The sequence below is a fragment of the Giraffa tippelskirchi genome, chromosome 1 (genome assembly GCF_054371585.1).
Source record: "Giraffa tippelskirchi isolate mGirTip1 chromosome 1, T2T-mGirTip1v1.2.pri, whole genome shotgun sequence".
Taxonomy (NCBI): domain Eukaryota; kingdom Metazoa; phylum Chordata; class Mammalia; order Artiodactyla; family Giraffidae; genus Giraffa; species Giraffa tippelskirchi.
Genome location: NC_137275.1, coordinates 190,805,557 through 190,949,735, shown reverse-complemented (window position 1 = coordinate 190,949,735; position 144,179 = coordinate 190,805,557). Strand labels below are relative to the sequence as shown.

At 41.3% G+C, this 144,179-nt stretch overlaps 1 protein-coding gene across 2 annotated transcripts; it reads left to right on the top strand.

Moving 5' to 3' along the window:
• Nucleotides 1–38,401: 38,401 nt before the first annotated feature.
• Nucleotides 38,402–142,397, top strand: ADRA1A (adrenoceptor alpha 1A). Of its 2 annotated transcripts, XM_081516851.1 has the most exons (3): nt 38,402–39,284; nt 137,819–138,204; nt 142,386–142,397. In XM_081516851.1, the coding sequence occupies exons 1-3, from the start codon at nt 38,402–38,404 to the stop codon at nt 142,395–142,397; spliced, it is 1,281 nt and encodes a 426-aa protein (XP_081372977.1). The 2 variants fall into 2 exon arrangements, with proteins under 2 accessions (XP_081372977.1, XP_081372966.1); XM_081516840.1 differs by lacking the exon at nt 142,386–142,397 and having other exon boundaries at nt 137,819–138,336.
• Nucleotides 142,398–144,179: the final 1,782 nt, after the last annotated feature.

Genomic DNA, 144,179 nt, shown 5'->3' with positions numbered 1-144,179 from the left:
CCACAATGAGGTATCATTTCACACCAGTCAGAATGGCTGCTATCCAAAAGTCTACAAGCAATAAATGCTGGAGAGGGTGTGGAGAAAAGGGAACCCTCTTACACTGTTGGTGGGAATGCAAACTAGTACAGCCACTATGGAGAACAGTGTGGAGATTCCTTAAAAAACTGGGAATAGAACTGCCATATGACCCAGCAATCCCACTGCTGGGCATACACACAGAGGAAACCAGAATTGAAAGAGACGCGTGTACCCCAATGTTCATCGCAGCACTGTTTACAATAGCCAGGACATGGAAGCAACCTAGATGTCCATCAGCAGATGAATGGATAAGGAAGCTGTGGTACATATACACAATGGAATATTACTCAGCCATTAAAAAAAAATACATTTGAATCAGTTCTACTGAGATGGATGAAACTGGAGCCCATTATACCGAGTGAAGTAAGCCAGAAAGAAAAACACCAATACAGTATACTAATGCATATATATGGAATTTGAAATATGGTAACGATAACCCTATATGCGAGACAGAATAAGAGACACAGATGCATAGAACAATCTTATGGACTCTGAGGGAGAAGGTGAGGGTGGGACGTTCTGGGAGAATAGCATTGAAACATGTATATTATCATATGTGAAACAGAACACCATTCCATGTTCGATGCATGAGACAAGGGCTCAGGGCCGGGGCAATGGGATGACCCAGAGGGATGGGATGGGGAGGGAGGTGGGTGGGGGGTCCAGGAGGGGGAACACATGTAAACCCATGGCTGATTCATGTCAATGTATGGCAAAAACTATTACAATATTGTAAAGTAATTAGCCCCCAACTAAAATAAATAAATTTATATAAAAAAAAGAGAAATGGTGCCCATATATAAACATGTGTTCATATTTCAAAGCAAATTTTACAGCAAATACAGAGAATTTTTATAAATATTTCTATGAAATTAAGCCATACAAGGTTATTTACAGAAGCCAGTTCAATTAGCTGACCATGAAAATAAAAACATAAGTTGAAATAATTTAAAGATGATAGTAAAAAGTACTATTACATTAAATCAATGTATTTTTATTTTTGGAGAAAGCCTCACAAAAACTTTAGAAGAAGAAATGGATATAAACTGCTCCTTAAAATTAGCTATACAGTTAAAAAAAACAGTAGGAAAATACATAGTGTTGTTTAAAAGAGGAAGTATTCAAACAAGGGACTACTGTGAATACATCTTTTTTTCAAGGATATTGAAAGAGATTTTGAGTTTGATTTTGAGGTAAGGATTATGATAAAGAGAATTTCTGGTAAGTATACTTGCTCACCTATCAAGATGAAAGCGTTTGTCTTCATTTCACATTATGTAATGCCTATGAGTCCCCTTTTATTCATAAAATACATAAAAAGCATATGTAAAATATAGGAAAAATAAAATTAAATCCTTCTACTCTATATTTTACCAAAAAAATGGCCAATTAGCTCCAAGAAAATGGCCAGTGAAGCTCCAAGCGTTTCTGTTTTGTTTTGATTTTGCTCTGAGAGATTGTTTGAAGGAATATTTACATCTCTAGATCAAAGTTTTTTAACCTTGGCACTCCTGACATTTGGAACAGATGCTTCCTTGGGTGAAGCTGTCCTGTGCTTTGCAAGATGTTTAGCATCATTTCTGGCCTCTACTCACAAGATGCCATTAGCAATGCTCCCCACACAGTCATGATCATCAAAAATGTCTCCAGGCATTAACAACAGTCCCAAATGGGGAACAGACACTTTCCATTGAGGACCACTGTTTCTGCTGTGTTTTACTTTAATCAGAGGCTTCTCTGGTGGCTCAGATGGTAAAGAATTTCCTGCAATGCAGGAGACCTGGGTTCGGTCCCTGGGTCAGCAAGATCCCCTGGAGAAGGGAATGACAACCCACTCCAGTATTCTTGCCTGGAAAATCCCATGGACAGAGGAGACTGGTGGGCTATAATCCATGGGTCCCAAAGAGTTGGGCGCAACTGAACAACTAACACTTTCACTTTCACTTTATTTTAATCAAAGGTTAGAGAGCTTGCCTGACGCTAAGCATGTTGGAAGCAGGGAAAGAATGAAAGAATAAGCCCTCTTTCTGCTAATTTTGTAAAACTCCTTCTCTTAGAGGAGTTAGATAGAAGAGACGAACTAGAGAAGCTCTCCAGCCATGTGCTCTTCTCATACAAGGGCCCTTGCTTCTCTGCTCAGGCTGTGACAATTTAGTGTTTCTAATGGCCAAGTTGTCCTGGGCATGGTTACTGCAAAGAAACCATCTCCCTGCTGGTAAGTGGTGTCTACCTACTGCCCTTTGTTTGCTTGCCTTTGTCCTTGAGTGCATTTTCTGGTGAGGAACAAAATAAGGTCTGAATATTATAGAGGAGAGGACTTCCCTGGTGACTCAGATGATAAAGAATCTGCCTGCAATGCAGGAGATCCAGGTTCAATCCCTGGGTCAAGAAGAGCCTCTGGAAAAGAGAATGGCTACCCACTCTCCAGTATTCTTGCCTGTAGAATTCCATGGACAGAGGTGCCTGGCAGGCTATAGTCCATGGGGTTGCAAAGACTCAGATATGACTGAGCGACTAACACTTTCTTCTTTCTAATTGTAGAGGAAGGACTTCCCTGATGGTCCAGTGACTAATACTCTGCACTCTCAATGCCGGGGGCCCAGGTTTGAGCCCTCATCAGGGAACTAGATCTCACATGCTATTGCAACTTAAAATCCCCGAGTGCTGCAACTAAGACCAAGTGGAGTGAAATGAATAAATAAAATATTTTTTTAAAAATAAATATTATGGAGAAGGAAAAAACTGTCCTCTATTCTTCTAGACTCTTCTGGCTGATCTAAGAATGAAATTGACATGAGAGATGAATAGGAAAAAATCAAATTTAATTACATGCATACATGAGAGAGAGATACAGATATGTGTTCAGTCACTAAGTCATGTCCAACTCTTTGCAGCCTCATGAACTATAGCCTGCCAGGCCCCTGTGTCCAGGGAATCTTCCAGGCAAGAATACTGCAGTGGGTTGCCATTTGTTACTCCAGGGATATATAGATATCCCTAAGTCTCTCCTATTTAAATAAATTAATAATTCTTAGTGAAAGTGAAAGTCTCTCAGTCGTGTCTAACTTTTTGTGACCCCATGTACTGTACAGTCCAAGGAATTCTTCAGGCCAGAATATTGGAGTGGGTAGCCTATCCCTTCTCCAGCAGATCTTCCCAACCCAGGAATTGGACCAAGGTCTCCTGCGTTGCAGGTGGATTCTTTGCCAACTGAGCTACCAGGGGAGCCCGCTCCTTATCCCACACCTCTTTCAGCTACCACACTTCTGTTCTCCTGTTCACAGACCAATTTCCTAGACATGTTCTACATTCATCTCAGTTTCCTTCCTCGCCATTCACTTACCCTTCCATCAACTCCAAAATGGCTTTTGTCCCTATTTTTCTATAAGAAAAGCATTTACTAAAGTCCTAAGTGTCTTGTAGGCTTCTAAATGCACTGGACATTTTTCAGCTCTTATCTTATTTGACCTTTAAGCAGAATTTAGCACTGCTTCTCTGGCCTTTTTGAAACGCCTCTTTTCTTTGCTTTCATGACAATTTGCTTTCTTTGGCTTTCCTACTGGCTCAGCCTTCTCATGGAGAAGGCAATAGCAACCCACTCCAGTACTCTTGCCTGGAAAATCCCATGGACAGAGGAGCCTGGTAGGCTGCAGTCCATGGGGTCACTAAGAGTCGGACACAACTGAACAACTTCACTTTCACTTTTCACTTTCATGCCTTGGAGCAGGAAATGGCAACCCACTCCAGTGTTCTTGCCTGGAGAATCCCAGGGACGGGGGAGCCTAGTGGGCTTCAGTCTACGGGGTTGCACAGAGTTGGACACGACTGAAGCGACTTAGCAACAGCAGCAGCAGCCTTCTCATGGTCTTTGTAGGTTCTCTACTTGGCCATGACATTCTCACAATACTCAAGGCTCAGCCCTAAGCACTCTTTTCTTCTCTCTCTGTTCTACCGCCCGCCTCTCACCCCCAGCCTGTTTTCATCCTTGACCATGGCTTCATTTGGCCCTGCTCATATACATATGCCAACGATTCTCAATGTCTATCTTTTGACCAATTCTACTTTTTATCCATTGGATCCTTACGTATAACTACCTACCTGAAATCTCCACATGGACTTCTGAAGGATATCTCAAACTTAACAAGCCCAAGATCAAATTCTTGATCTTCAGTTCAGTCCAAACGTGCTTATCTCCCAGGACCCTATACTGGTGAATGGCACCACCTCATTACCTCATCTTATACCACACTTCACCTTACTCTCTGGCTTTGGATTATAATTGGCCTTCTCTTCATTTTTCAGATTGACCATGCTTTCATCCCAAAAAGGCATGCTGCTCTTTCTTTCTTTCTTTTAAAACATTTGTTGTTGTTGTTGTTTGTTTTAAAGTATTAATTTTTTAGATGCCCCTAATTTTCTTTTTTGGAAAAGACCCTGATGCTGGGAAAGATTGAGGGAAGGATGAGAAGAGGGTGACAAAGGATGAGATGGTGGGATGGCATCACTGGCTCAATGGATGTGAGTCTGACCAAACTCCAGGAGATGGTGAAGGACAGGGAAGCTTGGTGTGTTGCAGTTCATGAGGTTGCTAACTAAAATAAATAAATAAAATATACCTTAAAAAAAAAAGAGTGACTTAACAAAAACAACAACAATTTCATCATGTTTTATTTTATTTTATTTTATTTTTGGCAGAGGTGTACAGCATGTCGTATGTGGAATTTTATTTTCCTGACCAGGGATTGAACCCTGTATGGGAATGCAGAGTCTTAACCACTGGAGCACCAGGAAGGCCCAAAAGGCATGTTGTTTTCTCTGTCTGGAATTCTTCCCTTGTTGTTCTCATCTCAACTTGGACTCATCTTTCAGATCCCCACTCAACATTACTCTTCAGAAAGTTTCTCCTGACATCTCAGTGTTCATGGGACTCATCTGATATCTGCTCTCAAAAAACCATGCTCCCTTTGCGTCATGTAATTACATACCCATCAGTCAATGTGAAGACTTCTTCTCTGGATTATAAACTTCATGAAGGAAGGGACCTCATCTGTTTTTTATCTCCATTTTACTTCAAGGTCAGTATTTTTGGAAAGAATAAATGAATGAATCAAAAATGAAAAAAAAAAAAAAGCAAATTGTTTTCCCATACTGAGTTGTTTGCCTTTCCTCATGATTGATAGTTTTAACATACAGACTTTTTATTTTTGTGAAATCTAATGTGTCCATCTTTTCTACTTTAAGGCCATTTTTAGAATGGCCTTTGCCACCCCAAGATCACATAAATATTCACCAAAATTTTCTTCCAGTACTTTTATGGTTTCATTTGCAAGATTTAATTCTTAAATCCATCTGGAGTTTATTTCTGAAAGAAATGAAATAGTGCCAGCTATTTTGTTTAGAGCCAATTTCTCCTAAGTTGAAAACTTCAGCTATAGCCAGTAGTGTGATACCATTAAAGATAATAGGATTTGGAATCAGAAGTCCTGGATTTAAGTTCAGCTCCCCTACTTGCTCACTGTGCAAATGTTAGCAAATCATTTAATCCCTTTGAGAGTTATCAGAAAGTTTTATGGGAGGAAAACTCACGGGAAGAGGCAGTTCTGCAAGATGACCATTAAAGAGGCAAGGAAGAGGAAGGATAACCTAGTGGTTAAGAATGTGGGCTTGAGTCAGACTGGATGTCAGTCTCTATGCTTCTCACTTTATCATCCGTAAAGTCGAATTAAAAAATTAAAAATAGAAACCTTCTTTATACGGTGTATTGTAAGGGCTACATAAGTCAATGAATGTAAAGCACGTAGACCAGTGTCAGATCTTGGTAGCAGTAAGTAATAAGCCAAGGTCCTCATAGAAAGAGATGCCATTATTTCAGTGAGGATAATGGAGATGTCCTTTTCATACTCCCTTGAAGAAATTAGGAGAGTATGTTGTCAAAGTGTACTCCACAATGAGCTGCTCATCGGATCAGTAAACAAACGAAACCTCAATTTATTGGCAATCCAAAGTCAACTCTCTCCCAAGTCTAATTTCATTTTCTTCTTGCAGAACTATTGTCTGTATATTGTTTTCATTTTTTGTTTGCTGGGTTGTTGTTTTATTTTTTGGTGGCACTGTGTGGCATGCAGGATCTTAGTTTCCCAACCAGGCATCCAACCCGTAACCCCTGTATTGGGAGCTTGGAGTCTTAATCACTGGACTGCCAGGAAAGTCCCCGTATATTTTTAATACAAGCAGAATAACTTGTAATGCTTTTCAGTTTTAAGGTAGTATGCTTATTAAATTCAGTAAATTGTTATGTCAGAGTTGATAAAAACCAATTCCTTTGATATGGACACATTTTAATAATGTCATTGGATATGAGTATGTTTGGAAAAGAACTGATAAATGTGTCACAGAGTGTCAGGGCCCAAGTGAATATACCCAATCACAATGAATCTTTTCATTACCATTCTGATCCCCTAAAATGCAGGAGTAACTGGGGAGGTGGCATGTTTTAACTGCACAGTATCACAGAATAATAAACATGAAACCACCATTTTCACTTTCCCTTTCCTTTCTGAATATTTCCTTCAGTTATAGACCATGATACAGCCTAACCTCACATCAGAACAGTAATGGGCAAGCCAAGGTATATGGTGTCCAGAAAGCGATTTCAATGATGAATGGAATCATGTCTCTTTCATTGAATTCAAAATAAGGGATTTATTACTTGCACAGAATTTAACACTCGAGCCAATTTGGAATAGCTCATCATTTTACAGTTTGTCATATAACTAGATAGCATCAGTCATTCAAATAAGGAAAAAATAAATCATTTTATTGGTTTTGTTTTGGAGGTTTTTGTTTTATTTTTGCAGGGAAAAATGTTTTTATTTTCTGACATGTTCACTTTTATAGTAGAAACATCTTCAACTGACAAGTTCACGCAGAGAATTCAGGTGCTCATTTGACATCAATGATTATAAATACAGTTTGGTAATTTTATAACATTATAAAATCTAATTTTATGTTACATTGTATGTAATACATTATACGTCTAATATAGTAAAGTTTATAAACAGAAATCTCATTAGAATTTTTTCTATAATGTATTGAATCAGAGAAGCAGCAGTTACTGGAAACTTCAAAATAAAATTATTTTTTTTCCACCTGAACCACCAGTTCAGGAAGTGGGGTTGGAGGTAGAGTGGGAGGCAGGGGTGGGTCATCAGTGTATTTTCTACTACATAGGTAAAAAAAGCAACCCAGGAGCTTCCCCAGTGGTCCAGTGGTTGAGAATCCACCTACCAGTGCAAGGGACACAGGTTGATCTCTGGTCCAGGAAGATCCCGTACGCCAAGGGACAACTAGGCCCATGTGCCACAACTACTGAACCTTCACTCTAAAGCCCGTGCTCTGCAAAAAGAGAAGCCAACCTGAATGAGAAGCCCACACACTGCAACTAGAGAGTAGACCCCACTCGTTGCAACTAGAGAAAGCCCACGTGCAGCAATGAATACCCAGGACAGCCAAAAATAAAATAAATGAATGATAACTTAAAAAAAAAAAAGCAGCCCAGGCTCCTCTTCTCTGACTCTCTCATGCCCAGCCACCTCCTGAGGTGTGCATACCCAACTCTCGCTGCCGCTTCTGTCCCAACCAGGTCTCTGATCCTTTTCTTCTGGCCACTGAGTACATATAATTCAAGTCAGCTCTTCAGTGAGGGCTAGTTTTCTTAAATTCAGAGGCAGGAGTCACATGTCCCATTTGCTCTTGGGTTCAAGCCAGAATCTCCAGTCTAGGGTTGTCAATAGCAAAACTGATGTTTTGAGGCCCCCTGAAATCCCACCCCCTTTTGCCATTTTGTGTTTCTTCTCTACATATCGGAAACCAAAGAGAGAAAGTCATGCTTCACTGGGACTTGTGCTCTCATGTTATAATATGATCACAGTTTGTGCAATCCAGAGCACCAGGCAGAATCCTCATGATTAATGTGACTAGCAAAGCAGTGAAATGTCTGTTCACTACATGAGCTGAAATTTCAATTTCACGTGGAAAGAAAACACCACCATGATCCAATCAATTTTCAGGTTTCTATATCTTGAATGGAATGATCTGCAGTAGCAGAAAGTCTGTTTTAATTTCTGTTTTATGCATGTATGCTAAGGCGCTTCAGTCGTGTCTGACTCTTTGCAACCCTATGGACCGCAGTCTGCCAGGCTTCTCTGTCCATGGGATTCTCCAGGCAAGAATACTGGAGTGGGTTGCCATTTCCTTCTCCACGGGATCTTCCCTACCCAGGGACTGAACCCGTGTCTCCTGCATTGGCAGGTGTGTTCTTTACCAGTAGCACCATCTTGGAAACTGAGATAGGAATCAGATCCTGTTCAGGGAATGTTTACCCAAAACAGGGGTAACAAGAGCAAAATCACTGATTTACTTTCACTCGTGGTGGGGCGGGGAGGGGGGTGGAGAGTAACAAAACGCTTAATTTTCTTTCATAATTGTTCTCTCTTGAGTTTTTCTCAGTTTGATGGGGGGAAAAGTTCTCAGATGGGATGTTAGTGCTTTTTAATTTTAGATAAGAAAATGAGTCACTTTTTTTTTTTGAAAACAACTCCAGGTCATACACTATAATTCCATTTCAGAATTTTGTATGGTTTTACTGATCACTTCAGGCAACTGTCAACCCATGGGTAAAGGATTGGTGTCTGGATCAATATCACATCTTATAAGATGCCTAGTGTCACAAATACGTTCCATAGACCTGGGTCAGCACTGGCAGGGTTTATTGTTTTTATTATTTTTACTATTTACTTGAGGATACTATTCGTTTCATTGGGAGCAGGAAATAATTGCATTTTGCCAGTTTTATTAGTCTCCTAGGGCCACCATAAGAAATTACCACAAACTTGGTGGCTTAAAACAACCAAAATTTATTGTCTCACAGTTCTGGAGACTAGAAGTTTAAAATTAAGGTGTCCACAGGGCCATGCTCACTCCAAAACTCTAGGGAAGAATCCTTCATTGTCTCTCCAAACTTCTAGTAGCTCCAGGCTTTCTCAGTTTATGTCCCCATAATTCTAGTCACCACCTGTCTTCACATGTTTTCTAGTCTGTGTGTAGGAAGGCTCAGTTCTATCTAATCTCTTTTCATTGGATTTAGGGCCCACCTGTACCCAGGAGGATCTCATCTTGAGATCCTAAATTACATCTGCAAAAACTTTTTTTCCAAATAAGGTCACACTTACAGGTTCTTTCAACATGCCACAATTCAACCCATTACACCAGCTGTGTAAGAAGAGGATGTAGAAGCCTGAGTTAGCTGGTTCTGTATTTCTAATGTCTTTTAAGGATTTCAAGCCCCTTAAAGATCACACTGCTGAGATGGATGAACCTAGAGCCTGTTATACAGTGAAGTAACTCAGAGGAGAAACGATTATCGTATATTAATGCACATATATGGAATCTAGAAAAAAAATGGCACTGATGAACCTATTTGCAGGGCAGAAGTAGAGACGCAGAGATAGAGAACAGACTTGTGGACACAGAGGGGAAGGGGGGGGCAAATTAAGAGAGTAGCACTGACATATATACACTACCATGTATAAAATAGATAGCCAGTGGAAGCTGCTATATAGCACAGGAAGCTCAGCTCGGTGCTCTGTGATGACCTAGAGGGGTGGGATGGATGGGTGGGAGGGAGGTTCAAGACGGGGGAATATACTGTATGTATACATATGGCTTTTGTGTCTATGAAGTCAGAAAAGAGCTGGACACAACTTAGTGACCAAACAAAAAATTGTCTCCAAGCTACATAGGGCTTCCCAGGTGGTCCAGCGATAGAATGCACCTGTCAATGCAGGAAACATAGGAGATGCAGGTTCAATCCCCGAGGTTGGGAAGATCCCCTGAAGGAGGAAATGGCAACCCACTCCAGTATTCTTGCCTGGGAAATCCCATGGCCAGAGGAGCTTGCCAGGTTACAGTCCTTGGGGTCGCAAAGAGTAGGACACAACTTAGCTACTGAGCACACACGCATGGCTGATTCCATTTGTTGTACAGCAGAAACTAATACAACATCGTAAAGCAAATACCTTCCAATTAAAAATAAATTTACACAAGTATTTTAATGATGGACTTACAATTGGAAAATATCCTCAACTATCCACTACTAAGAAAGAATAACAAATAAAATTTGGTTACATTTAAAAAAAGAAATCACAATGCCCTTCAAAGCTTCCCAGCAGGTTCTACCACAAATCTGGCTTTTGCCTATTGTGGAGAAGATACACTGATTTAAGAAAGAGACATTTGAAAGAAGTCTTATAAGTCATTCTGTACATTCCTCTACCAAAACTCCACTGGTGAGTGTTCAATAAACATTTCATGAAACTAAACCTACCAATATAACTAATACAGCTTCCTTCATTATCCCTTCCAGTTCAAATTACCATCCTGCTTAAACCTAACATCTACCTTCCCACTCTTATTCCCAAGTATTGACCAAAGTACTCACGTACCTCATATTAAATTCATGACCATCACCAACAAATTGACATTAAACACTGATCAGCCATCCTATTCTTTCCTCGCTCTCCATCTTCTAGAACTATTTTATATCTTCTCCTTTATCATCAAATAAAGATTATCAGCACTCATAATTTGTAATCTTGCTTCTCAGTGTATTGATGAAATTGAAACAATCTTCCCATCCTCAATTAGTAATTAGCTGACATCTATATCCAAAATCTCTGTCTATCTCTGCCTTCCCTCTTGTTGTAATGTTTTGCTATCAGACACCACCACTTTTGGGTAGCTTCTCATAACTCCTTCTGAAGGACCTCACTCTGGCAATGAGCTCTTCTTCCTATCATCAGCTCTCCTCCATGAATCATTCCCATTTTCATGTATCAGTCCTACTAGTACCTAGGTTTGTTGCTGTTTATTCACTAAGTCATGCCTGACTCTTTGGGACTCCATGGACTGCAGAATACCAGGCTTCCCTGTTCTTCACCATCTCCTGGAGTTTGCTCAAACTCATGTCCATTGAGTTGGTGGTGCCATCCAACTATCTCATCCTCTGCCACCCCTTCTTTTGCCTTCAGTCTTTCCTAACATCAAGGTCTCTTCCAGTGAGTTGGCTCTTTGCATCAGATGGCCAAACTTTTGGAGCTTCAGCTTCAGCATCAGACCTTCTAATGAATATTGAAGGTTGATTTCCTTTAGGATTGACTGGTTTGATCTCCTTGCAGTCCAAGAGACTCTCAAGAGTCTTCTCCAGCACCACAATTGGAAAGCATCAATTCTTTGGCGCTTGCTCAGCCTTCTTTATGGTCCAACTCTCATATTCATGCAAGACTACTGTAAAAACCATAGCTTTGATGATACAGGCCTTTGTTGGCCAAGTATCCAAGTATGTTATAGCAACTCCAATATGTTATGAGAAAACTTTTCCTTGGCCTGAAAACTCTCATCTATTTGGTGATTTCTTCTCCTTTCCCCTTTTCAGCAATTCTTTTTCATTTTTCAACACATTTTCTTTGGATTTCATTTCCCATTACTCTATGGACTCTACTCATGGTTAAGTTCAAAACTCCTTCATGTTGTCTTTTTCATTGGTTATCTCAGCATCTTTAATTTCCTTAAATTTACTTGAAAATTTTTCCTGTTCTTTGTTGATTTCTGCACTTTTTTTTTAACTATATAAGTAATTCTTTTTTTCTCTCTCTCTCTTTTTTTTATATCCAACGTATGCAGAAATAAAATCCTGTGGAGAATCTACCTACCTCAGTTTTCAACTTGGGGGACTGCTTTTTTAAAATACTGGAGAGCTGTTCAATTATGCATGTATCTACTTTAGCAACATCATTTAATATCCCTATTAATATAAATTCTATGTATCATACAAAATAGTCATTGGGTTCTAAAATCTACCAGAATAATGAGTAATTATCCTTAAAAATTGGCAGGACCTCTGTTTCCTTATTGGTGATTGAAGCCTGACATTTTGTGCAAATTAGATTGTTAAACTATTTCTCTGGAGCAAAAGGGTCTAAATATAAATCTAATCTTGCACATTGATATAACCCTTTACAGTTTTCAAGAAATTTTATATCCATTATTTTATTTGATCCTTACAAATGCCCTGTAAGATGCTGGTATTTATCTAATTTTCATAAACAGGAAGAAAGAGACTCTTAGAGTGTATAGGACTCACCTGTGAAAAAATAAGTGTAAGTGCTAGTCACTCAGACATGTCTGACTCTTTGCAACTCCATAGAGCCCACCAGGCTCCTCTGTCCATGGAATTCTCCAGGCAAGAATACTGGTGGGGGTTGCCATTCCCTTTCCCAGGGGATCTTCCTGACCCAGGGGCTGAACCCAGATCTCCTACTTTGTGGGCATATTCTTTACTATCTGAGCCACCAGGGAAGCACATATGATTCACCTAACACTCTCCAACTAGTATTCAACTTAAACCGATGGTCATTATGCCAGTGGCTCAAGCTGGAGTGCACATTAGAATCGCCTGGGGAGCTTTGATAAATCTTGAAACTCAGGCTGGACCCCATACCAACTAACTCAGAATCTCAAGGGGTGAAAACAAGGCATCAGTATTTTTGAAAACTCTCCAGGTAATTTTAGTGCGCAGCTAAGTCTGAGAACCAGTAGATTACCTGTCCTTTCTGGAGGAGTGCCGTCTCTCCAACTCCCTCTGCTCTCCCATTCAAAAAGGATTTTAAAAAGAAAAAAGGATTTTTACTTCAGCTTAAAGGCGAAGATGACCCTCTTGGGACCAAGTTTCTTACAGCATAGATATCAGCCATTTATAAGGGAAAAACAGAATAAAAAAACAATATCAGTCACGTTAGATATATAACTTTCTCTCAAGCCTCTGATGGATGTTTCTACATCTGTCTTTTTTTTTGACCGTACCACATAGTCATGCAGGATCTTAGTTCTCAACCAGGGACCAAACCCACTCCCCCTGCAGTGAAACCATAGAGTCTTAACCATCGGCCTTCCAGGGAAGTCTTCTACATCTGTATTGACTGGAAGATAAAAGGTATCAAAAAGTTATACAGTGTGACTTATGGTAAGCATTGAAACTTTTGGGCCTATCTCATAGGTTTTCACACATCACATGGACCTTCATACTCAAATTTACATTTAAATATCTTATGAATATCATCTTCTTACTCTTCCTAAAGGAATTACAAACGTGACTCTGACAATATAGCTTACCTATGTCTTTTTAATAGATGGGGATAACATTAGAATGGTTTGAGAAAGAGCTTAAGTATCTTAACAGGTCCTAGAAATGTATCCGATATATGTAAGGTCTGAGAACTGTTGGTTGTAAAATAATTTTTACATTTATCCCCTTGGCTCTGAGGCTGAACTGGAAAGTGGCAGTTATTCTTCTATGACAATGAGATAGCTCTGCTCCTAAGCGTGCGCTGGGGAAGGACAATGTTGGTAAATTGTGAACCAACATCTCACTGCAGTCCTTCAAATATTAAGAGAGTATTTTTCTTGCAAAGTTGGGCTGCAAATGAAAAGTAAATAGAAAACAAACATTCCCAGAGTACAAGTATATTCCAAGACTGATAGCAATATTACTGAAAGAAGAAGAGTATAAAAACTAAATTAAAAAATGATGATTCTTAAATAGTTGAAATGATAATCAGGTCTTAAGAATATAAGATTTATTGTTACATTTTATTCTGAAACCATTGGTTCAGTTTGCTATACGTAAAAATGGGAACGTAATTTTTAAATTTTTTAAAAGTTATTTATTTGTTTATTTTTGGCTCTGGGTCTTCGTTGCTGCACGCAGGCTTTCTCTAGTTGTGGTATGCAGGCTTCTCATTGTGTTGGCTTCTCTTTTTGCAGAGCACGGGCCCCAGGTGTGCATGCTAGTTGCTCTGCTATATGTGGGATCTTCCAAGATCAGGAATCAAACTGGCGTCCTCTGCACTGTAAGGCATTCTTAACCACTGGACAACCAGGGAAGCCCTGGGGATGTAATTTTTAAATTTACACACAGCCTGGAGAGTTTGCTTCTTAATTTTCTCAGCACATAAAGAATGGAATGAAATCATTTTTATGTTGTTACTGAACTAGTTTTCATTGCTATATTTTAAGTGAAATATATTTAATTATGATGGCTTAGGTGAATGATTATATGGAAGTTGTCAGAGACCAGTATTGTGACCATTTACTTATCTCTAGGTATTACACTAAAATGACCATCTCACCTCAGCTTTGGGGAGAAAACATGGCAAAGCAGTAAAGCATAAAGAATATAATGTCAGATTTTAAGCTAGGAGAATAGCAATTTCTGCAATTTAATCTCAAACTGATCTTCACCAGATCTGTAACTTGTATAAATAACAAGTTATCTTCGTAGCAGATTTATATGTGTATGTCTGTGTGTGTGTGTGTGTGGATGTGGGTGTGGGTGTGGATGTTGTGCTTAGTCAGTCAGTCCTGTCCTACTCTTTACGAGCCCGTGGACTATAGCCTGCCAGGCTCTTCTGTCCATGGAAATTCTCCAGGCAAGAATATTGGAGCTGGTTGCCATGCCTCCTCCAGGGGATCTTCCCAATCCAGGGATCAAACCCAGGTCTCCCACATTGCAGGTGGGTTCTTTACCAGCTGAAGTACCTGGGAAGCCCATATATATATATCTTATGAAGAGACAAATATATATTTACTACTTTAAAAAAACTAAAAAGAGGTAATATAGTAATGAATATACTTAAATTGACTGTTTATTGGATATAAAGAATAGCACTATGTTAGAAAATAGATTGCAAAAGTGACCAAGACAGTGGGTACCTGGAAAGCCCATATATATATATATATGGCTCTTTGTGACCAACTCTTTGTGACCCCGTGGATTGTGGCGTGACAGACTCCTCTGTCCATGGGATTCTCCAGGCCAGAGTACTAGAGTGGGTAACCATTCCCTTCTCCAAGGGATCTTCCCAATACAGGGATTGAACGCAGATTTCCTGAACTGCAAGACAGATTCTTCCCCATCTGAGCTACCAGGGAAGCCCCCTCATTGTCCCTTTAATCCATGCACACCCGCTAGAATTTAAGCTTCATCAAAGCAAGGAAAACTTTAGTATCTATAATGATACCTAGAGAACAGCAGCCAAAAAAAAATGTGTAGAGTAATTGAATGGATGGATAAATGTGAGATATTCTGAAGGACTGGAGGGATCTCATTTGACAGTCTGAAAACAAAAAGTCCGTCTGGACACAGTGATGTCTGTGGACAAAGGAACAATGACTAGTCAAGGGTAACATGCATTTGGAGTACACTGACCCACCTGGACAGGCTGGGACATGTCTGATGTTTGTGTGATCCGTAAAACCCTGGAGGGTCAAGTCCACAGAAATCTTGTGATTTTTCTGATGCAGTTCCCTCACAGGAGATAATTAAGATTTGAAATGTGAAATGACATGCTGAATTCACATAGCAACCAGGGGAGACAGCAGGCTTTCAGATTCCTGGTTCAAATATCTCCACATATACTCATATCCCCCAGCCTACTTGCTATGGACTAAATTGTGTTTCCCCCAAATTAATATGTTGAAGCCCTAACCCCTCAATGTGACTGTAATTGGAGACAGAGCCCCTAAGGAAGTAATTCAAATAAAATGAGGTCATAAGCTGTTCTGATAAAATTGGTACCCTGATGAGAAGAGACTCTTTGTGACCGACCCCATGGACTGTACCCCGCCAGGCTCCTCTGTCCGTGAGGAGTATTCCAGGCAAGAATACTGGAGTGGGTTGCCATTACCTTCTCCAGGGGATCTTTCTGACCCAGGGATTGAACCCAGATCTCCTGCATTGCAGACAGATTCTTAACCATCTGAACCACCAGAGAAGCCCCTATAAAAAGAGACAGCAAAGAGCTTGTTCTCTTGCTCGCTTCCCCATACATATTGAGCAAGGACCCTGTGAGGACACAGTGAGACGGTGGCTGTCTGTAAGCCAGAAAGAGAGCCTTCACCAAGAACTGAACCCTGAGCACCTTGATCATAAAATTTCCCAGCCTCCAGAACTCTGAGAAAATAGATTTCTGTCTTTTAAGCCACTCAGTTTAGAGTATTCTGTCATGGCACTAAGCTAACTAAGACACTGCCATCCTTCCTCAGTCAGTGCCTCTTGATAAAACCAGCATCAAACTGCTAATCTACATCTCCAGGTGGTTGTGTCAATCACTTAGAGGGGAATAAGGAATAAACCGGGAAGTGGGTTATAAATAATATCTTTAGCCAGCTCACATTCTTAGACATAGTCTTCATAGGTGATTCACTCAAATAATTCAGTGTCTTCAACTTGACGTTTATAACAGCCATCAGAACTCTATCTATGTGAACATTTCCGAAGAGATTCAAACCGTCTTCCCCTGTTGTCTTGTTCTTTGGGAACAAGCTGCATATGAAGGTGGGGGCAGGGAGAGTCAGGGAAAGACAAGCTGCTATTTTCTTTTTCAGTCTATCAGTTTCCCTGGGTAATTCATCCAGTGTGAAAGCAATGAAGCATGGATTTCACTTGTAATGATATAGACCCAAGCATATTAACCCAATTATTTTATTAAATTACTTACAGAAAATTTCTCTTATCTGGTACTCTAATATCACCTTTTTCTTCCTAGAACTCAAAAAGAAAACTGGAAACTCAAGTCTTATTTTAGAAGAATATCTGCCAGCAAAAATATTGATATTTAAAGCCTGAGTTTAGAGGCAAGAAAGTGGGAGAGATTGCATTAGAATTCAATTCATTTCACCCATGGTTTATAAAATGTAAATGATATGCAAAGCACTGGTTATGGTGTTGAAAATGCAAGAAAACCTAAGACTTGCTCTGTGGTCTGGTTAGAGATATGTATAATATTCTGCAGAAAGCATTCAGAAGCAATGTGGAGACCAGACAAGATGTGATATGTGTACAAATATCAAATTGCTTCTCCTCGATTCCTATCTAAATGACCTAAATGATGATAAAGATTATGAAAAGATATTCAGTGCTGTAGTTCCAGGAATGATTTTATATACCAGAAACCTTGAATAAATCATTCAGATGTAGCAAGATAGGGAGATAGGATTAGATTAAAATAAAGAATCATCAGGCTTCCTTGGCAGGTCAGTGGTGAAAAGTCCATCTGGCAGTGCTGGAGACATGGGTTCCATCCCTGGTCCAGGAAGATCCCAACTTGCCACAAAGCAGTGAAGCCCGTGAGCCATAACTACTGAAACCTGTGTGTCTAGAGCCCATGCTCTGCAACAAGAGAAGCCAACCTCAGTGAGAAGCCCACGCACTGCAACTAGAGAGTAGTCCCCTCTTGCCACAACTAGAGAAAAGCCCACACAGCAACCAAGACCCAGGACAGCCAAAAATAAATTAATTAATTAATTTTTTAAAAAGCAAGAATCATTGACTACAATGCTGTCTGCCCAGAAAGTTAAGAGGAAGAGAATCCAGCAAAACTGCTTTAATATCTTAGGATGCAAAGGAGCAAAGGAGTGAGGATTCATACCAACAGGCTGTAGGGTAATGTGGAGAGAGACGGTGGTCTTACCTCCACCATTCAGTATCCAATGTCATGTTGAAGAGCTGGGTGAATCATCTCCATTCTACCAGCACACGTGGAACATCCTTCTGAGCTGGAGCCAGGTAGAAGGTACATACTAGGGGCAAGCATCAGGGGATCTGGTTCTCTAGGGATTCAACACAGGGAAAGCTCCTGCTGAGATGCCTTCCAGGACTGGGTCAGGCTTCCATATGCTGTTTGGTGACTGACATTGAAGAGGGAATGGAGATGTGTCAGCAGGCAACTGCCGCCAAGTAAACCAGAGAAAAGCTGAGCTCCCCTGTCTCCCTTCCACTAGACTGAGAGATTGAAGAAGAAATAGAGTCACCCAATCTTAGACAAAGCACACACACAAAATCATGAATTCCTAACTCTACGAGCTACTGCGAGCTAATCTTGAGCAAATGTGGATCTCCCTCCTAAAGGAACAATAAACAGAAAAGCCATTTAAACTGTCATATTTCATAACAAGAGGAACAAATGTCATCTTCTGAAATCCACAGGTATTATCAGAGGGAGGGACATTTTAAAGCAATTGTGTAATTTTTATTCTCAGTTTCTTATGGTTTGTTTTGGCCCTGTGTCCAACTTTAGCATTTAATGCCCTCCACCCACATCAGAGCTGATTCTTCTTGCATTTTTTCCTTCTCTCAGTAATTCATGTGTTCATCTTCACTGATTTCCCAGGAAGCATTCCATAGTGGTTCAGCTCACAGTAGTAGTAACCTTTTTTATTCACATCAAAAGAATAGAAACCTTTAACCAAAGCATTTTATCAAAACAGAGCATTACAAATATGCACTTCTGGTGGTGGTGTCTTATTTCAAAGCAGTAGATGCCACAGGACTTCTTTTTAACAATGACTGAAAATAGAGTTGATTCCCACTTTCACAGCTTATTGTTTTCATTGTGAAAAGTAATTAAGTATTATGTTGGAGATGAACAATGAAGTGTATAATAATATGATACTCCAAACTAATCTTAGTTGAAGATCAACACTGCCCTTTTCAGTTAGTATAAGGTCTAAAACCCAGTGACAGAGCACTGAAATAACAAACCAAGCCAGATACTTAAATGCACTGGAATCACCAAACCATTGGATCACCTTCAAAGTGATCTTTAAGCCAAAGAATCTTTAAGCCAATTCTCCCTAGGTAGTCTGCAATCTGTGGCTGATAAACGTTAGTAATTGTACATCCATTCCCTGTGCAGAGCCAACTGAGGGCTATGCCGAGGTGGACAGCATTTAACAGATGAGAAAACTGAGGTTGAACAGCCTGTTGTTTCTCACACAGTTAATGAATGTTATGCCAGAATTGGGCTTTTTGTGTGTGTGTGTGATCATACTTTCCCCCAGATCAGCTCTTCATATACCCTGACTGCAGCAAAACATTTTTTCACTTCGGTCAAAACTCTTAAAATATATTTTGTAAGCTTTACAATATTCTACCGTACAAATAGTCCATAATCTGCTCATGCATTCCTGAATCATTGGATATTTGTTTTTCTAATGTTTTGCTATTAAGTAGATATTGGAAGCAACAGCCTATATAAAATATTTTGCCTGAATTCTCTTCTGGAAGGTAGGATCTGACTAAGGGTTGCGTTTTAGGAGCCAGAAAACAAAAATGAGGACAGTATAGGGCTAGTGTTCAGTCACTGACCACGGAGTCAGGAGACTGCTGCCAGAGGCAAGCAGGCTTCAAGAACTGAACGGGCTGCCAAACCAAGCATCAGTCCAAAAAAGACAGAGAAAATGTAAAACCACACCCATGGCAATGGGGTTATAAGTGGGAAAGTGTGTGTTCTCATTCAGCCATGTCTAACTCTTTGGGACTCCATGGACTGTTACCCACCAGGCTCCTCTGTCCATGGGATTCTCCAGGCAAGAATACTGGAGTGGGTTACCATTTCCTTCTCCAGGGGATCTTCCCAACTCAGGGATTGAACCTGGGTGAGACAAACCAAGCAGGTACAGAAGAGAGATACCAGGTGGATCCTTGAAACATTGTGCTGTCTGCAACACCACAGTGGCAGACAGAAGGAACTTGGCAAATCATGCAACTGATGTTAAGTTTCTGTCTGAAATGTCTCATGCCTTCTCCTAAATTCAAGAGGCAAAGAACTGAGATTATACCCCACGTGGGAAAGGAGGAAAACCAGAAACACAGATAAATACTACAAAAGACTATCACAGAAAATCTATTACAGTGCAGACACCTAGAGGTTTTCAATAGTAAATGTATGTATAAAACACTATACACTCTTATATGTAAGAATTTCAAACAAGTGAAAATGAGAACAAGTATGTTATCATTTTAAAAGTAATGACTTAAGATGATCAGATTACTGGTGGCCTTTTTCTGCTTGTTTATGTGTTATTAATTTTATATAACATGTCTAGGTTACTGTTAAAATGAAGATAAATGAGCAAGACTAATATTTATTACTGTTTATGCTTAGCTATTTTAATCAAGTTTTAAAATTCTGTTAACCACAGCTCTGGAAGGTCAGCTATTTGGATGATGAAATCATAACCAGGGTACAACTAGTAGGGGAACAAAAAGGATATACAAATTGTAGGCAGAAAAACAAGGAAAAAGGTAAGCAGACTATGTATAGCTAGCCTTAAAGATATGAATGTTCATTTTGAATTGATGGAAAGAATAAAGAGAAAGAAAAACTTTTCTCTTTATTCTACATATCCATATGACAAAATTACTATCTGCAGAGAGCTGAGTGGCAGGCAGGATTAACAGTGAGTACAGTGGGTCTTATCAGGAACTTTGAGAAATGGGAAGGCAGTTTCTGGTGTTTCATTTATCTTAAGTACAGATGTATTAACCTAAGTGTAAGTTTCCCCAATAAACTGATATATAAGTTTCCCCAATAAACTGATATATAAACAAAAAAAGACTTTAAATGTTCAATTGATAGCAAATGTCAAAATATAGGAGTAACAATCTGTATTGCAAATAACATTGTCATAAGATACTACTAATGAGACTCTTGTCTAATGAACAACCTATTTCCGAATTGTTTGATCAAAGTTTAAAGTCTTCCTCAAATCTCATCTTCTTCAGGTTCAATAAAATCAAAAACATTATAGTCTTTGGTTAAAATATACTTAAGAAGCATATAAAAAATTATAGCTTTTGTCGTGGAAAAAAGTAGCTGTTTTTAAAAATTCTCCTAAGACTGAAGAAAACTCGAAGCTTGTATCTAATAAAATATAAACTCTTTTTAATGATATTGCAGATCTAATGTCCTCTGTTAAATTTTCCCCATTCAGCAAAGAAAACATTTTATTTCTGTCTCTTTTTGCAATTATCAGTCACTGCCCTTGCACCCCAGTCTGACTCCCTGAATAACTGTGACCCCAAAGTCTGGGAATGGGAGCTGGTTGCTTTGAGTCACGCTGTCTGAGCCAAAGATGTCAGTTTTGTGCTGTTTTGTTTCTTACTGAGAATAGGGTTATCAGAGGGAGGACGTTGAGTTAAATGGTGCTTGTAAACCAACCCAAGGCAGCATAATATTGTACTTCTGTTGAGAAAATTCAGGCTAATAGCTTATTTGCCATCAAGATTTTTATTTTCTTCAACAAGTTAATGTCATTAAAAAAGATGAAGGAAGTTGCTTGGTATTAAAGGAGAATTTTAAAGCACAACCCAGTGAAATGTGTGGACTCCAACCAGTGCAATAGAAAATATCTTGGATACACAGGGAGATTTAAAGGCTAAGTATTGCGTGCATGCTGCATGCTCAGTCATTCATTCGTGTCCCACTCTTGGACACGTGACCCCACGGACTGTAGCCCAACAGGCTCCTCTGTCCATAGGATTCTCCAGGCAAGAATACTAGAGTGGGTTGCCATGCCCTCCTCCAGGGGATCTTTCCCACCCAGGGATCAAATCTGAGTCTCCTGCATTGCAGGCAGATTCTTTACCACTGAGTCACTAGGGAAGCCTGTGAGCATTTAGGCAGTTTATAAAATTACAAAATGTCTAAAATAGGAGCAATAACATAAAAGTCAAGACTCTGCGGAAGAAAGCCGTGTGTTCTTAGGCCTTTTGTTGTTTCAGAGGAGAGTAAAACGATTGATTAATATTAGACTTTACTATGTATACATGCTGAATTTCTAGGGTAACTACTAAAATACTAGTTTAAAAGTGCATACATTCCAAACTAAGGGAAGAAATAAATGGAACAATATAGTGAAGACAAAAGTCAAGAAAAACATACTACCAGTGGGGCAAATGGGAAGTACACACTAAGATCTTTTGACAGTTCACCAACTTGAGTGGCTTGTCTAAACTCTGGGATTCCAGTAAAAGAAACATTTTTATGACTCAGTTTTGGTAGTCAAATGGTCTGTGATTATGGGAGAGAAAGAACCCAAATCATCCAGTTACCTCAAGACTTGAACTTGAGGAGTCCTGATGCGTTAGACCAAGGTGGCTTCAACCAAGTTCTACTTAGCCAGAAGGACAGTGAGGTCCCTGAAATACAGTTTCATTGAGAAAAGTGGAGTACAGTCTCAGAAGGAAGATTCAGGATGAGAACCAAAGTTTCCATATAAAAGGATTCGTTTCTTCGGTGGGTCTGATTCTGGAAGATCCTTCAGATCAAACGCAGTGTCATAGTGCTTCTAACTTTGGAAAACGAGCTGAGAATGAGAGCTTTATAGGAGCATCCTGGAATGAACCTGGTACTCATCTGCCCTCAGAGGACTTTGACAGCATGTGTATTAATAGTTATTGTTGGTTATGAATTACTCCCCAAAATTTATGTCTGAAGGCAACAAGTACTTATTATCTGTTAGTATCTGTGATGAAATTAGGAGGTATGGCATTTGAGATTTAGAGGAGGTCATGCAGGCAGAGCCCTCATGGTGGGATTCATGTCCTTAAAAGAAGAGAGAGCAGAGCCTCTCCATCTCTTCACCACATAATGACACAGCAAGTAGGAGGCTGTGTACAACCCAGGGAGAGGGGTCTTCCAAGACACTGAATCAGCTGGCACTTTGATCTTGGACTTCCCACCCTCTAGAACTGTGAGAGATAAATGTCTGTTTAAACCACACATCCACGGTATTTTGTTACAGCAACCCAGACAGACTAAGACTTGTGGATTGACTCGTTTAATCCTCACAATGACTCAGTGAAGATGTGTTACTGCTGTACATTTCACCATTGAAGGAAAAAGAGGCACAGAGAGGTTAAATAACTTATCCAAGATCATAAAGCTAGTAAATGGTGGAGTTGGCATTCAAACCCAGGAAGTCTGACCACAGAGCCCATGCTTTCATCCACTCATTCCATTGAGTGGACATCAGTAGGAGCAGCTGAATGGACACCAGGGTCCTCCCTTAAGATTGTATAAGCTGTTGGGGTTTTGGAAAATTTGGAGTGGAGCAAGAAGACAGATTTATCTAATTTCCTTCCAATACAGCAGATGGGGGCTTGAGCAAGTGTTAACCTGAAAAACAAAAAGATACAATAACATCTGTTCCTATAAAGGCAAAGAGTTATGAAGTGATTTGCTCCGGTTTGCAAGCTGACTCTGGGGGTGTTCATCTTCTTTGGATTGAGCTGCAGATTTGGGTAGCTATGGTAGGTTTCAGGGACCAGGGAGATTGAAAAATCCCAGGAAAGGCATCTATGGTTCTTACCGAACTCCACAAATATTAGCTCAAAGAAAGTCCTCAGAAGACAGCTCACTTTCCTTAATGGTTTTTGGTGGCAGTTCATCCTTTTCCTATACTCACCTTGAAAGTATGTAATAGACAAGCCTTGCCTTACACCGACAGCCTACCATAAAAATGAGTTGGGTTCAATTGACTTGCGTTGACATAACCTAAAAGCAAAGGAGATTTTTCACTTAGCACCTCTGAATTTCTTCCTCTTTAAAGAATATTGTCTTCCAGATGCCCCCACTCCTGAAGTCGTGGTCCATCTGTCAGTGGCCATCGCTGTGTCTCCCCATAGTCCAAGCCATTTGCAGCACAACGTGGGATGAGCTTTCTCACAAACTGTGACTTTCTCACAAACTCAGATGGTAAAGAATCTGCCTACATTGCAGGAGATCCAGGTTCAATCCTGGGTCAGGAAGATCCCCTAGAGAAGGGGATGGCAACCCATTTCAGTATTCTTACCTGGAGAATTCCAAGGACAGAGGAGCCTGGTGGGCTACAGTCCATGGTGTCACAAAGAGTCAGACACGACTGAGTGACTAACACTTTCACTTTCTCAGTGAAGGGAGCCCTCCTCCAGATGCCTTCACATAAACCTAAGTTTTCATTGGCTTGAAAGGAGAATGACTATTTCCATTTGAACTTGGCCTGGCATCAACACTTTTTGCTTCTCTGGTTTTGAGACCACTGCTCCCTCTGCCAATTTCTCATAATTCATCTAGAAGCCTGGGACAACTCAAAATGCCCTGATAGCCAAAGAAACTCTAAAGCGTGAGAGAGTAATTCTGTAAGCATCAGTCAGCAACATCCAGTTTAGAGGGAAGCAAATGCTCCTTCTGGAATCTCTGAGTACAGAGGGAAAACAAATTGCAATGGGTTGGGTTGGGTTGGTATTGGTGATTCTTTTCCTCCAGGATAAAGTAGAAGACGTGCCATCTGAAAGGGAGTGAACAAAATGGGGAAGTGAAAAAGCGGAGGCAGTCTGTAATGGCAGAAGATAACACTTGTTTTTCTTGGGCTCCAAAATCACTGCAGATGGTGATTGCAGCCTTGAAATTAAAAGATGTTTCCTCCTTGAAAGAAAAGCTATGACCAAACTAGACAGCATATTAAAAAACAGAGACACTACTTTGCTGACAAAGGTCTATCTAGGTAAAGCTATGGTTTTTCCAGTAGTCATGTATGGATGTGAGAGTTGGACTATAAAGAAAGCTGAGCGCAGAAGAATTGATGCTTTTGAACTGTGGTGTTGGAGAAGACTCTTGAGAGTCCCTTGGACTGCAAGGAGATCCAACCAGTCCATCCTAAAGGAGATCAGTCCTGAATATTCATTGGAAGGACTGATGTTGAAGTTGAAACTCCAATACTTTGGTCACCCTATGTGAAGAACTGACTCATTGGAAAAGACCCTGATGCTGGAAAAGATTGAAGGCAGGAGGAGAAGGGGAAGACAGAGGATGAGATGGTTGGATGGCATCACTGACTCAATGGACATGAGTTTGAGCAAGGTCCTGGAGTTGGTGACGGACAGGGAAGCCTGGGGTGCTGCAGTCCATGGGATCGAAAAGAGTTGGACATGACTGAACTGAACTGAACTGAAAACTTATTTGCATGAGTCAGAACAACAAGGGGCAAAGAGGGGTGGAAGGAATTATGAGATTGCGATTGACACATATACACTATTGATACCACATATAAAACAGATAACTAATGAAAACCTACTGTATTGCACAGGGAAGTCTACCCAGTGCTCAATCGTGACCTAAATGGAAAGGATATCCAAAAGAGAGGAGATATATGTATACATAAAACTGATTCACTTTGCTGTACAGCAGAAAATAACACAACACTGTAAAGCAACAATACTCCAATGAAAAGTAACTTAAAAAAAAATAAAAAATTCTTAAAAGAGTGTATATATGTGTATGTATAACTGATTCACTTTGCTGAACACAATATTGTAAATCAGCTATACACCAATAAAAATGTTAAAAAATATATTTCAAATAGGAGGAAACCTTTTCAGCTTCCCAATTCCCCCTGTATTCCTTCACACAATTGCTCAGGATGAGAATATGAAAATGAGATAATGACCTGATTTTATGTCCATTATTGAAAAATGCTCCTTAAGCTACCACCATCATGTAGAGTTTTAAGCCAGATGTTTCAGAACATTATTGGATATTCAGAAATAAAGAATGACTCCAAAATTGCTCTTATCCTCACCCAAAGGCACACAGCCAACCAGCCCTTGAGGCAAAAGCCTATGGAAAAGCCAGCCCCTATTCTGCTAGGGTCTAGTTTCTTAGCCAAGGAAGTTACATGGGTCCATTTCTAGAGACTTTCTGGGAAGTACAGGCCAGAGGGCCCTGAAAACACTCAAGACTATCCTCCTCCCAAACTCTTCAACCTAGAGAAACGTTTGACAGAAAAGCAGGAGCCTCCGGGCATGCCTAATACCAACCATTCCATAAAATAGGGATCAGCCCAGTTTGTTGTAAAGGACCAAATAAGTATTTTAGGCTTTGCAGGTCACATAACAGTTGCAATTTTTTCTCTGCTTGCTTGTTTTTACAAACCTTAAAAATACAAAAACATTCTTAGCAGGAGGACACCTACAAAAAATCAGTGAAGGAATGAGATGTAGGTCATGGGTCATAGTTCACCAATCCTTGCAAAAGATCAAATGGATGCTCTTTTACTTTGATCATACCTCCAAACCAAGAGTAAGTTCATTTTTTGTGGACCTTTTCTTGTTAAAATGTGTCAAGGATTTAGGTTCTGAAAACCTAGGTTTCTATCTCTAAGACGCTGTGTGATTGGATCAGCTCATTTGACTTCTTAAATTGCAGTTACATCATCTTAAAAATATGAGCAATAAATGAGTATCTTATATTTGGCTGTTCAAATTCCCCAGTGACAAAACATATGTCAAAGTTCTTTGTAAACTATAAACTCTATTTAAATTTTAGCTATTGTTACTCGATGTTATTGAACTCTTAGGAAATAGAATCACTCTGATGACGTTATAGTTTAGTTTGTATATATACAGTTCCAATGATAGAGTGTGGGAAAAGTCCCAAAGAAGTATTTGGTTTGAATCATAAATCATTAGAAAGCTTCGAACTTTTCTTAGAAGCTATTATTTTGTTTATGTGGGAAGTTACTTGTATGGAAAAAAAGCTGTGGCTTTTTAAACCTTCCACATTCAAAGGAGAAAAACCACAAAAAAAAATAAAATATTTTTCTAAAAACTATTTGCAGAGATTTGTTTTCAAATGCCGAAGATTCTATCCTCCAGAAGTTAAAATGAGCGAAGTTCTGTTTCTTTAGAGAAAGAGAAATTCAAAATTTTCTGCAAATTAATATAGTATATTATATAATATATAAGGAGAAAAAAATATATATTATATACGAAGAAATATATAAGGATAAACTATATAAGGAGAAAAGGCAGATTTAAGTAAATGGTGTTGGCTGATTGCAACCACAATGCTACCTTGTCTAATACGTTGAGGAATTGAACAGCTATTAAATGTCACCAAATTTGGCAACAAACAAAACAAAAAGTGAATTTATGTTCTACCCATGTTCCTCTTAAGGTATTTCTCCCCCAACAATTTATGTAAGAACATCAACAAACTGTCATAAATGGTGATAGCAAATAGTGTGTCCATTTCCAAAATGTGTATAACAGATTATCCCTAACACTTCAGTCTTTCTTTTCAATTCTTGGTATTTGACATCCGATCACATTTAGAAGAAAAAAAAGCCTCAAACTTTTGATATTTTGTTCTCCCAGCTCTTTATTAGTTTCTAGCTCCTCTTCCATGTCCCACCTTGAAAACGTGAGCATTTGCCAACATTTTTCAATTGACCCAACTGTCTCCTCAGCTCAATCCTCCAGACAACAAAATCACTTATAAATAGTTGCCTAAAACACTTATTCTTGTTGGATTATAGGGTCCGTGAAGCAGGAACTTTCTTTCCTGCTAAATATCTCTGTAAGGAATTTGGAACCCAGCTCATGATAATAATGCTCAGTATTTTAATCACTGCTGTTACCTACCATACTCTGTAGAACTGTATTCTGCCACAAAGCTCACTAGCAACATCAACTTCGTCATATTCAAACCACACTTACAACATTTATCAGCCATCTCATAAATCTTCTCCTCCTGATTTCATAAATGTCACCAACTATTTTCTCAGTGACTTAGAGGTATTTCTTTTCATCAAGTGGCAATTTAATTGCTATGTTATGGTCAATTCTGTCTTTTGCAGGGGAAGCTTCTAATATGCATAGGGTACCAAATCAGTTCAGTTCGGTCGCTCAGTCGTGTCCGACTCTTTGCGACCCCATGAATTGCAGCACGCCAGGCCTCTCTGTCCATCACCAACTCCCGGAGTCTACCCAAACCCATGTCCATCGAGTCGGTGATGCCATCCAAACATCTCATCCTCTGTCGTCCCCTTCTCCTTCCGCCCCCAATCCTACCCAGCATTAGGGTCTTTTCCAATGAGTCAACTCTTCGCATGAGGTGGCCAAAGTACTGGAGTTTCAGCTTCAACATCAGACCTTCCAATGAACACCCAGGGTTGATCTCTTTTAGGATGGATTGATTGGATCTCCTTGGAGTCCAAGGGACTCTCAAGAGTCTTCTCCAGCACCACAGTTCAAAAGCATCAATTCTTCGGCGCTCAGCTTTCTTCACCGTCCAACTCTCACATCCATACATGACCACTGGAAAAACCATAGCCTTGACTAGACGGACTTTTGTTGGCAAAGTAATGTCTCTGCTTTTAAATATGCTATCTAGGTTGGCCATAACCTTCCTTCCAAGGAGTAAGCGTCTTTTAATTTCATGGCTGCAATCACCATCAGCAGTGATTCTGGAGCCCCCCAAAATAAAGTCTGACACTGTTTCCACTGTTTCCCCATCTATTTCCCATGAAGTGATGGGACCAGATGCCATGATCTTAGTTTTCTGAATGTTGAGCTTTAAGCCAACTTTTTCACTCTCCTCTTTCACCTTCATCAAGAGGCTCTTTAGTTCTTCTTCACTTTCTGCCATAAGGGTGGTGTCATCCGCATATCTGAGGTTATTGATATTTCTCCTGGCAATCTTGATTCTAGCTTGTGTTTCTTCCAGCCCAGCATTTCTCATGATGTACTCTGCATATAAGTTAAATAAGCAGGGTGACAATATACAGCCTTGACGTACTCCTTTTCCTATTTGGAACCAGTCTGTTGTTCCATGTCCAGTTCGAACTGTTGCTTCCTGACCTGCATACAGGTTTCTCAAGAGACAGGTCAGATGGTCTGGTAGTCCCATCTCTTTCAGAATTTTCCACAGTTTATTGTGATCCACACAGTCAAAGGCTTTGGCATAGTCAATAAAGCAGAAATAGATGTTTTTCTGGAACTCTCTTGCTTTTTTGATGATCCAGCGGATATTGGCAGTTTGATCTCTGGTTCCTCTGCCTTTTCTAAAATCAGCTTGAACATCTGGAAGTTCATGGTTCACGTATTGCTGAAGCCTGGCTTGGAGAATTTTGAGCATTACTTTACTAGCATGTGAGATGAGTGCAATTGTGCGGTAGTTTGAGCATTCTTTGGCATTGCCTTTCTTTGGGATTGGAACGAAAACTGACCTTTTCCAGTCCAAATAGTGCCACATATAAACTAGGCAATGTTTCTATTAAAGTATAGCTGATTTACACTGTTGTGTTAATTAATGCTGTACAGCAAAGTGAATCAATTATACACACATGCATTCTTATTTTTTAGTATTCTTTTCCATTATGGTAAAAATTATGGACATTTCTATTTTTACAGAGGTTTATTGGAAAGCACTAGTCTAGAAGCTTGAGAAGAAATAAACTAAGCTATATGCAATAATAAGGTGACTCTCATAACGTAAGATTGATACTAAATACAAATATATATATGCTAGGACTCCAATCATATAAATATAAAAAATAGGCAAAATTAACCTCTCGTCTTAAAAGTCAGTATAGTTGTTAATTTTGGGATGGAAAGATATGATAATAATTGGGAGTGAGCATGAAAGGTTTTCCTGGGATTCTGGTAAGAATGGATTTCTTAATCAGGATGTTTCCTTTGTGAGTATTCTAGCTACTGTACAGTAATGATTTTATTTTTTTTTATTTCACATTTTATCCCTCAATGAAAATTTTATTAAAAAAAAAACTAATAAAAAAACAATATCAGATAACTCAACAGGAATTTCAAAAAGAGACCTGAACACTGCACAAAAAAGATAGTCAACCAATAAATATATGAAAAGTTTCTCAAATTCATTAGTAATCAGGAAAATGCAAACTAAAGCCACAATAAGCTATTTCTACATATATACCAAGATGGTTAAAATTAAGAAGGCTGACGATAGACATGCTTGTACCTCTGATAGGAATGTAACTGGTACAACTACTTTGCAAAAGTATGCATCAGTATATACTAAAGTAGAACATCTAGAATTTATACTTTGCCCCAAGATCCAGTAATTCCATTTCTAGAAAATATATCCAACGGAAATTCTGGCCATGTGCACCAAAAATCTTCACACGAAGCTCATTGCAACATTACCAATAATAATTGAACACCACACAAAGAAAAAATAATAAAATATTAGCTTATTTACACACTTAAATATTATTAATATAAAGCAGCATCAATAAATGATCCATATGATATATATGAAAAACATGATTGAATCCCATAAATGTAATCCTGAACTAAAGAAGCTAGACATGATTGAATATATATTGTAAGATTTAAATAAAATTCAAAAATAGACATAAGTATAAAGTTATATATTGAGATAGTGATTACCTTTAGGGAAGAATGTAATTACCTGTGAAAGAGACTGTGAGGGAATTGGAAGTGTTCTTGTTCAAAATCTGGGTGATTGTGATAACTCATCAAGTTGCACATTTACAGTTGGTGCACTTTTCTGCATCTGTATTTTATTTCAATTTTTAAACTTTAAATGAAGAATAACAGATGGAAACTGTTCAGAAATAATCACTCTGAAAAGACACCATAGTACCCAACAGAATGGAAACAAATTCACTTTTTTATGAAAACGCAGAACATAAAAGGTAAAAATAAAAACTACTAGCGAGATAAAAGATTACACACAAATGCCAGTTAGACTGATAGCAAAATTATCAGCAGCAAAAAATGAGTAATAGCGTAAAAGAATTAATCTTCTAAATACTAAAGAGAAAATCAATGTTAACTTAGAATTTTATCACCAATAAAACTATCTTTCAATAGTAAATATGAAATAAAAATGTACTTGAATTAGTACAATCTTCAAATAACAGATTTTCTAATTTATTTATACTGTTCTGGAGAACAGAAAAAGAGGGAGAGCCAGATATCATTTTTTTGGTGAGTACAATTATAATTTCAAAGCAGAATAAATAAAATATTAGAAAAGAAAATCATAGTCCAATCTTACTGGTAAATAGCACTAGAAAAAATTATGAATAAATTACCAAAAAAATGAATTTAAAGTATATAAAAGAAAATATTATATTAGGACTAAGTAGTAGTCATAAATTAAGAGCAGAAAATATTCAATATAAAAATCAATCTATGTAATTCACCATATTAATAAATTAAAAGTGAAAAATCATAAAACCTTAAGAGTGAGAAGAATTTTAAAAAGCCACTTAGCAAATTAGAAATAGATGGGAACCAATTTAACAAATTATTAGCAAAAGATATACAAACATCATCCTAACTATTGGAAGTCTAGAAGCAGTCCCATTAAAGTAAGGATTAAGGCAAAAATGTTTATAATTATCCCTAAAATTCAACATTATACTGGGGCTATAATTAAATATAAAATCAGTAAGAAGAGGTACACGCATTTGAAAGAAAGACATAAAGTTGTTAACTAAATACAGATAATTGTCTCTGTAAGAAATCCAAGATGATCCAGAAATTTTAAAAATCAATATTAATTTTTGAAAGGAAAAAGAAATAAAAGAAATTTAGTACATAAGATCAGTGTACAAAAAGTAACGCTGTTTCCATATATCAGCAAATCAAATAAGGAAAAGACACTATTTATAATAGGAACAAGAAATATAAGTTATCTAAACACTACTAACCAAAGTCAGGCCAGATGCTTATGAAAAAAATTTTGTTTTAATTATTAAATAATATATTTTGAGTAAGAGGAGAAATAGAACTATTATAAATATGTTAATTCTCTACAATCTAACTCTTGCAATTACAACTAAAATTCTGGTAAGATTTTTGTTGAAAATCAATGAACTCATTAAAATTCAAAGGACATTTCTAGCTTCTGGAAATAGTGGAGTATTTTGTCATAGTAATCCTGCATATAAAAATTATAAATTCTGGATTATCTACATATACATGTGTATATGCACACGGTGTATGTGTGTGTGTACAGACATACCCAGACAGACATACAGAGTTTATTCACATTCATGGTAGTTATGTTCTATATAGTCACTGTAAACACTGAATTAGTGAGTACGGAACCATTCCTGGGAAATTCAGGGTTAGGTTCCTGCAAGCCTCTGGTCACATTTTCATCAGATGATCAATGTGAATCAGCTAGAAAACAAAAACTATATATTATCTACAGTGACAAAATAATATAAATTTGTCTGACTTTTCAGAAATGACAAAGGTTAGACAGTAGAACGTATACACTCTGGAAAATAATTTTAGTGTGCTATACATTTTACAATATTTGCTCCCAAGGCTATGGTTTTTCCAGTGGTCATGTATGGATATGGGAGTTGGACTATAAAGAAAGCTGAGTGCAGAAGAATTGATGCTTTTGAACTGTGGTGCTGGAGAAGACTCTTGAGAGTCCCTTGGACTGCAAGGAGATCCAGCCAGTCCCTCCTAAAGGAGATCAGTCCTGGGTGTTCATCGAAAGGGCTCATGTTGAAGCTGAAACTCCAATACTTTGGCCACCTCATGCAAAGAGTTGACTCATTGGAAAAGACCCTGATGCTGGGAAAGATTGAGGGAAAGAGGAGAAAGGGACGATAGAGGATGAGATGGCTGGATGGCATCACTGACTTGATGGACATGGGTTTGGGTAGACTCCAGGAGTTGGTGATGCACAGGGAGGCCTGGCGTGCTGCAGTTCATGGGGTTGCAAAGAGTTGGACACACCTGTGCAACTGTACTGAACTGAACTGAACTGAAAGTTATACTTTAATCTTGCCCTTTTGTATCTTTTATCAAACTGAAAAATGTTGAATATTGATGGAAATTTGTCAATTGTTTTCAAAAATTCTATTCTTTATGTTTTATTTAAGAATTCATATGTATATATAAATTCATGAGGTGTTTTCCTTTAAATATCTGTGACTGGAAGAAATGACAACATATATCACAAAGGGCTGACATCCTTAATATATATGTTAATTTTTTACCCCAGTAAACAGACACCAAGACATGATTAATCATGCAAAAGATATAAGGGGAAAATTCCTGTGAAGGAAAAAGGGAAAGTTGGAGAAAGAGAGCCTTCAACTATGATCTAAGTCAGAATCCTGTGAAGAAGGGAGGAAGGAAGAAGTACTGGGAAAGAAATATATCAGACTGTTGCACAGTTAGAAGAAAGTTTTGGCCAGCCAATGAGGAGCACATGAGACAAAGTCCCCCATTCAGGAAATCCCAGGTCTTATAGTAACAGGCCTGCATTAGAATCTCTTCCATGCTTAGCCATTGGTTGGTAGTAGCCCGTAGGAAGTATAGCATGAGCACAGGGATGGATCCAGAAGGACAAAATGTGGGACTGTCAGTCAGTTATGCATCAGGAGATCTTGATAGCACATTTTCATGGCTGACATAATATGCAAAGAATACTTACAAACCAATAAGAAAAAAAGGGGAAATACCACTATAAAAATGACCAGTGGACATTATGCCAAATTACCCATTAGCCACTTAGAATTATTTTCCCTTCTCTATGTTCCTCTCTGCATTCCAACGGATGGAAGAATCTCTGGCCAGCCAGATTTGGGGTTATAGTCTACCAATGAGAGGAATTCCTGTGGAGGTTCTGAAAGGAAAAGAAAAGCAGAAGTCATCGTGCACTGTGTACCACTGCTGCATAGGAATGAAGGCTTCAGCCCACAGCACATGTGAAGATTTGCCAGGAGATTTTTTTTTTCTGGATATGCTGCACGTTATTGATGCTTGAGGCAGCTGAATGCACTATTGTGATGTCCTGATATTCCTGTACTTACAGATTTCCTGTAAGCAAATAGCAGTTTTCCCTGATCTGTTTTCCAATCTTTCTTAACTGTCTCCAGAGTGAAAAAGTGAAAGTGAGTTTCATCCTGGTCTCACAGGAGGGCAGGAACAGACCTTTACCACTTCACAGCCTACTCTGACCTCACTCCACCTTCTCATAGATCTCACTGAACATCTTCTGGGACATCCATGTCAACCATTCTTTAAGGAGATGAATAGTTTCCTATTAGCCAGTCTGTGATTAGCTATGGAAAGATTGGTTCTGAGAGTTAGATTAGCAAATGTTGATGTTCACAGATTTAGAAGCAGATTTGAAAGACCTACCTGGAACCATCCGGGGGCCAAGCTGGAAATAAAGAGCTGAAATGGGTTACTTGGTTGAGGGGGCTGAGATTGTGAGTATGCTTGCTCGTTAGTTAGGGATGGGAGATTGAGAGTTCCAAAGTCTTTGTGCATTTTGACCCTGCAGAGTTGAGCAATTTTTACTTGCTCTTCTTGATAACACTATTTCCTTATCTACCATGGAACAGATCTTACCAGAAAGCTTGCATTCATGCTAAAAGATTAATGGATAAGAAAATAACAGAAATATAGTCCTCTGGTGGGTGGGATTTCTGAAGAACAGACATTGTATACATATTTGATGACAAAATGTAGGGGTCTCGGGAAACTGATACAGCCTTTCCAACCCAGGGGACTACATCTCAGAGAGCAAGTGACTTAAGGATGAGAGCAAACCCAGATTTCCTGTCTCCTCTCATGTCTGCTTCTCCTTCAACATAGAATTCAGTTTATGAATGAAAAAGACATTTGTGTATTTATTTTTAAAATAATATTAAAGTCAAGTCAAAAAATTAATCAAATAGTATTAACGTCAAATCAAACGTGCTAAGTGTCAGTTGCTGTTTGTTGTTGTTGTTGTTCAGTGTCTAAGTTGTGTCCAACTCTGCGACCTCATGGACTTTTAGCCTGCCAGGCTCCTCTGTCCATGGGATTCTCCAGGCAAGAATACTGGAGTGGGTTGCCATTTCCTTCTCCAGATAAGTGTCGGTACCACCCCTATAGATGTGGGGGTAGAATGGCATTGTTTTTAAGAAAGAGGTCATCTATGCATTAGGTCTTGGATGAAACAAAAAATCCCTCCTCCCTGCTTTCTCCTCCCCTGATCTTCCTGAGGGCCTTTCTATGAGATATTTTGAGGTATATTGCTATGATAATAGTCTTCCAAACATTTCCCTTGAAAAAGGTAATAATAGACTTCTGTTAAGGGGAGGGAATTCAAGTACTTACCTCTCTGTTACTAGATTTAACAGAGCCTACTGTATTTTACAAACAGAGTGTTTTGTCTGAATCAATAAAAATGAAAGGAGGGGACTTAGGAGATGGAAATCAAGAATGGGGAAAATTCTGGCATTTTCCCAATATCCCAAAACACAGATGACTTTATTCAACTGTAAGGTAAAAAGCACATGGGATTTATCAGGAAAAAAAAAGTAAATAAGACTGGCAATGTCAACTATTCGAACTCTAATTATTCATTCATTAAGAAAATTAAAGAGAACTAATACTCTTTTGTGTGGGGGGTGAGGGTGGGGTGGAAGTGGGGCGGGGGTGGGGGGGGCACACTTCCCAGGTGACACCAGTGGTAAAGAATCTGCCTGCCAATACAGGAGACACAAGAGACACAGATTTGATTCCTGAGTCAGGAAGAGCCCCTGGAAGAGGAAATAGCAACCCACTTCAGCACTCTCGCCTGGGAAGTCCTATGCACAGAGTAGCCTGGCAGGCTACAGGCCATGGAGTCACAAAATAGTCAGACACCACTTAGTGACTAAACAACAGCACTCTTTTAAAGGATATATTTTCTTATGGAAACTGGAAAATGGTAAATAGCACTTTAAAAACACTAAGCTGTGTAAAAAACTGCAGTGGAACCAACATGCTTTCTTAATCCATTTGTGTGCAGAAATGAGAAGTGATTCATATTTCAAAAGGTTTAGATATGCTCGCTTTATTCTTCTGGAATTATAATTTTATTACAATCAGATGTATTGAATTTTATCTGATTTTACATTCTTCTTAAAACATCTGCAAATAATATAATTCACCTGCATATTTGGCATAACAATATGCTTCTTTTCGATTTTAACAGAACCTAGTCCAAGCGTTAATTGAATCAAGCTGTTCAAAAGTAAATCTACTGGGCATTTCTTTGAACACATCATACACACTGTAATACTTGTCTGGTAAATGTCTATTTTTCTTTATTTTTAAAATCAGATCATGTAAAGAAGTTATTTACTACAAATAAAAAAATCCCTTCTCCTCGCTTCCTCCTCCCCCTCACACACTTTCTTAAAGTAAAGAGAGAACCTAATTCACTCAAGGCAAAAGCCAAAAATTAAAAAACAAAACAAAACTAAACAAAATCTAGTGGGCGCATAGGGCCTATTACCGCCGAGTAATACGGTAACAGCAGGAGATTACGGTACTAGCCGGGGTTACTGACTGTGTTACGTCAGCGAGAGCCGCAAAGTTCCTTGCCAGTCTTTGCTGATGTAGGGGAGCTGGATATTAAAAGGTCGAAGGCGGAGTTAATGGTTGACTGTATTTTTTTTCTTTTTCTGTTTTCTTTATTGTTAAAATCTCCAGGTAAAGCGTCTGTGAGCCAGGATCTTAAAGACGTCTCTGGTAGAGGGGTGAGTCAGCGGGTGCAAAACGACCGGGAACTGTTTGGTGGGAGAGACTGTCCCCTCTCCCCGCAGGGAGGAGGCGGCGGAGTTGCTCCGGGGACCGCGGGTCGCTGCGCTTCTCGGCGCGCTCGCAACAGTGGCTCTGCATCCGCGCTCCAGGTGAGTGCGCTGCAGGGCCGGGCGTGTGAGGGCAAACCTCCCGGGGCCTCCGGGCGAGACCCTACTCCCACTTTCCCCAAGCTCCTGCTCCGTCTTTCACCGCCGCTTCCCCACCCCACCGCGTTTCCTCCTTGTATTCTGGGAACTTATCTCCTAGTTAACAAGTGTGTTTTTAACAGCGTATTTATCGCTCCGCGGTAAAGGGAAACGGGTTTCTGCAGTTGCTTGCGTTCTGTTATCACCTGTGAGCTCTAGAACTTGTGATTTTCCTGGAAGCCTTTGCTGAGGGAATCCCGCCTCGGGGCCCAGCTGCAAGGTGGCTCTCCACTCCCCCGCATTCCCACTGGAGTACCTGTGGTCGGCTCGCAGCTATGGAAATCTAGCTTTCTTACGCAGACCGTGGCCCCCGGCTCGGAAAATAAAGACGAGGCGTCCCCTGGCCGCCGGCTCGCGGACTTGATTCTTACGCCTACAAAATCCGCAGTGACTGCCGCCAGCAAAGCCCCTTAGGCTGAGCGATGCTCCCTGCTCCCACTCCTCCCCAGAACCCCCAGGGCCCTTCTGGGCGTGGCTAGAGGCTCGAGTCCTCCGGGACTCCTGATCCTGTGGCTCGGAAAGGACTCTTCCGAGAGTCGGGTTCACCCTTGTTGGGTCCCGAGGGCTTTGCTCTGGACCTGGCTTTCAGGCCGGCTTGGCTGGTCGACAGAGCGGCGCGCTCCGCACACTCAAGTGTGAATTCCTCTGGCGAGAGCGTGCGCGTGGCACTGCCTCTGCGGCCCCCGTGTCTCGGCGGCTCCCTCTCCCAGGCCGCCCCCTCCAGGTGACTGCGAAGCAACCTGTGCATGTGGCCACCGGGTAGATCCTCCGGGTTTCCACCAGCTTGGCTCGGCGCGGCATACCCTTCAGCCTCAAATCGCGCCACTCGGGCTAGATTTTAATTTCAGTGCATGGCCTCTAGCCATCCGGCCGCCGGCCGTGCCGGAGCTTGGAGTGTGTTTGCCTCGATGCTTGAACACCGCCAGAGGCCGCGCGGAGGAGCGCGCCAGGGCAGGTGCCCAGCGGCGGGGCACGGCTCGCGGTCCCCTCCTGCGCGCTGGGCTGCAGCAGGACCGGTCGCTTCGGATCTCAGAGTCTGCGGGGCTCCCGGACGGGTCCGACCCCGCGTCTAGCACGGCCTCGCTCCCCGGGGCGGCTGGTTTACACTCTGCATTTCTTTGCGCTCTTTCAGGACAACGCTGGCAAACTACGCTCCGCAGCCATCTCGCTCTTGGTGAACATTTCACATCCGCGTTTCCCCCGGCCTGCGCGTCTCGAAGCTGGAACTGTCATGAATCCAGCCACACCAAGTGTAACTGCGGGTGGGGAGAAGCGCCCAGATGCCAACGATCCCCGCCTTTGAGAGTCGACGGCAGACCAGTACTTGCTTGTGGTTTGTTGGGGGAGACTGGAGTTTTGAATTCCAATTATGTGCAGAATGCTCAAGCCTCTCACCCGGACGGAGCGGACAGTGCAGAGAAGGGGACTCCCATAATTCTGGGATTGCATTTTGCATCGCGTCTCCCTGAGTTCCGTGCTAAGGCTCGGATAGGGAGGGAGCCGGGGCCCCGGGCCAGCGCTGGGAGTGGAAAGGGTCGGCTGGCAGCTCCCCGCGCCCCTGGCCATGTCTCCTTTAAAGCCCTACCCCTTTGCGTGGCCTACTGAGGGTTTCCCGGGCTGGCCGGAGTTGCTTCCTCCCTGCATGTTCTCTCTTACCCCCAGACAACCCCAGCAGACGCGGCTCCTGGGAGCCAAGAGCTTTTGACTCCCCGCTCCCTCGCTCCCCTCCTTCGCGCCCGCCGAGGGGTGGCCATCGAGAGCCGGACTTTGCCGTCCCCGGCCCCGGGGGGCTGGGACCATGGTGTTTCTCTCCGGAAATGCCTCCGACAGCTCCAACTGCACCCACCCGCCGCCACCGGTGAACATTTCCAAGGCCATTCTGCTCGGGGTGATCTTGGGGGGCCTCATCCTTTTCGGGGTGCTGGGGAACATCCTCGTGATCCTTTCCGTGGCCTGCCACCGGCACCTCCACTCGGTCACACACTACTACATCGTCAACCTGGCGGTGGCCGACCTTCTTCTCACTTCCACGGTGCTGCCCTTCTCCGCTATCTTCGAGATCTTGGGCTACTGGGCCTTCGGCAGGGTCTTCTGCAATGTCTGGGCGGCGGTGGACGTCCTGTGCTGCACGGCTTCCATCATGGGACTCTGCATCATCTCCATTGACCGCTACATCGGCGTGAGCTATCCTCTGCGCTACCCCACCATCGTCACCCAGAAGAGGGGCCTCATGGCCCTGCTCTGCGTCTGGGCGCTCTCTTTGGTCATCTCCATCGGGCCCCTCTTCGGCTGGAGGCAGCCGGCCCCGGAGGACGAGACCATCTGCCAGATTAACGAGGAGCCGGGCTACGTGCTCTTCTCCGCTCTGGGTTCCTTCTACGTGCCGCTGACCATCATCCTGGTCATGTACTGCCGGGTCTACGTGGTGGCCAAGAGGGAGAGCCGGGGCCTCAAGTCGGGCCTCAAGACCGACAAGTCAGACTCGGAGCAGGTGACGCTCCGCATCCATCGCAAAAACGCCCCGGTAGGAGGCAGCGGGGTGACCAACGCCAAGAACAAGACGCACTTCTCCGTGAGGCTGCTCAAATTTTCCCGCGAGAAGAAAGCGGCCAAAACGCTGGGCATCGTGGTCGGCTGCTTCGTCCTCTGCTGGCTGCCTTTTTTCTTAGTGATGCCCATTGGTAAGTCTTTACATTAGCTCTTCCCCTTCTGCTATCCTAGACTCACAGTCATGGGTGGAGGAGAAAGGATCTGCATTTCAAACGGCAAAGCTAGGACGGCAGTTAGGAAAGACTTCCCTGTAGAAAAGTAAATTCTCATTCCCTTTCTGCTCCAATTTCACTTATATTAAGTCCTAGGGCACTTTTTCGACTACTGCAAAGTGGTTTCCCACGGATGCAGATTAATTATTCTTCTTAATAAGAACATCAGCTTCTGTTAATGTTTTTAAGCCTGTGTTTGACTTAAAAACATCCATCCTTGGATTTCAAGTCTCTGAGTCTCCTCCACCAGGCACTTAGGCAGGGGCAATGGAATGTCACTTTCACCTCTGCTGCTGTGGACTGCAAATTCTCTTGGCCTAAAAATAAGCATGATGCTTATCCTGAACAAACTTGTGCAATTTGATTATTAGATTAGATTATTCCTAAGGGTTAGTGAAAATGGTCTGGTTATGTTCTATGTCTGTGTTCATTTTGTTTTCTGGATTCTGTGTGGAAGAAACTATAATGAGCTACTGGCAAGAAAAAATATATCTCCAAAACAGTTTAACCTTTAAAGTATTCAACATACTGTTTCCAATAAGTAAATACATTCCCCTTTATTTTAATACTAAGTATTAAAGCAAACAATAATGTTACAGATCCATTTTTGCAAATGCTGAATGAGCTGTTGTCAAAATTAATTAGTTCATTTCTAAGTGTCAGCAAGCTGATGCACTTGGATTCATCATTTACCTCTGGAAGGCCTTCCTGACAACCCAGAATGGTTTTTTACTATTTTTAGTTTGTGAGCTCAAATGTAGACCCACACATATTGGTTATCCACTAGCTCAAGCAAACAAAAAATTACAATAAAAAGTCATTTCTTTTTACAATAAAAAGTCTTTCTGTACTTTAGGGTCAATTTACATGGCATGTACTGAAAGTCCTTGTATTGGCAACACCGTGTGGTCATTGTAGCTATTATTTTTTGAGGGCTAACTATGTTTCAGACATTGACAATTTGATATCATTAGTCCTCTCAATAACTAAGTGAGGTATATGTTATTATCCCCAAATCACAAGTCAAGGGAAGGAATTCTTCAGGTCCTAAAGCTTTGCTGTCTACTATCATAACCACTAGCCCCATGTGTCTATGAATGTAAGTTAAAATTAAAGAAAATTAGTATTCAGTTGCTTAGTCCCACTGGACCATTTCAAGTGTTTGGTAGCCACATGTGGCCAGCAGCTACTGCTTTGAACAGCAGAGATATAGAGTATTTCCATCATTGCAGGAATTTCTACCCAACACGGCCACGGAGGTGGCCCTTCCAAGTCCATTCCCTGGCCTTTCATCATTATTGCATTCTCTGCTTCTAGAATGACATCACAGCTTTGATTGTATTTATACAACCTTCTTTACCCGAGCCACTGCCTCCTTACCTATCTTCTGCATCCCATCCCTTCCTCTTGAAGTTTGCACATTTAGTTATGCATCTGTTCATCTGTCAAGTACTGTATTTATTAAGCACTTGTTCTAGACACTTAAGGTGAACAAGGCAGAAAAGTCCTTGCACTGAGATGTTTGCAATCTTTGGGGGGAAATAGACAAAAATAAACAAATATACCTTTAAAAGTCAAGGATTAACAAGCACTATTTTAAAAGTAAACAGGATAATAAGATAGAGACTGGGATGATGATGTGCTGAGTGGCATGAAGAGTCCTCTCTGAAGAGGTGATATTTGAGCAGAGACCTGACTGAAGTGAGGAGCAAGTTTTACAAAGTCTGGGAGGAAGAGTTTTCTGGGCAGAGGGAATAGCCAGTGCAGAGCTGGCAAGGAACCTGACCTGTCTTTTAGGCCAAACTATAATTTGCATATTATTCTAATTGTGATGGGAAGCCATCCAGTCAGAGGGGCTTTAGCAAGTGATTGGCTGGTCTTATATTTTTAAAGGATGGTTCTGGCTGCTGGGAGGAGTGAGGGCTGTTTCCCAGATAAAAGTTGAAACAGGGAGACCATTTAGGAGACTGTTGGAGACATCAAGGGGGAAAAGGTGGGGAAGCCCTGTACTCAGGTAAGACAGATGGGCGTGGTTCAAAGTGATCCCAGTTCAGTTCAGTCGCTCAGTCATGTCTGACTCTTTTCAACCCCATGAACCGCAGCACGCCAGGCCTCCCTGTCCATCACCAACTCCCAAACTCATGTCCGTTGAGTCAGCGATGCCATTCAACCATCTCATACTCTGTCGTCCCCTTCTCCTCCTGCCCTCAATCTTTCCCAACAGCAGGGTCTTTTCAAATGAGTCAGCTCTTTGTATGAGGTGGCCAAAGTATTGGAGTTTCAGCTTCAACATCAGTCCTTCCAATGAACACCCAGGACTGATTTCCTTTAGGATGGACAGGTTGGATCTCCTTGCAGTCCAAGGGACTCTCAAGAGTCTTCTCCAACACCACAGTTCAAAAGCATCAATTCTTCACCACTCAGCTTTCTTTATAATCCAACTCTCACATCCATACATGACTACTGGAAAAACCACAGCCTTGACTAGACGGACCTTTGTTGACAAAGTAATGTCTCTGCTTTAAATATGCTCTCTAGGTTGGTCATAGCTTTCCTTCCGAGGAGTAAGCGTCTTTTAATTTCATGGCTACAGTCACCATCTGCAGTGATTTTGGAGCTCAAAAAAAAAAATAAAGTCAGCCACTGTTTCCCCATCTATTTCCCGTGAAGTGATGGGACCGGATGCCATGATCTTAGTTTTCTGAATGTTGAGCTTTAAGCCAACTTTTTCACTCTCCTCTTTCACTTTCATCAAGAGGCTCTTTAGTTCTTCTTTAATTTCTGCCATAAGGATAGTGTCATCTGCTTATCTGAGGTTATTGATATTTCTCCCAGCAATCTTGATTCCAGCTTGTGCTTCTTCCAGCCCAGCGTTTCTCATGATATACTCTGCACATAAGTTAAATAAGTAGGGTGACAATATACAGCCTCGACGTACTCCCATTAGGCATTTATTTCAGAGGTAGAGCTGACAAGTTTGGACATAGAATATGAGAAAAAGAGAGGAGTAGAGGTAACTTCCGGGTTTGGGACCCTAACAACTGGGTAAATAGTAGTATTTCCTGAGATTGGAGAAACTAAAGAATGATGGGGTGGTAAGGGGCTGGCAGGAATGTGAAGCACAAGTGTTTATTTTATACAGTCCATGCTGAGAAGTGTCTATTAGATGCCTAAGTAGATATGTCAAGTAGGCAGTCAATACATGTCAATACATGCATGTATTTGGAGCTAAGAGGGGAAGCTGTTTATGTTTATCCAAGTTTATGATACAAACGTGGGACACATCAACATATTTCCACAGAAATGGAAGGATATGCAAGTGAGAAAGTGTGGAGAGAAAAAAGAGATGAAGACTGAGCCTTGGAGCATCCTGGTATTTGAGGGTCAGGAAAAGGAAGAGAAATAATCAGCAAAAGAAACTGAGAAGGAGTAGCCAGGGAGGTAGAAGAAGGTGATGTTCTGGAAACTGAGTGGAGATGTTTCATGAAGGCAGGAGTCATCAGCTATCACATGCAGTTGCTAGACCAAGTCAGAGGAGGACTGGGAATCCACATTGGACTTGGCCTTGTAGAGGTCTTTGGTGATATGAGGAAGTCCTGAAGGAAATGGCAACCCACTCCAGTATTCTTGCCTGGAGAATCCCATGGACAGAGGAGCCTGGTGGGCTACAGTCCATTGAGTCGCAAAGAGTAGGACACAAACTGAGCAACTAACACTTTCTTTAAGGACAGTAGTTTCAGCGGAGTGATGGAGACCAAAGCCTGATTGTGTACTTTTTTGAGAGACTGAAAGGTGAAGTGGAAGGGTTTTGCTAGACTGTGGGACAGGGAAAGGCAGTGTAGCTATACGGATCTAGAGAAAATTTTCAAAGGAGGGAGATAGGATATCATGTTTATTTTCTGATGGAAATGATGGCATAGAGAGATCCTGATGGTACAGGCAAGGGAGGAGACAAGAGGGTTTGAAAGTGATGGGGAAGCCAGGGTGTATGAGCACAGATGCAGTAGGTAAGGAGGGGAAAGGTCAAGATCACTTCCAAATACATGTATGTTCTCCATGAAATAAGACTCATGGTCATCTTAAAATTCGATGAAATTTATGTATTTTTAAAACTAAGCTGATTTTAATTTCAGAATGACTAAGAGAATAGAAAACATTCGTATTTAAAAAGCAAATACTCCTACCAAGCCAAAAGCATCATTGTGAGAGTTAAATTTTAGATGTAGATAATGCTGATGGCTTCAGCCTGGCTTTATACATCAGGAGCAAATTGTAGCCAGATAAAAGCATACATCAGCTTAATTTCTCTTTCTTTGGGTTCCCTTCTGTATAATTCTGCTCATCATTAAAAAGAAATGAACCAAATATCTTAGTGTTTATGAAAATGTCCTGTGGCATCTCTATTCCCTATTTTCAATAAATTGAGTAGGAAAGAAAAAATAATTAAGATCATCAACTAAGAGTAAGGCAGGACTAGGAAGTGATGGTAGTTTGAGGAGTAAAAGAAAATGTGAAAGATCAGTCTTTGAGGTGAGAAAGTAAATAGATTATGGAAATTTTCTGGAGTCACCAGGAGGTCCTGAGAACATGTTTGAGACTTAAGGTCATATATTTAAAGGAAGACCAATCAAGAAGACTGAATGCTGGTCTCTCACAGCTAAGAGGCTGGGAATGATAGGGAATGTTGCTGATGACTGATTATATCTAGGGGCCGAAGTAAAGAAGGGGAGACTGAAGGAACATAGGCTAGATCAGATTGTGCTGTTTGTGTGCTCAGTCACTCAGTCGTGTCTGACTCTTTGTGACCCTGTAGACTGTAGCCCATTAGGCTCCTCTGTCCATGGGATTATCCAGGAAAGAATACTGGAGTGAGTTGACATTTCCTCTTTCAGGGGATCTTCTCGACCCAGGGATCAAACCACATCTCCTGAGGCTCCCAGGTCAGATTAGGGGTCATACAGAGCCCGATAGTGGGAACAGCTCAGATAAGGATGGGTGACTGGGAGCTTGGGACTTCCAGTGGTGGCTTAGCTATCCAAGAAGATGAGCATGATAGACTGGATCTTGAGTCCATCTAGGGGAAAGGAGACTCTGGTCTTATCAGAGCTTCTCTTGTGGATCTGCTGTCTTGGGAAGCTGGCAACATTGAAATGAAAATGGGCAGAAGATCACCAAACCTACCAAATCTATGGTTGACAGTTTCTTTTTGACACCAAACAAGTAAGACATTGTTTCTTCCCAGAGTGACTGACTGTATAATAATTGCAGGCACTGTATTAGAACAAAAAGTTGACCAAAGCACAGACTGCCCTCAAGGGTCTCACAGTCTAATTAAGGAGACAAATTGAAAACAATGATCACAAATCTATGAGACTGGTCCTCAAAGTGATATTACAAATGCTAAGGAATAGAACAGTGAATGATGTCTAGAAATCACTACAGAAGCATCTAGACGTATCGCAGTTGACTAAGCAGGGACTTGAAGACTGTACTTTGTCTCGTGAGCCATCAGTAAGACGTTGTTTGTTTTTAGTAACTATCTTAAGTACATTTTTCATGCAAAATGTGGAAAGAAGAATAAATATGCCATTATGTTATTATACCCAAGGGACATGAGCTCTTAAGTAGGACAAGTAGTCTCTTGGGAAGAGAGCTTATGGGTTTGCCCTCAGCTGCCAGAGGACAGAGGGCTTGGAAACTAAAACCAGAGCAGGGGTGGGTGTACTGTGAAAAGCTGAGGGATGAAGCACCCACCTGTGCAGGAATCAGACCAGGATAATCAGGTGAGGGGGGACCTCCCATCTCATTGCTGAAGGCCTCTCTGGATTTGTGAGAAGGCTCTGTCTCCCCATGGACTCCACACTTCACTCTCTTCCCAGTTCTTCCCCACCAGGGCTGGGTTGGTTGCTGGGCTGAATAGCCTGATTACAGGTAGAAATCTGACTTTTCTGCCTTCAAGTATAAGTCTTGCTAGCCTTATCTTCTTTCAATATCCTAAATATTTGCCTGAAACTGAGAACCCCTTCAGGGGAGGGTGATCACACTTGATGTAATGATCAGTCATTTATACCTTAGAGTGAATTTTTTTAATTTTATTTTTGCTTATTTATTTTTATTATTTTTGGTTGTGCTTGGTCTTTGCTGCTGTGCAGGGGCTTTCTCTAGTTACAATGAGTGGGCTCCCCTTTGCATTGGCTTCTCTTGCTGTGGAGCATGGGCTCTAGGGCACACAGTCTTCAATAGTTGCAGCTCGTGGGGTCTAGGGCAAGGGCTCAGTTGCTCCAAGACATGTGGGATCTTCTCACACAAGGGATTGAACCCATGTCCCCTGCATTGGCAGGCAGATTCTTAACCACTGGACCACCAGGGAAGTCCTAGAGTGAATGTTCTTAGAAAATAAGTTTTGATCATGAAGGTAAATAAAGAGAATTTAAAGCTGTTAGCCTTCAACATATGAAAGAAGGAAGGGTATAAACTGTGCCTCAAGGAACCTTAAGACCTGGAGTGTGTGTTTCATCTTTGCCTATTACATTCTTTTGTCTAGAGCCAACTGGTACCAAAGGCAGTATGCTGGATGGAGAAAGTATTGACCTGAGATTTCAACCTAGGCTTTCTTTTTTCATAAAATATGGGATGTTATATGGATCAGCTGCCTAGTATAGCACCTAGCACAGAGCAAATGGCAATAAATGTTAATCTTATCTGAATTCATACGTTTCACAGATTATTACTGATATATGTTGATGTGGGATGTTGCCATGAAGAGTGGATGCCTTTGGAGGTCTGGGTAAAAGAAAGCATCAGAAAGAAGGAGATGAGGGAAGAAGCATTTACTGAACACTCGGTTATATGCATCAGAACTCTGGACACATCTGATTTAAATTCAAAACAAGTATTATTATTGTACTGAGCCATTGCTATTATCTCTGAATGAAAGGAGAGAGCACTGGGCTGAGCTGTAGTTCAGATGGACATTACTATTTGAGAATTATTTTAAAATAAAAAAAGACAGCACAGCAACATCCCTGGCAGTCCACTGGTTAAGATGCCATGCTTCCACTATAGAGTTTGTGGGTTTGATCCCTGGTCGGGGAACTAAGATCTCACATGCCACATAGTATGGCCAATTAAAAAATAATAGTTTTTAAAAAGTTTAGATGTTTTTCAAAAAAGACAGCACATGGTAAGGAAGGAGAATATGTTTTAAGATGGAGTGTCCAGGAGAAGGCAATGCAGGCAAGGTGATTACCAGGTGGAAGCAGTGAGGCAGAGTCATTTATTCATTCAGCAAAATTTCATTGAGCATCTCCTATGTGCCAGGTAGCTAGAGAATCCCTGGAGATAAAGACAAATCCTTGCCCTAGTGGAGCTGAAAATCTGCACAATTCAATACATAGCAAGTTTCAGATGGTGATATGTGAAAAGTAGCAAGAAAAAGGGGTGAGTGCACCTAATGACATAGAATGATGCTTGTGGATGCCCAGGCCAGTTAGAAATTGCATTTCTTTGCTGCAGGTACAAAAGAACAGGCCCCTGATTCTTATGGAATGACTGACTTCTGAGAGATAATGGTGTGGAGAGAATCTAAACTTTAAGATAAGAGGCCAGTTTTTCAGTTGCTCTAGCTGCATCACGTAGGTAGGTGTGTGTGTGAAGTCATGTCCAATTCTTTGCGACCTCATGGACAGTGGTCCCCAAGCTCCTCTGTCCATGGGATTTCCCAGGCAAGAATATTGGAGTGAGTTGCTAGTTTCTTCTCCAAGGATTATCATTTCCTTCTCCAGGGGATCTTCTTGACCCAGGGATCGAACCCACATCCCTTGCATCTCCTGCATTGGCAGGCAGGTTCTTTACCAGCTGAGCCATGGGGAAAGCCCCTTGCTATACCACAAATCACCTCAAAACATAGTAACTTAAGGCAACAATCCTTCTATGGCCTGTGACTATAGGGCAGTTATGAGTCAAGGTCTAGTTTATTGGGCTGTTGGGATGTTAGAATTGGCGGCCGCTCTTCCTCCAGTAGTTGAGGCCCACTCTCCTGCAGTGTGGCGGTTCTCTCCAAGAGAATCGGGGCAGAAACTGCCAGGCTTCTGAAGCACAAGACCCAGACCTGGCCCAGGGTCACTGCTGCCTCATTCTGCAGGAAAACCAAGTCACTGAGGCCAGTATACCTTCAAGGAGAGGGAAACAGACTCACCTCCTGATGGGAGAGCAGATTCACAAAGGGAGGAGGGGATTATTGCAACCATCTTCCTCACAACTGTATCAGGCAGCATTTTTCATTCATCTTCCAGTTACTTATCGAGAATGTCCCATATATTGGGCTTTATGAAATGTAACCATGTAAAAACAACGTGGGTGTTTGCCTTCCTGCAGGCTTCTAATCTCCATGAGGAGATAGACATGAATCAGACAACCACACAAAAACACCAAAACTGTGTACAAGGAAGAGGTTGGAGTGGTACCTTGGAGATATGTACTGTGGAGAAGAGTGACCCTGGGCAAGAGGGTAGAATAGGTTTGCTGGGAAGGAGAGCTTGACCTTCTTGACCTTGACCTTTGGGGCTGAGATCTGTAGACCAAGGAGCCGTTTATTGGCTCAAAGGAGACTGGAGGGAATGGGATGGATAAAGACTCTGATAAGACTGGACTGAAGCTGGAGAAAAAGGGAGCTAACCACATAAGCCTGTAGGGTCATTTTTATGAGTTTGTGTTTTTATTTGAAGATGACCAGGAACAAGGATGACATGATCAAGTTTATGTTTTAAATTATCAGAGGCTTAGTGAAAAGAAGACTGGCTAGACCAGTTGGGAGACATTGACCCAGGACAGGTGAGAGATACACTGCCAGATAGGATCCTTCTCACTCGAGGTTGAAAATATTTATTTCCACGAGCTGCCACAGAGTTCTCAAATGCCTCTTCTGTCATTGCCTCCAGAGCAGATTTACGAGAAAAGCTTTCTCTGATCACAAATAGTCTAACCAGACTTGGCTTTAAATTAATTGTGGCTCTTTCCACAAGACGAATCTGTCTTTGGAGATTTACCATCATATTCAAAAGAATGTGCCTCAGGCTCAGAAGACGTCTATGATGAGTTCTAACAAAGCTTGGAACAATAGCTGACTCTTTCAAACCAGCTGCATACAGGCAAGTCAGTACTCTGAAAGAGACACCACTTAGTGACCTAGGTATTGCTGTGTTTTCTTATCTCATGGTTTCAGGTTCAGGCGGGAGGATTTTTCCTAAGGCATTTTCCTCATTGGATAGGTTCACCGTCTTTTAGTCCTTTAACTTGGTTTTCCATCTGGACATATGTATAGTGGCTTTTCATCTTGAAACTGCATTTTTCTTTACTATTTGAAATCCCCCCCCCATATTTTTATATTTGAAATCCACTCCCCCCATATCAGTCATTTCTATTTCAATTTTGTATTGTGAAATAGCTCATCTGAGCTCTTTGGCCACTTTTTTGTTAAGCCACTGAGTTTTACTTCTTTTCCATTTGTAAGTTTATTGTATACATTGACCATATTAATCACTTATTACTGTATATCCTGGGTTGCCAGTTTTCTCATGCTGTATTCAGACATGCTGAGAAAATATAACTTCTTTACTTTTCAAAAACTGATGTGATCTTTTTCATGAACTCCCAGGGGAGACATACACACACACACACACACACACACACACACACACACACACACACACACACACACACACACACACACACACAAACACACTTTTAGTTAAACCCAGTAACTTAGGTACTCATATCTCATGGTGATTTTTAGTTTCCAGCACTGGGGATGTTGTTTTAGTCTAGTGGCTGGCCCCAGGTGCCAGTCCCTAGCCATCGCTGTCCCCGATGAGTCTGAGGGTGCTCACCCGCAGACAGTTGCCCCACTTGATGACCCAGCCCACTTAAGTCTCTACAGGTTTATCTGTTTTGCCTCCATTTGGTTCCTGGCTGGGGTGATGCTTGTTCTATTGCCATTGGCCAAGGAGTCAGTTTGTCTGTAACAGCCCGCGTGGTCACTGTTCGCAGGCTCCTGAGCTAAACTCTCAATGATGTTTCATCATTGTCTGGAGGCATGGAGAGCCCTATGGGTTCCTCCAAGTCCACACCACTCACACCATACCTCACCATACCTCACCACACCACACCACACCACTCCGTACTACACCACACCACACCATTCCACACCACACCAAACATTTTGTGCCAACCCACACCTACTCTTCTGCACCCAGCCACACAGGCTGTGACTTTAGCAGATGTAATGGCCCTCTTGTGTCATCTCCCAGATGCCAGGATGGAGAGTGGGAAAAGGCACCTTCATTTCCACTTCTGTCTTCTTAAAAGCCTCTGCAGTGCTTGTCAAGAGGGAAGTTCGGGAACTCCAGGCTTTCTCTTTTCACTCCCTCCTTCCCCACTTCCCACCACTGTCCACCTGTGGAGGATAGATACAGAAAGCTTTCCCTTCCTTTTTCTGGCTAAAAGGGACCCTCCTTTGAACCACATACTCCTCCTTCTCCATGCAGGCAGAGAGAGGTATAGGTTTACTAAAAAGGGAATAAAGATGATGGATATTGAGCAATTTTATAATCTTTATACAAATTTAGCAACTATTCTTCTCATTGATTTTATCCTTTTTGTCCTTTTACAAAGACATAGACTTTTAAAATTTTTATGTAGTCTCATATTTTAATGTTTCTTCATGGATTGTGCCTTCTAAGGGACACTTGGAGAGATCTTCCCCCATGTAACTCAGATAACCTCTATTTTCTCCTAGTTCTTTTAGAGCATCATTTATCATCTACCTGGAATTTAGTTTTGTATTTTGGTAGGTGATGTCTAACTGTGTTTATGTTGAAATGGCTAGCCAGATATTCTTTTTTTTAAAGATTTTTACGTGGACCATTTTTAAAGTCTTTATTGAATTTGTTACAATATTGCTTCTGTCTATGTTTTGGTTTCTTAGCCCTGAGGTAAGTAGGATCATTGCTCCCTGACCAGATTGAACCCACATCCCCTTCGCATTCAAAGGCGAAGTCTTAACCAATGGACCACCAAGGAAGTCCCTAGCTAGATACTCATGAAAGACTTTTTGAATAATCTATCCTTTCCCATCTTCTTTGGGAAACTACCTTTGTTACATTAGGAAGAATCTTGAATCTGTTTTGGAACTCCCACTTCTGTTACATTTATCTGTCTCTCTGCTATTAGTGCTACATTATTTTAGCTTCTGTGGTTTCATAATACACTTTCATATTTTTGGGGTGGAGGCACCTGGATGAATATTATTTTTCAACATTATTTTGTCTGTCTTTGAAAGCCTGAGCTCATTTTGTCAAGTTACATCTCCTACTCCACCAACACCACTGTACACATACATGCTCTCACACATACGTACACAAATCCTGTCACATGTTATTCATAATTTTTGGATACACAAATCCTGTCACATGTTATTCACAATTTTTGGATATATAGATCAATTTGAAAGGCACCATCTTTATCACACTGAGACCTCCTGTTAAGAAATATGACATATGTAAGTCAAATATACTTTAATAAAAAATATAACATTTCTCCATTTACTTTCCAAATTATTTTTTGACTATTGTTTACACTTTCCTTTTAATCACACTTACTAACATGTTCTTGAAAAATGATTGTTACAAAGAAGTTAGGAAATACTGCTTTGGTATTTCATCATTAGATATGACACTGTTGGTTTTTAGATCAATATCCTTCATCATCTCAAGGAATTATCTTTCTAAAGTTTATAGAACAATTTTATCAAAAATGATTTTTTAATTTTATCAAATGTTGCCTTTTTAATATGCATCAATATAATATTTTTCATTGACATTGATTGAGTTGATAAATTTTATTTCTTAATAATAAGCAATCATGTATTCTTGGATTAAATTCTAGCTGATCAGTGGTATTATTCTTTTTTATGTTGCTACATTCTATGAAATATTTTATTTCTGGTTTGGATCTGTATTTCTATGTGAAATGAATTTATTTTTTTATTTTACAGTGGTGTTTTTGTTGTTTTTTTGGTTTCAAGATTATGTTAACTTTATAAAATGAATTGCGACACTTTTCTTTTTTTTCTACTATCTGTAACAATTTAAATAGCATAAGAATTATGTATTCCTTGAAGGTCTGAAAGAACTTGCCCATAAAACATCTGGGTATAGCACCTTTTATGGAAGCAGCTCTTGGAGACTGTTTTCTATTTCTTCCATGGATAGTGGTCTATTCTGATTGTCAGATTTGATAATCTTTGTTTTCTTCTTTTCTATTTTCCTTCTTATTGAGGTCCTACATTTTAGCACAGAATTCTACATGAAATTCTGTTATTTTTTCATTTCTTTTCAATCTCTCTTATTTTGTACACCATCTACTTATGTTTTCTCACTTTTTGCCTTCACAGAGGTGTCTTGAAAGATTGTTCATTTCATTAGTTTTTTTCAGAGAACCCACATCCTGGATTTATTAATCATTTTTCTCTGTTGTCCAGGGCACTAATTTAAGCTCTAGACATTTCTTTTGTTTTTCTGGTTGTATTTTGTTCTTTGATGTTAACGAGCAGAATGTTTGGTTCACGTATTTTAATTTTTCCTGTCTAAGATTAAAAATGACCAAAGTTGTTCATTTTCTTCCCTGCAACTTGAGTTTCTTGCCTTATGTTTTGCTAGGCAGTGCTCTCATCCAGCTCTTTTTCCTCTGTTTGTAGCTCCTTAGTCCTATATGAACTGAGGAGGATTTCTTGTATTGTTGTTGGTGTTGCTTGTTAATTTGAACAGTAATTGGTGTTTTTATCCCCTACTTTTTTGTTGTTGTTGTATTATTTTTATTGCAAAATTTCACTTATGTGATTGTGATTATCAAAACTATTATATTATTTATTGTCACTACTTTTCAAAAAATATTAAAAACAAACATTATCTAGAGTTCTATGTTTCAAAAAAGTAGAAACTATTTAGAAGATAAAAATATATAAACCTATAGGCTGTTTGAACACTAGACCTAAGGAGGATATTGTTTATTTTGCCTTTTTTTAAAGCTTGTTTATTTTTAATTGGAGAATAATTGCTTTACAATATTATGTTGGTTTCTGCCATACATCAACATGAATCAGCCATAAGTATACATATGTCCCCTCCCTCTTGTACCTCCTTCCCACCTCCCACCCCATCCCACCCCTTTAGGTCATCACAGAGCACCGGGTTTGAGCTCCTTGTTTCATACAGCAAATTCCCACTGGTTATCTGTTTTGCATATGGTAATGTATATATTTCAATGCTACTCTCTCAATTTGTCCCATCCTCTCCTGCCCCACTGTGTCCACAAGTCTGTTCTCTTATCTCTGCATCTCCATTGCTGCTCTGCAAATAGATTCATCAGTACCACCTTTCTAGATTCCATATATATGTGTTAGTATGCATTTGTTTTTCTCTTTCTGACATACCTACTGTGTATCATAGGCTTTAGTTTCATCCACCTCATTAGAACTGACTCAAATGTGTTCATTTTTATGGCTGAGTAATATTCCATTGTATATATGTACCACAACTTCTTTTTCCATTCATCTCTCAGTGGACATCCAGGTTGCTTCCATGTCCTAGCTATTGTAAATAGTTCTGCAGTGAACATTAGGGTACATGTATTGTTATCAGTCAATTATAACTGATAACGATACATGCACCCTAATGTAGTGGGATTGTTGGGCCGTATGGTGGTTTTTTATCCCCTACTTTTAAAAACCAATTTCAGATTTACTGCATTGTGGTCAAAGAATGTAAACCCAATAATTTCTAGCTTCTGAAATGTATTAGCTTTTTAAATTACTTGATATATGATCAATAATTAGCACATTTAATAGATTGAATGTTGATAAGATATATTTTAATGTTAACAGTGGTGTTTTTGAGATCTTTATCCATTATTTATTATCTTTATCTCTACTTTGTCAGTCAAGAGAGGTGTGGTAAACCTTCCTACTGCTACGGTAAATAATTCTTCCAATTCTTTCTTATATTTTTAACAAGTTTTGCTGTAAGTATGTTGATGTAGATGCCTAATGCTAGAAAGATTAAGTCAATAATACCTTCATTTAAAGAGAGGCTTTTGTCCTGTTTATTTTTCCTTGATATGTACATTTTTAAAAATTAATATTGCAGTCTCTAACATATTTTTATTTGCATTGTCAACATACCTTTGCCCGTATTTTTATATATCAGATTGTGTATCTTGCATCAGATGGATTTTTCAGAGTCTGTGTGTCTAATCTGGATGTTATTCTCTTAGTAAAAATTTAACTAATTTCTATTGATTATAACAGATACATTCGGATTGATTTTGTCTTCTGGTTTTATGCTTTCTGGCTTTATACTTTCTTACTTTTCTTTGTTTTCTGCCTCTTAAAAACTAGGGCCATTTTATTCTTTGCTTTTTAAATTCTGCAGTATTTTGGAATTTTAAATTCTATTACCAGATCATCTTTGAGCTTTTGAAAAACATTTTTTAAGCCTTCATTTCTCAAACAGCCATTTCCATCTCCCACATTTGCCCATATAAGGGAGGAAGCTTATCACACCTATTTTCCCTTCTTCCAGAAACCTGCATACAATTTTGTGTTTTAAATGTAGTTTATTGCTATTAAATGTTTACATTTCCTATCCTGTCTTTTGTATCTTTCTATAATTTAGTTTAGTAATACAAATAGTCCTCCTATTATACACTATGATTTACTCAGAGCTCTGGATTTTGCTTTATCTACCATGTGGAACAGGGACCAGCAAACTATGGCCTATTTTCGTAAATAAAGCTTTAGTGCAACACAGCCATGTACATTTGTTTACAAATCATCCATGGCTGCTTCCATGCTATAGTGGCAGAGTTGAGTAGCTGCTCAAGAGACTGCTTGGCCCACAAGGTTTAAAATACTTGCTGTTATATTAAAGAAGAGTATAATGCCAAATAAATTTTGATCAATAAAGATGTTGGAGAAGGAAATGGCAACACACTCCAGTATTCTTGCCTGGAAAATCCCAGGGACAAGGAAGCCTGGCGGGCTACAGTCCATGGGGTCGCAAAAGAGTCGGACATAACTTAGCGATTGAATAATAAGGTTGTAAGCCAAACACATTTTTTAAGCCCATATATGTCTGAGCCTAAACACATAAAAGACAACCTCTCTGAGTACAGAACTTGAATTATGTATTTTTTTAATTTCAAAATACTATTGTTTACTCCTCTGTCTCTTGGTATTTAGTGCTTTATAAGTAATTTGAGGCCGACTTGATTATTCGTTTTTCTTTTTCCTCAAGTGTTCTTTTTATTTATGTGTTTATTTTCAAACCAAGGTATTTATAGATTTTTTTTCCCCTAATCAGATTTATAAATGTCCCCTGGACATTTCTGGTACGGTGGTAACTCTCATTATTATTGCCTGAAACCCCATGCTCGTTTTTTTTTTTCGGTCCTGAAGATAAAGATAGAATCTTTGGGTGATTACTTCGTCTGCTTTATTCTTTCTCTTGGAATGCATATTAGCCCTGTTTTGGATCTCCTCTGTCTGCCCCCTTTTCTTTTGCTTTTTTGCTCATATTAGGCATCTTTTCGCTATTTTCCTCTGACTTCCAAGTTTCTCAAGTCTGTGTTCTACTATGTCTAGTTAGCCTTAGTAACAAGCTACCTCTACCTCCTTCCCTCCAATTCAATACATTTTATTGGCACACTGTTCCATCTTCATTATTGCCTACACTTAATTTGTAAACCCAATAGCTCAATGGCACCCCACTCCAGTACCCTTGCCTGGAAAATCCCATGGATGGAGGAGCCTGGTAGGCTACAGTCCATGGGGTCGCTAAGAGTTGGACACGATTGAGCAACTTCACTTTCACTTTTCCCTTTCATGCACTGGAGAAGGAAATGGCAACACACTCCAGTATTCTTGCCTAGAGAATCCCAGGGACGGGGGAGCCTGGTGGGCTGCCGTCTACGGGGTCGCACAGAGTCGGACACGACTGAAGTGACTTAGCAGCAGCAGCAGCAGCTCCTTAAATGTCATTTCAGTGTGACACAGAGATTTCCTTCCCTATCACTGTTTTTTTCCTTAATTTTTATTGGAATATAGTTGATTTACAATCTTGTACTACTTTCTGCTGTACAGCAAAGTGAAACAGTTTTACATATACATATATCCACTCTTCTAAAAATTGTTTTCTCATATAGGTCATTACAGAGTAATGAGTAGAGTTTCCTGTGCTATATAGTAGGTCCTTATTAGTTATCTATTTCAAATATAGTAGTGTGTATGTGTCAATCTCAATCTCCCAATTTATCCCTCCCTCACTTACTCCCTAGTAACCACGTGTTATTTTCTACACCTGTAACTCTGATTTTGTTTTGTAGATAAGTTCATCGGTACCCTTTTTTTAGATTCCACATATAAGTAATATCACATGATATTTGTCTTTCTCTGTCTGACTTGGTATAGCAATCTCTAGGTCTATCCACATTGCAGCAGATGGCATTATTTTGGTCTTTTAACGGCTGTGTAATATTCCATTGTATATATGTACCACATCTTCTTTATCCATTCCTTTGTTGATGGACATTTAGGTTGTTTCCATGCTGGCTGAGCAACTAACACTTTCTTTCTGGGCTTCCCTGGTGGTACAGAGGGTAAAGAATCTGCCTGCAGTGCAGGAGACCCAGATTCGATCCCTGGGTTGAGAAGATCCCCTGGAGAAGGGAATGGCAACCCACTTCACTATTCTTGCCTGGGAAATCCCAGGGCAGAGGAGACTGGTGAGCTCTGGTCCATAGAATCTCAAAGAGTCAAGCACGACTAAGCGACCACTAATTGGATATTGTAAACAGTGCTGCAATGAACTTTGAGGCATATGTATCTTTTTGAGTTATGGTTTTGTCAGGGTATATGCCCAGTAGTGGGATTGCTGGATCATATGGTAACTCTATTTTCAGGCTTTTAAGGAACCTCTATTCTGTTTTTCATAGTGACTATACTATTTTACATTCCCACCAACAATGTAGGAAGGTTCTCTTTTCTCCACACCCTCTTTAGCATTTATTATTTGTCGATTTTTTGATGATGGCCCTTCTGACCAGTGTGAAGTGATACCTTATTGTGGTTTTGATTTGCATTTCTCTAATAATTAGTGATGCTGAGCATCTTTTCCTGTGCTTTTTAACCATTTGTTTTCTTTGAAGAGATGTCTATTTTGGTTCTTCTGCCCATTTCTTGATTGGTTTGTTTGTTTTTGTGATATTGAGCTGCACAAGCTCTTTGTATATTTTGGCAATTAATTCCACATTGGTTGCTTCATTTGCAAATATTTTCTCCCATTCTGAGGATTGTCTTTTCATTTTGTTCCCTGTCACTCTTTTGAAAGTGGAGTTTTATACCTGAGGATCTCTGATTCCTCAGATCAATCTCATCTACTGAACAGCTGAATCTTTTCACGTGAACAGTAATTCTCTTTTTGTTCAACCTCACAAGGGTGACTTAATAATAACATTTGAAATGGGCTCCATTTGGAATTGGTTGGGTCCCAGTCCAAACCTTTCAGACCCAGATTAAGGGACTTTGCAGGTGGCGCTAGTGGTAAAGAACCCGCCTGCCAATACGGGAGACGTAGGAGATTCGAGTTCAATCCCTGCATCGGGAAGATCCCCTGAAGGAAATGGCAGCCCACCCCAATGTTCTTGCCTGGAGAATCCTATGGACTGAGGAGCCTGGTGGGCTACAGTCCATGGGGTCACAAAGAGTCGGACATGACTGAAGCCACTTCACACTCACATGAGGGGTGAAGGAAAAGAATTGTCATTTGCCAGATTCTTGATCTGTTTATCCATAGGGAGCAGAGGAGACAGAAGGACAAGTGTTCACTTTTGCCCAGCAGAGGACAAGAGTCCTTGTCCTCTTTGGTTGACACAGTGAGTGCAATGGCCTCTCCTCCACACGGCATGACTGTCTCCCTGGGATCAATGTCCCAAGAGCCTCCCTTTAGTTGTTGGCTGGTCTTGATGGGAAAACTGAGAGATTTCCCATCTTGTGTGGACCTTGGCATCAGTAGTCTAATTAGACACTCAAGTGCAGTTGACATTTGTCTTTGAAAAGCTGCCCTGACTCTGCCTAGATCTCCAGGATCTGCTATTCCAAGCCTCTGGGGGTGTCACCCAGCAGCAACTGGGAGCCATCTTCCCTTCATCCTGGTTTTTGAGGTAAACTGAGGACTCCATCCTTCATTCAGGCTGGTGGTGACCAAACTAGTTTCCAGAAATCTCTGAGGTTCTGCCTTATGTGTATGACTCTTTCTTAGGGTTTTCAGTAGTGATATAAAATTTCACCTATTTGTGTATCCTTTTAGATTTTTTAAAATATTTATTTATTTGACTGCAATGAATCTTAATTGTGCCACACAGGCTCTTGGATTTGTTAAGAATTTAGAAAGGGGATCAGGAGGTTCACTGTGAGCCACACATCCCTGCCTCAGCCTTGGCACCTTTTCAGGTTCAAGTGTGCAGCAGAAATGAAAATCAATGGACCTGTGATCATTTCCTTTGGTTTCATGTAAGTTTGTGGTTCAAGGAAGAGCAGTCAGAGGGAGATACCTATGGGATCAGGCAGGGCAGAGACTGTGTAGGTCAGTAGGCTGAGCTTTCACTTGATCACAAGAGGTGGAGATGAAATCATGTGAAGGGCTGTTGTCTGTGTGTGTGTGCTCAGTCAACTCAGTCGTTTCCGACTCTTTGCAATCCCATGGACTGTAGCCCACCAGGTTCCTCTGTCCATGGAATTCTCCAGGCAAGAATAGTAGAGTGGGTTGCCATGTCCTTCTCCAGGAGATCTTCCCAACCCAGGGATCAAACCTATGTTTCCTACATTGTCAGGAGGATTCTTTAACACTGGGAAGCAAGAAATGAAGGAGTTTATGTAAGGGATATGAAGAGCGGTTGCCCTAGGCAGCTCAAGCTGTTGAAACAGAACACCATAGACCAGGTGTCTTAAACAACAGATATTTACGTCTTACAGTTTTGAAGCCTGGGAAGTTTGAGGTCAGGGTACACTACAGTCAGGTTCTCCTGAGGGCGCTCATCCTTGTTCACTGACAGCCAGGTTCTTGCTCTGTCTCGCAGGACAGAGGGCGAGCTGGCTCTGGTCCCTTCATCTCCTTTTAAGAACACAGATCCCATCACAGGAGCTCCGCCCTCATGGCCTCATCCAAACCTAATTACTCCCAAAGCGGAGGCCCACCTCCAAATGCCATCACAGTGAGGGTTAAGGTTTCAACAAATGGGGAGAGGGAAGGGACACAAGGATTCAGTCCATCTCAGTGGTGCTTGTGGCCACTTCCTGCCTCTAGTTTAATTTCTAGAACAAGCCTGTAAGCTAGAAGCCACTGGGCTTACGTAGAGAAGTGGAAACCAAGGCATGACAGGGAGGAAGTGACCTCTTGCTGGAGTTGTCTGGCTGCCCTCCTGGAATAGAGGAAGGCGCTCTGGCCATGAGTTTAAAAGCCCTGGGTTCCATCTCCTCATCTATAGAAAATGGGGCTTGTGTGGGACCAGTAGCTTTCGGGCTTCTCGACTTCACAATTTCTGGTTCCAATGAAATCCTTTTCAGACACCCAAGATATAAAATGGTTAAAAGTGGCACTGAGCCCATGAAAGTGGTCAGGGGACTCGGAGTCCTGGATGCTGAACCCTCACCTTCCCACCAGGAGTGGTTGGTGGGGCGTCTGGAGCACTGATTGCTCTCTGTTCTAATGGATCTGATTCCAGGCTCAGTAAGTGGTATCAGAAGAAGTTCTGGAAGGAATTCAGTCTGCATTTTCAAACGAGCAGGAGGGAAAGTTGACAAAGGGCACATCAGCTGTCATTATTCTGGAATGCTGGCAGAGCCGTCGTCTTTGCCCAAAAAGGGTTTGAGAAGAGAACATTGCACGCTAACTTTGTTTCTTTTTTTTATGCTCTCCGCATTTAGCTTATCGTCGGGGCATTTAGTTGCCAGTGAGAAGCCTGCTGTTTACAAATTGGCTGTGTAGTTTGAGCCCATGTGATGAGAAATGTTTCAGAAGTTTACCTGCCATCTGCAGTCATTCACTTTGTAAAATGATTTCACTGTCATCATAACTAAAGGACAATCTCAGAAATGGATTTTTTTTCCCCAGAGGAAACTCTAGGAGAGGACAAAACCCCAGAGTAACAAATTACTCCTAAAGAAGTTATTGGAGAAGGAAATGGCAACCCACTCTAGTATTCTTGATTGGGAAATCCCATGGACAGAGGAAACTGGCAGGCTGTAGTCCATGGGGTCGCAAAATAGTCAGATGCAACATAGCAGCTAAACAACAGTAAAGTTACAGCAGTTGTTCTCAACCAGGGGTGATTTTGACTCCCAGGGAATGTTTGGCAATGTGTGGGGACATTTTTAATTGTCACAATGTCTCAGCTGGGGTGAGAGATGCTATTGGCATCTTTGAATAGAGGCCAGGGATGCCGCTAAACATGGTACAATGTGCAAGACAGCCCCACAACAAAAAGGTATCCAGCCCCAAATGACAACGTTGCCAAGACTGATTAGTAGTTTATATTAAAAGAATTCCTAAAATCAATCAAACTCTTTAGAAACACCACATTTAAAGCAAAAATTATTTTTATTATGATTCACACTTTTAATTGTATTTCCAATATCTTGGCTAGTGATTTTAAAAAAAGCAAGCAAAAAAGGTTTCATGTACCTACCACCAGTATATGAGGGTTCCAATTTCTCTACATCCTCACATTGGTAGGATTTCTCACATCCTCACATCCTTCTTCCCTTTTTACAATCTTTTAATTATAACCATCCTAGTGGACATAAAGTAGTATCTCATTGTGGTTTTGATTTGCATTTCTCTAATGAACTGAACTGAACTGGACTGAATGACAAAAGAAGTTGAACATCTTTTCATGTGCTTGTTGGCCATTTGTGTATCTTCTTTGACATAAAGTCTATTCAAGTCCCTTCAGTCAGTTCAGTTCAGTCGCTCAGTCGTGTCTGACTCTTTGCGGCCCCATGACTCACAGCACGACAGGCTTCCCTGTCCATCACCAACTTCCGGAGTCTACCCAAACCCATACCCATCGAGTTGGTGATGCCATCCAGCCATCTCATCCTCTGTTGTCCCCTTCTCCTCCTGCCCCCAATCCTTTCCAGCATCAGGGTCTTTTCCAATGAGTCAACTCTTCGCATGAGGTGGCCAAAGTATTGGAGTTTCAGCTTCAACATCAGTCCTTCCAACGAGCACCCAGGACTGATCTCCTTTAGGATGGACTGGCTGGATCTCCTTGCAGTCCAAGGGACTCTCGAGAGTCTTCTCCAACACCACAGTTCAAAAGCATCAATTCTTTGGTGCTCAGCTTTCTTCACAGTCCAACTCTCACATCCATACATGACTACTGGAAACACCACAGCCTTGACTAGATAGACCTTTGTTGGCAAAGTAATGTCTCTGTTTTTTAATATGCTATCTAGGTTGGCCGTAACTTTCCTTCCAAGGAATAAGCGTCTTTTAATTTCATGGCTGCAATCACCATCTGCAGTGATTTTGGAGCCCAAAAAAATAAAGTCTGACACTGTTTCCACTGGTTCCCCATCCATTTCCTATGAAGTGATGGGACCGGATGCCATGATCTTAGTTTTCTGAATGTTGAGCTTTAAGCCAACTTTTTCACTCTCCTCTTTCACTTTCATCAAGAGGCTTTTTAGTTCTTCTTCACTTTCTGCCATAAGGGTGATATCATCTGCATATCTGAGGTTATTGATATTTCTCCCGGCAATCTTGATTCCAGCTTGTGTTTCTTCCAGCCCAACGTTTCTCATGATGTACTCTGCATATAAGTTAAATTTGCCCATTTTTAAATTAGAATTTGCCTTTTTGTAGGTGAGTTGTAGGAATTCTTTATATATATAGGATACTAGAACCTTATGAGATATATGACTGGCAAGTGTTTGTCTCATTCTGTGGGTTGTCCTTTCACTTTCTTGATAGTACCCTTTGATGCACAAATGTCTAATTTTTATGAAGACCAATTTGCCTAATTTTCCTTTTGTTGCTTGTGCTTTTAGTGCCATATCTAAGAAAACATTGTCTGATCCAGGTCACAAAGAATTATTCCTAACCTTCTAAGAGTTTTTCATTTTAGCACTTATAAGTAAGCCTTTGATCCGTTTTAAGTTAATTTTTATGTATGGTGTGAGATAAGATTCCAACTTCATGTGGAAATTCAGTTGTCCATCACCACTTGCTGAAGAGACTATCCTTTTCCTAATGAAATGATCTTGATGTCCTTGTTGAAATTCAATTGACTATAGAATATGGGTCATTTCCGGACTCTCTCTTACATGTTTCATGTGTCTGTTAATCTTATGCCAATACCAAACTGTTTTGATTACTGTATCTTTGTAATAGTTTTGAGATTGCTCAGTTCAGTTCAGTTCAGTCACTCAGTCGTGTCCAATGCTTTGCGACCCCATGGGCTGCAGCATGCCAGGCCTCCCTGTCCATCACCAATTCCTGGAATTTGCTCAAACTCATGTCCATTGAGTAGGCGATGCCATCCAACCATCTCATCTTCTGTCATCCCTCTCTCCTGCTGCCTTCAATCTTTCCCAGAATCAGGGTGTTTTCCAGTGAGTAAGCTCTTCACATCAGGTGACCAAAGTATTGGAGTTTCATCTTCAGCATCAGTCCTTCCAATGAATATTCAGGACTGATTTCCTTTAGGATGGACTGGTTGGATCTCCTTGCTGTCCAAGCTGTCCAAGGGACTCTCAAGAGTCTTCTCCAACACCACAGCTCAAAAGTATCAATTCTTCAGTGCTCAGCTTTCTTTATAGTCCAACTCTCACATCCATACATGACTACTGGAAAAACCATAGCTTTGACTAGACAGACCTTTGTCAGCAAAGTAATGTCTCTGTTTTTTAACATGCCTTCTAGGTTGGTCATAGCTTTTCTTCCAAGGAGCAAGCATCTTTTAATTTCATGGCTGCAGTCACCATCTGCAGTGATTTTGGAGCCCCCAAAAATAAACTCTCTCACTGTTTCCATTGTTTCTCCCTCTATTTGCCATGAAGTGATGGGACCAAATGCCATGATCTTAGTTTTCTGAATGTTGAGCTTTAAGCCAACTTTTTCACTCTCCTCTTTCACTTTCATCAAGAGGCTCTTTAGTTCCTCTTCACTTTCTGCCATAAGAGTGGTGTCATCTGCATATCTGAGGTTATTGATATTTCTCCCAGCAATCTTGATTCCAGCTTGTGCTTCATCCAGCCCAGCATTTCTTATGATGTACTCTGCATATAAGTTAAATAAGCAGGGTGACAATATACAGCCTTGACGTACTCCTTTCCCTATTTGGAACCAGTCTGTTGTTCCATGTCCAGTTCTAACTGTTACTTCTTGACCTGCATACAGATATCTCAGGAGGCAGGTAAAGGGGTCTGGTATTCCCATCTCTTGAAGAATTTTCCACATTTTGTTGTGATCCATACAGTCAAAGGCTTTGGCATGGTCATAAAGCAGAAGTAGATGTTTTTCCAAATTTGCTGGCATATTGAGTGCAGCACTTTCACAGCATCATTGTTTAGGATTTGAAATAGGTCAACTGGAATTCCATCACCTCCACTAGCTTTGTTCGTAGAGATGCTTCCTAAGGCCCACTTGACTTTGCATTCTAGGATGTCTGGCTCTAGGTGAGTGATCACACCATCATGGTTATCTGGGTCATGAAGATCTTTTTTGGATAGTTCTTCTGCGTATGCTTGCCACCTCTTCTTAATAGCTTCTGCTTCTGTTAGGTCCATACCATTTCTGTCCTTTATTGTGCCCATCTTTGCATGAAAAGTTCCCTTGGTATCTCTAATTTTCTGGAAGAGATCTCTAGTCTTTCCCATTCTACTGTATTCCTCTATTTCTTTGCATTGATCACTGAGGAAGACTTTCTTTTCTCTCCTTGCTATTCTTTGGAACTCTGCATTCAAATGGGTATATCTTTCCTTTTCTGCTTTGCCTTTCACTTCTCTTCTTTTCACAGCTATTTGTAAGGCCTCCTCAGACAACCATTTTGCCTTTTTACATTCCTTTTTCTTGGGGATGGTCTTGATCACTGCCTCCTGTACAATGTAACAAACCTCCATCCATAGTTCAGTAGGCACTCTGTCTATCAGATCTAATCCTTTGAATCTACCCAAACTGAGATTGCTACCCAGTGTTTTTTACATTTCCTAAAGCTTAATTGAAGATTTAAAAGATACTATTTCTTTTTTTTTTAATGTTACATAGAATAGCACAGGTACATGATTCCTTTAGATTTCTTAAATTCAAAAACTCTGAAGATGGAAACTTCTAGATAACTAATTTGATGCTAAGACCTGACCTGATCAGAACTCACTTGGAAGTGAACACAACCTGAACTCATGTGGATCTATAGATTCTATGAGATCTATGAAAATATAGATTTCAGAATATAGAGTTTATAGAATATAAAAACCTGTATTTTAAATAAATTTCATATAATATTTATATTTTATCTAGATTTTATATTCACATATCAAGTTGCAAAAAGATTTATGTGTTTGATTATGGGGTGCTGTCCCGTGCCTCTCTAGTGGTATTATTTAATGCATAGCATATGATATGTGTTGCTTTTACAAAATCTGAAACATCCTAGGTTCCAAAACATATAACTCAAAGTTTTGGGAAAAGAATGGTGGACCCATGCCATTCTATTAGGGCAACACTGTTTATCTCATGATGCTCAGAACTCTGATGATTTTCTATCTTTGGGTAGAAAAACACAAGGAGGAATAATCACAATGTGTTTTCTGTAACTAACATTGATGGCACAAATGATCTGTGTTAGTCAATATTTATGTGTGCTATCTCATTTTAAATCTTTCAAAACACAGGTTCTGACAGTTCACTTTAGTTCAGTCACTCAGTCGTGTCCGACTCTTTGTGATCCCATGGACTGCAGCATGCCAGGCTTCCCTGTCCATCACCAACTCCCAGAGGTTACTCAAACTCATGTCCATCGAGTCGGTGATGCCATCCAACCATCTCATCCTCTGTATGTGGGGAAACATAATAAAGTGACTCTTGTTAGTCAAAAGTTGGAAATCGTTTTTCTGAGCCTTTTTTAAAGTATCAAGTGAAACTAAAAAGGAAAACGCTTTCACAAATTTGAGGTCCTGCTTAGCTCTCATGGGTGGGAAACCAGACACAAGTTTTCCTCCTGATGTCTGGTCTGGCTCCTGTGTGGGGACTGTTCCTCTCCTGTTTACAGTCTGTTCTGCCTCGTCACTCCTGAAAGGCAGCAGATCTGCCCAGATTCCCCTTCACCTCATCATGGGCTGTTGGTGGTTTCTAGATGATTCTCCTTCTTCAGATTAGTTTACACAGTCTGGAATTTTGCACCTTTATGAGTTCTTTTAGCTTAAACATTGCCCTTCTGGAACATTCTTTTTTTCATATAAGTAATTTATTTTTCTAAGATTTTTTGATGTGGACTATTTTTAAAAGTCTTTATTGAATTTGTTACAATGTTGCATGTTTTATGTTTTGATTTTTTGGCCATGAGACATGTGGGAATCCCCAACCAAGAATTGAACTCTCACTCTCTGTATTGGAAGGTGAAGTCCCAACCACTGGACTAGGAGGGAAGTCCCTCCTGGAACATTCTTTAAAATGAAAATACCCCAGCCAATCACAAGGCCTCTGGTACCTCCAATTCTATAGCTCATCATTCAAGTGTTATTTTACTTAACTCTGTAATTTCCCTATATAGTTGTGAGGAGGTATTTTTATCCTTGTTTTACCTGCCTAAGAAATGCAACTCATAGGTGTTAAATAGTGTAACCAGTACCACCAAGGTAGTAACAGAAGGGCCATCATGATTTTTTCCTCTACAGTGTGTTAACTTCCTCAATGGAACCATGTCGATCATATGGCAAACAAGGCATTGGCTTTGGCCACCATCTCCAGGAGAAAACAGAAGACCCAACACTATCTATCCTGACTCTGTCAAGATTAGCTCTTACAATTTCCTGGATGAAGGGAAGAAGTAGTTATATGAGAGGAACTGAAGTTGGAGAAACCCAGGATAAGCAGAAGGATCAGCAGAAATGAGAGAGTGCGGGGAGTAAATTATTAACATTGTGAGTCTAATGTTCGCTGAGTTCTCAGATGTTTTCACATCCAGTCCTTCTCCTAAACTTGCTTATTAGTCAGAAGTGTTTACGGAACATCCAGCATCTGCCGTGTGCCCAGTTCTAAGTCTAATGAAGGAGACTGGAGAAGGTGACCTACTGCCTCCAAGTCTGATTGGGGAGAAAAGAATAACATCCATAAAACAATAGTTACCAGGAAAAGCTCTAGGATTCAGAGGCAAGATAGGTCAGGCAGGACTTAGATGCTCATGGAAATTTCTGTGGCGGGAGAGAGTTTTCTATTGGATCTTGAAAGGTAAGATATGAAAAGTCAAGCTGCAAGGCAGAAGTGAACATAGCATGGTTATGGGCTAGTGAATCAAAATTGCCGGGAGAAATATCAATAACCTCAGATGTGCGGATGACACCACCCTTATGGCAGAAAGTGAAGAAGAACTAAAGAGCCTCTTGATGAAGGTGAAGGAGGAGACTGAAAAAGTTGGCTTAAAGCTCAACGTTCAGAAAACTAAGATCATGGCATCTGGTCTCATCACTCCATGGGAAATAGATGGGGAAACAGTGGAAACAGTGTCAGACTTTATTTTTGGGGGCTCCAGAATCACTGCTGATGGTGACTGCAGCCATGAAATTAAAAGACGCTTACTCCTTGGAAGGAAGGTTATGGCCAACCTAGATAGCATATTTAAAAGCAGAGACATTACTTTGCCAACAAAAGTCCATCTAGTCAAGGCTATGGTTTTTCCAGTGGTCATGTATGGATGTGAGAGTTGGATGGTGAAGAACGCTGAGCGCCACAGAATTGATGCTTTTGAGCTGTGGTGTTGGAGAAGACTCTTGAGAGTCCCTTGGACTGCAAGGAGATCCAATCAATCCATCCTAAAAGAGATCAATCCTGGGTGTTCATTGGAAGGACTGATGTTGAAGCTGAAACTCCAATACTTTGGGCACCTCATGCGAAGGGTTGACTCATTGGAAAAGACCCTAATTCTGGGTAGGATTGGGGGCGGGAGGAGAAGGGGATGACAGAGGATGAGATGGTTGGATGGCATCACCGACTCGATGGACATGGGTTTGGGTAGACTCCGGGAGTTGGTGATGGACAGAGAGGCCTGGCGTGCTGCAATTCATGGGGTCGCAAAGAGTCGGACACGACTGAGCGACTGAACTGAACTGAACTCATCCCCTAGAGAGGGTGACTGAGTGTGTGGGTATGAGCACATGTGTGTGCATGCAGGGGACAGCCATCAGAGACAACACTGACCAGGTTTGGCTACACCATTCTCCTGGGTATCTTTTTGAAAACCAGTCAAGAATTTTGATCTTAAAGTAAGAGAACGTGGGGAGCCAGTGTGGATATAAAGAAGGTAGGTGACATGGTGGGATAGGTGACGTTCTTCTCCTATGAAGAAATGGAGTGAGATAAACAAAAGATAGCATTTTGCTTTGAGTGTGAAGTGGAATGGTGATGCCAAGGACTGATGCTGGGAGGAGGAATACCTTCTGGAAGGCCATCAGTTTTGACCATATTCCACCTGAAATCATGGTGCATAAGTGAAACTGTGAAGAACTGTGCTATTCAATGTGAATATGGTAAACTCTAGCCATACGTGGTGCATTAAAGTTAAAATTCATTGACATTGTTGTTCAGTCACTCAGTCACATCTGACTCTTTGTGACCCCATGGATAGCAGCATGCCAGGCTCCCCTGTCCTTCACCATCTCCCCGAGTTTGCTCAAACTCATATCCATGGAGTCAATGGACCAACCATCTTTGGAGTCCATGAAGTCAACCATCTGACCATCTTGTCCTCTCTCATCCCCTATAACATTAAAAACTTAGTTCCTAACATATGTAACATTTTCCCCACGTGGTTCCACTGTAAATCCCATTTCATCCATCCCCTCTCCCCTAGGTTTCTCAATGCCCTGGAGATACCCCATACCAGTCAAAAATGCCATGTCAGCTACAAAAGAGCTTCCCTGATGGCTCACTGGTAAAGAATCTGCCTGCCAGTGCAGGAGACAAGAGTTCAGTCCTTGATCTGGAAAGATCTTCTGGAGAAGGAAATGGCAACCCACTCCAGTATTCTTGCAGCTGCAAAAACAATTCCATTAAAATAAAAATTAAAAAAATAAAATAAAAACTTAGCTTCTCATTCAAGCTCACCACATTTCAAGCACTCACTAGTGACATATGGCTAATGGTTACCATATTGGACAGTTGCTACTATATTGGCCAGCCATATGCCAGTATCAGTAGCCATATTCACATATGGCTAATGGCTACCATACAGAAAAATTTGCATCATCTTGGGATGTTCAGTTGCACTAGATCTAGAGATCAGTAGCAAATATCAGCCTTTTGGTGATAAAGGAGCTCCTGGGATGGAAATGGGAACTGGTGATGCTAAGTCAAGGGTCATCTCTCAAGGAGGAGACTGTAGGGGTGAATTTTAGGACATGCATGAAATTTAGGGAAAGAGACATAAGGAGAGCAAACAAAAATTTCCCCTGAAGTTTTGAAAAAGTGGGAGACACAGCATAGCATAAATCCTGCAACAGAACAGGAAGAAAATGTCAGTTAGGAGGGAGTGGGGCCAATATCAGTTGCTGATGTCAAAGAGAAAGAGAACCAGAAAAGAAATTGTGTTTAGTTATCTGAAGTCATTGGTGACCTATCAAACCTGATGCTGAACTCTGAGACTGAGATAGGAGTTTGGGACTAGGAACAGTTTCAGGAGAGTGGTGGGACCAGGGCTTGGTTCAGAGGATGGAGGTGGGGGAGGAAATGGAGGTGGGGAGCAGAGCCAGACAGCAGGAGAAGCAAAAGAAAGAAAGGGAATTGTCACCATCCAGGGCAACCCAGTCAAGTATTCTTTCTTTTTCCAAGAAAAGGAAGCATCGAACATGGAACGCCATTCCATGTTACAGAACGCCATTCCATGTTCGATGCATGTGACAAGGGCTCAGGGCCGGGGCAATGGGATGAGCCAGAAGGATGGGATGGGGAGGGAGGTGGGTGGGGGATCCAGGAAGGGGAACACATGTAAACCCATGGCTGATTCATGTCAATGTATGGCAAAAACTATTACAATATTGTAAAGTAATTAGCCCCCAACTAAAATAAATAAATTTATAAAAAAAAAAAAAAAAGAAAAGGAAGCAAAAAGATGAGAGACTCTTCAAGGATTGCTTGAGAGGATTAGAAGAAGATACCTGTGAAAACCAGGGGGACGCCTGTATGGTTGGGATGGAATGAGAAAGGGAGCACTGGGAGAGGGTTTAGATTTTCAGGGGGTCTGGGGGATGGGGGATCAGGAGAGCTATGGGTGGGCTTGTGGCCATTGTCCTCTGAGATCGGAAGACTTGTGTGAAGCCAGGGAATGCCTCTGCTCGGTGTGCTGGCTCTCCTGTCTTCCCCACTCCCCTTCCACTGGATTCTTCCTTTAGATCAATTTAATTCTGATTTTTTCTAATGCATTAGATCTTAATACTTCTGCATAGTATGACTCCCTAGCTCTCTAGATTTCTCTAAAACTGTTGCAACTCTACATGCACACTTACTATTTGTCTGTGTCAGTGTCATCTGTCTTATTTATTGATTTAATTTCTAGCCACCTCATGTGGCATAGGAGATCTTAGTTCCCTAACCAGGGATCGAAACTGCACCCCTTCACACTGGAAGGCAGAGTCTTAACCACTGGACCACGAGGGAAGTCCTAGCATCACCTGTTTTAGATTGTAAGGACAAGGACAGGGTCTGTTTAACTCTTGTTATACAGGGTTCATCACACTACTGTGAACACGGAGGCAAATAATTCAATACCATTTAATTATAAAGTCAGTAATTACATTTAAACTTGCAGAGCTGCTTTTTAAAAATAGATGTATACAGTTAAATAGGTATGCATGCATGCATACATATGTGTTGACAACTCTATTGACCAGATAAGATTATTTGTCCTCCTTGCCTTTAGGGTAAAGAGTTGTTAGAGACTGATTTAATTTTGGATTTTAGTTTATTGTGCACTGATGCTGAATGCTTTGTGGACATTATTTGATTGAGTCCTTGCAAACATGTGGAGCAATAGGTATTCTGAGTCTCATTTCAGAGATGAGGAAATTGTGGCAGAGGCTGGTTCTGTAACTTGTCCAGGGTCACATCATTAAGTACAAGTGGCAGAGTAGGAATTGGAAACTGGTTCTCCCTGGTGCCCAGTCTCGTGCCCTTAACATCCTCTGATTTCTCAGGCCAACACGCTAAAGTGATGGGTCTATTCCTGCTATCATGACCGAGTTTGCCACAGCTGTGATCATGCCCACATAAGGACGTGTTTGTTCTCTAGAGCCATAATTCTCCTCTCGTTACTGAGAGGCAGAAAAATGGTTATGGGGAAATAACAAAAATAACACCTCTTGGTGTCAACCCAGCCTCCACAGAGGACAGAATGCTTAGCAACTCTTTCAAAGTATCCAAGACAAAATTTGACCTTTCCGTATTTTCTCCATTTAGAATTAAATTTGTCTTAATGAATACGGTTTAAATAAATCAAGACATCCTGTTTTAGCTAAGTAACTGAGAAGGTAATATTTTCAATCTGATTTAAAATTTTTCTTTGGCCAAATTCCACAGGGCAAGGAGGGGGAATGTTAAAGTTAAGGATAAAAAGAAACTTCTCAGGAAGTGCACTGATACAAACCGTATCTGTGGTCATTGTAAATATCTTTCCAAACTGAAGTCCAGGGTTCCCATGGTAACCGCTTTTACCCCAACTGGCTTGCATCATGTTTTTTTGTCTAGAAGCCAGTGGAGCAGGACCCAGCTGTGTCACAAAGTTCAGGTGTCAATAGCAGATGGATCTCCTGGGACAAACACCAGACAGGAAAATATTGCGTGCACCCAGCCACTACCTTCCCACACCCTTGCACTTTGCTACTGTGCTGACCAAGTGCCCAGAGCTCCCCAGGGTCAGCCGTCCTCTCAAAGTCAAACCATCAACTGTATCCAACTGTGACTTTTCTCTTTCTCTGGTGAGCATTGGACAGAAATTAGAGCCACATGCTTTGATCTACCAATGTTGCATCCATCAGTGATCTTGGGCAATCGTGTTTCATAAGGGCCAGAACATGGATTCAATAATCCAGGCCAATTGCCAGCTGGAAAAATTGTGTCTTGCCTTCCTGTGACTCACTGCAGCCTCCAGATGGAAGTGATTTCTGAAGGTCACTGCAAAACCCAGTTCAAAGGTGTCTTGTGTGCAGAACATACAGCATGACAGTACAAGAGAAATTGTACTGAGGGTCAGGAATGTCTTTCCTGTTCTTGCTCTTGACCTTGGCAGATCTGAGAACTTCCGTCCAATCATGGGAGCATCACAGGAACAGCGAATGACATTCCTCTTCCCCACGCCCTTCTCACCACCCTGCCCTACGCCCTTTCTCCTATATTTTAGGCGGAATGAAGGGACCGAGGAAGAAATGTGCCTTCTTTCACCGAATCATTTCCATTTCTTAAAATAAATCCTAGTTTTCCTCCTTTGGGAAGCCACCTCAGGACTAGGATCTCAAAATATCTTTTATTTACTTTATGTGAGAAACATATTGAGAGCCTACTAGGTGGCAGATACAAGCAGACCCTGACTTCAAGGTGGAAACTAACATATAACTGAGCCTATTAAAGGGCTGTGATTATTATGTAGGCACTGTTAAAAGAGATTGCTTTTCCATTTTCGGATATGTGTGTGTGAGTGTGTGTGTGTGTGTTAGTTGCTCAGTCACGTCCAACTCTTTGCAATCCCACCAACTATAGCCCACCAGGCTCCTCTGTCCATGGAATTCTCCAGGTAAGAATACTTGAGTGGATAGCCATTCCCTTCTCCAGGGGATCTTCCTGACCCAGGATCTTCTGCATTACAGGTAGATTCTTTATCGTCTGAGCCACCAAGGAAGCCCGATTTGGGGGGCAGGGCAGGGTGTCAAAAGTCTTCATAAAAGAAGTGACTTGATTGGTGTGATCTTCATATAATTAGCATTCACATTTCATGATTAGTATTAGGTTTAACACACACATCAACATGCAAGTCTGTCTTGATGTCTCCTTGCTGTTGTTCAGTCACTCAGTTGTGTCTGACTCGTTGTGACCCCATAGACTGCAGCACGCCAGGCTTCCCTGTCCTCACCATCTCCCGGGGTTTGCCCAAGTTCATGTCCACTGCATTGGTGATTCCATCCAGCCATCTCATCCTCTGATGCCATCTTCTCCTTCGGCCCTCAGTGTCTCCTTAGATCACAAAAATCTTCAATATGAAAACCTGGTCTTTCTTATTATAGGTAAAATATCTGCCTTACCTAGAATAGAGCTGAGAAACCAACGAGGGTCATCGTGGCCCTGACTTTGCCTCCAAAACTGAGGGAACAGATTGGAGAATCTACAGGCTGTCTATGTGGATTGGGGGGCCTGTACAGCTGAGTATACAGTGTCCAGTGGGAAATGGATTGATAACTAAGCCCCAAAGCTATCGAGTGGTGCTAGTGGTAAAGAACCTGCCTGCCAATGCAGGAAACATAAGATCGAAACATAACATTCGATCCCTGGGTGGGGAGGACACCCCAGAGGAGGGCATGGCAACCCACTCCAGTTTTCTTGCCTGGAGAATCCCATGGACAGAGGAGCCTGGTGGGCTACAGTCCATGGGGTCGCACAGAGTGAGACACCACAGAAGCTACTTAACATGTGTGCACGCACCACACTACTCTTATTATTTTCAACCACTTCTTTTACTTTCTACCATTTCTTTTTTTTTAAATCCCCTCCCTCTTGAGCCTCCCTCACCCCACCCCACCCCCACATCCTGCCCCTTTATGTCTCACAGAGTGCCAGGCTGGGCTCCCTATATTAATAGCAGCTTCCCACTAGCTAACTGTTTTACACATGGTGGCGCATATATTCTACCATTTCTTTAAAAGTAATGGCACCTACATTTTAACCATAATTTCGTGCTGTGGATTACCTTGATTCAGAAGCACAACTTTTCTTTTAAATTAGAGTATGCTTGCTTTACAATGTTGTGTTAGTTTCTACTGTACAGGCAGCAAAGTGAATCAGCTGCATACATGTATACATCCCCTCTTTTTTGTATTTCCTTCCCATTTAGGTCACCACGGAGCACCGAGTAGAGTTCCTTGTGCTATAACACTAGGTTCTCATTAGTTATCTGGTTTTTTCCCTTTGGCCATTTTTATTTGTTTATTAAACTTTTATTGTACTGGGGTGTAGCCATTTAATAAACAATGTTGTGATAGTTTTAGGTGAACAACAAAGGAACTCAGTTGTCCATATACTGTATACATTCTCCCCCCAATCCCCCTTCCACCCAGACTGCCACATAACGTTGAACGGAGTTCCCTGTGCTATACAGTAGGTCCTTGTTTGTTATCCACTTTAAATATAGCTGTGTGTACATGTCCATCTCAAACTACCTAACTATCCCTTTCCCCAGCCCTTCCTCCCAGCTAGTATACGCTCATAGTAATGGATATATGTCAATCCTTTCTCCCAGTTCATCCCACCTCCCTATCCCCCTTTGGTGTCCATATGTTTTTTCTCTATGTCTGTAACTCTATTTCAGAAGCATGACTTTCAAAGATTCACACTTGCTACTGTGTGACTCTGGAAAGGTTCGTTCTCTCCAGGCCTCAATTCTTCTTTTAATTAATTAAGCTGTATTGAAGTATAGTTGATTTATAATGTTGTGTTAGTTTCAGTTGCATAGCAAAGTGATTCGGTTACACACATATATTTTTTTTCCCTTATAGATAATTACAAAATAATGAGCATATTCCCTTGTGCTATACAGTAGGTCCTTGTTGGTTATCCATTTTATATATAGTAGTGTGTATCTGTTAATCCCAAACTCCTAATTTATCCCTCCCCCTACTTTCTCCTTTGGTAACCATGTTTGTTTCTGTGTCGAGTATGCATGTTCAGTCATGTCTGACTCTTTGTGACCCCATTGACTGTGACCCATCCTCTGTCCATGGGATTATCCTAGCAAGAATACTGGAGTTGGTTGCCATTTCCTCCTCCAGGGGATCTTCCTGACCCAGGGATTGAACCCAAGTCTCCTGCACTGAAGGTAGATTCTTTACCACTCAGCCACCTGTGAAGCCCATTGTTGCTGTCTGTAGACCTCAATTTTTCTCCAGAATGATAGAGCTGGTTTCAGTGATGTTTCTTAAGCTACGCATTATATCCTACAGGTCTCACCTAAAGTAGTCTTAGTAGTAGTAGTAGTTGCTCAGTCGTGTCCGACTCTTTGCGACCCCATGGACTGTAGCCCGCCAGGCTCCTCTGTCCATGGGATTCTCCAGGCAAGAATACTGGAGTGGATTACCATTCCTTTCCCCAGAGGATCTTCCCAACCCAGGGATTGAACCCGGGTCTTCTGCACTACAGGCAGATTCTTTACCATCTGAGCTACAGGGAAGATCCAAACAGTCTTAATCAGCTTTGAATCCCCTGATACAATGTACAGTAGTAAAGTACTGAATAAATATTTGCTGAATTAAATTAAAAAGACTCAAGGTCCAGTTCTACTTGAGATGATAAAATGAATCTACCTGTGGAGTTCAGATATCCTGATCCGCTGTGCCATATTGTGTATAAATAGCAGAACTAAGAGTTTGGATTTTCTCCGTGTGGAGGTGACTTGGCTCTTTAAGTTAGTCCAACTTTAATCTTCAGATGTACATTCAGGCAAAGACTGGCCCAGGTTTCATGCTGTTAAACATTTAGATTTAAAAGGAAAAATGTCAATTTTCCAAAACACTTAAATGTGATCTTGTAAACTAAAAAAGTCTCCAAAATCCTTTTGGTGCCAGAAAAGTAAACTCTGTGAAACAGCTGTATGATTGAAAGCCTGTCCTGGTTTGTACTCAGTTACTTGGCTTAACTACACAGCCTTGAGAAACAGGAGTCTTGTGATCAGTGTAGACGGCCAACTGGAAAAACTCAAGCCAAAAAGAAAAAATCTGAATTGTCCTAATTATATGTTGCAATGCTTCCAGTAACTTAAAGATGATTCCATTTCCCTGTCCTGAATTGCCTTGTTAGAGAATAAAGTCTTAGGATAGGAATCAAAGCCAGAAAAGCGGGGAGCACTGAGCCATAGAAGGTGCATCTTCTCAGTTTGTGTTAGGCCACTGGGGTGGGTGTCAGAATGTGTACGTGTGTGCTTAGTTGTGTCTGACTCTTTTGCGACCCCATGGACTGTAGTCCACCAGGCTCCTCTGTCCATGGGATTCTCCGGACAAGAATACTGGAGTGGGTCCTTCTCCAGGGGATCTTCCCAACCCAGGGTTCGAACCCGCGTCTCCTGCATCTCCTGCATTGGCAGGTGGATTCTTTACCACTTGGAAAGCCCAAATGTCAAAATAGCCACTGCAAGCAAAGCACCCTTGTTGTGGACTTCAGTCAGCTCTCTGGCCATTTACTTGAGTACCAATGGCTACTGAAGACTTCAGTGCAACTCTTACTACTTCTCCTTTTAACTGTGTTATGTCCTGTAGATTCCACACTCCACCTGAAGCTATTTTAATACAATAGAATCTGTGTGGGTCCAGAATAAATAAAACATCTTTTCATAAGGGGCTTTTGGAAAAGATTCAGGCAGATGCCTGGTGGAGGAAGTGAACTCTGTCTGCTTTATTTTTCTGTTTACAAAGACAGGTATTTTCCAGCATGTATCTGCTAAGCCATTTACACAGACTTCTTTTGATAATTGCTATCCTATAGGTGGGCTTCTCACGTGGCTCAGCGGTAAAGAATCTGCCCGCCAATTCAGGAGACTTGGGAGGCATGGGTTTGAGCCCTGGGTCGGGAAGATTCCCTGGAGGAGGAAATGGCAACTCACTCAAGTATTTTTGCCTGGAGAATCCCATGGACAGAGGAGCTTGGCAGACTGTAGTCCATGGGGCTGTAAAAAGTAACACATAACTGAGTGTGGGCACACATGTGGGCACACAGACATACAGAGCATTTGAAATTTGTCTCCTAACACACCAGTGTAGTGTGAAAACAGTGTCATTGGCCCCAGGGCTCTGAACAATTTGATGGGCTTTCTGTTCAAGGATATGGGATCAAGGAAGGTGGAAAGGGACTTTTGCAGTCTGAGCACTTAACATGCTTTGTGGGCCAGGGCCATGAGATTAGACTCTGCACAGACCAGTATCCAGGTCATTGCCACATATGTGGCTCCTTTAAGGAGTGGGAAGAACTGAGAGTCATGAATCAGAACATTTCAGGTGAGTGAGTGCCGCTTCAGCACTCACTACTTTGGCCATGTTGCTATCTCTGCCAGGATCTGGGTTTGTTGCCTGATAGACGGGGTTTGTTTAAAAGCTGCCCCAATTACTTCAGAATAATATCACCAGGGAGTCACGTGAGGGATAAGGTGCGAGTGCCATAAAAAGTTGTGCTGTACAGATGTAAGATTGTCGTGTTACACTGACTGCAGGACATGAAGAATCCTTGTCTAAAGTGACAGTTTGTTGGTGACGAGATTTAGAACCTGCAGTCAGTGGACAGGTGCTTGGCTGATTTGTTACTGGTCTATGGATAGAGTAAGTGTTTAGATATGTTTATAGCAAGATGACCGAGAAATTCTGTTAAATATGATAATAAAAATCAGGGCTTATATTTGCTTGTCCTTTGTGGTTTCTTTCTCTTTTTTGTAATTTATTTTTCTTACATTTAACAAAAGGACTGGTATTGATATATGTTGTATTTGGAAAAAACTGGCCTCTCACAGAGATTGGAAAAACTGTATCATGGTGTTGCTTTAGTCGCTAAGTTGTGTCCCACTCTTTGCAACCCCATGGACTGTAGCCCTCCAGGCTCCTCTGTCCATGGGATTTTCCAGACAAGAATACTGGAGTGGGTTGCCATTTCCTTCTCCAGGAGATCTTTCTAACCCAGAGATTGAACCCAGGTCTCCTGCATTACGGGCAGATTCTTTACCGACTGAGCCACCAGGATGTGTGGGGCATCAAAAATCCAGAAAACAAGTGAAAAATTAAAATGAGAGTTGCATGTTTTACCTATCCCTTGAGAGAGGCTGACAGGAAGTGGAAAATATCAGAGACTGCTTCCTTTGAAGATGTCTGGTGTCTTGTCAACACAACCAGAGGACGTGCTCTGATGTCCCAACCTGGGAATCTGTCCCAGTATCATCAAAAGGAATAAAGGCCCCAAGGGTAGCACTACAGGCACTTTTCCTAAGGTGGTGCCACTGATGAAATCTGGCCATCCACAGAAGGCCGTGGTCAACTGAGCAAGGAGAGGGTGCTAATTTCCATGTCCAGACCATCAGGAGTGGCTGAATGATCTGAAGACAGCCTGCTTTCTGTTTTCGTGCTGATATTTATAAACTGGTGTACAGTTGATCCTTGAACAACATGAGTCTAAACTGCATAGGTCCACTGATAGGCAGATTTAAAAAAAAAAAATGAATACCTCCTACAGTACCACACAATCAGAGGCTGATTGAATCTGCAGATGCCAGCTGCATATGCAGAGGGCTGACTGTGAAGTTATTCTTGGATTTTTCCACTATGAAGGCATTGATACCCTTAACCTTCATGTTGTTTGACAGTCAACTGTAACTTTAAAATATATTTGAATATCAAATAAGATAATCCTCATCTCATTTTGGCTTTTCATACATATTTACTCTTCCAGATGAAATGTGAAATTGTTTAGTTCTCTCATTTGAAAGTCTGTTAACTTGTATATTAAAATGAATAAAAGTGATATCTTTACATGATAAAGAGGCCCCATCCAGGCATGTATCACTTCATTTAAGTCAGTTAAGCTTTGTAACTTTCCCTTTGCATCTTCTATACACTTCTTATTAAATGAATCCCTAGATATTTTAGATTTTTTATTGGAATATAATTGTTTTACAATGTTATGTTAGTTTCTGCTGTACAATAACATGAATCAGCCATATATATGCATATATCCCCTCCCTCTTAAGTCTCCCTGCCACCCACCTCCCATACCCCTCTTCTAGGTCCTCATAGAGCTGAACTGAGCTCCCTGTGCTATACAGCAGCTTCTAGCTAGCTAGCTGTTTTACACATGATAGTGTATATATGTCAATGCTAGTCTCTCAATTTTATTGTTACTGTGAATGAAGTCCTGACCCTCATTACATTCTAACTCTAATGATTGCTGGCAGATAAGAAAGCTTTAAGGTTTTAGGTTTAATCAACCACCATCCTGCTGTCTCATTATGGTTCCAGTAATTTTTTAGCTAGTTCTTTGGAGTTTTCCAGGTCTACAAAAATCATCTGCGTTTATCAACTCTGGTCCTCTTTCCAATATGTATAACTTACCCTTTTCTTTGGCTATTTGTGTTGGCTATTATTTCTATAACAGTGTTAAATAAGTAAAGATGTCCTGTTGAGATGACAGGCTTCCAGAACTTTCTTTCTTATCAGTAGAAACATGGAACTTTAAAGTTCTGTGTCAGCCTCCTCTTCTTCTCCATTGTTGCTCAAACACTTGCTGATAAAAGTAAAATATTCAGATGACTGTGAAAGGCAGTCTTGGGAGAAATACGCAATTGAGTGCTTTCTCCTGGCTTTGTATTAATAATATGGGGCTAGAAGGAGAAGGTGGGATTGAAGGACTGATTCCAGTCTAATTATGAGGTGCCTACATTTTGTATCATCTTAATTAGCCTCAGGAAGGCTGCTTACCTGAGTCACTGCTGGGCTCCCTGGTGAGGACCCAGTGAGAACAATTGTTCAATTTATATAGCTCTGCCTTTCAAGGAGGTAGTAGGGGTATTTCTGAGGTCTTTACTTTGCATTTTGTGCTTAATTTCAATTCAAACCCATATTCAAGGTACCCACCCCTGACAAGCAAAAGGAAGACAAAATTTATCCCTTGCTTCTATTTCCAACCCATTCAAAAATAGAAGGCGGGCAGAGTTCTCAGGAGTGGACATTGGTTCAGCTGGGAGACTGGACATCTGGTCTCCACTGTGACAAGGTCAGGGGAAATCACCAGAATTGCCCAGGCTGGGCATCTCTTCTGTTTCCCCTCGGTATAGAGTCTGGTTAGGCTTCAGAATTGTCAATGTTCAGAGTAAATGAAAAATCTGAGAATCACACAAGCTGCTCTTTACTTCTGCTTACTCCCTTACTTTATACATTAGCACAGACACTATATATGTGTGTGCATATTCAGTCACTCAGTCGTGTCCAACTCTTTGCGACCCCGTGGACTGTAGTACACCAGGCTCCTCCGTCCATGGGATTCTCCAGGCAAGAATACTGGAGTGGGTTGCCATTTCCTTCTCCAGGGGATCTTCCCAACCCAGGATCAAACCTGCATCTCCTGCTTTGGCAGGCGGGTTCTTTACCGCTGAGCCACCTGGGAAGCCATGAGTAGTAGTTTCTTAAATATACATAAATGTGATCATGTCCAGTGCAGTGGATGCTGTGCTGTGCTGTCGGGTCCCTTCCCTCCAGGACCAAAGCAGTGGATGACACCCAGTGCTGGGAGTGCTGATCTCACAGCTCACAGCTCAGTCTCACCTCTGCTGGTGGGAGCTGCCCCCTCTCTGGAAGCAGCCTGAGTACAATGACAGTCTTTGTCCTAATTCAGGGCAACTGTTCAGCGCTCTCCAGCTCCATTGGGATTGGCTTCACTCCCCAACAGATGTGATCCCAAGGGTACATCTCATAAACCTCCCACAGACAAACCTCCATCTTAGAGTCAACTTCCCAAGTAGAGTCTACTGCCCAGAGCCTGTCCCTGAGTCCGCTTCCCTGACCTATACAATCTGCTGGAATTTTTACTGTCATTCTTTTTTTGTGTGTGTGCCAACACCTCCCTTAAAGAGGTCCTGACGTACACAGGTGATTTTGCTTCTTGGAGACAGATCCCTAAGAGAAGGATGGCTAGTTCAAAGGGTATGTGTGCTTTCGATTTTAAAAGACATTGCCGGATAACCTTTTTAAGACTCAAGGACATCATTCCACCAACAATGGAGGAGACTTCTCGGCCATTAATGCTCTCACCTGAAGACCAAAGGGCTAGTTCAGACCTTAAGGCTTTGTTCAGACCTTCATCATTTCCCACTGCCGACCCAGTGGGAAATGAAGGAGAGTTTGGTGAGGGGAGGGCAATACTGATGGGCTTGAGGAAGTCCTGAGGTGTCCTGGTGACTCATTCCTCTAAATAGATGAAAGACAGAGTAGAGACCTTCAGGACCTCTTCTGCTTTGGCCCTCCAGCCTGGAGTGCTTGGGGCTGGGAAGCCCACTGGGGGCTGTAGAGCACAGCACAGGGGCTGCTGCTGCTGGCCCGGGGCCGAAAAAGGAGCACCTCGGAGCAAAGGTGGGCAGAATGGGCATAGGAGGAACTGCCAGCAGCATACCCCCCACCCCAGACCAAAAACAGTGCTTAGCTAGTCCCCTGTGAGAGGATTTATGCTCCTCTTGTCCCTAAAAACAAGCGGGAAGTGAACTGGCATGTGGCTGATACACCCAAGAGGATGGGGGAATATTAAGGTGTCATTGTTGTCGTTTAATCACTAAGTCGTGTACAACTCTTTGTGACTGGATGGACTGTAGTCCACTAGACTCCCCTGTCCATGGGATTCTCCAGGCAAGAATAATGAAGTGGGTTGCCATTTCCTTCTCCAGAGAATCTTCCTGACTCAGGGATCAAACCCTCATCTCCTCCATTGGCAGGTGGTTTCTTTACCACTGAGCCACCAGGGAAGCCCAAGATTGAGGTGACTGTCCTTAAATTGGGAAAAGTCTATTTAGAATATTTGAGCACAGATGTACCTCTTCTTATGTCTAAGATGTTGATGTGACCAGGTGCCTCCATGACCTCCATCCTTTGCAAACTGGGCATGGTCAGTGATGGGGTGGAGTGGGAGAGCTCGGCAGGTATGTCTCTACGTGGTCAGGCACCAGACGTGAAGTATCTTACCTGGTTGGTCATCACTGGTGCCTCCTCTCCTCTTTTCAGTGTGTGTTGAAATGAGCTGACCCTCTATGCTACTATTGTGACACAGACTCATTATCCCTAATAAGCATTTCATAACTCCATCTATTTTTGCCAATTGTTTTAAGTCTCTCTGATTAGCTATGTGAGGCATGCTGTTATCTTAATCTTCTTAACGTCCATGTGAGAGTTTGACAAGTCAGCAGGGGATCTTGCCTTAGCTGCCAAGGATACACGATTAGGTTACAGCTCCAGTGACCCATGCTTCAGAGCCTCCCTGCCCGTCCCCCTCCTTGTCAAGGATTCATCTCCAAAGCATACTTCTTTTAAAAGACCTCAGTTTCCTGAAGTCTGGGAAGTCATGGTGCATCAGTGAGAACAAAGCTGTTAGGAAGACCAGTATCTTGGGCTTCCAACAAATAATTTAATCTTGTGAAAATAAGTAAATAAAGAGCGGAAAAGGTGTGTGTGAGAGAGAAAGAAAGACCTTAACCAACTCCAACTGGGAGGCTATGCAACAAGCAGTCTCCAAGTTTAGAATCAAAAGTGTATGTACATGTGTATGTATATATGGGACTTCCATGGTGGCTTTCCTGGTGGCTCAGTGGTAGAGAAGATGCCTGCCAATGCAGAAGATGCAGGTTTGATCCCTGGATTGGGAAGATCCCTTGGAGGAGGAAATGACAACCCACTCCAGTATTCTTGCCAGGAAAACCCCATGGACAGATGAACCTGGCAGGCTACAGTTCACGGAGTCACAAACAGTCAGCACAACTTAGCAACTGAGCATGCATGCACATGTGTGTATGTATATTTTTTCACTTAAAAAATTTTTTATTGAAGTATAATATGCCCATAGAAAAGTGCGCCTAAGTATCCATCCTGATGAATCTTTATAAAGTGTGCCCACATGGGTATCCAGCACTCAGTTTAAGAACCAACATCACCCGGACCCAGAGGCCCCTCATACCCTCCTCCACTCAGCCCAAGTAACCACTCTCTCAACTTCTAACCCATAGATTCATTCTGCAGGCTTTGACCTTCACATAGATGGAATCACACAGGATGTAGTGTCTTAGGCATTTGTGAGCTTTTTTCCCTTGCAGTCGAGGTCCTTTTAATCTCATTATGCAGATTCATATTTTAACCTTCTGCAAGGGTTAATACAGAGTCCAGAGGGAGTAGTTAACATTGTGACAGAGCTTGAGTGCTTCTTTTCCTCAGATCATTTCAGGGTAGGAAAATAATTGAGGTTTTGGCAGCTAAGATGACTGTGGGCGGAGCAGCTTATTTCTCAGTTAATTCCTTAAGTAAACCATCGTCTCTGCCAACTATTGCCGTAGCCACTCTGAGGAAGGTCTGACTCTGCTGTCCCTCCGGCCACACCATCTTTGTTTCTACTTTCTATTAACTTTCCCACTTTTTGTGTTGAAAGAATACTGTCAGGTGTCAGAGCCTTATCCTTTCATGGCCATTTCCCTGCGGTCCAGACGTGGGTCCTGATAACTAAGTTGGTTCTGGAGATAGAAGAAGAAAGCAGAGGCTGGAACTGGGTTGACAAGAGTGAGTGAGCATCTTCATTTCATAGCCATGTTCCTCCAGGTCCTCCCCTTTCTTTGCAAGCAGGGTATCCACGGCTGCCTCCAAGGGTCAAGTGCAGGTGCAGACGGAATAGGTCATGAAGCATCTTCTGCTAACCATGGTCTTGGGTGTTGACCCAGCCTCCTGCTCCCACCCCTACACCCCAGGGGACTACTGTTCCCTGCCCAAAAGTAGCCAGGTGCTAAAGTGGTGGTTCTTTTTTTTTTTCACTGTGTTGGGCTAAAGGGGAAGCTCCAATACTGTGGCCACCTGATGCGAAGAGCCAACTCTTTGGAAAAGACTCTGATGCTGGGAAAGATTGAGGGCAGGAGGAGAAGAGAACAGCAGAGAATGAGATGGTTGGATGACATCACCGACTCGATGGACATGAGTTTGGGCAAACTCCGGGAGATGGTGAAGGACAGAGAGGCCTGGCCTGCTGCAGTCCATGCGGTCGCAAAGAGTTGGACGCAACTGAGCGGCTGAACAGCAAACCAGGTCTTAGTCTTGGCACTTGGGATCTCTGTAGTGTCATGCGGGATCTTTCATTGTGGCTCAGGGAACTCTAGTTGTGGCTCGCAGGCTCCAGAGCACAGGCTCAGTAGTTGTGGCACACTGAGTTGCTCCACAGCTTGTGGGATCTTAGTTCCCCAACCAGGGATCAAACTTACATCCACTGCATTGCACGGTGAATTCTTTAACCCCTGAACCACCAGGAAAGTCCCAAAGGGTGGTTCTCATTGGTGAGAATGACCTAGAAACTTATTAAATACATAGTTTGCTAGCCCCACTCCCAGAAATCCAGCCTCATGCAGGCTAAGGTGGGTCCTTGTGGTTCTGACACAAATAGTTGAATTGAGTCGATTAGAGACTCACTCACACACACCTTGTTCTCTGCAAGCATTTGGCATTTCTTCTCCCTGCAGTTCCCAGTCCAGCCTCCTCTGCATTTAGAACATAGAGTCACTATTTCCCTAGTGAATCTGCTTCCACTCAGCTTGTCTGCACCTTAGATTAGGGTTTTCAGCATTTCCTCTAGAGACACTTACCAGGCACAAGTGGGGTTATCCACAAGCGGAGTATGTGTTATGGAATTACAGTAAGTCTTCTACATAGCAACCTTCAAGTTGCAAATTTTCAAAGGTGCAAACCTGGAGCTTACTAATGAAGACCTGATGGAATTGGAGGCCCAGAGAAAGGAAGAAGAGAGACAAGAGGAAGAAGTAACTGAAGAATAGAAAAGATTTACGACACAGTAAGTGGCAAGAGGATTTTCTTTGAGGAGGCACTGTTAGTTTTGGAAGCACAGGACTTGAATGGAGAATGGTACGTGCAAGTTGCAGCAGCCGTTCAGAATGCAACCTAGTGCTACTGGGTCATCTATGATGAGAAAAAAAGAGTTACTACCCAGACATCACTGGATTGTTTTTTTCAAGAGGGTAGATAGAATTGAATCCAGCAAGGAACTAGGATTGTCAGGTTCCTTCAATGTCAGGCGTGAGTGTAGTTACAGCTTGCCCTCTGTCTCCTATTGCTGATGATCCTTCAGCTCTGCCATCTCTCACCTCCTCTCCCTCCTCCAGTCAGTAACTTTTCTTGCCTGTTCACTCGATGCTAGCCTCTGTATGCCAGCTGTTGTACTCTACTACTGTACTTTTCAAGGTACTGTACCACAAGATTAAGTGTTTTCTTTTTTAAAAATTTTATTTATTTTAATTGGAGGCTAAATACTTTACAATATTGTAGTGGTTTTTGCCATACATTGATATGAATCAGCCATAGGTTTACATGTGTTCCCCATCCTGAACCCCCCTCCCACCTCCCTCCCCATCCCATCCCTCAGGGTCATCCCAGTGCACCAGCCCTGAGCACCCTGTCTTATGCATCAAACCTGGACTGGAGATCTGTTTCACATATGATAATATACATGTTTCAATGTTATTCTTTCAGATCATCCCACCCTTACCTTCTCCCACAGAGTCCAAAAGACGGTTCTATATATGTGTGTCTCTTTTGCTGTCTTGCATATAGGGTTATCGTTACCATCTTTTTAAATTCCATATATATGCGTTAATATAGTGTATTGGTGTTTTTCTTTCTGGCTTACTTCACTCTGTATAACAGGCTCCAGTTTCATCCACCTCATTAGAACTGATTCAAATGTATTATTTTTAATGGCTGAGTAATATTTCATTGTGTATATGTACCACAGCTTTCTAATCCATTCGTCTGCTGATGGACATCTGGGTTGCTTCCGTGTCCTGGCTATTGTAAACAGTGCTGCGATGAACATTGGGGTACACATGTCTCTTTCAGTTCTGGTTTCCTCAGTGTGTATGCCCAGCAGTGGGATTGCTGGGTCATGTGGCAGTTCTATTCCCAGTTTTTTAAGAAATCTCCACACTGTTCTCCATAGTGGCTGTACTAGTTTGCATTCCCACCAACAGTGTAAGAGGGTTCCCTTTTCTCTGCACCCTCTCCAGCATTTATTGTTTGTAGATATTTGGATAGCAGCCGTTCTGACCAGTGTGAGATGGTACCTCATTGTGGTTTTGATTTGCATTTCTCTGATAATGAGTGATGTTGAGCATCTTTTCATGTGTTTGTTAGCCATCTGTATGTCTTCTTTGGAGAAATGTCTGTTTAGTTCTTTGGCCCATTTTTTGATTGGGTCGTTTATTTTTCTGGAATTGAGCTGCCTGAGCTGCTTGTATATTTTAGAGATTAATTCTTTGTCAGTTGCTTCGTTTGCTATTATTTTCTCCCATTCTGAAGTCTGTCTTTTCACTTTGCTTATAGTTTCCTTCGTTGTGCAAAAGCTTTTAAGTTTAATTAGGTCCCATTTGTTTATTTTTGCTTTCATTTCCATTACTCTGGGAGGTGTGTCATAGAGGATCCTGCTGTGATTTATGTTGGTGAGTGTTTTGCCTACGTTTTCCTCTAGGAGTTTTATAGTTTCTGGTCTTACATTTAGATCTTTAATCCATTTTGAGTTTATTATTGTGTATGGTGTTAGAAAGTGTTCCAGTTTCATTCTTTTACAAGTGGTTGAGCAGTTTTCCCAGCACCACTTGTTAAAGAGATTGTCTTTTCTCCATTGTATATTCTTGCCTCCTTTGTCAAAGATAAGGTGCCCATAGGTGCGTGGATTTATCTCTGGGCTTTCTATTTTGTTCCATGGATCTACATTTCTGTCTTTGTGCCAGTACCATACTGTCTTGATGACCGTAACACCTATCTTACTCAAACTCTTCCAGAAAATTGCAGAGGAAGGTAAACTTCCAAACTCATTCTATGAGGTTACCATCACCCTAATACCAAAACCAGACAAAGATGCCACAAAAAAAAGAAAACTACAGGCCAATGTCACTGATGAACATAGATGCAAAAATCCTTAACAAAATTCTAGCAAACAGAATCCAACAACATATTATAAAGATCATACACCATGACCAAGTGGGCTTTATCCCAGGAATGCAAGGATTCTTTAATATCCATAGATCAATTAATGTAATACACCACCTGAACAAATTGAAAGATAAAAACCATATGATTATCTCAATAGATGCAGAGAAAGCCTTTGACAAAATTCAACATCCATTTATGATAAAAAAAAAAAAACCCTCCAGAAAGCAGGAATAGAAGGAACATACCTCAACATAATAAAAGCTATATATGACAAACCCACAGCAAACATTATCCTCAACGGTGAAAAATTGAAAGCATTTCCCCTAAAGTCAGTAACAAGGCAAGGGTGCCTACTCTCACCACTACTATTCAACATAGTTTTGGAAGTTTTGGCCACAGCAATCAGAGCAGAAAAAGAAATAAAAGGTATCCAGATTGGAAACGGAGCAGTAAATGCTCACTGTTTGCAGATGACATGATCCTCTACATAGAAAACCCTAAAGACTCCACCAGAAAATTACTAGAGCTAATCAATGAATATAGTAAAGTTGAAGGATATAAAATTAACACACAGAAGTCCCTTGCATTCCTATACACTAACAACAAGAAAACAGAAAGAGAAATTAAGGAAACAATTCCATTCACCATCACAACGAAAAGAATAAAATACTTAGAAATATATCTACCTAAAGAAACAAAAGACCTATATATAGAAAACTATAAAACACTGATGAAGGAAATCAAAGAGGACACAAATAGATGGAGAAATATACCATGTCCATGGATCGGAAGACTCAATATAGTGAAAATGAGTATACTACCCAAAGGAATCTATAGATTCAATGCAATACCTATCAAGCTACCAACAGTATTTTTCACAGAACTAGAACAAATAATTTCACAATTTGTATGGAAATACAAAAAACCTCAAATAGGCAAAGCAATCTTGAGAAAGAAGAATGGAACTGTAGGAATCAACCTGCCTAAGTGTTGTCTTAATCTTTTGTGTTTGTTTTGTTTATTATTACTGTGTGAAGAGTATTATAAAGCTATTACAGTATAGCACTATATAGCTGATTGTGTTAGTTGGGTACCTTGGTTAACTTTGTTGGACTAACGAACAAACTGGACTTGTGAATGTGCTCTCGGAACATAACTCGTTCATATTTAGGGAACTTACTGTACTTATCTAGGTTTCCGTTTTATGTCGGGTGGTCTTCTGAACGCTGACACTAGCTCTTTGCCCACATTTGTGAAAAACTCAAGACTCAGGCTCTTTGTGTTCAGAGGTGGAGTCAAGGATTGTGTGTGTGTGTGTGTGTGTGTGTGTGTGTGTGTGTGGGCACGCGCTAAGTCACTCAGTCATGTCCAACTCTGTGTGACACTATGGACTGTAGCCTGCCAGGCTCTTCTGTCCATGGGATTCTCCAGGCAAGAATACTGCCTGGAGTTGCCAAGCCCTCCTCCAGGGGATCTTCCTGACCCAGGGATCGAACCCGTGTCTCTTATGTCTCCTACATTGGGAGGCAGGTTCTTTACCACTAGCACCACTTGGGAAGCATGAAATCAAGGATTACATAGCTGCATTTCTTTGCTCTTTGATTGAGCTTTTTATCTTGCTGCCTAGTGCTCCTTTGTTCCTGTTGTTCTCTTTCTCCACTTACTGAATTATCATTTCTTCCTTGCCATTTTTTTTCTTGTGGATAAAATTTCATTGGCACATAATTTTAAGTGCCATTGAAAGTTTTATTTAAATTTATTAAGAATATGGGGTGAACTGGAATCCTTGCAATATTGCTCTTTGCTTTAAGAGACATGCATATCCCTTCATTTTATCCTTTCTTAGAATATTCTTCTGGAACTGTCTTGCCTTTGTGTTGCTTGCTCCCCAGGCAGCTCTGTTTTAGGGGTACTATTAGTAGCCATTAATTAGAATTTGCCTTATTTTGTGGTCGGTTTCTTGTCAGGCCCGTATTTACCCTCCTGTCATGTGGTCTTGAGTTCAGCAGGGTTTATCCAGACCCTGGCTTTGTCAGCAGGTGAGGCAGGCAGGTTACCTGTGGCTCTATAGATCAGGGTAGGTGATGGTCCAATACCTGGGCCAGGTGACAGCAAGAAGACACCACAGTCCCTAGTGTGTTTCTCAGCTTCCAGAAATTGTTTGTGTACTGTGACTCTGCTCTACTGAGATGTGATACTTTTGCAACATTATGTGCCAGCCACCATAAACTTGATGTGAACTTCCTCATGCATACAGCCCTGTAGGTACTGCTATTATTCAAATTTAAAGGAAGAAGCAGTGGAGGAATCCTGAGATTAAGTGATATGGCTTATATGTGGCAAATGCAGAATGGGCATCCTGCCCTGGGCTCTAACTCAGGATGCCCTGTGTGTGGTTATGATGTGTCCCCAGCAAATATTAGTGCTTCCTAAGTCACAAGCATGACTGCTGTTTCCAGTGTTTAGGTCAGCTGACTCTTGGTCACTGACCATGAAGACATGAAAGAATTGAAATGCACACCCTACTTCATTTATTAGAGAAGCAGTCTACAGGGAGCGTGTGTGCGAGCGTGCTCAGTCACTTCAGTTGTGTCCAACTCTTTGCAACTCTATGGACTATAGTCCACCAGGCTCTTTTGCCCAGGGGATTCTCCAGGCAAGAATACTAGAGTGGGTTGCCGTGCCCTCCTCCAGGGGATCTTCCTGACCCAGGAATTGAACCTGAGTCTCCTGTGTCTCCTGCATTGCAGGCACATACCTTACTGCTGAGTCACCAGGGAAACCCTACAGGGAACGTTCAGTTCAATTCCGTTCAGTTGCTCAGTTGTGTCCAACTCTTTGTGACCCCATGGATTACAGCATGCCAGGCTTCCCTGTCTATCACCAGCTCCCAGAGTTTGCTCACACTCATGTGCATTGAGTCAGTGATGCCATCCAGCCATCTCATCTTCTGTCGTCCCCTTCTCCTCCTGCCTTCAGGGTCAAGAGGGTCTTTTCCTGGCATCAGGGTCTTTTCTAGTAAGTCAGTTCTTTACATCAGATGGCCAAAGTATTGGAGCTTCAGCCTCATTATCAGTCCCTCCAACGAATATTCAGGACTGATTTCCCTTAGGATTGACTGGTTTGATCTCCTTGCAGTCCAAGGAACTCTCAAGAGTCTTTCCCAGCACCACAGTTCAAAAGTGTCAATTCTTCCATGCTCATCTTTATGGTCCAACTCTCACATCTATACATGTCTACTGGAAAAACCATAGCTTTGACTAGATGGACCTTTACCAGCAAAGTAATGTCTCTGCTTTTTAATATGCTGTCTAGGTTTGTCATAGCATTTCTTCCAAGGAGCAAGGGTCTTTTAATTTCATGGCTGCAGTCACCATCTGGGAGCATGCGGGGATCATAGTCACCCTAAAACCAAGAGGATTTCATCGTATTGTGGTCATGCCAGTATCACAGAAACCACAGATATATAAAGAAAGAAACACTGTGAGTTCTCAGTATCCCAGGCCTTTGCCCCCAGCCCTGTGTTCTGAAACCCTCCCTCCTTTCAGCAGCTGCTGAAGTTGCTCTCTGGAGACAAGAAGCACCTTTATGTTAAGGTGTTGATGACTAATGAAGGACTTGGACATCACCCCTTCCAGGCATATGGTGTTTTTTATTTAAACATGGATGGAATGGGGGAAAGAAGCTAGCATTATTAAGCTTAGTACCAAATCTCCTAATCTCCCATAAGGACTTGGAGGCTTTCATAACCATAGGCAAGTAAGAGGGATTTGTTTACAGTGATCCTCTTCCTCAACAAAAAGGAAAGGCAACCTGTGACAAGGAGACCTGGGATTTTTTTTTCTTTTTTAACTTTTTATTTGGTATTGGGGTATAGCTGATTAACAATGTTGTGATAGCTTCCAATGAACAGTGAAGGGACTCAGTCATACGTACACATGTTTTCATTCTCTCCCAAACTCCCCTCCCATCCAGGCTGCCACATAACGTTGAACAGAGTTCCCTGTGCTATAGAGTAGGTCCTTGTTGATTATCTATTTTAAATATAGCAGTGTGTACATGACCCATATGGTTGTTTTCTAATTGAACAGCAGCATTAACTAAGTTGAAAGCAGAAAAACATCTACTTCTACTTTATTGACTATGCCAAAGCCTTTGACTGTGTGGATCACAACAAAGTGTGGAAAATTCACAAACAGATGGGAATACCAGACCACCTGACCTGCCTCCTGAGCAATCTGTATGTAGGTCGAACAGCAGCAGTTAGAACCGGACATGGAACAGGGACTGGTCCCAAATTGGGAAAGGAGTACGTCAAGGCTGTCTATCGTCACCCTGCTTATTTAACTTACATGTAGAGTACATCATGCAAAATGCCAGGCTGGATGAAGCACAAGCTGGAATCAAGATTACCAGCAGAAACATCAATAACCTCAGATATGCAGATGACACCACCCTCATGGCAGAAAGTGAAGAAGAACTAAAGAGCCTCTTGATGAAAGTGAAAGAGGAGAGTGAAAAAGTTGGCTTAAAACTCAACATTCGGGAAACTAAGATCATGGCATCCAGTCCCATTACTTCATGGCAAATAGGTGGGGAAACAATGGAAACTGTGACAGACTTTATTTTCTTGGGCTCCAAAATCACTGCAGATGGTGACTGCAACCATGAAATTAAAAAACACTTGCTCCTTGGAAGAAAAGCTATGACCAACCTAGACAGCATATTAAAAAGCAGAGAGATTACTTTGCCAACAAAGGTCTGTCTAGGCAAACCTATGGTTTTTCCAGTAGTCATGTGTGTATGTGAGAGTTGGACTATAGAGAAAGCTGAGTGCCAAAGAATTGATGCTTTTGAACTGTGGTATTGGAAAAGACTCTTGAGAGTCCCTTGGACTGCAAGGAGCTCAAAGCAGTCAGTCCTAAAAGAAATCAGTCCTGAATATTCATTGGAAGGACTGATGCTGAAGCTGAAACTCCAATACTTTGGCCACTTGATGCAAAGAATTGACTCATTGGAAAAGACCCTGATGCTGGGAAAGATTGAAGGCAGGAGGAGAAGGGGACAACAGAGGATGAGATGCTTGGATGGCATCACCGACCCTATGGACATGAGTTTGAGCAAGGTCTGGGAGTTGGTGATGGACAGGGAAGAATGTCATGCTGCAGTCCATGGGGCTGCAAAGAGTCAGACCCAGCTGAGAGACTGAACTAAACTGATGAACTAAGTGGGTTTATTTTTTTAACTTTTCATTTCATGTTGGAGTATTGTTAATTAACAATGTTGTGTTAGTTTCAGGTATACAGCAAAGGGATTCAGTTATACATTTACATGTATCTATTCTTTTTCAAATTCTTTTCCCATTTAGGTTATCATAGAATATTGAGCAGAGTTCCCTGTACAGTAGGTCTTTGTTGGTTATCTGTTTTGAATATAGCAGTGTGTACATATCCATTCCAAACTCCTGGACAGTTTTTTTAGTACTTGTGAAGCAACTGCTATTATGATTTGATTTTACAGATGAGAAAACAGTCTCACATATAAATTTGTATCACATGTCATCCTGCTGATGAGTGGCAGAATAGAATTCAAATCCACATCAGTCCTATTCTAAAATCTTCTGTTTAATCTCAACAGTTTCCATAAACCAGCTTTGGCTGCAGTGAGATGGGAAAACTATAGCCATGGTATCATCCTATGGCAGTTCTTTGAAAGCTCTAGAATTCTATAATTGTGAGCTATTGTCATTAAATCATAAGAATGAAAAGTTAACGTTTATGCAGTGCTTACCACATGCCAGATGCTGTATTAAGCATGAATCACCTCACTTCGTTCCCTCAGCAATGCCATGAGAAAGATTCAAATCTTGGACTCCATTTTACAGATGAGGAAACTGAGGTTTACTGAATCTAAGAAATTGTCCAATTGTGCACAACTGTGTCACTGATATGCACAGATCTCTAGCTCTGGGCAGAGCACTGACCCATGTACTAGGGAGCTAGCAAGAGGCCCAAATCCCTGCTGCCTGTCTGATGTGTACACATCATGTGGGCAAAGCAAAGCCCATGCACTGGTTGCCAAGGAAACAGGTGGACCAGCACCATGGAGGTTGAGACCGGGGAGAGATGATCACAGACTGGATAAGAATGGTACCTAGGAACCATGATGATTTTAAGGGCTCATGGAAAGTTTTCATTTCTTTAAAATCAGCATCAAAAACTAAACTTTTATGTCAAAGAAAATGTAATCTTACGAAATATGTTTATCTTTATACCAACATAGTCATAAAATATAATTTTTTAATATTTTGTAATGAAAAAGAAGCCCATGAAGGCAAATGTAACTAGAACCATGAAAATCGTAATGTGGCCCTTTATTATTATGAGCAGAATGCGGGTGACCCCAAGGCCATCAGAAGTGGCAGAGCACAGGTGGAAGGGGCCTACTGAAGAGCTGCCTGTCAGTCAAAACACCCAACTACCAATAGGAAACAGATGCAAAAGATCATCCCGTGAAGCGATCATCCTGGTCCATGATTCTGTTGTTGTTGTTTAGTCAGTGAGTCATGTCCATGTCTTTGTGACCCCATGGACTGTAGTCCACCAGGCTACTCTGTCCATGGCATTTCTCAGGCAAGAATACTGGAGTGGGTTGCCATTTCCTTCTCCAGGGGATCTTCCTAATCCAGGGATCGAACCTGCATCTCCTGCATTGACAGGCAGATTCTTTACCCCTGAGCCACCTGGGAAGCCCCAGTCAATGACTCTAGCATTCCTCATTTCATTTCCTTGGGAAAACTGAAAAGACTTAAGGTTACACAGTCTGAGGAAGGTCACAGAAGGAAATCCAGCTTGAGCTGAGTCTTGACAGGCATGAAGTGTTGGCTCAACTGTCAGGCACCCTGTCTTCATCATCTCCGTGACGAGAATAAGGTCAGCTTGCAGGAGGGCTGGCCATTTCCTGAGAAAGAAGGGGTGAAGACAGCACTGGACAGAGTGTATTTCTGATACAGCCAGTTGCCAGCTCAGCGCCTGGAACATTGGAGGAATGTAAAAAAAAAATTGTTCTGTGTTGAACTGAACCTTAGCACCTTGGAAAGCTGTTTCTGTGGCTTACTGAGTTTGTGCCCTCATGCAAACACCAGCATGTGGAATTTGGAAGTAGGTTTTCTCTTTTAAGCAGGAGTCATATAGGCAACCAGGTCTGTGCCTAGCATTGAACCAGGACACCCATGGAAGATAGAAGAGTGTTGGGAGATTTGGTCTCCCTCCTTCAGGACCATTAAATCAAGACATGGAGTCCACATCACATGACAGTTGAATTTGGACATAATTATGAAGAACACTTCATGTTTTTCTAAAGAAGCAAGGGGAATTGTATAAAGGCTAAAGTAGTTAAGGAAGACTTTTTGAGGAGGTGGCACTTGACCTGGACTTAGGTAAAAAGGAAGACTTATGTAGGAGGGATGAGGACATTTTGACAAAAATGGTTGATGGTTTGCAGTTGGGGTAAACACAGCTTTTGGGGCATGAGAGACCTAGGCTGACCAGTGAGAAGTGCTCATGATCTCCTTGCAGGTGAGGAAGTGGGGTGGACTGAGGAAGTGAAGGGAGTGTGTCCTCCTCCCTACTTGCCTTATACCTCTTGTAATGAAACCCAACTCTCTCACCTTGGTGTTGGATGGATGGATGATTAAAAGCAAAAATGAGAAGAGAGAAGAGAGGAAGTGAAGGCACAGTTGGAAGGTGGAAAACCAGCTAGGGGGTAGGGAGTGATGATTTACAGTAGCCCTCAGTGATGAGAGCTCATTAAACCCTCCTAAAAAGGGGCTGTCTCCTTTCTCTGTCTCAGTACACCAGTGGGCACCGAGCCCTGGAAGGTTGAACAGACTCAAGATGAGACATGTGGGTGTGTGGATGTCTTCTCGGCAGCATGCAGGCATCGTTGTTCCATGCACTGCTTGAATTTAGAAAATCAAACGCTCACAGAATGGAGCTGGCACATTATTAGGATGGTAATTTAGTTCCGCACGGTAAATCTGTCCACTTGCTTAAGAACAATTACCATTGCAATCAAAATCTTATGTCCAGTTGGAAACAGGAGCCTCCCTCTTCCTGTAGAGTAGGAAGCAGGCATACTCATGGATCCAAGAGGCTTTCCATCTTTTTCCCCAGAAATAAAGTTGGGCTCATTTAACATGATTTCTACCTGTTCTCCTGCAATTAGTGTTTAAGTGACTGTCTCTGGGTATTAGTCACTCCCAGGAAATGAAATGATGCTATGGTAATTGGCCATGTGGGTTTGTTCACATCCCTGGAGATTTCACTTGGCTTGGAGAGCATTTTTACATAGACCCTGTCTGCACTCTTTATTTAGCTAATTAGAGGGCTTGAGGGAATGAGCTGGCATTGGGGTAGGAGAGATGGAAGGGGAGGGGCAGCATATTATAACAGGAAGATCACTTGATTGAAACAGTATCTGGGTTCTAGTCCAAACTAATAAACATTCTCTCCTATTACATTCTTATCTAGGACAGCTGTGTTGCATACATTATCTTATTTAATCCTCACAGTAACTCTGTAAAGCTGGTATCACGACCCCCCCCCTTAAAGAGATGAGGAAAATAAAGTTCAGAGAAGCTGCCCTAACTGAGGCTTTCCAGCTGGAGTGTGGCTGAGCTGAGATTGGAACTCTAGCTGACCTTAATTCCCACGCTCTGCTGTCCATTATTAGTGTCTGCTTACTAAATGAACCTCTGTTACCTGGAACAAGTCATTTTACCCTCCTGCTTCACTTTCTCTAACTGTTTATGATTCTGAGGACGCTGGCTCTCATGGAAACTCTTGAGTGCCTTTGTTTCTGAACCGATGTAAACTATGGAGCTTCTTTTCAGTTTCTGGTTCCCTATCTCTTTCTTTGATTCTGTTTTTATCCTCCTTGCTACATATCTGAACCAGGGCTGGTGTTAACAGATGTGGAGGTGAGCAAGGGAATGGAGAGAGAAGCAGGTATAGTCACTAGGCATTCTGTTTTCCAGCCCTGAACAATACTTTCTTCTAAATGAGCTCAGAACACCGTGATATATGAAAAAGACCCAAGGGCTTAGAGTTTGAGGATTTTGTTTACAGTTTTGCTGCCATCTTATTGTGAAAAGTGAAAGTGTTAGTTGCTAAGTAACGTCTGACTCTTTGTGACCCTATGGGCTGTAGTCTGACAGGCTCCTCTGTCCATGGAATTCTCCAGGCAAGAATACTGGAGTGGGTTGCCATGCCCTTCTCTGGGGGATCTTCCCAACCCCGGGATTGAACCTGGGTCTCCTGCATTGCAGGCAGATTCTTTACCGTCTGAGCTACCAGAGAAGCCCCATCTTATTGTGAGGCTTTGACCAAATCACTGTCTCGTTGTAATGCTGATTCCTTCTCTCTGCAGCTGTAACTATAATATACATGAGAGAGTGACATTTCCTTATCATCACAAAAATGTACACATGTCAGATGGAAATAATGGAGTTACAGTCTTTGTAGGGGTCTTAAGCTATAGAGTTCTGATCCTCACTTTGACACGGGAAAAAGGGAGTGGAATTTCCTGGTGCCACATACATAGTTGGTGACACAAATATGTCAAGTATTCAGGCAACCTCTTAGCATTCCCAGTGCTTCTGGATCCAGGCCACTTGTCCTTATTTCCAAAATGGAAGAAAGATTTATACCTATCATTAGGGAATAATGAACTGTCTGTCAATGAATATCATCTACTTTCATTGTACAACTTTTTTTTTTTTGAATTGTGAAAGTGTGCTAACACATTTACAGGAGACTTGGAAAATACAGAGCAAGGTTACATATTGTTCCACTATATATTCCAATTTTTTAAGTAGATAAATTAAGATTTTTAGTTGGAGTTTCAATATCAAACTCTGTACAACTTTTTGAGAGGAGAAAGCAGAGATGAAGTTCATCAGGGACCAGTTTTGGTTTTTGGTTTTCTTTTTAAGAAAATGTATTTATTTATTTAGCTGTGCCAGGTCTTAGTTGCAGCATGTGGGCTCTTTCAGTTGTGGCACGGGAACTTTTAACCGAGGCATGTGGGATCTATTTCCCCAACAAGGGATCGAACCCAGTCTCCTTGTGTTGGGAGTGCAGAGTCTTAGCCCCTGAACCACCAGGGAAATTCTAGGGACCAGTTTTTCATGCCAGAGCACATCCCTACTGGTGACCTATCTCCATAATGAATTCTGTTAGAGATTGCTTTGTGAGGAAGCAGAAAGGAAATTGCTACCCACACCCAGCCCCCAGCACAGAGCCACCAGGTAGGGTGGAGCTCAGCAGGTGACATTGTGAACAGCAGATGCCGGGCTGTGTGGCTGTCTGAGTGTATCACGGAGAGGGGCACAGTTTGAAGAAACAGTGGCCACTCATTTTGCTTCCCATTGCCATCTTCCTTCACGTTGTCCATTTTTTGTTGGTATTTCTTTTTCTTTTTCTTATTTTATTGAAATATAGTTGATTTACAATGTTGTGTTAATTTCTACTGTGCAACAGCAACTCATTTATACACACACATATATATACTTTTTCATATTCTTTTCCTATGGTTTATCACAGAATATTGAATATAGTTTTCCATGCTATAAAGTAAGAGAGAGAGGAAGTAAGGGAAAGAAAGACCAGAAGAAAGGAAGGAAGGAAGGAAGAAAAGAGACAGAGAAGAAAGGATGGGAAGAAGGAAGGAGAAAAAGAAAACTACAGTCTAATACCTTTCATGAATATAATGCAGAAATCCTTAACAAAATGATAAAAAAAAATACTTCAGCAACATACAAAAATAGTTGTGTATCATTGCCAAGTGGGAATTATTCCAAAGATGCAAGGTGAGTTTAATATTTGAAAATCAATCAGTGTAATTTATCATATTAACACACTAAAGAAAAATCACATGATCATATCAATTGATACAGAAAAAGCATTTGACAAAAGCTAATGTGCAGATAATATGAAAACTCTCAGAAAACTGGGAGTAGATGGGGAACTTCCTCACCTTGATAGAGATTATCTAGAACAAACCTACAGATAACACTCAACATAATTGTGAAAGAATAAATGATTTCCCTCTAAAGTCAGGAACAAGACAATGATATTCACTCTCACTACTCTTATTCAACATATTTGCCAGGAGTTCTAGTCCATGCAGTAAGGCAAGAAAAAGAAAGAAAAGACATACAAGTTAGATAGGAAGAAATGAAGCTGTCATTATTTGTAGGTGATGTTATATATATGCTGAAAATGCAAAGGAATCTATTTTTTTAAAACCGTCTAGAACTAATAAGTTCAGCAAAGTCTCAGAATACAAGTTAAATAAAACAAAATATTATATATTTACATACTTGTAATGAGCACATGGACATCAAATTTAAATATGCTATACCATTTACAATTGCTCATAAAATGAAAGACTTAGGTTTAAATCCAACAGTGTATTATACAGTGTCTATAAGCTGAAAACAATAAAATGATGATGAAAGAAATCAAAGAAGATATAAATAAATGGAGAGATATATTGTGTTCATAGACTTAATATACCAAAGATATCAATTCTCCCCAAATTGACATAGAGATTTAACACAATCACTATCAAAATTCTAGCCTGATTTTTTTGTGGTTATGCATAAGATTCTTCTACAATTTATATGGAAGAGAAAAGAACTAAAATAGCTAAAATCACTTGGACACAAGTTTAAAGCAAGAGGAATCACTTTTTCAGATTTCAAAATTTATTATATAGTGATGGAAACCAAGCAGAGAAACAGACACACATATCAATGGAACAAAATGGAAAAGCCAAACATGGACCCATACAAATATGCTCAACTGATTTCTGATGAAGAGGCAAAAACAGTTTAGTAAAGGAGAGATAGCTTGTTCAACAGCTGATGCTAGAGCAATTGGACATCCAGAGGCAAAAACTGAACCTCAACTTAAACTTTACACATTAAACAAAAATTAGCTCAAAATGTATCACAGACTTAAATGTAAAACACAAACCTATATAATTTTTAGAAAAATAAAGGAAAAAAATTATTGGCATCTGGGTTTAGACAAAACTTCTTGCCTGGAAAATCCCATGGATGGAGGAGCCTGGTAGGCTGCAGTCCATGGGGTCACTAGGAGTCGGACACGACTGAGCAACTTCACTTTCACTTTTCACTTTCATGCCTTGGAGAAGGAAGTGGCAACCCACTCCAGTACTCTTGCCTGGAGAATCCCAGGGACGGGGGAGCCTGGTGGGTGGCCATCTCTGGGGTCGCACAGAGTCGGACACGACTGAAGCGACTTAGCAGCAGCAGTAGCAGCAGCAGCATTCATTTCCCCTGCTTCATTTTATACTCCAAGGTCAAATTTGCCTGTTACTCCAGGTATCTTTTGACTTCCTACTTTTGTATTCCAATTCCCTATAATGAAGAGGACATCTTTTTTGGGTGTTAGTTTTAGAAGGTCTTGTAGGTCTTCATAGAACCGTTCAACCTTAGCTTCTTCAGCATTACTGGTTGGGGCATAGACTTGGATTATTGTGGTATTGAATGGTTTGCCTTGGAAACGAACAGAGATCATTCTGTCGTTTTTCAGATTGCACACAAGTACTGCATTTCGGACTATTTGTTGACTATACAGTCAGCAAAAACAAGACTGGGAGCTTACTGTGGCTCAGATCATGAACTCCTTATTGCAAAATTCAGACATAAATTGATGAAAGTGGGGAAAACCACTAAACCATTCAGGTATGACCTAAATCAAATCCCTTTCGATTATACGGTGGAAGTGACAAATAGATTCCACAGATTAGATCTGATAGACAGAGTACCTGGAGAACTATGGATAGGGGTTTGTGACATTGTACAGGAGACAGGGATCAAGATCATCCCCAAGAAAAAGAAATACAAAAAGGCAAAATGGTTGTCTGACGAGGCCTTACAAATATCTGAGAAAAGAAGAGAAGCAAAAGGCAAAGGAAAAGAGGAAAGATATACCCATTTGAATGCAGAGTTCCAAAGAATCGCAAGGAGAGATAAGAAAGCCTTCCTCAGTGATCAATGCAAAGAAATAGAGGGAAATGACAGAATGGGAAAGACTAGAGATCTCTTCAAGAAAATTAGAGATACCAAGGGAACTTTTCATGCAAAGATGGGAACAATAAAGGATAGAAGTGGTATGGACCTAACAGAAGCAGAAGATATTAAGAAGAGGTGGCAAGAGTACACAGAAGAACTATACAAAAAAGATCTCCATGACCCAGATAATCACGATGGTGTGATCACTCACCTAAAGCCAGACATCCTGGAATGTGAAGTCAAGTGGGCCTTAGGAGCATCACTATGAACAAAGCTAGTGGAGGTGATGGAATTCCAGTTGAGCTATTTCAAATCCTAAAAGATGATGCTGTGAAAGTGCTGGACTCAGTATGTCAGCAAATCTGGAAAACTCAGCAGTGGCAAAAAGACTGGAAAAGGTCAGTTTTCATTCCAATCTCCAAGAAAGGCAATGCCAAAGAATATTTAAACTACTGCACAGTTTCACTCATCTCACATGCTAGCAAAGTAATGCTCAAAATTCTCCAAGCCAGGCTTCAACAGTACGTGAACCATGAACTTCCAGACATTTAAGCTGGATTTAGAAAAGGCAGAGGAACCAGAGGTCAAATTGTCAACATCTGTTGGATCATCAAAAAACCAAGAGACTTCCAGAAAAACATCTGCTTCTGCTGCATTGACTATGCCAAAGCCTTTGACTGTGTGGATCACAACACACTGGAAAATTCTTAAAGATATGGGAATACCAGACCACCTTACCTGCCTCCTGAGAAATCTGTATGCAAGTCAAGAAGCAACAGTTAAAACCCCACATGGAACAACAGACTGGTTCCAAATCGGGAAAGTAGTACGTCAAGGCCATATAATGTCAAGGCCGCTTATTTAGCTTATATGCAGAGTACATCATGCGAAATGCCGGGCTGGATGAAGCACAAGCTGGAATCAAGATTGCCAGGAGAAACATCAATAACCTCAGATATGCAGATGACACCACCCTCATGGCAGAAAGTGAAGAAGAACTAAAGAGCCTCTTGATGAAAGTGAAAGAGGAGAGTGAAAAAGTTGGCTTAAAACTCAACATTCAGGAAACTAAGATCATGGCATCCAGTCCCATCACTTCATGGCGAATAGGTGGGGAAACAATGGAAGCTGTGACAGACTTTATTTTCTTAGGCTCCAAAATCACTGCAGATGGTGACTGCAACCATGAAATTAAAAGACACTTGCTCCTTGGAAGAAAAGCTATGACCAACCTAGACAGCATATTAAAAAGCAGAGACATTACTTTGCCAACAAAGGTCCATCTAGGCAAAGCTACAGTTTTTCTAATAGTCATGTGTGTATGTGAGAGTTGGACTATAAAGAAAGCTGAGTGCCAAAGAATTGATGCTTTTGGACTGTGGTGTTGGGGAAGACTCTTGAGAGTCCCTTGGACTGTAAGGATATCCAACCAGTCAATTCTAAAGGAAATCAGTGCTGAATATTCATTGGAAGGACTGATGCTGAAGCTGAAACTCCAATACTTTGGCCACCTGATGTGAAGAGGTGACTCAATGGAAAAGACCCTAATGCTGGGAAAGATTGAAGACAGAAAGAGAAGGGGACAACAGAGGAGGAGGTGGTTGAATAGCATCACTGACTCTATGGATGTGAGTTTGATCAAGGTCTGGGAGTTGCTGATGGACAGGGAAGCCTGGCATGCTGCAGTCCATGGGGTTGCAAAGAGTCAGATACGACTGAGCCACTGAACTGAACTGAACTGAAGGTTTAGACAAGACTTGACACCAGAAGTGAAAATGAAAATTTGTTAGCACTGGGCTTGATAAAAATTTAATTTTTTTGCTCTACAAAAGACCTTGTTAAGAAGATGAAAGGACATTACATATTGGGAGAAAATGTATTCAAATTCTATATTCAGTAAAAGACTGTTGTCTAAACTATTTGAGGGACTTCCCTGGTGATATAGTGGATAAGAGTTCACCTGCCAATGCAGGGGATGCAGGTTCAGTCCCTGGTCCGGGAAGATTCCACATGCCACAGAGCAGCTAAGCCCGTGTGCTGTAACTACTGAAGCCCATGTGCTGAAAGCCTGTGCTTTGCAACTAGAGAATCCACTGCAATGAGAAGTCCGTGCATTGCAAGGAAGAGTAGCTGCCCTCACCACAACTAGAAAAAGCCCATGGACATCAGTGAAGACCTAGAGCAAACAAAAATTAATTAATTAATTAAAAATTTTTAAAAAATAAAACTATTTGAGGAACTCTCAAAACTCAACAGTAAAAAAAAAAAAATCCAAGTAGAAATGAGCAGAAGATAAGAACAAATATCTCAATAAGTATATAAAAAGATGTACTTTTGCATGATAATGAAAGCATCATTACCTGTTAAGGAAATGCAAATGAAAACCATTGTTAGATATCATTATACAACTATAAGGGTGGCTAAAATAAAAAAATAATGGCAACAACATCAGATAAACTGGATAACTCATAAATTGCTGGTGGCAATGTAAAATGATTCAGACACAGGAAAAGTTTAGAAAAAAATCTAAACACAAAACTATCACACAACCCAGTAGTTGCATTCCTGGGCATTTATGCCAGAGAAGCGAAAATTTGTGTGCACACAAAAACCTGTACAGAAATATTTATAGCAGCTTTATTTGTAGTAGTCCCAAGCCAGACACAACCCAGATGTTCTTTAGCGAGTGAATGGTTAAACAAACCATGATCCATTTCTACTCAACAATATAAAAGGAAAGAACTATTAGTAAATGCAACATTCTTTAGATCAATTTCCAGAGAATTATGTTAAGTGAAAAAAAAAACAACCCTCAAATGATTACGTAATGTATGACTCCAGTTATATAACACTTTTAATTGAAAAATTGTAGAAACAGAGAACAGATTAATGGTAGCCAGAGGTGAAGGAGAAAGTGGAGTTGGAAACTAAGTAGGTGTGTTATGCTAGTAGTGATGAAAATGTTCTGTATCTTGGCTGTATCAGTGTCAATCCTGGTTGTGATATGGTCCTGTAGTTTTGCAAGATATTAACCATTGAAGGAAGGGCTTCCCAAGTGTCTCAGTGGTAAAGAACATGCCTGCCAATGCAGGAAACCCAGTTTCGATTCCTGAGTCAGGAAGATACCCTGGAGAATGAAATGGCAACCCACTCCAGTATTCTTGCCTGGAGAATCCCAGGGACAGAGGAGCCTGATGGGCTACAGTCCATGGGGTCCCAAAGAGTTGGACATGACTTAAGTGACTACACAGCAACAACCATTGGAGGAAACCTGGTAATAAGAGATCTCTCTGTATATTTCTTACAGCAGTAAGTGAATCTACAGTTACCACAAAAGAACTTTTAATTTTTAAAAATGTGTCTATTTCTATACACCTATTACTTATAGAAGTTTCATCATTCCAGAATCTCAGTGTAATCAAGCCAATTCTGTTTGTAGCAGTGTTTATATACTGGTGTGTGCGGGTGAGCATATGTGTGCATTTGTGTCTGCAAATGCATGACTTGGTTGGGTGGTAGGCAGTAGCAGAGAACCAGAGAAGGTGGTTCATGCCTTCGGGAAGGTGGTGAAAGGTCTCACACAGAAAGGAATGTTTGTACTCTCCAGCTGGACAGATATGAAGTTTTAGGTGGATGTTCGTGTGCTAAGTCGATTCAGTTCTGTCCGACTCTTTGCAACCCTGTGGACCATAGCCCACCAGGCTCCTCTGTCCATGGGATTTCCCAGACTAGAATACTGGAGTGGGTTGCCATACTCTCCTCCAGGAGATCCTCCCAATCCAAGTGTCAAACCTGTGTCTTTTTATATCTCCTGCATTGTTATGTGGGTTTTTTTTTCCATTAATGCCACCTGGAAAGGCCGAAATTGCTCCTCAAGAGGAGATTTAAAGAATTTTTTGAAAAGAACTTAGGCATCTTTATAGAATGAACAGAACAGTAAATGAATCTGTCTCTACTAATCTTTTTCACTTAAATATAGTATCTATTTCATAAGATGATTGTGAACAATTAAATGAAAGGATGCATGTAGAAATGAGGACCACAGTATCTGGAACATGCTAAGAGATTAATAATGGTTGTTATGTTTTTAATAGGAAATTCCCTATTTGTATTTGATTGAGGCATAATTCATACACAGTATAATTTATTCCTTTTTGCTGCACAGTTCTATGAGTTTTTACAAACACATACAGTTGTGTAACCATCAGCATAGTTAAGGTATCGAAAGGTTCCGCCATCCCCAAAACTTTCTTTATGCCCCTTCGCAGTCAGCCTCTCTCCCCAGCCTCAGCCTCAGCCCCTCATTGGTCCGTTTTCTGTCTCTGTAGCTTTACCGCTTCAAGAATGTCATGTCAACATTAAAAGAAAGATACAGTATGTAGCCTTTTGAGTCTGGCTTCTTTCATTTAATAGGGTACATTTGAGAATCAATCCTTTTATTGCCTGAATTAATAGTATGTGGGTGTAAAACAAGATCCTTGATCCACCTGGAATTTGTAACGCTGCTTAAATTCTTTTTAAAAATACATTTACAAGTATATTTGTAGCTGCTTTATTGGTAGTATCCCAGCAATAAGAAACAACACAAATGCCCATTACCTATCAAATAGGTTAATTGTTACGTTCATATGGAATGCGTGCATGCATGCATGCTAAGTCGCTTCAGTTGTGTCCAATTCTTTGTGACTCTATGGGCTAGCCAGCCAAGCTCCTCTGGCTATGGGATTCTCCAGGCAAGAAGACTGGAGTGGGTTGCCATGCCCTCTTTCAGGGGATCTTCCAAACCCAGGGATCAAACCCACATCTTGTTATGTCTCCTACCTTGCAGGCAGGTTCCCCACCACTCACGGTATCTGGGAAGCCCACATATGGAATACTATACAGCAATTTAAAAACCCAAACTACTGATACATAGAACAGTATGCATGAATCACACAGACAAGAGTGAACAAAGCGAGACATAAAAAAGAGCAAACAGCGTGATTTGGTTTATATGAAGTTCAAAAGCAGGTAAAACTAAGCTACAGAGTTAGAGGTTGGAATAGTCATTACTTTGTGGGGAGTATTGACTGGGAGCAGGCATGAGGGAACCTTCTGAGGTGCTGGAGATGTTCTGGATCTGAATCAGGGTAGCAGTTTCCTGTGTGTGTACATACATATAAAACCATTGACCTGGATAGTGAAGATTTAGACCCTTTATAAATCTTAAGTTAAATCTCAAATTTTTGAAGTGCAAGAAATTAAGAGTAGATTCCCACTTCCATACTCTCATGTGTTGATGAAAAGTTTTGTGAGTGGGCTCTGAGTGAGCTGGAGTTTAGTGGCAATGACTGAAGAGAGGTTGGTGTAAAGACCAATTTGTCTTTAGACAGCTAGATAGTGACTCTCTTTCGGGCAAGATCCAACCTCTATCTCTGTTTCTCTCACAAAGGCCTCCCACACAATGATGATGAACAAATAAATGCACCTAGAGTGAGTTTCTGTTTGTTAATGGATTCAATGATTGATATAGAGTGTCCTGCATGGATTCAAGGTATTTCATTTCCATTCATATTATTTAACTCCAAAAGCTTACCCAGAAGCACATTTGAAGGATATCCTGAAAAAGTAAAATGCCATGCTGGGTGAATCTTGATTTTTTTTAATTTTCAGATAATTTTTCAAATAACTGATTAATTATAGCTTAAATTAGGCAATGTTTTTGTTTTTACTTTCAAACTCTTTGGGGTCAGTCAAAGAAGAAGCATACAAATTAGAAATAATTGCAGGGAATTCCCTGGTGATCTAATGATTAGAACTCCATGCTTTCACTGCCAAGGGTGCAGGTTCAGTCCCTGGTTGGGGAACTAAGATTACAAGAGCCATGTGGTGGGGCCAAAAAAGTGCAAAACCTGACATTCAATGAACAAAGATGTGTCGTCCGTGCATGGTTCTACAGGAGTGTATATGTGAGACTTGGAAGATAGACATGAAATACTCATTCTGGTCTCTGCTAGAGCCTCCATTCCATCTCTCTAATGAAGTAGTTGGTTTTTTGCAAAGAAAAAAAAAATCACTGTGTTTATTTTAAGCTGGAATATGCCAGGTCTGCCTTGCCTGTGTGACTCAGGAATGGGATGATAAGGGTTTGCCTTCTTATTTAAAGTGGGAGATTAGGTTTGACATATATACACTATCATGTGTAAAATAGATAGCTAGTAGGAACCTGCTGTATAGCCCAGGGAGCTCAGCTTGGTGCTCTGTGGTGACCTAGAGGGGTGGGAGGGAGGGGATATATATATACAAATAGCTGATTCATGTTGTTATACAGTAGAAACTAACACAGGATTGTAAAGCAATTATATTCCAATTAAATAAAGTGCTTCAGATCATCTTACAAATATTCAGTTGCCTTTAACTGAGCTTCTTGAAATATTCTCCACCATTTCCTTAATACGCTGCTAGAAAATTCTAACATATGGTTTCATTCAGAGTACATGTGCAGCCTCTCTCCCTAATGAAACAGAGCAGCTGTTCTAAGGTTGTTGCCTGTCACCAACTCTTAGAATGTAGCAAGTAAAAAAAAACCTGCAGTTATGATTACATCTAGTAGAAATTGCAGTGGGGATTCAGAAGTCCAGTGTGAAATTAAGCCACAGTGGAAATTGCCTGAATTACTAGAATCTGCATAACTACTCTTTTGTTAAAAAAAAATATATATTACTTTGATACTTGAGATAGCCCCATTACAGGTTGGTCAATATGTTGGCTTTTATTGACTTGATCTCTGAATTTAAAAGATTAATCATTAACACACACACACACACAAAAGATGCCACAAGCCAGTGTAGCTTAGCTGAGAGAAGGGCAGCCAGTTTTCGAGGGAAGATCTCCTTCTTAGAACCTGAGTTCCACTACTATGATAAAATTTGCAAGCTGAGACACAGGAGTTTAATAACCTATGGAAGAAATTCTGCTAACCATCTAGGAAATCTGAGGACCAAATTGCTAGAGAGACTTTGTCAAAATTATACAACAAGCCTTCTACAGAGGCAAGCCTAGTTCAGGATTGTCACTCTTCCATCTCCCTTTGAGAAGGTGACATCATTTTGCATTTTATGAGGCTAACTCAGTGGCCATGACTGTCTCTCAACTCTTTGAGGGAACAGACCATCCCTGCATTCCACATACAGCCCAGTGCCCAGTGGAGGTAGAAGCTCAATGTATGTTTGTTTGTTTAAGTGTCCTTCGGGCATCACTAAAGTAGACAAGATTTTGTGTTTTTTAAAAATGGTTGCTAATTATTATTTAATAGGATTCTCCCTGTTGTTCTTGTTCAGTCTCTAAGTCTTGACCAACTCTTTGCAACCCCTTAGACTGCAGCATGCCAGGCTCCCCTGTCCTTCACTATCTCCCTGGCAGGCCATATAGCTCCTAGTGTCGCAAAGCATCAGACATGACTGAGGGACTAACACTTTCACTTTCACGAAGTATCACTACAGATGAGAAAACAAGCACAAGAGGCTAAGTAACCTGCCTGACACCATACAAGAAGGAAATGGAGGAAGAGGATTTAAATTCCCGCAACCCAGTGATCTGGAACCTACACTCTCAGCATCCACCCCTTGGCCTTCCCACGTGTGGTCACATCGTTTTTGTTTGAAGAAAGAGATGGCATGTTGATCTTCAGATACAGTGAAACCAGCCCCAGAAGCTGAGTGTTTACACATGAGTTTATTTCTTAAATTGAAACCAGGCTTCTGCTTTGCTCTTCTTTTGTACTATAATAGCTAAGAGGGTGTAAAAAGCTCTTTATCAGTTAATATGGTGGCCCTAGGTAGGAAAAAAAGCACAACTCAAGTTTTCTGTGGCTTCTGACTCAGTTTTAATGGAATGTAAGTGCTATGCCAGAGCCTGGTTAAAAATAGAAGCTCTCTGGTGTCCAGGCTCTTCTACAGACAGTGCATGGGAATCCAGATAGTAACTCATCACTGAGAGGGTCGCTATTAATTAGCAAGAAGATGTCAAGCTTCACACAGGGCAGTAAGTGAAAATGGCTTAGAGTTTATAGAGTAGAGCTGCTGCTATTGTCAGAGAATCAGGGTTACTCTCTAAGTCTCTCTGGGGGCAATCTCTGGATTAACTGAGAGCTCAATTGCTATATAAAGCAGCCACATGCCTTGAAGGATGAAACCAGAAGAGCTAGTGTGGTTGGCCCTGGTTAGAAATGGCCTGCAGGACAGTCCTGGAAAAGGAGGAAGAACATTCCAGGTAGCCACAGAAAGGAAAGTGACATTCTAGACCCAACTTAAGAGAAGTAATGGGAGAACAAGGCCGAGCCCATCACCTCAGGTCCCCAGGAGCGGATGGGGAGGGAGCAGACTTTAGTGAGCATTGAGAGAGGATGGATGAGTGGGAGGAGGGCTCCAGGCTCAGGTTTGTGTGGACCATCTGCTTCTTTGAAAGTGTTAGTTGCTCAGTTGTGTCGACTCTCTGCAACCCCATGGACTGTAACCCGACAAGCTCCTCTGTCCAAGGGATTCTCCAGGCAAGAACACTGAAGTGGGTTGCCATTTCCTACTCCAGGAGATCTTCCCGACCGAAGATCGAACCTGCATCTCCTGCTTTGGCAGGAAGATTCTTTACTGAGTCACCATCTGCTTCTTTACTGAGGGCCTTCTGAGCTTGACTTTGGCCTTGTTCATAATGTAACTTGTAGGGGAAAATGCTAAGAAGAAAATGTGTTCGATGAATGAGTTTTAAATTCCAAAAACCCATCGCTCAACAAGGTCCTGTAACCAGATGCAATCAATACAAAAAGAGAGAGCCTTATAATAATTTTCACAACAATAATTATTTTCCTTCCTAAAGATGACAAACTTACCCCCCTCCCATTAAGCATACCTCCTAAGAGGAATTAGTTTCCAGCCTTGAGTGGGCCTCTTACCTCTCCAAGCCTTCCTTCTTTATCTGTACAATAGCTGTATTACTGTTGTTGTTTAGTCCCTAAGTCATATCCAGTTCTTTGTGACCCCATGGGCTGCAGCACACCATGCTTCCCTGTCCTTCACCATCTCCCAGAGTTTTCTCAAACTCCTGTCCACTGGGTCGGTGATGCCATCCAACCATCTCATCCTCTGTCACCCCCTTTTCCTGCTGCCCTCAGTCTTTCCCAGCATCAGGGTCTTTTCCAATGAGTCAGCTCTTCACATCAGATGACCAAAGTATTGGAGCTTCAGCTTCAGCATCAGTCCTTCTAATGAATCTTCAGAGTTGATTTCCTTTAGGATTGACTGGTTTGATCTCCTTGCAGTCCAAGGACTCTCAAGAGTCTTCTCCAGCAGCACAGTTCAAAAGCATCAATTCTTCGGCACGCAGCCTACTTTATGCTCCAACTCTCACATCCATACATGACTACTGAAAAAACTATAGTAGCTTTGACTATATTTGACTGTATAGCTGTATAATCATAGCTGTTTTCACAGGATTTCTTTTAACAATGAAATAACATGTATGTGCAAGAATTAGGGAGGGTGATTTAGCACATAGGTTATTAAAATATTAATTTAACTTTTGAAATGTTTTTTATTATAAAAGTCTTATAAAATAAAACATACTATTGTAACCATATTTAACTGTACAGTTCAGTGGCACTAAGGGTATTCGCATTGTTGTACAACTCTCACTGTCATCCATTTCCTGAATTTTTCACCTTCCTAAACTGAAACTCTGTCCCCATTAAACACTAACTCCCATCCCCTCTCCCCACCCCCTCACCCCTTGGTCCTTGGCATCTACCAATGTACTTGCTAACTCTATGAATTCAACTATTCTAGGTATCTCGTGTAAGTGGAATCAAACAGTATTTGTCTGCACCTAATGTATATTAGGGGCTTCCCAGGTAGAGCTAGTGATAAAGAACCCCCTGCCAGTGCAGGGGACATAAGAAACCAGGTTCTGTCCCTGGGTTGGGAAGATCCCCTGGAGGAGGGCATGGCGACCCCCTCCAGTATTCTTGCCTGGAGAATCCGATGTACAGAATCCGGTGGGCTACAGTCCATAGGGGCGCAAAGAGTTGGACATGACTGAAGCAACTTAGCATGACTTAGCATGACATGACAATGTTTATTAGGATGCATTTTTAAGGTTTAACTTAATATATAAATATTAATTTGAGAAATGAAAGTAATACAAATGATTGGTACCATTAAGTTAGAATCAGAATGAAACCACTTTTTCTTTCTGATTTGACTGTAGGGTATTTCTCCCCTAGTCAATTCTTACTAATTTTCACTATTAAGAATCAGAGTCACCTCTCTGAGAAGCTGTTCTGCAATGCCATGCTACATCATTAATCTCAGTGTCTGTCCATCTTAATAGGCAGTGGACCCCTTCAAGAGAGGGAGTGAGCCTCATTCGGGTCTGGGGTCTGCCACCATGTCTAGAGGATGGAGGTGCTTGGATATTTATTGAATAACTGAATGAATGAATATTTGTGTTGGTGAGAAACATTGGGAAGGGTGTTCACTTTGTCAGGAATGTGGCGTGAACAAAAGCAGAAACATATTTAGAATATTTAGGAAGATGCAGAGGAGGGTAGCCTGGCTGGAGAACAGGAGTTGGGGAGTACTGGGGGATAGATCTGCCACAGAGACCAGGTGGTGGTTTAGTCGCTCAGTCGTATCCGACTCTTTGCAACCCTATGGACCATAGCCCACAGGGCTCCTCTGTCCATTGAATTCTCCAGGCAAGAATACTGGAGTTGGCTGCCATTTCTTCTCCAGGGGATCTTCCCGACCCAGGAATCAAACCTGGGTCTCCTGCATTGCAGGCAGATTCTTTACCAACTGAGCTAACTGGATTCTTGACCCACCTGCTTTTGCTCCTTACCTGTAAATTCTGTTCCCTCCTTCCAATTCACAGCCTCACAAGATGACTAAATCTCTCCATCATCACCTCCTGCTCCCCTCTGGACATAGAACCAGTTTCCAAGCCCCTTGTGCCATGACCTCTGCAATTCCTTATTTTTTTTTAAAGTTTACCTTTGAATGCTAACACATTGACTTGGTTCAAAAATTGAGCAATATAGCAAGGTATGCATGGAGAAGCCATAACCCTAGGTGATTCTGAATGACCCTGTTGGGAAACCATTGCTGAAAAACACAATAAAGATTCAGAAACCCATGGGATGTCTCTGGCAGTCCAGTGGTTTAGGGGCTTCCCTTGTCATCCAGTAGTTAAGAATCCACCTTCCAATGCAGGGGATGTGGGTTTGATCCCTGGGAAAGGAACTAAGATTCCACATGCCCTGGGGCAACTAACCCTGTGTGCTGCAACTAGGACTCCCTTCAGGCAAATAAATAAATAGATATTTTTTAAAAGAATGAAAGAGAGCACTATAAATAATTATGGCAAGACAATAGGCATAAATTGATTCTACCCTGGGCAAACCAGGAAGGTGACTTTGAGTAAAAGAGATACGTATATTGACTCCCTCACTTCCCCCATTTTCAGTGGTCACAATGAAGTTCATCTAAGTGATATTTTAGAATTTGATTCCTAGCCTAAAATGAGCATCCAAATCACCAATAGCATTAGAAAAAATTTCAGAGCAATGCTCTAGATCTCCAGAATCAACATATATGGGACCTGGATGGTGTATATTTATGTGTGTGTGTTTGTATGTGTGTGTGTCTATGGCTCCAAAGTTGACTTACATCCATGGTTGATGCTGGCTGATAAGCTATGAAATCCCAATTTCATGGCTTCTCTCTAGCTGTTAATAACAAAACAATAAGAATAAATTAAATTTCCACCATATCTTATAATTGCTATTATTGTTCATGAATCATCTCATCTGATCTCTAATACAACCAACTTCTAAGGCAGAAGATGTTCTTCTGATGGGATACACAGAAGTTACTTGACTCTGGAATTAGACCCCAAACTTTTAGTTTCGAAATTCTCCACTTTCTATGATCATTTGTTCATTAAACAAACAGTGACATACATTAGAAGAATTCAGAACACCGCTCTGGAGTCATGAATTTGTGCCCCAGGCAAGTACTTACCTGTTTTCTGATACTATCTATTAGTTTGAAATTTCTAGAATCTTATGAATGGCATTATATAGTATTTACTCTCTTTTTTTTTTGCCTCTTTCATTCAGCATGATTGTGAAGTGTGTCTATGTTGTGTATCAAGTTAGTTCCTTTTTATTGCTGAGTGCGTGCTCAGTCCCTTCAGTCATGTCTGACTCTTTGCAATTTCATGGACTGCAGCCCACCAGGCTCCTCTGTCCATGGGATTTTCCAGGCAAGAATACTGGAGTGGGTTGCCATTTCCTTCTCCAGCGAATCTTCCCAAGTCAGAGATTGAACCTGCATCTCCTGCATTGGCAGGAGGATTCTTTACTGTTGAGTCACCAAAGAAGCCCATTTGCTGAGTACTATGTATATTATAACACTTTTATACTTTCAACCATTTGCTGAACATTTGGACTTTTGAAGTTTGGGGCTATTACAAACAAAGCTGCATTGAATATTCTTAAATAAGCCTTTGTGTGGATATATGTTTTCATTTCTCCTGGGTAAATAGAAATGACTGGGTCATGTGCTAGGTGTATGTTTTAACTCCCAAAATCTTTTGCAAAATGATTTGATTATTTTACATTTCCACCATCAATGTATGAAATTTCCAATTGCTTTTCACCAGCATGTGATATTATCAGGTTTTTGTCTGTTAAAATGAGAATACAATGGGCTTCCAGGGTGGCACGGTTGTAGAGAATCTGCCTACCAATGCAGGAGATGCTGGTTTGGTCCCTGGGTCAGGAAGAACCCCTGTAGAAGGAAATGGCAACCCATCCCAGTATTCTTGCCTGGAAAAATCCCATGGACAGAGGAGTCTGGTGGGCTGCCGTTCATGGGGTCACAAAGAGTCAGACACGACTTAGTGACTAAACCACCACCACACTCAGGCATTAAGTGATATGTCAAGATAAATAAATGGCAACCCACTCCAGTGTTCTTGCCTGGAGAATCCCAGGGACGGAGGAGCCTGGTGGGCTGCCGTCTATGGGGTCGCACAGAGTCAGGCATGACTGAAGCGACTTAGCAGCAAGATAAATAACCTATTATCTCTGTCTGGAAAAATAATTGGGGAATGAAAAATGTCTTTGTAACAAAAATAAATGAGAATAAGCAGAAGACAAGTGAGCGCGGACAGTGTTTATGATGTATAAGCAAATGGGTAAGTGGTTTCGGATCTGCTGAATGTACTAGGAGTCCTTTTTAGAACATACTCTTTCTCCATGGTTCAATAGAGCTATGCTTTTCTTAGTGAAGTTGAAAACTTTTCCCATACACTCAGCTAGAAGAGAAAATAATTTGGAGCATCACTAGGAGTTATTGAAAACTAACTCACTTGTCAATGCAGATAACAATTTGTAACAATTTGTATTCGAGTAGTCAGTCAGCTGGCTTGACGGCCTGAAGATAATTTTTATCCCTCTAGCTTCTTTTTAGTACTTTGGATGTAGTGAGTGTTTAATGATTATTTACTGAAGTAACTGCCATGTCTTGACCTCTTTTCCCTTGACACTCTTTGCTTTTTCCTTCTCCATATCCTTAATAAACACTTGAGTACAACAGTTCTTAGATTTTTTGGTCTCAGGTCTCCTTTACACTTTTAAAAATTATTGAGACCCTCAAAGAGCTTTTATTTACGTGGATTATATCTGATGATGCTACTATATTGGAAGTTAAAATTGAGTTTTTTAATATATATTAATTCTTTGGAAATAGCAATAGTAAACCTATCACATGATGACATAACCTATTTTTGTGAAAAGAAACTTTATCTTCCAAATTAAAAAAGAAAAGATAGTGTAAAGAGGAATATTGTTTTACATCTTTGCAAATCTAGCTATAAAAGAACAGCTGAATCCTCATGTCTGCTTCTACATTCAGTCTATCACAATAATACACATCACATCATCATCTCTGGAACATTCCACTAGACTTTTGTGAGATGAGAGTGAAAAGGTGAATGTCTTTGTATTATTATGAATGTATTTTCTACCTTGCAGCCCCTTTGGAAGAGAGCTGTGAGAACTGATGCTCTAGTATGACTCTTCATTTCACACCAGATTCCAGTCTCATCTCTATAAATATCAGCTCAGTGCATGAATAGCCTCTCCAATGTATCCTGATCATGTCTACCTTAAAAGCAAAGCTGTATCCAGGCTTTCTGTGATCATACATCGTAAAGGCTACTGAATTATCATTGTATCAAATGGTATAATGATATAGTTATTAAATGATATAGTTATTTGATACAATGATCATTGTATGGATTTCCTGGGCTTGCCTGATGGCTCAGACAGTAAAGAATCGCTTGCAGTGCAGGAGATCCAGTTCAATCCCTGGGTCCAGAAGATACCCTGGAGAAGGTGACCCACTCCAGTATTCTTGCCTGGAGAATTCCCTGGACAGAGGAGCCTGGTGGGCTACAGTCCATAGGGTCAAAAAGAGTCAAACACTATGGAGTGACTAACAATTTCACCAGATTTCCAGGGACTCCTCATCTCTGCCCACTCTTACAAACTTGGTGTTTCTACCTAAGTCCATTCAAATCCTCCCTTTATATGGTTCCCTTCACTTGAAATGCAAAACTCACTTAAGAACTTTTTAAGAAACTTAGAACTGCAGATAAAAGTACAAAAACCAGGAAATAAGTGAATTTTTGATAGCTACAAGCTTTCATTCCTTTTTAATTTTTAAAAATTTTATCATGGAAATTATCAAATATAAATAGAAAAGTAGAGAGAACTGTGTAATGAGGCTGCTCTACCCTTCACCCAATTTTAACAATTTTAAATAGGTATGCAAACACTTCTGTTTCACTCAAATTCCCCACTCCATGGAGATTCTTTTGAAGCAAATTCTAGACAGTGCATTGCTTCATCTGCAAATTTTTCACTGGGTCCCTCTATATAGTACTCATTTTTGAAATGCATAACCATAATATCTGGAGGGCAAAATATCAACACACTCCAGTATTCTTGCCTGGAGAATCCCACAAACAGAGGAGCCTGACAGGTTACAGTCTGACATAAGAGTCGAACACAATTGTAGTAACTTTGCACATATGTAACCATAATATTATTATCATCTCTAAGAGGAAAGTCAACAATAATTATTTTCAAATATGCACCCAGGGTTCACATTTCTCCAATTTTATTGTAACACTGTTAGAATCTCTTTGCTTCATGTTAGAATCTCTTTGCTTCAATCAAGATCCAAGTAAGATTCATATATTATGGTTGGTTTTACGTCTTTAAATTTTTTTTGCCCTCTTCATCTCTCTTTTTTTCCTTTTCTTTGAAAATTTTATTGTTATTTTATTTGAATGAGCAGTTTTCTGTAGATTAGATTTTGCTGTGTTCTCTGTGTTGTCACGTTCCTTTTCTCCTTGTGTTTCCTGGAAATTGGTCATTAGAACTGAAAGGTTTTCTCAGATGTTTTTTGTTTGTTTTAAAATTAATGTTTAGATGATGTACTTCCATCAGGAGGTACATAATGTTTATGGACTCTATCAATCATGATGACCACTGTCTTGATTCATCAATTTGCTTTTATTAGGATTGCAAAATAGTTACATTCTATTCTATTCTCTATCATTCTGTCTTCATTATTAGCTGGAAAACATCTGAAAGGACCAACTTTCACTCATCAGCTATTTGATTAATTGAGGTATAGATTTTACAAAACAGACAGGATAAATTCTTGATTCAGACTTACAGATTGAAACCCATTATTAATCCTTATTGTGATGATTAATACTTTTTAATATCCTTATCAAACTTCAAACCATGCCAGCTTTGGCCAGTGGCAGTTTCTTCAGATTAGTTTCTGACCCCTCTTGACAAAATCCCATTGGTCTCTTGTGACTACCATTCTTATATCTAATACATTTCCTGCCCAGATCTGATTTCTCCAAGAATTCTTCGTTCTTTTCAGTGATAAACAGTGTTTGAGGCCACAGTCTAGTCAGAGGCTTATTTCAGCTGCACTGATCATTGTTTCTAGGTCTTTTTAGTAGTCAAAGCTAGGGAATGTGATTTTTAAGATAAAATACACCATTTGTTTTCCAAGCAACAAATAATAATAAGTTGTCTTTTCCATTATATTAATATCCCTCGTTTCTTTTCTTCTGTCATTGCATTGTCTAAGCCTTCTAGAACATTGTTCATTAATTATACTTTTAGACATCTTTATTCATTAAAAACATTTTTGATAATCAAGGAAGGAACAGAAAAAAATATTTCTGATATCAGACAAATTCCCCTTAAAGTGAGGGAAAAATCCTTTAGGTATTAGCAAGCTGTGGCCCAAGGGCCAAATACAGCTGCTTCTTTTCTTTAATATGAATTAAGAATGATTTTTACCTTTATTAAATGATTGAAAAAAATCAAAAGAAGAGTATTTTGTAATACATAAAAATTATACAAAATTCAATTTCAGTATTTTCTAAGTTGTCTGTCACTAGTTTTTATTTACTCTTCAACTGAAAAATTATCAGTAGATATTTTGCTGAGTTTATATTTTAGTCATTCTACTATGAATATAGCTTTATCAATTTTTTTCTAAGAACATTTTAATGTATATATGTGTGTGTGCACGCGCTGAGTCATTTCAGTTTTGTCTGATTCTTTTCTACCCTATGGACTGTAGCCCACCAGGCTCCTCTGACCATGAGATTCTCCAGGCAAGAATACTGGAGTGGGTTGCCATTTCCTACTCCAGGGGATCTTCCCAACCCAGGAATCGAACCCATGTCTGTTCTGTCTCCTACATTGGCAGGCAGGTTCTTTACCCCTAGTGCCACCTGGGGAGCCCTGTGTGTGTATAATATACATATTTGTATACATATATATATATATATATATATGTATGATATCTCTTGGTGTATAAAATACAATAAATACAGCTCTATTGGGAAGTATGCCTTTTATCAACATAAAGTAAGATCTTTATCCTATGAAATGCCTGTGCCTTGGATTCTATTTTATTTAATACTAATACTGCTGCTCCAGATTGGGTTTTTTGTATTGTTTTGTTTTTGTTTTGTTTGTTTAATCTATTTTTAATTAGAGGATAATTGCTTTACAATATTGTGTTGGTTTCTGCCATGCATCAACATGAATCAGCAGTAATTATACATATGTCCCCTCCCTCTTGAACATCCCACCCACCTCCCACCCCATCCCAGCCGAAGCACCTGGTTTGATCTCTGAGTCAGGAAGATCCCCTGGAGAAGAAAATGGCAGTCCACTCCAGTATTCTTGCCTGGAGAATCCCATGGACAGAGGAGCCTGGTAGGTTATAGTCCATGGGGTTGCAAAGAGTCAGACATGACTAAAGTGACTTAGCACAAACACACAGCCAGCGCTTACAGCCAGACACTATGCTTACCAGTAAGAGGAAATTGAGGCACAGAGAAGGTGAGAAACCTGCCCTCACCAATGGACCTATCAGTGGAAGGATTTCCTTCCTAGGAACAAGGAGTAGCTCTGAAAAGTTGGTAGCAGGCACTAGTATGTTTATGCAGCACGATAAATGTGCTAACTATTGAGTTGACCAAACAGTTCAGGTTTTTCCATAACATAGTTTGCAAAAACCTGAACAAACTTTTTGGCCAACCCAATATTTTCATTTTCCTCTCCTAAGGAACTTATATTCAAGAGCTACAGATTCCAGTTCTCCTTTTAGGCCTGAACTCTAATTTTTTTATAAGTGACAAGTCATACGTTCTGACCTAGTCTAACCTGATTGTTTTTTAAGCCAACTTTATTAATAGAGTTTTGTCAAAGTTTTTTTTTTAATTTGATAGAATACAATCTTCACATTTTTTCACATGGCCAATCATGTCCAACTTGAACAAACAAAATTATTAACTTGGAAGAATTTATTGTTCTTTCAGTGATTTGAATTATACATTTCTCTGCTTTCTGAAAAATAGAGCATAAAACATGTGATTAATTTCCTTGGCCACTTAGATGATTGTTTTTGTTTCAAATGTTGAGCATTGTAGCAGTGAACACTATTTTCATTATAAAACCAGCAAAGCAGAGATTGACTCTTAGCATGATCTGAAGGTTAAAAGCATAAGCTTTGGTGTCAAACAGGGCTGGGTTTGAATCTGAGCTCAGCTATGTCCTTTAGTCATGAATTAAACTCCTTAAGCCTCAGTTTCTTCATCTGCAAAATGAGGGTGAGAGTATATTCACATAGCGTCATAAGGGAGAATTAAACGGGTTAGGTTAGTGAAATATCTTGCATAAAATAAGTGTCTTCTAGTAAAACAAGTCTGGCATAAAATAAACGTTCGGTGAAGTGTCAGTATGATTCATGAATATTTACTAAGCACGTACACTGTGCCCGGCTTTCCTGGTGGCTCAGATGGTAAAGAATCCACCTGCAATGTGGGACATCTGGGTTCGATCCCTGGGTTTGGTACTGTGCCAGGCACAATCCCTATTTGGATGAAATTTATTTTTAAAATGTTATTTATTTTTAAATTAATTTTTATTGGAGCATAGTTGCTTTACAATGTTGTGTTAGTTTTTGCTGTACAGCATAGTGACTCAGTTATACATATATCCCCCTTTTTTGGATTTTCTTCCCATTTAGGTCACCACAGAGCACTGAGTGGAGTTCGCTAAGGTATACAGTGGGTCCTCATTAGTTATTTATTTTATACATAATATCAATAATGTATATATGTCATATACCAATCCTCTACTGATGAAATGTATATCTATAGAGAGGAGCTTCCTAGGTGACAGAGGAGCCTGGTGGGCTATGATCCATAGGATCTCAGAGTCTGACACAACTAAAGTGACTTAGCATGCATGCACGCATATAGGGAGAGACATTAAGCAAGTCATCACACACATTATCATATGAGAACAATTGTAGCAAAAAGTTATGAATGTAGAGCATAGGATGCTGTGGTCACGTTCAACAAGAGAATTCCTAGGTGAAATCTGGAGTGTGCAGATGGGAGGAGAAAGATCACAGTTTTCTTAAGGAAGTGGAGTTTAATCTAAGACCTAAAGGATGAAGAAGAGGTGGAGGTGGAGAAAACATTATATGTAAATGAAACAACAGATGTGAGGGTCCTGGGGTGAAGAGTTGAGAGAAGAAAAGTGATTGGAGGAGTTGTGGAAGGTCTGCGAGGCAGAGTAGGAGAGGCAAGACCGGATCCTATGGCCTGATGGGTGGTGTTAGTGACCTGTGAATTTCATCCAAATGCACTTGAGACATACAGGCAGAGATGTCACAGAATAAGAGTTAGTTGAATTTCATAAAAATCATCCTAGAGAAAAGAGATGATACATGCATGCAGGAGACCAATGAGTAGAGTCATGCAGATGATAAATAGCGGTAGTTTGGATTAGGCCATGACCCATGACGGTGGAGAGAGAGATGTACAAAGACTTGGACAATGTTAAGAGGTATAATCCACTGGAGATATCAATAAGGTATCAGGATTGACTGCCATGTTTTTGTCACAAACACATGAGTGAATGTTAAATATTCTTTATAGAGATGAGGAATACTAGAAGATAAACAAGTTAGAGTGTCGTTTGGGACATATTAATACTGAGGTTCCTACGAGACACCCAAGTATAGATGCGTGTATGGGTCATGAGCTCAAAAAATAAGCACTGACTCAAGCTATATGTGTGTGTGCTAAGTCGATTCAGTCATGTCCAACTCTTGGCTATCCTGTGGACTGTAGTCTGCCAGGCTCCTCTGTCCATGGGGATTCTCCAGGCAAGAATACTGGAGTGGGTTGCCATTTCCTTCTCCAGAGGATCTTCCCGACTCAGGGATCAAAGCCAAGTCTCATTATGTCTCCTGCATTCTTAGGCGGGTTCTTTACCACTTAACCACACCTGGGAACCCCAGGCTATATACTTGATAGCTAAATGCTACCTACAGATATTAATCTTGACGGCATCCATATTTTTAGAGCAGATTTTCTGAGCACTCCCAGGTAATCAGAGATATTTCTACTCTTGCTATGGAAAATTTCAGCGTATTGATTAGTAGAAAGGTTTCTGAACTGGGAGTCTGAAGACAAGAGTTTTAATCTATTCCTTCTGCTCTCCAGCTGTGTAACCCTCAGCAAGTGCTTTACTCTTTGGCATGTCCATATCCTTATCTGTCTGTAGCCCAGATGTCTGCTTGACTCTTGGTGCTTCAGGGACTTATAGGAAGGGGTTATAAATAATTTACACAACAATTTATATCAAAATATGCATGCTGGATCCCAAATAGACTGCAAAGAAAATCTACGAAGTATTGAAATACATGTCGATTAGTACCACTCCCAGAAAAACGCTAAACCGTGCTGAGTATATTATTGGTGAGATTTAATAATATGTCCATATTCTTATATCTGTGGGCCTCCTAAAATGCTTCCAATACACAGTTTCTTTTTTTATATTTTATTTTTGGCTGCACTGGGTCTTAATTGCTGCACGTGGGCTTTCTCTAGTTGTGGCGAACAGGGACCACTCTGTAGTTGCAGTATGTGGGCTTCCCACTGTGGTGACTTCTTGTTTTTTATTTACTTTTTAATTGGAGGAAAACTGGTTTACAATGTTGTGTTGGTTTCTTCCATACAACAATGTGAATCAGCCATAACTCTGTGTGTGTGTGTGTGTGTATGTGTGTGTGTGTATGTGTGTGTGTGTGTGTGTGCTAAGTCACTTCAGTTGTGTCCGACTCTTTGCGACCCCATGAACTGTAGCCACCAGGCTCCTCTGTCCATGGGATTCTCCAGACAAGAACACTGGAGTAGGTTGCCTTGCCCTCCTCCAAGGGATCTTCCCGACCCAGGGATCGAACCCACATCTCCTGTGGCTCCTGCATTGCAGGCAGATTCTTTACTGCTGAGCCACCCAGGGAAGCCCTCCCTCCCTCTTGAGCATTGCTCCCCTCCCCCATCCCACTCCTCTAGGTCATCACAGAGCACCGAGCTGAGTGCCCTGTGTTCTATAGTAACTTATACAGAGTGAGGTAAGTCAGAAAGAGAAAAACAAATACTGTATGTTAACACATATATATGGAATCTAGAAAAATGGTATAGATGAACCTATTTGCAGGGCAAGAATGGAGATGCAGATGTATAGAATGAACTTGAGGTGGCTTCTTTTGCTGTGGAACACAGACCCTAGAGCGTGAGCTTTAGTAGTTGCAGCACGTGGACTCAGCAGTTGCAGCTCCCAGGCTTTAAAGCACAGATTCAATAGTTGTGGCACATGGGCTTAGTTGCTCTGAAGCACATGGGATCTTCCCAGATGAGGGATCAAACCCATGTCTCTTGCATTGGCAGACGGATTCTTCACCAATGAGCCACCAGGGAAGCCTGGTCAAGTTCAGTCACTCAGTCATGTCCAACTCTTTGCGACCCCATGGACTGCAGCACACCAGGCTTCCCTGTCCATCACCAACTCCTGGAGCTTGCTCAAACTCATGTCCATCGGGTCGGTGATGCCATCCAACCATCTCATCCTCTGTCATCCCCTTCTCCTCCAGAAGCCGGGAGTTAACTTCTGACTCATCAGAATAAGCAAAAACAATGAGTATTACGACTTCATGTTAACAGACTGTCAAAGCTTTCTTCTCTTCCAATGATAATTTTTCTGGGAATGAGAGAGAAACAGATTGACAACTAAGCCATGTAAAAGTTAAGCTGCATCAACACTTACCTGGAAACTGAAGTCAGCTGGGCTGAAGGTGCTGAAGGAAACTCCTGTCCCAAACAGAACATCTTGAAAAATATTGCTTGTGATTATCTGATGTGTTCTGAATGAATCACCTAATTTGAGCAGATATTGGGTGGGCATTTCAGAGGTGAATCGCCACAGTGGGAAACAACCTTTCTTAGAAACATGACTATTTTGGGTAACAGAAAGTCACACCATACACCAGGGATTAGTTCTTTTAACTTTTTATTTTGTATTGGAGTATAGCTGATTAACAATGTTGTGATAGTTTCAGGTGGACAACACAGGGACTCAGCCATATGTATACATGTATCCGTTCTCCCCCAGGCTCCCCTCCCATCCAGGATGCCACATAGCATTGAGCAGAGTTCCGTGTGCTATACAGTAGGATGTCCTTGCTTTTTCTTCACGATTTTCCATGTTTATCCTTCGGATATCTTTTTTTTTAATTAATTTATTCATTTTAATTGGAGGCTAATTACAATATTATTGTGGTTTTTGCCATACATTGACATGAATCAGCCATGGGTGTACATGTGTTCCCCATCCTGAACCCCCCTCCCTCCCACACCCCTCCCCATCCCATCCCTCAGGGTCATCCCAGTGCACCAGCCCTGAGCACCCTGTCTCATGCATCGAACCTGGACTGGCGATCTATTTCACATATGATAATATACATGTTTCAATGCTATTCTCTCAAATCATCCCACCCTCGCCTTCTCCCACAGAGTCCGAAAGTCTGTTCTTTACATCTGTGTCTCTTTTGCTGTCTCACATGGAGGGTCATCTTTACTGTCTTTCTAAATTCCATATATATGCATTAACATACTGTATTTGTGTTTTTCTTTCTGACTTACTTCACTCTGTATAATAGGCTCCAGTTTCATCTACTTCATTAGAACTGATTCAAATTCATTCTTTTTAACAGCTGAGTAATAGTCCACTGTGTATATGTACCAGAGCTTTCTTATCCATTCATCTGCCGATGGACATCTAGGTTGCTTCCATGTCCTGGCTATTGTAAACAGTGCTGTGATGAATATTGGGGTACACGTATCTCTTTCGATTCTGGTTTCCTCAGTGTGTATGCCCAGAAGTGGGATTGCTGGGTCATATGGCAGTTCTATTCCCAGTTTTTTAAGGAATCTCCACACTATTCTCCATAGTGACTGTACTAGTTTACATTCCCACCAACAGTGTAAGAGGGATCCCCTTTCTCCGCACCCTCTCCAGCATTTATTGTTTGTAGACTTTTGGATAGCAGCCATTCTGACGGGTGTGAAATGGTACCTCACTGTGGTTTTGATTTGCATTTCTCTGATAATGAGTGATGTTGAGCATGTTTTCATGTGTTTGTTAGCCATCTCTACGTCTTCTTTGGAGAAATGTCTGTTTAGTTCTTTGGCCCATTTTTTGATTGGGTCGTTTATTTTTCTGGAATTGAGCTGCCTGAGCTGCTTGTATATTTTTGAGATTAATTGTTTGTCAGTTGCTTCATTTGCTATTATTTTCTCCCATTCTGAAGTCTGTCTTTTCACTTTGCTTATAGTTTCCTTTGTTGTGCAAAAGCTTTTAAGTTTAATTAGGTCCCATTTGTTTATTTTTGCTTTTATTTCCATTACTCTGGGAGGTGTGTCATAGAGGATCTGCTGTGATTTATGTTGGTGAGTGTTTTGCCTATGTTTTCCTCTAAGAGTTTTATAGTTTCTGGTCTTACATTTAGAGCTTTAATCCATTTTGAGTTTATTTTTGTATATAGTGTTAGAAAATGTTCTAGATTCATTCTTTTACAAGTGGTTGAGCAGTTTTCCCAGCACCACTTGTTAAAGAGACTGTCTTTTCTCCATTATATATTCTTGCCTCCTTTGTCAAAGATAAGGTGTCCATAGTTGCATGGGTTTATCTCTGGGCTTTCTATTTTGTCCCATTGATCTATATTTCTGTCTTTGTGCCAGTACCATACTGTCTTAATGACTGTAGCTTTGTAGTATGGTCTGAAGGCAGGAAGGTTAATTCCTCCAGTTCCATTCTTCTTTCTCAAGATTGCTTTGGCTATTCAAGGTTTTTTGTATTTCCATACAAATTGTGAAATTATTTGTTCTAATTCTCTGAAAAATACCTTTGGTAGCTTGATAGGGATTGCATTGAATCTATAGATTCCTTTGGACAGTATACTCATTTTAACTATATTTATTCTTCTGATCCATGAACATGGTGTATTTCTCCATCTGTTTGTGTCATCTTTGATTTCTTTCATCAGTGTTTTATAGTTTTCTATATATAGGTCTTTTGTTTCCTTAGGTGGATTTATTCCTAAGTATTCCTTCAGAATACTGGAGAAGGAAATGGCAACCCACTCCAGTATTCTTGCCTGGAGAATCCCAGGGATGGCAGAGCCTGGTGGGCTGCCGTCTATGGGGTCGCACAGAGTCGGACACAACTGAAGCGACTTAGCATTCCTTCAGACATCTTTATTCTCAACTCAGGCCTTACAGATTTTGCAAATCTATCTGAACCATTGTCATCAATACCACAGGAATGGCTGGAAATTCTTAAGTGGTTTCTATTCCTTGACTTTGAGAAGCCATTTTAGTGGGCATGCTGCCTTCTGGACACCATCTCTGGGCTCCTTAGGATTAAGCCATGATGTATCAACCACAATAACCCCAAACCACATCCTCAGGAACAAAAATGCCCTATCACTCTCTTGAGTTAACAATTACACACTATTATTCCTGTTGTTTATAATTTTCTACTTTAGATGGTGCAGTGGTAAAGACTCACCTGCCAGTTCAGGAGTCTCTCGAGCCACGGGTTTGATCCCTGGGTCAGAAAGATCCCCTGGAGGAGGAAATGACAACCCACTCCAATATTCTCACCTGGGAAATCCCATGGACAGAGGAGCCTGGTAGGCTACAGTCCATGGAGTTGCAAAGAGTCGGACAAGACTGAGCAGGCATGCAAAACATAATAGTAACTAGAGACTTTGAATGGGCACTTAGATCATTTTACTCTACTAACTAGTTATCTAGCAAGGTGGATTTTCGCTGTCTCAGACCCATGAACCTAATAAGTCCTTGTACAAAATTTGTGCTTGACCTTGAGTTCATTGAAGATGCACTGAGATGATTTAATCAAGGAAGATAAAATCAGGTTTGTTTTCTCAGAATATCTCTGGCTACACTTTGAAGGTAGGTTGTAAGGCAGTGAGATGAGAATCAGGAAGCTTAGTTAGTAGGCTGATATGGGGTCCTAGCTAGAAATGATGGTGGCTTGAATAGGGTGGATGGTGACAAGGAGAATGAAATTTCCACGGTCTGCACTGGGTGAGTGGATAGAGTGGAAGAGTTGGGAGAGTGAAGAATTGAGGATGACAGTGGGTGTCTGGCTGGGACAACTCAGGAGGAAGGGTGCCTTCTTCTGAGGATGGAGCAGAGAAGAAAGAGCAGGTTTTGTGAGAAACAGTGAGTTCAGTTTGTTTATGTTAAGGATGTGATGGTTTGGGAAAACCAAGAAAGATGCCTGGGGACTTGCTTAGTGCTCCAGTGGTTAAGACTTCACCTTCCAATGCAGGGGGTGCAGTTTTTATCTCTGGTTGGGGAGCTAAGATCCCACATGCCTACATGTGGCCAAAAAAACCAAAACATAAAACAGAAGCAACATTGTAAAAAAATTCAATAAAGCCTATAAAAATGCTCCACATCACACACACACAAAAGAAAGATGTCTGTTAATAGTTGTGTATGCAGAACTTGAGCTCAGGAGCCAGATATGGTCTCAGGATGGAGATTGGAGAATTCATCAAAGCAAAAAAGAAATTGAAGCCACGGAAATGAATGAACGTCCCTGACCTCTGTCTTCCCCCTTAGAGTATCAGACAGTTCTCAGTTGAGACTGCAAAAGGCTTGGGTTACATTTGAAAAGAATGAGCATGTCCCCTGCAAGCAAAACTGAGCTTTCTCAATATTGCATTTATTATGAAAGATGGAGCCATGGTCAGTTCTTTTTTTTTAGATGTCTAATCAAAGCAGTGTCATACTCTATTGCCTTTTAAAATTAAAAAGTAAAGTTTCCCAGGAGAAAGTAAAGTTTTCTTGCATTTTAAAGTTGTTTTTTTCTAGCTGTGTTTAGAAGCCATATAACAGGTTCCCCGAAATCACCTTTTATTTTGGAAAATAAGCTATAAAAATGCCTATGCATATATGTCATGTCAGTTTGACTACCGTCCGCTTTGGATGGAGGTGAGGCACTCTGCTGGCCTGGTCCAGCTTGAGTCAAGGGCTGGAAGCAGTAGCAGGGGCTTCAAAGACCACCTGCATCCCTGTCATAGCCCAGGCAGTGGAGGGGAACATGCAGGAGCTGCAGGTGGAGACCAAAGTGCTAGTCGTGTTCTACCTTGAGCAGAGTTAGATGATACTCCTGGAGGATGGCTACAGTATTAGGGGACATGCCTCTGAGTGACCTGGTGGCCAGTGAGAGGACCTGGGGTTGTCATTTCCAAGTAGGGACTTGTCTAAAGAACTTAGATTCCATATCTTTGTGTGTGTGTGTGTGTGTGTGTGTGTGTGTGTGTGTGTGTGCGCGCACGTGCGCATGCGCTGGGTCTTCATTGCTGTGCACACACTTTCTCTAGTTGTGGCCATTGGGGCTGCTCTTGATTGCGGTGCATGGGCTTCTCACTGCAGTGGCTTCTCTTGTTGCAGAGCATGGGCTCTAGGTGCACAGACTTCAGTAGTTGTGGTGCACAGGCGTTTGCTCTGAGACATGTGGGATCTTCCTGGGCCAGGTATCAAACCTGTGTCTCCTGCACTGGCAGGCAGATTCTTATCCACTGGGTTACCAGGGAAGTACCCAGATTCTGTGGCTTTACTGCCAGCCCTTGCCGGCTCCCGTCCACCTCTTACTATATATCCACCAGCCAGCTCCCATGTCCCTGATGGAATGGAGCCTGCTGTAGCCTATAAGCTGAGAGTGGAGACACCACCCCAGGAAGCTCCCGTGCTTCCTCCCTGGGTGACCGATTTTGGTTGTTTCTGTCACTGCTTTGGATTTGTAGTGTTTGGCCTTGGATTCACATCCCACAAATATGAGAGGCTGCTGATGACTATCACATCTTAGTTACAGGCTCCAACCTTTCCTACAGGACCCTATAAAATGTCTTTATAAGTACTGGAAGTAATCATTTTACAAAGTGCCTGCAACTTAGCTGTATCCAATTATTTGTAGAATGGTTTTATTTTCATGTAAATATGAGTGTCTTGAAGATCGGGAAGATATAAAGTGTTGGAATATGAGTTAAGACAGTCTCTCTTTCTCCATTTAGAAGCGTATTTCCAGCTGTAAATAGTTGAAGCCCAAGTTTTATTCAAAATGTCATTTTCTTCCATCAGCAAATGTCATCATTGATTCCACACACATTTATCGAGGATGTGTTCGACGCTGATAGAGATTAAATGAAGGATAAGAAGTATGTGTCCTTAAATAGATGCTGAAAATAAAGATTGAATGTCTTATCTATTCAACATATATTTACTGTGAGCCTATAAACTGTTGACATTGAGGACTTAGCAGTGAAATGAAAACATAAAAACCTATGCCTTTGAGGAGTTCATATTCAAGGAAAGGGACAAAAAAAAGAATAAGTGTAGAAGATGGTGATGAGTGCTATTAGGTTGACTCCTTAGGGGAGACGGTGAGAAGACAGGTTAGACTATGAAGAAGGAGGGGCTTGTGGATGAGCTGGATTTTTGAACACAACCTTTTTTCTTTAATTTTTTATGGATATTTGCTTTACACTATTGTGTTGGTTTCTGCCATTCATCAACATGAATCAGCCACAGATATACATATGTCCCCTCTCTCTTGAACCTCCCTTCCGTCTCCCACCCATCCCATCCCTCCAGGTTGTCACAGAGCACTGGGTTGAGCTCCCTGTGTAACATAGCAAATTCCCACTGGCTATCTATTTTACATATGGTAATGTATACATTTCCATGCCACTCTCTCAATTCATCCCATCCTCTCCTTCCCTCTCTGTGTCCACAAGTCTATTCTCTATGTCCACAAGTCTATTCTCTATGTCTGCGTCTCCATTGCTGCCCTGCAAGGAGGTTCATCAGTACCATCTTTCTAGATTCCATATATATGTGTTAATATACAATATATGTCTTTCTCTTTCTGACTTACTTCACTCTCTACAATAGGATCTAGCTTCATCCACCTCATTAGGACTGACTCAAATGTGTTGAATGAAACGTTGCAGACAGATTGTTTTTTATCAATTTTTATTGAATTGTAGTTGCTTTACAATGTTGTATTAGTTTGTACTGTACAGCAAAGTGAATCAGCTCTCTTTATACATACAAACCCTCTTTTTGGATTTCCTTCCAATTTAGGTCACCACAAAGCATTGAGTAGAATTCCCTGAGCTATACAGTAGGTCATGGATGTCTGTCATACAGAGTGAAATAAGTCAGAAAGAGGAAAACAAATATATTTTAATACATATATGTAGAATCTAGAAAAATGGTATAGATGATCTTACTTGCAAAACAGAGGGCCCAGGAGCCGCAGCTACTGAAGCCTGTGTGCCCTAGAGCCCATACTCTACAACAAGGGAAGCCACTGTAATAAGAAGCCCGTGCACCACAGCTGGAGAGTAGCCCCTGCTCACCGCAACTAGATGAAGACCCGCAGCGATGAAGACCCAGCACAGCCAAAAATAAATAAATAAATAATTATTTAAAAACCAGAACATGATGACTTAATAACTATTGTTCTCCTGAATCAAAATATATTTCACTAAGTAAAGGAGAAGAAAAAGTCTTGCCATCTGTTGAAAGTGCTTAGATTATGTATTAATTTCAAACAGACAATAACAAGGAGATTTTTGAGGGAAATGTACCTGATGAGTCTAGCCCTGGTCTAGCTGGTCATTCTTTCCTGAGTTATCTTGGGACAAGTACGCATGTTCTGATGCTCTTTTCTACAAGGAGAAATGCTGTTTGGGGCTTTGATAACTGGTGAGCTGCTGCTGCTGCTGCTAAGTCACTTCAGTCGTGTCCGACTCTGTGCGACCCCATAGACGGCAGCCCACCAGGCTCCGCCGTCCCTGGGATTCTCCAGGCAAGAACCCTGGAGTGGGTTGCCGTTTCCTTCTCCAATGCTTGAAAGTGAAAAGTGAAAGTGAAGTCGCTCAGTCGTGTCCGACTCTTAGCGACCCCATGGACTGCAGCCCACCAGGCTCCATCCATGGGATTTTCCAGGCAAGAGTACTGGAGTGGGGTGCCATTGTCTTCTCCGGATAACTGGTGAGAGATACCCTTAAAAGAGCTTTACTTCAAGCAGCTTGGATTCATCCAGGATAAAACCCCTGATTCTGCAGAGCTACACACTACACAGCCAGAAGGATCCCATAAAGAATGTCTTCCACTTGCAGAAGTAAGAGGTATGAGAAAACCTCTCCCCGGGTGACCTCTTTACCCATCAGGGTTGGGAGGAGCAGTGGTTCTTGACAGCAGTGTGCATGCTACGTCAGTCTTGTCCCACTGTTTGTGACCCCATGGACTGTAGCCCACCAGGCTCCTCTGTCCACGGGGATTCTCCAGGCAAGAATTCTGGAGAGGGTTGCCATTTCCTCCTCCAGGGAATCTTCCCCACTCAGGGACTGAACTCACGTCTCTTCGTCTCCTGCATTGGCAGGCAGGTTCTTTACCACTAGCACCACCTGAGAAGCCCTTGACAACAGTAACCATGGCCGATATACCCTGGTCCCCAGAAAATGAGAAAAAGGGCAACTTTCCCATCTACAGTTGGTCCGCACAGTGCTCCAGGTTTGTTCTATTCCATTTGTACCCTGCACACAATGTGCGTCTTTTCCCCTACTCACTGCACCCTCCCACACTGCCATCCTTCCTCACCCTGACTACTATTTAAGCTTCCCCCAGAAAGCTCAGAAAAGACCAGCAGTTAACTCTTTCCGGGGAGCAATCATGTGACTGTCCTTAGAGGCAATTTTAAGTCTCAATTAACTAGGAGAAGAAAAGAGCAAGTCCTTCTAAAGAGGAGTTGAACTGACATCTTTTTGTCATGATTATAAGCTGGATGCGCTTATCAGGATGTATAGGCTAAGTGAGGGCTTCCCCGGTGGCTCAGTGGTAAAGAATCTGCCTGCCAATGCAGGAGATGCAAGAGACGAGGGTTCAATCCCTGGATGGAGAAGATTCCCTGGAGTAGGAAGTGGCAACCCGTTCCAGTACTTTTGCCTGGAAAAATCCCATGGACAGAGGAACCTGGCAGGCTACCGTCCATGGGGTGGCAAAGAGTCAAACATGACTGAGCATGCATGAATATAGGCTAAGTGAGGTACACCAGGCAGAGGTACCACTTCTGCTCAGCAGCTGGGAGGTAGGCTTGGCCATAATTTGGGTCTCCAAGACCATTGTGAGTAGCTGATAGAAGCTGAAGTCTTCTTCTCCAGAAAATGAATCTATTCATGGATCTTGGGTCGAGAGCCCAGGGTTCCAGTTTGCGGTTAATCTGGCAGTATTCTTAGAGATTTCTGTCCCCTATTCCAGGGAGCTAACTTAAAGATTTTTGTCTGGCTGAGAATTGCACAAGGGTGGCCCCTGCATGAACCTCAGAAGGGCTCAGGCAAGTCACTGTGACACAACCAAATCAGCCACCCAGTGAGGAGCATCTGCTGGACTCCAGGGTGACAAAGAGCTTGAGTCTGTGCTTATACTCTGATTCCAAGAGCTTTTCTCTCAGACTTAGCTCAATGGGGCAAGAACTGTCTTAGTGGCCAGAAGATGCCAACCGATCTGGCTTGAATACTACTTGGCACTGGAGCTCCTTGGCCTGGGGAACTGGCCACCTATTTGTGTAACAGCTTGTGTCTCTCCCCTATTCATTGGATATATACCAGCCACACTGGACTTGTACCACACACATGGAGAGATCGCTGGTTGGACAAAGAGAAACAATTAAGGGTTATTTTCTCCCATGGCCATATAACATTAGCTTCTCCTTGGGTGTCCACGTTTTTTTAATTGAAGTCATTTAAACTCCAGTTTTCAGAATGTGATACCCTTCATGAGCCCTTCCAAGACCATCACCCACTGTTCTCCTTTCCAGTGTCTGAACATTGCAACTTTTAAATAGTGTAGTTATTGATGACACTGCTCTCCTCCCCCTTCTTTCTCATTATCTCTGCAAAACCTGTTGTCATTCTATGACCACAGCTGGACATATCGCCATCAACACTTCCTGTGCCGTCATGCGGTTGCCAAGTGGCCCAGCAGATCAGGAGAAGAAATGGAAGAAACTGAACAGAGTCTGGGTCTCTGGACCACAGATGAGCAGATAGTTTTATGGAAACCACTTTTCCTTCTTGTCCGTACACTCTTCATCTGTTATGGAGGGGTTGACAGTGCCTGCTAGGTTTCCTAGTTTCTGCCACTCTTCACATTCTAACATCCTGTGACTCCAGCTAATTAAAGCTTGTCATAACCTGATATCTCTCAAAGTTGTCATTCAGATGTCAAGTTTTCAGGCAGGTGAAACTAAGTGTAGAAGTTGGAAGGCTAGAACCAAGAAGACTGATTCATGGCTTCCAACTTCTGTACCGAATCCTCCTGATTCGACAGGAGCTGAACTCAAGAGGCAACTTTTAATTATCAGTGCCGGATTGGAATTTGAGAACTTCTGGGTTTTTTTAATTTTTTAACTGGAGGAAAATTGGTTTACAATGTTGTGTTGGTTGCTGCTGTACAACAGTATGAATCAGCCATATGTGTATATGTACGTCTTCCCTCCTTCTTGGGCAGCAAAGAGTTCAAACCAGTCAATCCTAAAGGAAATCAACCTTGAATATTCATTGGAAGGACTGATGCTGAAGCTTCTTTTGGCCACCTGATGTGAAGAGCTGACTCACTGGAAATGACCCTGATCCTGGGAAAGACTGAAGGCAAGAGGAGAAGGGGGTGACAGAGGATGAGATAGTTGGATGGCATCACAAACTCAATAGACATGAGTTTGAGCAAATTCCGGGAGATAGTGAAGGACAGGGAAGCCTGGTGTACTGCAGTCAATGGAGTCACAAAGAGTCGGATGAGACTGAGCTACTGAATAACAACAACCTCCTTCTTGAGCCTGTCTCTCTCTCCCTGCCCCCCTCATCCCACCCCTTCTAGGTCATCACAGAGCACCAGGCTGGGTTCCCTGTGCTATACAGCAGCTTCCCACTAGCCATATGTTTTACACTTAATAGTGTATATATGTCAATGCTACTTTTTCAGTTCATCCCACCCTCTCCTGAGAACTCTATTTTTATCCTCATATATTTTAGAGACAACTGGAACACTGGTGGATAAAACACACTTGGGAGGCCAATATTGGCCAGAAAATAGTTTTCTTTATATTGGGACCATTGAGAGCAAACTTTGCTGTAACTTTGTAGCTAAAATGTGACTATAGTGTAGCCTTCACTGGGATGGGTCCTGGTATCTTCCACAATAAGCCTACAGATGAGCCCCAGATTAGAAACCAAAAGTGAAATGCTCGCAAGGGAGAAGACATCGAGTGAGACTTAGGTGCATCTTTTGAAATCATCAGTTTCAATTTCTCCTTGGTATCTAGAGCCCTCGACAATGGAAAGGAGAATAATGACTCTCCAAGGGCGAAGATGTAGATGGTGTTGAGGGGATAAACTCAGGCTCTTCCCGTCTCAGTCTGGCCAAGTTTTAGTCAATCAGAGTGTTTGGAGGGACCCGAAAACAGTCAGAAATTCTGCAGCAGGACCTAATCGTGGAGGAAACTCAGTGCATGGAAGAGTCTCTAGAGGCTTGGGGATTTTCCAAAGCTCCAGAATTCAGTGAAGGAAATTCACATGCAAGGGATGACCCGACCTGCAGGGGGAGGAGTTCTGGGAATTAAGCCGGAAGCTATTTGTGTTTCTTGCAGCAGAGTCTGAACAGAAATTGTTGAAGTGCCCAGCATACCTACGATGACAAGAGAAATAGGAGACCCCATGCTCCTGTGGGTAATTCAAATGTCTGGCTCCTCCTATGGAACATGGTGAGAAAAACTAGAGTACTAGATACCAGATAATGCAGTAAGGTAAAGCAGATAGTGGAGAAAGCCATGGCAACCTGCTCCAGTATTCTTGCCTGGAGAATCCCGTGGACAGAGGAGTCTGGTGGGCTACAGTTCATGGAGTTGCAAAGAGTTGGACACGACTGAGTGACGAACACACAAATCAGATAGTGTAAGAACAGCCCAGAGAACACCAGAGTTTTGAGCAGAAACTCTGCCAAAATAGAAGAAAGAGACAACAGAAGGAAGGCAGGGGTGTGATGAGAAATAAGGGCCATGGCTGTGAAGCAGAGAAGAAGCCAGGCCACACTGTGAAGCAGAGTGATGGGGAGGACAGGGAGGATTATTCAGTCAGTCAGTCAAGAAATTGGCCATTCATTCAGCAAAAATTAGGAGGATGCTTTCCTTGGTGGCTCTGCAGTAAAGAATCTGCCTGACAATTCAAAAGGTGCCTATTCGATCCTTGGGTGGGGAGGATCCCCTGGAGGGGGACATGGCAACCCACTCCAGTGTTCTTGCTTGGGGAATCCCATGGACAGAGAAGCCTGGTGGGCTACAGTTCATGGAGTTGCAAAGAGTTGGACACAGTTTAGCGACTAAACAACAACTTTGAAACACTAGCAGTGTGCTGGGTTCTGGAGCTCTGTGAGCAAGAAGAACTAACATGGTTCCCGCTAAAAGGAAGTTTTCATCCTAAGTGACTGGGTCCAGAGACATCTGTCCCTAAACCAGGCAGATTCAACCCCGGTGCTCCATGCCATGATGGGTGGACAGCAAAGAGAATCATGATCAAGCTTCCTGGTCTAAAAAACATCATCATCATCAAGAAGAAAGAGAGGTTGGGAAGAGAAATTGTGAGGAATTCAGAAAAGGGTGATGCCTGAGCAGAAAGCTTTGAGCAGAGGAAGGGATCCTGAGATGAGAGCACCCTGATGGGGACCACGAAGCAACAGCTCTTTTCCAAGCCTGATGACAGCTCAGTCTTCTCTTCCTAGAGAGGAAAAATGAAGGGAAGAAAGAGATCTAAAGATGTGAATAAGGGACTTCCCTTGTGGTCCAGTGGCTAAGAATCTGCCTAGCAACACAGGAGACTCAGGTTGGATCCCTGGTCAGAAAACTAAGATCCCACATGCCTTTGGAGCAACTAAGCCCATGTGCCACAACTAGGGAGTCCATGGGGTGGACTGAAAGATCCCACATGATGCAATGAAGATCCTGAGTGCCACAACTAAGACTCAACACAGCCGAATAAATAAATAAATGTAATTTTTTTTAAAGATGTGAATATATGAAGAAGTTTGGAAAGAAGCCCTGTACTGTCTTCTTTTAACTTTTGGAAAACATTTGAAGGAAATACAGTTAGGAGTCTTTCTCCGAACCCCAGTTCAGTTCAGTTCAGTCGCTCAGTCATGTCCAACTCTGTGACCCCATGAACTGCAGCACGCCAGGCCTCCCTGTCCACCACCAACTCCCAGAGTCTACCCAAACTCATTTCCATTGAGTTGGTGATGCCATCCAACCATCTCATCCTCTGTCATCCCCTTCTCCTCCCACCCTCAATCTTTCCCAGCATTAGGGTCTTTTCCAATGATCAGCTCTTTGCATCAGGTGGCCAGAGTATTGGCATTTCTGCTTCAACATCAGTCCTCCCAATGAACACACAGGACTGATCTCCTTTAGGATGGACTGGTTGGATCTCCTTGCAGTCCAAGGGACTCTCAAGAGTCTTCTCCAACACCACAGTTCAAAAGCATCAATTCTTCGGTGCTCAGCTTTCTTTATAGTCCAACTCTCACATCCATACATGACTGTTGGAAAAACCATAGCCTTGACTAGATGGACCTTTGTTGGCAAAGTAATGTCTCTGCTTTTTAGTATACTGTCTAGATTGGTCATAGCTTTCCTCCCAAGGAGTAAGCATCTTTTAATTTCATGGCTACAGTCACCATCTGTAGTGATTTTGGAGCCCAAAAAGATAAAGTCAGCCGCTGTTTCCACTGTTTCCCCATCTATTTGCATGAAGTGATGGGACCAGATGCCGTGATCTTATTTTTCTGAATGTTGAGCTTTAAGCCAACTTTTTCACTCTACTCTCTCACTTTCATCAAGAGGCTCTTCAGTTCTTCTTCACTTTCTGCCATAAGGGGGGTTATATCCTCATCTGCATATCTGAGGTTATTGATGCTTCTCCCAGCAATCTTGATTCCAGCTTATGCTTCTTCCAGCCCAGCATTTCTCATGATATACTCTGCATATAAGTTAAATAAGCAGGGTGACAATATACAGCCTTGATGTACTCCTTTTCCTATTTGGAACCAGTCTGTTGTTCCATGTCCAGTTCTAACTGTTGCTTCCTGACCTGCATACAGGTTTCTCAAGAGGCAGGTCAGGTATTCCCGTCTCTTTCAGAATTTTCCACAGTTTATTGTGATCCACACAGTCAAAGGCTTTGACATAGTCAGTAAAGCAGAAATAGATGTTTTTCTGGAACTCTCTTGCTTTTTCCATGATCCAGCGGATGTTGGCAATTTTATCTCTGAATCCTCTGCCTTTTCTAAAACCCCAGTTGGGAGCTACCAAAAGAGAATCACCTGAAAGGGAGGATGAAAGACTGCAGGGAGGAGAAATGGGTCCCGTGACCTGCCTCTGTGGAACTGTCGGATTGGGCATGGGCACATCGTGCTAGGTTTAGACACATATAGGTGCTGTCGTACACCTGATGGGATAAACCAAGTGGTTCATTTATGAGAGAGCTTCTGATCCAGAAGAATCTGGATCACTGTCTTAAAAGCCAATATCAAGAGATTTATTATAATTAGCAAGACAGTATTTCTGCAGGGTTAAAACAGGACTGTCTTTAAAATCTAGGTGTAAATTCATTTTAACCATCTCCTTTCTCATCCTATGGGTTTCCCTGGTGGCTCAGATGGTAAAGAATCAGCCTGCAATGCAGGAGACCTGGGTTCAATTCCTGGGTCAGGAAGATGCCCTGGAGAAGGGAATGGCTACCCTCTCTAGTATCCTTGCCTGGAGAATTCCATGGCCAGAGGAGCCTGGTGGGCTGTAATCCATGGGGTCACAAAGAGTCAGACGTGACTAAGCAACTAACACGTTTACACTTTCACTTTTCTCATCCTATGCCTCAGCTGCCACCAGGAAATGAGTATTTTGAGCAGGGCACCTGAGGGAAAGGACCGATATTTATCTCTGAAGCTGTGAACACAACAGGAAGGCCAGAGTAGCTTGGCTCTGTAAGGAGACTTCAAGGGAGGGAAGAGGAGTAGGAGGAAATGGACTGAAAGGAAATGCTGAGATGTCTTAATGCAGAACAGGACTCTGTGAATACAAAGAGTATCCCTGAAGGAATTATAGGAAACTCCAAGGATCTGAAATCATCTTACTAGCATTAGCATTCAGAATTCACATATTTTTTTTCTTTTTCTCTTAATTTAAATTCTTCAAATAAGGGACACACACTCCCCTCCCTAGCTGATTTACAGAAGAGTGAAATTCCCAGACAAGGTAATTTGGAGCATGCCCTGCTCATATATCCTCATTAAGCCCAACCCAAGTCCTGCCTTGAGAAGAGAGTCCCCTTAATCCTGTCACTGTTGCTATTTGGAAGAAATATGGAACAACGTATAGGCATCATAATTAAGATGGATTTTTCTGGAACTGACCACATTCACAAGAATCACCATTCATGTTCATATTAACTGCTTTTTTCATCTCTCAGATTAAGTTTGAGAAACCATCTTTCTAGTTTAACGCCCCCAATTGTACCCTTTATCATTCTCCATATATCATCCTCATTCCCTAGAGATGCATTATTCTGATGTATTTTCAGATATGATAAAGGAACATAGGCCCTAAAGTCTGACTTCCCAATTTCAAATCCCAGCTAACCGTCTGCCTGTGTGATTTTAGTTGAATTATTCAATCTCATTAAATCACAGTTTCTTAATTTGTAAAATGGGGATGTTGATATGAATCATATAATTTTATTTTTATTAGAATACATTAATAGTTGATTTATACTGTGTTAGTTTCAAATGTACAGCAAAATGAATCAGTTTTACATAGATCCACTCTTTCGTAAATTCTTTTCCCATATAGGTATTTTCCCATACAGAGTATTAAGTAGACTTCCATGTGCTATACAGTAGGAATCATATGACTCTTGATGTTACTAATGATGATTAAATTTATGTAGACTGTTTAGTACAGAGCCTGGCTCAAACCAGACACTCAATATGAGTACATTGTATTATAACCATAGGAAAATGTTAAAAGCTTTGGAGATAAAGGGTAATACTTTCCCACTTAACAACCATCATCTCTGCATGTGCCTGTATGTGTTTTAATTTCTTTGAGACGCATTGAATTTAACAGAGAACATGCTTCAGAGACAAAAAATACTCTCATCAATCATTGTACCATTTTGCCTTCTTTGGTTCTGCAATATTTAACTTTATTCTTTGTTTATATTTATGAGATTCTTCGCTAAATTTCAGGGCACTCTTTGCCAGAGTAGATTTTTAAGCCTATCCATCAGTTTGTCATGACTCTGGTGGTTCTCTAGAGCAGAGAGAAAAAGAAAGACATAAAATCAAGATCTTTACGAGGCTGAGGCAAAAGAAAAAAATTGTGCAGAAAATAAATAATACTGAGCTAGCAGTTCTATATCTCTTTATCTATCACTGTATAAGTACATAGCTATTAAGTTTGTGACAACCACTTTAATCATTGCTTTTTTAATTTGGAAATTGAATAATTGAATACAATAACCTCTAAGACTGTTCGCACGGCACTTCCCTGGTGGCTCAGGTGGTAAAGAACCTGCCTGCAATGCAGGAGACACTGGTTCAATCCCAGGGTCAGAAAGATCCCCTGGAGAAGGAAATGGCAGCCCACTCCAGTATTCTTGCCTGGAGAATTCCATGGACAGAGGAGCCTGGTGGGCTACAGTCCATGGCATCGCAAACAGTAGGATACGACTGAGCGACTAACACTTTAACACTCTTCCCACTTTAAGATAACTTGGTTTTGCCATTTTGCCTCCAGGAGCTATGAGATAGTTACTATGTAAAATATAAAGAGACCTGAAACTTGAGTCCTGCTGGGTAAGTTAAAGAATGACTTGAGTATGTAAAGAGGACAGTAAAGGGCATTTTGGACATCTGGGCCCAACTTGAGAGGACCAAAAAAAATGGGCAGTGACTTGGAGAAAATTGCCAGAGTAGGTTTTTAAGCCTATCCATCAGTTAGTAGTGTGTCTGTTTACAGTGGAAGTATTAATGTTAGAAGGCTAGAGTAGGTTTAGCACTGGGAAAGACCCTGCATGTCAAGCTCTTAAGAAGCATTTGGCTGCTATTTGAGTATTTTGAGCAGGTGAGTCTACTGCAATGTCAAAAGGCATCGTCAGAGAAAAAAATCACTGGTCAAAGTTGACAAAGCCAATAGTTTGTAAATTTGAGATTCTCATTAGAAAATACTACTCCAACATCCAGGAGAGAAAAAGATTCATATTATTAATATTTAGGCTGTACCTGTATAATACTGCATGTGTGTTCAGTTGCTCACTCATGTCCGACTCTTTGTGACCCCATGGACTGTAGTCTGCCAGGCTCCCCTGTCCATGGGATTCTCCATGCAAGAAGACTGGATTGGGTTGCCATGCCTTCCTCCTCTCTTATGTCTCCTGATTTAGCAGACAGGTTTTTACCACTAGCGCCACCTGGGAAGCCCATATAATACTGCATCAAAGAACAAAAGGACAATTCAGGTGATCTTATTTTAATATGAATGTTTGGACGAATTTCAACTTAGTTTTAAATTCAGGCAAAACAATTTGCATATGTAGACTCAGCCTCCATCTCATGTTTTCATGATTTAAAGCTTCTTAGTGGACATCAAGTAATATTTCATCACTAAGAACCAGTTCAGCCCTATCCTTTGGGTCTTTTCCCGTAAATGATATTGCTCATGTGGACCAAGTGTGAATGGCTTTTGAGGATATTATCAAGGATGTGGTCAGTCAAATGTGAAAACTCAAACGCATTTGGAATCATTTGGAGCTTTTTCGAGATACAATAAAGGTGTTTGTTGGAGGGTTTGCTTTATTTTCCTAGCCAAGTGGCCCATTTACTTGCAAATAACATGTATGAATCTCTTGTGTTTTCTTCCAGGGTCTTTCTTTCCTGATTTCAGGCCCTCAGAAACCGTTTTTAAAATAGCATTTTGGCTTGGTTATCTAAACAGCTGCATCAACCCCATTATATACCCATGCTCCAGTCAAGAGTTTAAAAAGGCCTTTCAGAATGTCTTGAGAATCCAGTGTCTGCGACGAAAGCAGTCCTCCAAACACACCCTGGGCTACACGCTGCATGCACCCAGCCACGCCCTGGAGGGACAGCACAAGGATCTGGTTCGCATTCCGGTGGGTTCTGCAGAGACTTTCTATAAGATCTCCAAGACAGATGGGGTCTGTGAATGGAAAATTTTCTCTTCCCTACCCCGTGGATCTGCCAGGATGGCGGTGGCCAGAGACCCATCGGCCTGCACCACTAGCCGGGTGAGAAGTAAAAGCTTTTTGCAAGTGTGCTGTTGCCTGGGGCCTTCGACCCCCAGTCGTGGAGAGAATCATCAGATTCCGACCATTAAGATCCACACCATCTCCCTCAGCGAAAATGGGGAGGAAGTCTAAAGGACAGGAAAGGTCAGAAGGATGGGAGGGCGATCTTAGGCACCTACTCTCCACTTCCTTCTGGGAAGGCCAGTTCATGTTCCGTGGGTGCTGAGACACAGCCAGTAAACCAGGGACCAGCTGGGAATGGGCTGGGGAGGAGAGCTGACTCTGGGGCAGAGGTAGGGCTTAGAGACGAAGGAAGATGTCATACCAACATCCAGTTCACTATGAGAAACAGCATTTCCTTGAGGCTAATGCTCTCTGGGTCATTCTCTGAGCCTGCTTTCTACGCCTGCCCCTTTCAACGACAAACACCATGGGAAACAGAATTTCATACACAATCCAAAAGACGATAAATATAGGATTATGATTTCATCATGAATATTTTGAGCATGCACTCTAAGTTTGGAGCTATTTCTTGATGGAGTGAGGGGATTTTATTTCCAGGCTAAACTTGCTGAAAACCACATTGGATTTTTATGGGGAGAAGGCCTGGAGAGGAAGAGCCTTAAGATGGTGGCCAATATCCAGACGCATTATTTTTAGAGCAAGTTTTACAGTCCACCCTTTCTCAGCTTGGGTGAAACTTGACAGTGAGATTTTGTTTACCTTTTGCTGCTGCTTGACGGGATACTGCTCCCGATTCCCTAAGGATGAGGGTGAGGGGCACTCATTATGTCAATGGTCATCTGCACTTGGGTCGAGAGAGTGTTGAAAAAGCCAGTTGGGAAAAGGATGGCTTTTCCTAATGGAAGACAGTAAGGATGAGAGTTAGTTCTTCAACTTCTGCGGACAGAATTCCATTAAGTGGTTCCAAGATCAGGTGGAGGAAGGCTTCTTATGTAACATATTTAAAGATCAAGAGTTTGGGGTGGGGTGGGTGCTACTTTCAAGCTAAGATAGAGGCTGCAAAATTACTCCACAGCCTTTTCAACATGGCATAGGAAGGCTTTTTTGGCAAATCACTTAATTTTTCCAGAATTCCATTATGAAAATCCAGAGCATATAATATTTTGAATGGCATATCACCATTGCCGTTTTTTCTCAGCTACTTCACTACTGCATAATGAGTGAGGTCCGTGGTCCCCAGGGCACATGGGACATGCCAGAACAAGCCTGATGATTCAAGCAGCTCCTTCCTGAACTCTGAAAGATATACTTAGGAAGATGCTTTCTGGTCACTTTAAGCCCATCAAAAACGGAAGTTTGCAAATTGTTTTTGACAGAAGCCTATTTATGCTGAGAAGAGATCCAGTCGCCCATTTATTGAAACTATTCCCACTTTTTACAAGAACTTGGGGGAGGAGCTATTTTTTCTTTCTGTATATCAAAGTTTGGTAAACCTTAAGAATCAATATATTGCAAAGATACAGATGGTGACTATCTGTAAAAATTAAAATATCTTCACATTCCTCAGTAGGAATTTAAAAAAATATTTATGTTTTTGAAATAATGCTTGACTAGAATCACTGGTCTAAAACTACTAACCATTTCTATGGTCTATTTCCCCTATTGGGGGTAATTCCCTCTAAGAATTTTAAAACAGATTATTGCCATTTTAAAATTTTCATTTATTTATTTATTTATTTGTTTGTTTGTTTATTTTTGCCACCTCACATGGCTTGCGGGATCTTAGTTCCCTGACCAGGAACTGAACCCGGGTCCTTGGCAGTGAGCGTGCAGAGTCTTAACCACTGGACCACCAGGGGATTTCCCATTACAAACACTATTTAGCCTTCACTGCAAAGGTAGTGGCACCATCATCTTTTCCTTCTTTCCTTGCAGCAAAGTGATAATTTTCTGAAATCCTTCTAAAAGGCTAATTTGTTTGCACACTGCCATGGGAGGTATGTTGCACATGAGTTGAAATTTGGTTGTTGGTTGTGTTTTGACATAGAATGTTACTGCTTTCTTAGTCCTTTCTGGAAAGTGTCTTGTCGTCGTCCAGTTAGACAATGGTAACTTGGACTCTGGCAGTAGATGCTGGCTAGATTTCTAGACTCTTCTGGTCTGTTTGCACATCTCACGATGGCTCTTCCAGATGTGGGTGTCATATTGTGCATGGAGGCACGCAGGAAGGACTTGACTACATAAACCTCGCTTCAGTTTCATTGTTGAGAAGAACTTCTTTTAGGATACGAATTTTTAAAACTACTCATACCAAGCTCACCCTTACAGGAAGAGCAACTCCATGAAAAGAAGGGTAACAGTTTTTCTTCACCAGAATATGACTCCATGTTTGAGCTGGTCTTTAAACACCTCTAGAGACAAATTTAAATCTTAAATACTAAAAAGCTTAGGATCACCAGAAAACTAGCCTTAATGCCACTTCTAATCAAAGACAACAATTTGAAAACCTTCTGGTCATCAGATAAAATCCATGACAATTGTATTCATGTAAAACTATCCATAAATAATTGTCTGCTGCATGCTTCTCCATCCCCAGGCCCTCCAGGGAGGCAAACTTTAACATTTTTTTCCTTTCCCATGACTTGATATTAGGTATAAACACACCAGTTTTACGAAAAATTGATAATGTCACCCAAGACTTAGTCAAAGCAGGATAAACAATACACGAGTTATTTTTTTACTCATCCACAAAAATCTCTGTACCTTGGAGCATGCCAAAAACTCTAAAATTGTCACAGTTAAACAAATGATCGTCATATTTATACTCACATGTTTACTGCTTCTATTTGGAGTTTGGAGAATGTACCCAGAGTAACAGTGATCAAAATATCTTCTCTAATGTGTTATAAAAAGCAGTTGCTTTTGGGATTGTCTAAACATCAGCAAAAAATCAACTTGACATTATGGGATAGGTGAAACTTGCGTTTCTTCTGCAATTCAAATTGCATGCATTAAGAGAGACATTGAGTCTCTTTATTCAGAAATTTCCCCAGACCTTTGCAAGGATTTCAGAAAAGCATTTTACGTGTTATGCTTTCTTCATTTTACCTCCCATAAGGGAGGTCTCAGCCAACCCTGCTTCTGCCTATAATCACTTGGGGTCTGCTAACACTCTCCAAAAGGCTTCTAATGCTCTTGCCAGCTACTTGGATTGGTCCATCCATAGTGAACAGTGTTATTGGGTAAATAAATATTTTCTTAAGGTTTTCTTCTTAGGTGTTACTATGTGCCAAGCATTGGCAGAACATTTCACATCCATAGTCTCTAAATGTCATAGCCGTTCTACTGCTCTTATTTGAGAGCCAAGAAACTTGATAGTTAAATGTGATTAATGATTCACCCAAGGCCAAGGAGGAACCATGATTAGATCTTGGGTCTTCCAAACCCTAATGTCTACATGTTTTCCACCAACACCTCAACCTCATAAGTAGTAAAAGTCAAAGCCCCCAGATTGGAGTTGGATATGCTGATGATACTAAACCATTTTTGTCATTGTTATTGTTCAGTTGCTAAGTCGTATATGACTCTTTGTGACCCCATGGACTAGCCCACCAGGCTCCTTTGTCCATGGGATTTTCCAGACAAGAATACTGGAGTGGGTTGCCATTTCCTCCTCTAGGGGATCTTCCTGGATCATGGATGGAATCCATGTCTCTTGCATTGGTAGACGGATTCTTTACCACTGAACCACCAGGGAAGCCACTATACTCAAACTTTTGTATGTTTTGTTTCTTTGGGATTTGCTTCCAATTAATCTCAGTAAATATGCCGCCAATTTTCCAGCACAGCCAAACCCAAGAACAGGTCATAATTGTAAGGGTTTGGTGCCTACAATTTTAACTATCAAACTGCACCACTTTTGTAGGGTATTGTGACCTGGAATGTTACTGAGGCTTTGCGTGAAGGACAAATTATATCAAACTGGGTGAAGATGGACATGTTAGAAAAGGCAGAAAGAGGCTGCCTTGGCTTAGAACAGCAAACACATTTGTGGATACAAAACGCATTGTGCAGTGTGTTGAAGTTATTGACGACCAGCCACAGTTCATCAGCACACTTTCAGGAAGTATAGCCCTTTTTAAAATTAATAAAAAATAAATACAATATCACTTTCTTTCACCTGTTCTCCAAAAATAATTTTTTTGAGTTGGAGAGAGAGAAGGAATTAGAGATACTTCACTAGGAATTATACAGAGTCCAAAGAGTAAGTCAAACATGAGAATTTCATGTCTGTCACCAGGAGGAAATGGTTCAGAATGGTGGTCTTCAAGTACCCAGAGACCTGGGCAATCTTTGAAATGAAGACTCAGTTGGTAGCTATAGCTACTTCTTAGATGGCATCCTCTTGCTTCTGGATTTCACAAATGAAAACTTTTAAGTCCTGAGCATCTTGTATCCCCAGCCCCCAAAATGAACCATCACGCAGACCTTCTGGCCCCATAAGTTTCATGATTATGGCCTAGGAGTTAGAACATGTTAGGAACCCTTTGCTTGGGCAGGTAATTATTCGCTCTTTAATCACAGCTACTTAATCACAGCTTGACAAACATTCTCACTTGCTTCGGGGGCTGTTTCTGCTCAGATCGTCCTGCCAAAAGAGACGCTGCCTGTGTGTATGAGTACTTGTTCACTTAATTAAGGAGAGAGCTCTGCTCATCAGCGAAGGGAGAAGGGAACCCAAGCGCATGGAAGGTAAACTCTGCAAGCAAAACCAGGGAGACTGAAAAAGAAGGCAGCAGTGGTAAATATGGTGGCATCCGAGGTGTGCTCATTTGTTACTCTGATTTCTTTTTACACTACTAGGACTTTTAAGCATCAAACTAGCTGCACGCAGCTCTGGTGGAGCACCGGTTGGAACACTGTTGACATCTGCTCCCTGTCTGCAAACTGTGCTGTGGAGCAGGGCTGAGCCCAGGCTGCTGTGGGGTCCATCATCTTCCAAAAGCAATGGCAGCAGTGGGGGCCTCTGGTCCTCCAAGTCCCTGCAAGATGAGTGAGTGCAAATGACTGTGATGGGGCTGGGCTGTCAAGAGCAAGCTGAGATTTGAGCAGAGGATGCCGGACCTTGACAGCAATCCTGTCAGCGTTACCTCTTTCCCTCTTACCCAGACCTCGATGTCATGCTGGCGGTGGATGGATCTTGTTTGCTCTGTACAGGAAAAGATCATGTCTTGGCTACTGCAGCATGAACTACTGAGTCTTCTACCTCGAAGGAAGGTCATGGTGTTGGAAGAGGGCTGTGCAGGAGGAGGAAGACTTACCCTGGACATTGCTCAAAGCTGTTCGGTAATGCATTGCTGCAACTGCTCAACAAGAAACTTCCCTAAAGCTGTTGCTGACTCATTTCCAAAGACAAAACAACTGTCTTTCCTCTACTTGTGGCTCAGGAGTCCCTACATTACTTGCCCTCCATAGCATAGTCAATGTGGCACGTCATGAGCTAGAAATGATTATTGTGAAACTATGAGGAGTCCATATTTAATTAGGTATAAAGTCTGAGAGCAAATTTGTACTATATTTGGCAGGGGGGGAAAAATGAAGGCTCTGATCTATTAGAAAGCTTGAATTCAGTAACTGCATTCTGATGTGATGGGCTTCCCCAGTGGCTCAGTGGTAAAGAATCTGCCTACAATGCAGGAGACACTGGTTCGATCCTTGGGTCAGGAAGATCCCCAGGAGAAGAGCATGGCAACCCACTCCAGTATTCTTGCCTGGAGAATTCCATGGACAGAGGAATCTGGTGGGCTATGGTCCATGGGGTCACAAAGAGCTGAATACAATTGAAGTGACTGAGCATGCACGCACATTCTGATGTGATAGAAAAGAAACTGCAGACAGTCCCAACAGAAGTTTAATATTGTCTTCTATTTATATATTTCATACGAGTCCAAAGTACATTTGCATATCTTGAGTCCTACCCCCTGAAGTAGGAAGAGAAAGAAGGAATTATC

Excerpts from the sequence above, each read along its gene's own strand:
- ADRA1A (XM_081516840.1), top strand. The coding sequence starts at position 38,402 with ATGGTGTTTCTCTCCGGAAATGCCTCCGACAGCTCCAACTGCACCCAC. Across the intron at positions 39,285-137,818 it reads TTTCTTAGTGATGCCCATTG|GGTCTTTCTTTCCTGATTTC; the intron begins GTAAGTCTTTAC and ends GTTTTCTTCCAG.